Raw genomic sequence first — 103,288 nt, forward strand, 5'->3', positions numbered from 1 at the left:
TGTTCCACAGGTCATCTGCCCCAGCCTTTCAGAAGCAAAGGCCGTCCCCTAACCAACTCGCTAGAAATGTGGTGGCCATGGAGGTCACCCCCACCAGTAGAGGCACTGCGTGTGACGGCCCTTAGAACAAAATTGATGGTTTTTGGCTCCTGACTTGAAAACTGATGGATCTGTAAGGACAATGAGGAAGTGATTTTGGCATCACAGGAGAGGTTAAAACACTGACGCACCCCCTGCAGCTCGGGGCCAGGTTCCAGTTCAAGAATGTCTATGAGGTGGGCTCCAGTGCCTTGGCAGGCTGGCTTGCTGTGCACCCACAGATGGGAGCAGCTAGGCGGAGGAGCACCCGACCAAGGGTGGCCCTTGGTTGGGTGCTGTGGCAGGAAACCACTGATGAGAGGCTGACCCTGACTAGTCAAATCTTTGGTCTTGTTTGCTTGACATTTTCCCAGGATGAAAAGTTTGGCTGGTCCATGAGGCAATGTATCTACATTTCCATATTCTTATCTGTATTTTTTATTTTTATTTTTTTGAGAGAGAGCTAGCACACAAGTGGGGTGGGGCAGCTGAGCACAGAGCCCTCTACCCTGAGATCACAACCTGAACTGAAATCGAGAGTTGGGTACCTCACTGCCTGAGCCACCCAGGTGCCCTCAAGATTTTAGGTCATTGCTACACCCAGCCTGAGGCTCAAACTCACAACTCTGAGATGGAGAACCACACGCTCCACCAACTGAGCATGCTGGGTGCCTGTCCTGCCAGGTCATCGCCCTGAAGTCCTCACCCTCCCAGCCCACAGCTCTCCTGAGGGACACACTCAACTCTTCTGACCCGGAATGGGCGCAGTTCTTGCCTCATGGTGTGAAACGCTGCAGGGTGGCGAGCCTCCAGGAGAAGGTGGCCCCTCCAAGAACAGGTCAGAACCAGCAGACACTGTCAGTGAAATTGGAAGAGCCTCATGTGACTGATGATCCATGCGATTCCCAAGGAACTTGGGCAGCCTCAGCCCTGCTGCCAGCCACCAGTCCCAAACTGACAAACTAGTCCCTTCTCCTTGTGAAACTTGTGCCTTTTGCAGGTTTAAGCCTGGCCTTGCTCTGTTCCAGAGACACTTGCATTTGTCTTCTATTGCTGTACCACACATTGAGCAGCTTAATGCAACACTTTTATTATTACAGAGCTGCCCTGGGTCAGACACCTAGACAGGAGCCTCCGCTCAGGGCCTCCCAAATGAAATGTCTGCCGGGGCTGCGTCTGGACCCGAGGCACTAGTCCCCTTCCACTCCATCCTAGGGGGCAGCAGAAATCAGGTCCTTGCTGTCATCAGACTGAGGTCCAGTTTCTTCTTGGCTGTTGGCTGGGGGCTGCCCACATGTTCCCTCCAAGGGCTCTTTCACAGAATGGCCAGCTGGAGAAGTTGACTCCAGGCAGCACGATGGAGACTCTATCAGACAGTGACATCCCAGCCCCTCGTCCTTTGGTTGTTACAGCACCCTGCCCGCACTCAAGGGAGGACACAGAGTGTGCTCTGACCGCACCTGACAGTCCTGCAGCCCACCTGGCCCTTGGTGGGCTATGTCCCTTGTGTGCTTGTGTAGGCCCTACTGGCTCTGAGTCACCTCACATGCCTGCGTCCCCAGACCACATCCTCCTCCCTTAGTCCCTCCAAGCACCCTATCAGCAAGAGAGCCTGACTGCAGCCCCGCAGACCTCCCTATGAGCCCAGCTCTGCTCTCATCTGAGAGGCAGCTTCCCCAGGCCCCAGCCTGGACATTTACCTGTGGGTGTTACTCCATCAGAGGCCGTCAGCTCAGTCCTGTGGAGGGAGATCCTGCCATTTTCGTCTCTCGACAACACTTCTTCCAGATGATCTTATTTGTCCGAGAGCAGGCCTGCCATCTGTCTGCCTCCCTCCAATAGCTTCCAGTTCCTTGGCACACAATAGGTGCTCAGCAAATATTTGTTGAATGACAGAACAGTGGCACGAGCACGTGTCTGTGTCTGGTGGCATCTCTGAGTGCCTGTGGTTTCTCCTCCCAGTGAGCTTGGCTGCCTGGAATGTCCGAGTCCCCAGGAACAGGAGCCAGAACCTGCTTCTTAGTGGGGCTGGTTGGCTGGCCCCTGCATTGTCCAGCCACACCTCCTAGAAGAGGGGAGGTGGGTACAGGGCTCTGGTCTGGTAGGGGGTTGGCCAGAGCTCAGGGTGTGACCATGGTGATGTCAGTGGCTTTGTCCTGGTGGTCTCTTCCCAAGGAACAGAGATGCTGAGTGACACTGGGAACTGAGCAATCGGCAGTCACTTGGGAAAGAGTCGGAGGTCTCAGGCCTTGGCCAGGGGAGGGGCAGGTGGCCTGCTGAAACTTTAACTTTACTCTCATCTGTGGCTATTAACTGCCAAGAGTAGGGGTGGGGACAGCAGCCTTTGCTGCTCATTTTGGTTTTGCTGGCCTCAGGCAGAGAGGGACAAGAGGGGTTGCAGCCCTGCACCACATCTGTCCATTCTTGCCCAGTGGTTCACTGGGGTCAGCTGCCCCCCAGTGGCGGCCCCCTCAGACTTACACATCTGGGCCAAGCTGAGGGCTGGGTTTCTACCCGAGAGGGCCTCACAGGGCCCAAGGCCAGGGAACCTGCTGGGAGAGGAGGCGCGCCCACAGGCTCCTGGCTCCTCGGCTGGGAGCTGACCCTGGTCCCCTTCCAGACAGGGGCCAGTGCTGGGCCATTTCTGCCTCCCTCTAGCACTGCCTGGACATCTTCCCTCCACTGTGGAGAGACAGCCCAGCAGACAGAGGCGGGAACAGAGGACAGAGATGGAGAGACATGGGCGGGACACAGAGAAGATTGGTCACCAGCTAATATAAACCAGTTAAAAAAACAGGAGGAGAGGCCAGGCCTCATAGCCAGCCAGGCAGGGCTTGTTTTTTCCAGAATGAAAGGCCCAGGGAGGGGCTGGGACCAGGACCAGTTCTGATTCCAGTTTGGAAAAGGGGCTCTGACCCCCAGGGCCTGGGTCTTGCTGAGGAAATGAGTCCATTGCGGGGGGGGCTCCTCACATCCTCATGGCTGGCGCTCCCTGTCCTGACCCCTCATTCCTCTGCAGCTGTGACAGTCTCCCCACCTTGCCTGGAGCTGGGGAGACCAGCTGGACTGGGTTCCTTGCTGGTCTGAGGAATTGGGGACCAGGACAGGGTTCATGGGTGAGATCCCCACCCACCAGGGACGGGGGCCAGTGACCATAATTCTATTCAAATGGGCAGTTTAAAAAACGCACTGTGGGTTTTGGTAGTTGTTTGCTTTTTTTTTTTCTTCTTGAGGTTTGCTTAACTAGAAAGAGTGGGTTTGGTATGCAGTGTATGATCTGTTATTTTGCATTTGTTTATGTGACTCTGTAAGTTTTCCCAGAGCTTCAAATTTGTGCCTTCCGTTGGGGAGGTTCCCATACCTCCCTTCCTCCCTCCACTCTGGGCAGGGAGTGTCTTAGCCAGGATTTGCTTTCAGGGACACCAAGCTCTGCCCTGGATGGTGGGCAGATGGGGGTCCAGGCCAGAGCTGGAGGCTGGTCAAATGCCAAAAGTGCTCAGGGTCCCCACCCTTATGCCCTGGCAGGCTCCCCTGGGTGGTAAAGATGTTGATCAACAGCAGGGCCCATCATGCTGTCCTAAGGGAGCCCCCTGGGCCCCACCCCCCAGGGGTGTTGTGACTGTTCTTTTCCTTTCATAAATAAAGAAATGCAGCCCCCAGAGGAGGCTAAGGGGAAGAGTTGGAAGAGGTGTAGGTCTGGCAACCTGGGCTCCTTAGGCGTCCCAACCCTGGAGGCCTTTCTGTTAGGAATGCCTCAAGCTCCATAGCAAGCACAGAGGGGGAGGATCCTGCCCACACCTTGGGCCAAGGTCCCCCGACAGGAGTGGAAGGGAGGTGATGTGCACCCCAGAGCCCAGTCCTGCAGCAGCCCCAAGGGCCTCATATGTCACAGCTGCCCCCACAGCATCTGGGACCATGCCCTCCACCCTCCTACCCCTCCTGGACCTGGGCCAGAGAAGGGGCAGGGTCTCTGCTCTGATTCCCCTCACGTTGTTGGGCACCATGCCCATGTTCCTACCCACCCACCCAAAGGCCAGCCAAGGATTTCTGGAGGGCTAGAGGCCAGCTGGAGCCAGAGGGGGCGGTCTGCAGACTGTTGACCCCGCCCAGGGCTCTGTGATGTCATGGTGGGGGCTAAGGAGGGGGAGGGGGCCGGGCTGTTTTTCTGGAGAGTTGGAGCAGAAGTGAGACAAAGCGAGGCCAGCGAGCCAGGCAGGCGCCATGGAGCTGCAGTCCCAAGTTCTGCTCTGGGAACTTGTGCTTCTACACAGTGAGTGCAGGGTGGGTGGGGGTCCAGAGTGGGGGCACAACCAGGTCTTTGTGTTCTGTGCAAAGCCGCCTGTCGGAGCTTGAGTGTGGAGCAGTGGGACGCCCTCACTGCTGGGAAGGGGCTGGGGCGGGGCGGGGGTTGGGGGGGCTCAAGATGGCAGCTCACCAGGATGCGGGGGCCCCCCAGGACCCAGGAAACCACACGGATTCAGGAACAAGAGGGCTAAGACAGGCAGGGAGGCTGAGGTGGCGGGTGCCTCTCCCTGGGGTCCCTTGCCCACCTCACTCTTCCACTTGTCCTAGTGGTCAGAAGAGGAGTAGGTCGGGGGATCTAGGGGGCCTGGGAACAGTGAGGCTCACAGGGTCTGTTCCAGCCCCCACTTGGCTCCCAGGCCCCCTGAGCCCGCCTCCTGGGCTGGCCCGCTGAGCCGGCACATTCCTCCTGGTCCCGGGCGCTCAGCCCATCTCTGAAGCAGAAACTTGCTTATGGGGGTGCGGATGGTCCAGCCTGCTCAGCCTCAGGCCTCTGCCCTTCAGGGGGGCTGCGGGGGCTCCAGCCGTGAGACCTGGGTGTGGGGCAGGGTGCCCAGCTGGGGCAAGGACTCTTGAGGGCTTGTGTGGCATAGCTTTGGCAGGTGTGTGTACCTCACTGTATACCAAGGTGCAGGAGCCCTCAAAACCAGCCTTGAGCATCAGGCTTTGGGGCTCTGGTGGCCTTGCTGCAGTGATGGTGATACTAGCCACCATTCCTGAGGGTGGCCCTTGGTGACAAGCACATACTCCAGAGCTGCCTCCACCACTCACCCCCAAAAGGGGAATGCTGTCCCACGGCCCAGGCAGGTGGCTGTGGGGATGAGGTGGTGTCCGTGGGAGACGTGCCTGCACCATGGGGGGCTAAAGGAGACCCCTTGCCCATCTCATCTGCTAGCCTCTGACAATCCCCACCTGCTAACAGGGAGTCATTAACATGCCCCACCCCACCAGCCCAGCAAGTGCTGTAAGGGGACCCAGGGAGCCATGTCGGCTCAGGCTGGGTGGGTGACCTGGATGCAAAGGCTCAGGTCAACCCCTCCCCAGTAGGACTCTCTTCTTCTTCTAGGCTCTGCTGTCCTTCTCTCCTCAGGTTAGTGGCCACCCTCCCCTGGAAACTACAACAGGCCCCCTCCTGACTTGCCAGACCCGCCCTATGCCTTGCCCTTGGGTCCTGTCCCTCCCCCAGTGACTCCTCCTCCCCACCAGTGCCCTCGGGGTCCCTGCCTGCCGCCAGCTCCGTAGTGTCCGAGTCCACCGTGAGCTGGGCAGCGGGCGCCCTGGCCGTGCTGCGCTGCCAGAGCCCGAGAATGGTGTGGACGCAGGACCGGCTGCACGACCGCCAGCGCGTGGTCCACTGGGACCTCAGCGGCAGCCCCGCCGGCGGCCCGGCTCGCAGACTCGTGGACATGTATTCGGCGGGCGAGCAGCGCGTGTACGGGCCTCGCGACCACGGCCGCCTTCTGCTCCCGCCTTCTGCCTTCCACGACGGCAACTTCTCGCTGCTCATCCGCGGTAAGGAGCCCGGGGCGGTGACGGGGCGCCGGGGAGGGGGGCGGGGCGCAGGGGCTGGGCGGGCCCACCTTGCACTTCACCGCTGGGTTTCCTGCCCGGTCGTAGCGGTGGAGTATGCCGACGAGGGGCTGTACACCTGTAACCTGCACCACCATTACTGCCACCTCTACGAGACCCTGGCCGTCCGCCTGGAGGTCACGGACAACCGTGAGTGCGCCCCCCTCCCGCCCCCGGGACGTGTCCCCGCTGGCTCCCTGCCCTCCCACCGGGTGCTGACCGGCCTGCACCCCCAGCCCAGGAGGCTGGCGCGCACTGGGACGGCGAGAAGGAGGTGCTGGTGGTAGAACGCGGCGCGCCCGCGCTGCTAACCTGCGTGAACCGGGAGCACGTCTGGACCGACCGGCATCTGGAGGAGGCGCAGCAGGTCGTGCACTGGGACCGACAGCCGCCCGGTGTGCCGCACGACCGCGCTGACCGCCTGCTGGACCTGTATGCCTCGGGTGAGCGCCGGGCCTACGGGCCGCCCTTCCTGCGCGACCGCGTGGCGGTGGGGGTGGACGCGTTTGCACGTGGCGACTTCTCCCTGCGCATCGACCCGTTGGAGCCCGCTGATGAGGGCACCTACTCCTGCCACCTGCACCACCACTACTGCGGCCTGCACGAGCGCCGCATCTTTCACCTGAGGGTCACCGAGCCAGTCGCTGAGCCGCCCCCGCGGGACTCGCCGGGCAACGGTTCCAGCCACAGCGGCGCCCCCGGCCCAGGTACCGTGCGCCCCTCCCCGCCCCTCCCCCCCCCCCCCCCCCCCCGCATGGCCCGGGGTGTTAGCCGAGGGGAGGCGCCCAAAGCCGCACCTTTCTCCCCAGACCAGCGCAGAGGGCCGGCCTGGGTCGGGTGCCCGCTGGGTGGGGGGCGCTGCGCGCTCCCTGACACAGCCCCCGCTCGGCCTGTGCAGATTCCACCCTGCCGCGCGGCCGCAGCGTCATCAACGTCATCGTCCCCGAGGGCCGCGCCCACTTCTTCCAGCAGCTGGGCTACGTGCTGGCCACCCTGCTCCTCTTCATTCTCCTGCTCATCACTGTCATCCTGGCCACCCGCCAGCGCCGCCGCGGAGGTGAGGGGGGCTCCATCTTGCAGGGTTGAGGACAGCGCTAGGAAGCCTCCCCTGACCAGAGGCAGGGTGTGGGATGCGGTGCCCTGAGCAAAGGGTGAGCAGGGGCGGGAGCTGGGGAGGGGGGTGAGACCATCCCCGACATGACTCTTCCTCCCCAGGCTACCAGTACTCGGACAAGAAGTCGGGGAAGTCAAAGGGGTGAGTGGCTCCTCCAGGCTTTCCTGGGGACCAGACTTCCCCACTGCTCCCCAGCCCACTCTCTGCTCTAACCACCAATCACCCTCCTGTCTCCAGGAAAGATGTTAATTTGGCAGAGTTTGCTGTGGCTACAGGCGACCAGGCTGTTTACAGAAGTGAGGACATCCAGCTAGGTGAGGGAGGGCCCCAGAACCAAGGAGCAGACTGTGGCTCCCAGGCCTGAGCTAGGGAAGGTACATCTCTGGGTGGGGGAGCCTCACCCTGCTCTTTCCCTGCACCAGATTACAAAAACAACATCCTCAAGGAGAGGGCTGAGCTGGGCCACACCCCACTGCCCACCAAGAACATTGACTTGGACAAAGGTGAGTGGCATACCTCACCCCATCCACACTCACTAGCCAGCCCCAGGGGCAGGGGTCCCTGGGCCGTCCTGCTGGATGTCTGCCTTGTGTTTGTCCCTGTGACAGATGTCCACCTGTTTCCTTGGCTTCCAGTGTTCAGGAAGGAGTACTGCAAATAAGGTGACCCTGGGCTCCTGGCTGGGCCAGCAGCCCTGCCAACTCCTGTCTGTCTATCTTGGAGGATGACCTCCTGACTCTCATGTGGCTCACCCGACCCCCTTCCAGCGGCTGGTCCCGCTGTCCTGGAACTTGGCCTGGACTGGTACAGAGTGAGGCTGCCTCCAGACCCCTTTCCTGAGAGCTATCCTAATCCTCACAAGCAGCAACGGGCTTGTTGGGATTCTGCTGGAGCCGCAGCTGCCCCTTCACCAGCTCTTAGCAGGCCGTTGCCACTCCCATACTCACTGGTGGTCCTGCCCACCCCCCCTGGCACAACCCTAACCCTGCTGATGTTCCCCAACCCAATCCTTCAGGCTCTCCTGGCCCCTGCCACTGTGAGCTGGTGCTCAGTGGGGACTCTTGGAGTTCAGGTCAGCCTCAGGGCTGGCACCCTGGCCCCTTCTTCACCCCTTTCTAGGGGGAGCCTACAGCTAGGACCTGGGGATTGCACACTCCAGGCCCCAGGCTAATTCCCCTCTGCTCTGTGTTGGGGCTACTTAGGGCTGCCCTAGGCTTTTTCTCTGTCTTCCACTCTATTCCAGCTTTGTTTCCAGCAAGTGCCTTGACAGTCACTGGGCTCCATGTGACTTCTGACTCTGGCCCCCCTCCCACAGCCCCTTCTTGGGCTGTAGTCTGGGGCTGGGACCCTGTTTGGTTTCTGTTTTGGCTGAGGACAGGGGAGGGGTAAAAGTGGTTCTAGAGTGGCTTGTGCTGCCACCCCCAACGCCCCACATTTGCTCCCCCTGGGAACCTACCATCATCACAATAAAGACCACATAATTTTTAGGTCTGCTTCTGTGGCTCCTACTTCATGTCCTGGGGGGCAGAGTCTGGGCCTTGGGAACCTCGAAATGCTTTCCTTCATCTGAAGCCCTGCTGTCACTGCCCATTTCTTTGGGTGGAAGGTCTGAATCCAGGTATCCTGGGAATCCTATGGCACTATTCCTGGTTGTGAAGGAGTTCCAGATTCTCTTCTGAGGGCTTATTTGGACATGGAGGAGGACAGCCCTCTGAGAAGCAGATGCCAACATGGGATTAGTTGTGTGAGGATAAAGAGGAGGGAAACAGGAGTAGGTGCCAAAGGCAGGACCCTTGTGAGGGGGAGTGGAGAGGGCTGCAGGAGGAAGCACCCCATCCTCCAAAACTCTCCCAGGATAGTAGGAGGCTGGAAAGGATGTCTGTCACCCCCTGCTGGAAACCCAGAGGTGGTGTTAAGAATATGCAGATTATGCCTGATTAAATTAGGGGCATAAGCCACCCACACAGGGTCAGCAGGTAACTTGGCATCCCAGCTCCCACTCCGGGGCAGGGGAAACACCAGGGCCACTTTGAGGAATGCACAGTTTCAGCACCTCACCAGGGAAGTAAAGTCAAAAGATTTGTTACTTACAGATCCCAGAACAGGGGTGCAGTGAGCAAGGCTTTAGAAGGGCCATCCTCCATCCCAGATCAGCAAAGAGATATCAAGGTAGCATACATCTATTACTTATAAGGTGGTTGGGGTGGTGGTCACTAATTTTTTTGTAGGCTCAGTTCTGAGTGGTCATTTGAAAAAATACCCCAGGAAACACGGCAGGAGTTTGAGGTGGGCATTCTAGGCTCGGGCTCTTATGTAAACTTCCAGACTCCAGGTGTGAACTCCATAAAATGCTTAGTACCTTGGAGTGGCTGTCTCCTCACCACACACTTGCAAGGGTCCTGCTGTGGCGAAGGCTGGGAGGGAGGCTGGGCCAAGGAGCTGTGGCTTGCTTGACAATGTGCCTCCCTCCCAGCCCAGTGACCCCTGGGCCCACAGTAGCTGCACTGCTCTGGCCACAAACTCATCCCTCCTTGCAGTGTGCCAGCCTGACCGCATCAGTCAGGTCTGGTACTGGTTGCTAGCCTCTGGCTGCCAGACTCTCTCATATGACTTGGGCAGTCAGGTGAGAAAGAGGGGCTTGTGTGTGTGTGTGTGGGGGGAACAAAGTAAAGATGGGGCATCAGATCCCCTGCATCTGTGAGACTAGCAGTCATTTATGTCTGGCCTGGGGCATGCTGGTCCCCCGTGAGCTCTCAGCGTGGGGACTGCCTCCCTCCCCTGGACATGCAGCAGAGAGCCATGGGAGACCCTTCCTCCAAGCTATACTGCCTGGCTTCCTCAGATCACTTCTGGGGAAACTGAGACCCAAAGGGAGAAGGCATAGGCTTTGCTAGTGGGTGCCAACCTCACACAGCCCTGCCCACTCTATCAGAGCCTAGGGGGATCATGGTCAGTCAGCACCTTTGGCCTGGGCTGACCTGGGGGTGGTCCTTAGCCTGGGCTCAGGGACTTTCAAAGTCTGTATCCTCCAGTCAGTGGTGGACTGATGGGCTTTTTCCTCTGCTGATCCACCACCCAAGGATGGTCAGACTAGGCAGCTGGGAGAGCCCCAGGCTCCAGCCAGCCTCAAGGGGAGTGCTGGGGACAGGTTGCAAGGGGCATCATGCATCCCCCCAGCATCATCACTCTTGGGTCCTATCCTATGGACTCTCATGTTCCTCAGGCTCATCAGTGTGGGACTCCCTCTAGTGGCCTCAAGTCTTCTTCCTGGGGTGAGGAAGACCTACGTCCAGTGGTAGCAGCTGTGGCTGGACCCTCCACAGCTCCAGGGGCGCTGCTCTGGGTTTCCCCTGGTCCACAGAGGACCCCGGGCTGGGGTGGGGGGAATCTCTTCACCTGCTGCCAGGTGCACCTTGTCTGGGCACTTCTGTGCACCGTGCGTGTGCACCGTTGCCAGGGTGACCTCCGCTGTGCCTTCAGCCGCCCATACACATGTCCACGCCAGCACCCGTGAGCCGCCGCGACCACCTGGCCCGTGTTCCTCGGAGCCTCCGTGGGACCCGCAGTGGGCGCCTGAGCGCAGAGACCGAGTTGTCTCCAGCCCCCTCGCCAGGCCCTAAGTACCCTAACCTCCCGAGCTGGCCCCTGCTGCCCTCCGATGCGACCAGGGCGTCCCCCGACTTTCCGCGCCCCTCCCAAAGGGGCGGAGGTCTGGGTTCTGCGGTCAACCCTGCGGGTCCCCGCGGGAAACCTGGCGTTGTCTGGGCCCCCCCCCGAGGGACGAGCCCCTGTCCGGCCGGCCGAGACCCTAGGCCCAGCGGGGGCTGCGGCCCGAGCACACAGTGGGCGCCCTGTCGCCAGCCGGGCCGTGGACCCCCGGCCCGAGAGGAGGATCGCGATCGCGACAGGGTACGGCGGAAAGGGCTGTGCGCGGGCGCGGACTCCGCGGGCCCCCACCCCCACGCGCGCCCCCACCCCCACGCGCGCCCCGCCCTCCGGCCCTTCCGCGCCTGCGCCGCTCCGCCCCGCGCTGCGCCGCGGGCCGCCCGGTGACGTCAGGCCCCGCCCGCTCTCGGGCGCCCCCCGGCGGGCGCGCTGAGCCTGGGGCCGGCGGTCCCTTTAACTGCGCGGCCCGAGGGGGCGGCGGCGGCGGGGCACAGGGACGCGGCCCGGCCTCACGCCCTCCCTGCCTGCGTCTCCAGGCCGGGGCGGATGGGCGGCCGCGGGCCGCGGGGCAGTAGCCGGGGCGCGAGCAGAGCCAGGGCCGGCGGGGCGGGCGGGGCCGGGGCCGGGGCGGCCGGGCGGGGCGCCGGGGGCCTGGGAGCGGCCGGGCCGGGAGCGGCGGCGGCTGGCGGCGGGCGGGCGGGCGGGGCGCAGGCCGGCAGCGGGGAAGCGCCGGCGTCCGAGCCCCGGGCCGGGCCGGGAGGTGGGCCCCGCGCCGCTGCCGCGCCATGGCGGAGACCAAGATCATCTATCACATGGATGAGGAGGAGACGCCGTACCTGGTCAAGCTGCCCGTGGCGCCGGAGCGCGTCACGCTGGCCGACTTCAAGAATGTGCTCAGCAACCGGCCGGTGCACGCTTACAAATTCTTCTTCAAGTCCATGGACCAGGACTTCGGGTCAGTGGGCCGCGGGGGGCCTGTGCGCGAGCGCGGGTGTCCGCACCTGTCCGTGCCCGGCCCGGGCTCGGCGGTGCCTCGGTCTCCCGGGGTGCCGTGCGCCCCACCTGGCTGTGTCCTGAGCTGTTGCCTGAGCTGGGGACGCGCGGGGGTCAGGGCGCGGGGCCCTGGCTGCCGCCCGGGAGCCTAAGAACCAGGACAGTGGGGAGGCACGGCCCTCGTCTCTGCGCCCACTCTGGGCCTGGGCCTGTGTGGCTCAGTGGCCCAGGGTGAGCTGAGGTCCCACCTTGGCACCTGTCAGACTCGGGGTGCCACTGCCTCCTCCTGTGGAGGGCTTGTGATTCCTAGGGCGGGGGGTCCGAAGGGTGTAAGGGGAGGGTCCTAGCACTGCCCCCTGGTCCACAGTAGTTAGCTTGGGGGGAATGAGGTGATCTACCACCAGCACAGAAGTTTCCAGAGGCTCAAGACAGCCTGTCTCTGAACCCCTCCTCCAGGGTCCTGAGGGTTAGGGCAGAGATCAAGGATCACTGGGGACCACAGGTCGTCCCTCCCCCACCCCCACCTAAGGGGTGCTGTCCAGTACTTGGGTTCCAAGGAGCAGCCTGGGCCATCTGCTGACTCTGGGCAGCCTCTGGGTCAGTGTCCCCACGTCCAGCCTCAGTGGTGGCTGTCGTGGCTGAGGGGACTTCCCACTTGCACTGGGCTGGGACTCTGGCACTGTGAGGAGGAGGCTGTCTGTCTGAGGCCTGACCAAGCACTGCCAGGGGTAACTTGAATCCCCAGCTCAGCAGTGCTGGGGGCGGGGTACTCAGAGGCCTCGTGTGGGCTGAGCAGGTGTGCCTGGCCGCCCTCAGGCAGCCTGTGTCCTTGTGTGTGACTGTGTCTCGGGACTTTGACATTGAGGCCATTTCCTGGATTCTCTGGTTTGCATGGACCCTAGGCAGCCCCAGGTCAGGTCAAGCTGGGGCCATTCTACAGCTCTCAGGGAACTGAGGGAAGTTGGGACAATATGACTCTCTTGCTCACCACCATCGCTGCAGAGAGGCAGAGAGGAAGAGCATGTTCTTGGCAATCCTGGATGGGCTGGGGCAGTGGCCCCACCATGAGAGGGGGCTCAGATCAGGGGCTGTGAGGAACACCCTAATGTGCCTGGGCCCCCTGCCCCTACTGTCCTGCTGTGGGCTGGACCTTGAGTTACCCAAGCCTCTGTGCCTGGCTATAGTTGGCCATCTAGCAAGGAAAGAGGGGAGTCTGAGATATGGCCACGGTCACCTGCTCTGGGTTGGGTCCCACTCCTGTTTTTGGCCAAGTTGGAGGGAAGGTTCTGTGCCTACCTCCCACTTTCTCCATGCAGGTCACAGCAAAGCCGGGCCTATGGTAGGCTGGCCCAGAGCTGTCCCACACTCTGGCTTTGGAAGGCAGTGGTACAGGGAGGAGTCTGACCCCAGTGTTTAGACTGTGAGGCAGAGGTTGGAGTCCCCCTGCTACTAGGGCTGCCTTGCTGATTCCAGGCCTGGCTAGACTTGGCACTTAGCTGATTTCCCTGGCAGTGGCCCTGGTCTCTCTATCTCTGGGCCAAGAGTTCTGGTCTCTGAAGCCACCTGCCTGTGGGCGGTGTGAAGACTACAGGGCAGGCGGTGGGGGCTGGGCCTGACCCCGCCTGCCTGGGTGAATGCCCACTCTGCCTGCTGCAGCTGGTCTATCTGGTGTCAGTGCCCCCAGTGGTGTCGGGAGAGTCCAGACAGGCACCTTTGGAGCTTCTGGCAAGGTGTAGAGGACTGGGACTCCCTTGCCCTGTAGCCTGCAGAGCTTGAGCCTGGGGGAGCTCTAGGGTCAGGAGGTAGGGGTCATGGGGAATGGACAAGCGAAGGCACGGTAGGAGCTGAGGATCCCTGCCTTGTGGGGGCATGAGGGGGTGCTCTTTGAGGTCCCCCATGTCATGTACAAGCCATCTTCCTGCTCTGTGGTGGGAAGGTCTAGTGGGGGGACCCTGTGCTTCTGGGACCCATGGGCAAGGGTTGGCTGTGGCCTGCTGTGGCCTCTGGGAGCCCTGGGGGTCCTCCTGTGGCTGTGCTTGGCTCCAAGGGCCCTACTCTGAGCAGATTCCTTGCCAGGGCGAGTCTGCGGGGGCGGCGGGCGGGGCCCAACAGCCACAAGTTTGAGGCTAACCAGGATCTTGCCAGGAATTCTGAGGTTGGGGGCTTGATACCAGTGGGGGTGCCCCTGGGTGGCCACCCCTAAAGGCTGGTGGAGACTGCTTCTGAGGCCTGCTTTTCCACCCTCCCTCCCAGGAGGGAGCCCCTAAATTGTTTGGAGGCATTCCCCCAGGCTCCACTGAGGCCTCCCCTGCCCGACTCTGTCTGGAGCTCCTGGAGGTTATGCTGGCCAGTGGTGGGTGGCATCATGCATCCTGAGGAAAGCACCTGCACCCTTGCTCTGGCACCCCCCCCCCCCGCCCCACTCTCTTGGCTGACCTGTGTCGGGGGGGGGCTGTGGTGCCCCCCCACCGGGCTTCAGGCCTCAGGTGGAAAGCAGGATGTTCTGTAGTGCTGGGTTGGGGGACTTGGGTTTCTCAGGTTGGGGGGCCAGAGGCAGGGACTCTGGGCCTCAGGGGCTCATTTGTGCAGGGGTAGGGGGCACAGAGGGTCGGGCAGCCCTGGGTGCTGGGTCATCTGGAAGCCCTGGTCAGGTGGGCAGTTGGCCCCTGAAAAAGCCAGGCAGGCCCAGTGGTGTGGGGGCTGGGGAGCTCATCTGCCTGCCTGGGGGTGAGTCAGGAAGGGCGGGGGCTTGGGAATGGCAGAGGAGGCTGGGCCTCCTGGGCTGTGAGACAGGAGTTAGGTCCCTCCCGAGTTTCTCTGTTGCTGCTTTCACTCAGGGACCTTTCTCTCAGCCTGCTGGGACCCATGGGACCCGGGGGGGGGAGGGCGGGGGGGAGGCTGGCTTCAGGGCTCTATGTTGGCTGTGGCTGGCAGAGCTTTTGGTGGCCCTAGGCCACCTCAGGTCTTCCTGTGGTGACAGCTTCTTATGTGACCTCAGCTGAGTCCTGGCCGGGGGCCTAGCATCCCCTGGAAGCTCAGTTCTGTAGGGCTGTGGTGCATGCATAAGTTGGGGTGGCAGATGTGAGGTCTTCTCTTCCTGTGGGGTGTCCATCTCATTGTTACATGTGGCTGGCATGGGAGCGGAGGGGTCTGAGGGGCTGCTGTGGGACTCTGGCAGGCTGCCCCCTCCTGCCCTGGCTGGCCTGGTCTCTTCTGTCTTCTGAGGCCTGGGTGGTGGGTGATGGACCTGGGCCTTGCTCCCTTGGGGAGTGTGGGGTGCCAGATCTGTGGAGGCCTCCTGCCCCTGTTGCTGCCCAGGACTAGCAGAGTCAAGGCATCCAGGCTCAACGGGTCACAAGGCTGCTTCCTGCCTGTTCTCCTGGCTCCTGTTTTTCCACTGGGCCCCAATCCCGGGTGTGGAAATCCCGCTGTGTTGGGCAGGGCTGGGCTCCAGGAGGTAGGGCATCGGGGTGCTCCTGCTGTGGGCCTGGCCCTGCCTGCCCTGATCCCTAAGCCTCAAGAAGGCCACGGTGTGGGGTGCATCTGGGCCATAACTAGGCAGCCTGCCCTTCCCAGCTGCCCCCAGTGTACCCTGCTGGCTGCTGCTTTCCTGGGCCCTTTGAATCTGACACCTGACCCATCCCCCACCTGTGTCTGGCCGTGGCATCAGTGGCTTCCTTCCTGCTTAGCTAGCATTGCTTTGGCTCTCTGTGTTCTGCCTGGGAACCCTCCCTACCCCCGAACCCACCTGACTGGGGGCAGCATCAAGACATAGGCCAGGGGCTGGCTGCTGGGCAGTATGGCTGCTGGAGCTTGCTGGCCTCTGGGGCTGAGAATTCTCACATCACCCAGTAGCCCTGTGCCTGGCTGTCCTTTCAGGCCTTGAGTTGGGCTGTTACAGAGGGTGGGGTCTGCTTCTATCTTCGCAGCCAGGTGGACGGGCCAGGAGGGCAGAGGCCTCCCCCTCAGGGTGCACGTTCGGGTCTGTGTGCCTGTGTTCATGCGGTCTGATCATCCTCACATCTGTATCAAGGCCTGCTGTGAACCAGGCCCTGTTCTGGGTTGGGGCCAGATTTGGGGGGTGGGAGGTGGAGGGGGTGCTCCAGTCAGAACCCTGTTTTCATGGATCTGTACTCCATGGGGCACACAGACACAAAGCAAGGTAGATACTGGCACAGGGTATTCCAGGAGATGACCTTCTGCTGCTGGAGAGTTGGGAGTTTGGACTTCCCTCTGGCCTGGGCCCTGGGAGGGGTCCCCAGAAGGATGACAAGGGTGCCCAGGAAGGGAATGCATCAGGCTGGAGCATCCACACGGAGTGATATCTGAGCATGTGGCTGGACACCCTGGGCTGGCGTGGACCCTGGACAAGAGCGTGGGGAGGTTCTCCCTCCAGAGCCTGCTGTGGGGAGCAGCCTTGGTACCAGGGGTCTCATGGCAGTGTCTTCCCACAGGGTGGTGAAGGAGGAGATCTCTGATGACAATGCCAAGCTGCCCTGCTTCAATGGCCGTGTGGTCTCCTGGGTGAGTCCATGGGATGTTGGCAGAGGATGCTTGGCTAGGGTGGGGGCTGGAGTGGGCTGAACCTGTGGGGCTGGGGAGCCTGCAGGCTGGCAGGTGTCCCCGAGCCACTGCTTTCCTCCATAGCTGGTTCTGGCCGAGGGCGCACACTCAGATGCAGGATCTCAGAGCACTGATGGTCACACAGATCTGCCCCCACCTCTTGAGAGAACGGGCGGCATCGGGGACTCCCGGCCCCCCTCTTTCCAGTAAGGACTGTGGGTTGGGGGCTGAGCCTGGTGGTTCTGAGGGGCCTGCTGCCTACCAGGCCTGTTGAGGGGGGCAGCTGACCAGGGACTCATGGTCAGTAGAAACTGGTCAGTGGAGGAGGGGCAGGCAGAGAGGCACCCTCTAGGCAGGTGAGTGGGTGGGAGATGAGGCAAGGAGCCGGGAGAGTGTCCACAGCGTGGTGGCCCAGCCCGCCCCAGCCCACCCCCTCTTGTGGGCACAGCCCCAATGTTGCCAGCAGCCGTGATGGGATGGACAATGAGACCGGCACGGAGTCAATGGTCAGCCACCGGCGGGAGCGAGCCCGACGTCGGAACCGCGAAGAGGGTAACAAGGCTGTACCTCAGACATGCCTGGGCCCCTATGGTGACCCCATGACTGTGCCTATCCACAGTTACTGCCCCCTAGCTGATGGGGTCCCAGAGTAGAGGCCCTAGATCTATCTGCCCAGCACCCCAGTGACCCTCTCAGCAGCCCACAGTCACCTGGCTGGCTCCCAGGGCAGTTGATACTTGAGGCCACACAGGGGACCCCCATAACCAGCTCCCCTTCTTCTGTCCCCTCAGCTGCCCGGACCAACGGGCACCCAAGGGGGGACCGACGGCGAGACCTGGGGCTACCCCCTGACAGTGCGTCCACCGTGCTAAGCAGTGAACTTGAGTCCAGTAGCTTCATTGACTCAGACGAGGATGACAACACAAGCCGGTGAGTGTGTGTGTGCACGCAGATGTGTATGCACACAAATGTGTGTGCACAGGTGTGTTATGGGGTATGTATGCATGTGCGTGGTGTCTGGGGGCAAGTCTGTGCAAGTGTGCAACAGGTATGCACAAGCAGGCACACAGGTAGGTGTGTGACCAATGTGCACACATAAGGGTGTCTGTGCATGCACACAGACTAGCGTGGGCACATGTGCATGGGTGTATGTGTGAACAGGTGTGTATGCACAGGCACGTCATGTGTGGGTGTGTAGGCATGTACAGATATGTGTGTACATGTGTGGGGATGCAGGTGTGTATAGGTGTATGTGACCATGGATGTATGTGATTCCCAGGGCATGTATATATGAGTGGGCATGTGCATGAGCAGGTGTGTTGCAGGTGTATGTACACGCACATGCTGGCTGGTTCAATGTCTGTGTCTATCTTCCCTGAGTAGCTCTCCATGTAGGTATGGGGTTTGTATGTGTCATGTGTGTAGAGAGTGTGTACAACCAGGAGCTGAACCTTCTGATCAGCCCTGTGTTTTCCGCAATCCACCTGGCTAGTGCAGAGCTGGCCTGTCGCCCATTGTGTGCATCCCCTGTCTTGTGTGTGTGGTGGGGGGGCCCTGTTCTGTCCACCCCGCTGCAGCCCTGCAGCCTCTGGCCTGGTCCCTGACCTTCATGCCCCTTCCCAGACTGAGCAGCTCCACGGAGCAGAGCACTTCCTCCCGGCTCATCCGGAAGCACAAACGCCGGCGGCGGAAGCAGCGCCTGCGGCAAGCGGACCGTGTAGGTGGTAGCTGGGTGCTGGGTGGGGTCTGCTCTTCTGAAGCCCCTGTCCAATCCCCTCACTGATCTCTGTCCACAGGCCTCTTCCTTCAGCAGCATCACGGACTCCACCATGTCCCTGAACATAATCACCGTCACTCTTAACATGGGTGAGGCCTCAGGAGGGTCCCCCGCGGGCTGCGGACTCCCTGGGCGAGGTGGCCCCACTCAGCAGGCGCCGGCTCGCCCCTTGCCCCTGCAGAGAGGCACCATTTCCTGGGCATCAGCATTGTGGGTCAGAGCAACGAGCGGGGTGATGGTGGCATCTACATCGGCTCCATCATGAAGGGCGGTGCTGTGGCAGCCGATGGGCGCATCGAGCCAGGCGACATGTTGCTGCAGGTGCAGGGCCGCAGGGAGGTGCTGGGGGGCTGGAGTCGGCCCCCAACTCCACCTCACTGAACCCCTCCCTGCCCAGGTGAATGACATCAACTTCGAGAACATGAGCAATGACGACGCGGTGCGGGTGCTGCGGGAGATTGTGTCACAGACGGGGTGAGACACAGGGCAGGTGGGAGACATGTTGGGGGGCCCATGCAGGGCCTTGCCTGTGTGACCTGCTACACCCCACAGGCCCATCAGCCTCACAGTGGCCAAATGCTGGGACCCGACCCCCCGGAGCTACTTCACCATCCCGAGGGGTGAGTGACCCCTCACGGCTGTAGGGGAGGGGGGATAAGGGTGCTGGCCCGGCCTGAAGGTCCTTTCCTCTGTGACCCCCGTGCTCTGTCGTGTGTGCTCCCATCTGCTCGTCTGTTTGTCCATCCATCCATTACCACACGGTGGCCACTCAGCTGACCCGGTGCGGCCCATCGACCCTGCTGCCTGGCTGTCCCACACGGCGGCACTGACGGGAGCCCTGCCCCGCTACGGTACGAGCCCCTGCTCCAGCGCTGTCACGCGCACCAGCTCCTCCTCACTAACCAGCTCTGTGCCCGGCGCTCCACGTAAGTGGCGGCTCAGGAGAGCAGGGAACTGAGGCGTGTGGGCGAGGGACCCAGCCGATGTGCCCACCTGGCAGTCACACCCGAGGGCTGTCCTGCCGTACCGCCAGGGCACACACGTGGATGGACGCTGCTGACGCGGGTGTGTCTGACCCAGCACCGACCCACATGTGTGCCTGCACACCCGCCCTCCTTGCCATTAGCTGTCTGGGTGGTGGAATTGGAAGATGCCCAGAGGGGTCAGGCCACCCCTGTGGTCCCTCCCTCCCAGAGAGCAGAGGCAGTGCATGCATGTGACCCCCACCTGGCTTTCCTGCAGCTAACATGACTAACGATCCTGAGCTGGCGGAGGGGCAGAGGGAGGGGCTCTGGTCCGTGCAGTGGGGGTGGCCGCTGGGCTTGGGCCCAGGATCTTGATGCAGCATCTGCTGGGGGAGGGAACAAAGATCCAGTCTCCCTGCCCTGCCCCTGCGAGGGTCCTTCCTGTGGTGGGATCAGGCCCCACAGTCACTGGATAGCCTCAAGGTCTAGGCTCTGTGACCACAGACCCTACACAGAGTCTAGGCTCTAAGGTGGGCTGCAGCCAAGGGACCTGCGGCCTGTCCCAAGCCCTCTCCCTGCCTGGGGCTGCTCAGGGCTGAGTAGGGGGCCATGCCTTGCAGAACTGGAGGAGGCGCCTCTGACGGTGAAGAGCGACATGGGTGCTGTAGTGCGCGTCATGCAACTGCCGGACTCGGGCCTGGAGATCCGTGATCGCATGTGGCTCAAGATCACCATTGCCAATGCCGTCATTGGTGAGAAGTCCCTGCCGGGCTGGCTCTGGGCGGGCAGGGTCCAGCCCCCCAGGCTCTGCGCCCTGACGTGTGCTGCGGGCCAGGGGCGGACGTGGTGGACTGGCTGTATACACATGTGGAAGGCTTCAAGGAAAGGCGTGAGGCCCGCAAGTATGCCAGCAGCATGCTGAAGCGCGGCTTCCTGCGGCACACAGTGAACAAGATCACCTTCTCGGAGCAGTGCTACTACGTCTTTGGGGACCTGTGCAGCAGTGAGTGGGGGGCTGCAGGGTGGGGCTCCCCAGAGGGCCTGCCCACCCTGCCCTCACCCACCTTCCCCTCCTGCCAGATCTCGCAGCCCTGAACCTGAACAGCGGCTCCAGTGGGGCTTCGGATCAGGACACTCTGGCCCCACTGCCCCATCCGGCCGCTCCCTGGCCCCTGGGTCAGGGCTACCCCTACCAGTACCCGGGCCCCCCGCCCTGCTTCCCACCCGCCTACCAGGACCCTGGCTTCAGCTACGGCAGCGGCAGTGCTGGGAGTCAGCAGAGTGAAGGTGAGAGCCTGCTCGGTGCCCAGCTCCCCTCTGTCCCTGCCGCCTGGCTCTGCCCTGTGTGCCCACCCTCTCTGCCCTGTGCACTCCTGCCTGCTCTGTGTTGAGGCCCTGGTTGAGCTCCTTCTGGAAGGGGTGAGTGGTTGAGGGGGATGGGGAGAACCCTGCAGACTTTGGTAGTCATGTGCGTGCTTCTCTGTGTGTGCATGTATGTGCGTGTATGTGTGTGCACAGTTGTGTGTGTGCCTGTGTTTGTGTATGTATGCATCTCTGTGGTTGTGTGTGGTGTGCATGTGTGTGTGTGTTTGTGTGCATGCATGTGTGCATGTCTGTGTGTGCGTGTTTCCTTGTGTGTGCGTGTCTCTGTATGTGTGCATGTGTGCGCATGTGTAAGTGGGGGGATTCCAGATGCAGCAGAAGCTAACGGCCAGGAGATGGCTTGGGGAGGGATGGAGAGAGGTCCCAGGACACAGTAGAGGACAGATATGTATCCTCAGCACCTGCACCTCGGCCAGGAGCCGGAGGTGGACGGTCCCCAAATAACTGTGAATCCCCAGGAGCCAACGAGGGATGTTGAGAGGTGTCCCTGAGAGCAGGGGAGAGGTCAGGCAGCCAGCCCAGCAGACCCCAACAGGAGTGGGAGGGAGAGGAGAGCAGGTCAGAGGGCAGTGATGCCAAAGGGGAAGCTGCCGTTGGGTGCCTGTGGGCCTCAGACAGGCACAGCCGGTGGTGGCATGCTCAGTAGGCGGGAATGGGCATCCGGGCCGGGCCTGCTGTGTAACTTGTGCTATCCCTTGCTTTGTGCTGAGCAAGCCTTAGACTGAAGGACTAGCGGAGTGGACCCTCCGGGCCGGTAAGCCAGGGTCGTGCCCGGCGTCTCTCTCGGCATGTTCCCGGCCAGCTGGCCTTCTCAGGCTCCCCACTCTTCCTGGGAGCCCAGGACAGGGGCTGAGCTGAGTAGCTGGCCAGGGCCTTGGGGCTGGACAGAAGGTGGGTCTTGGGGCGGGGTCGGGTGCCCAGGATGGCCGATGGGAACACCGGGCACACAGGGCCTCACTCGGGTCTCAGGTTCTCAGCTGCAAGATCAGGCATTGGGTGAGACAGGGGACACTGAGCTGGCCCCAGAGTGTCCCTGCCTGCCTGCCACAACTCACCCTGCCTCTCCCCACCCGTCCCCCCCTCCAGCCTGCTGCAGCTGCTCTTGCTTCTCTGAGTGGGGCCAGCCCTGCTCTCATGTCTGCATGGCTGCCCCCTTCCCACTCCCACCCTGCTTGAGACCACCAGGTTCTGACCCGGTTGCCCTGGCAGCGGCTGGTCATCCTGGAAGTGGCCTGGCCTGATGCTGACCATCTCATTCCTCTCCCCCATTCTTGACTCCAGGAAGCAAAAGCAGCGGGTCTGCCCGGAGTGCTGGCGGGAGCAGCCGGCGGGCACTGGGCCGTGAGAAGGAGCGCCGGGCGGCTGGAGCCGGGGGCAGTGGCAGCGAGTCGGACCACACGGCACCAAGTGGGGTCGGTGGCAGCAGCTGGCGGGAGCGTCCGGCTAGTCAGCTCAGCCGGGGCAGCAGCCCTCACAGCCAGGCCTCGGCTGCTGCCCCGGGGCTCCCTCCACTGTATCCCTTAACAAAGGCATACTCGGTGGTGGGGGGGCCACCTGGGGGGCCACCTGTCCGGGAGCTGGCGGCTGTTCCCCCAGAGCTGACAGGCAGCCGCCAGTCCTTCCAGAAGGCTATGGGAAACCCCTGTGAATTCTTTGTTGACATCATGTGACTGAGGAGAGAGTGCCTTCAGCTTGGCCCTGTGGAGGGGGAGCCGGTGGTCCTGCCCACTCCTGCAGGAGGGCACAGCCTCTGGAGCTTATGTGGGCTTGCCTTATTGGTGGCTGTCTTGGGTCAAGCCAGCCTGTGCTTTCATGCACACAAGAGGCCAGGTCATGGGGCCCAGGCCTGGCAGAGTGGGAGAAGGCTGGGCGAGGGGCTGAGGGCACCCCAGACCACCATGATCTGAATTTGGCAGTCCGTCCATTCCCATTTGGAGCAGCTTGTGTCCATGCAGACCCTGTGCCCTTGGGGTGTGCCTCAGGGACCCCCACTTGCCTACAGAGCTGTGTGCAGGGCCCCAGACTATGCTGGGAAGTGGCTGCTGGGCCTGGGCCCCCTCTTTGCCCATCACAGGCCCCACCACTCTTTCCTGGGCTGGGTTGGCCCTTGTCAAGGTGGAATCAGAACCCCCAGGCCCTTCTGTGGATGTCCAGGGTAGGGATCTAATTTATTTATTTATTGCCTGGCCTGTGTGCTCTAGGGGAGGTGGTGGCCAGGTCAGCTGCTCCTGCGCCCACCAGGCTTCAGACTGAATGCAGGGACACAGGTCCTGTCTGACAGTGGGGGGGGGGGGGTGAGGGGAGATGGGAGGGGGCCGTGTTTCAGCTGGCGGTGGTGGGGATGTGACCCTGAGGGGTAAGGGGGCACAGATGCCCACAGCTGCTGTAGAGGCTGGGTCTGGGGAAGAGGGGTAGCCAGCCCACCCTTCCTTGCTGTCCTCGAGTGACTGCCCACCCACTCACGCCGCTTCCTTCCTGGCGTTTCTGGCCTGCACACATCTGCGCTGTAGATACTGTATCGAGTCGGAGTGTCCATCCAGATAGTTAATAGAGCTGCTTCTGTGTAAATGTTATTTTAAAGACTAAAAAGCATTTAATTTTATGGGACTAACGTGTGGCCTGTGTCCCTTCTTTTCTGCTGGGGTACCTTAGAAGGCTGGGGTGTGAGGGCTTGTCCCACCTCCCCAGGGCCTGGCTGAGAGCTGATCCAGGACTGGCCCAGTGTTGTCCTCTGGGTCCGTGGTCAGCGACAGGGCTCTGTGCCCGATGCTGGGTGCCAGTAGGGTCCTGGTAGCTGCTCTTCTGTCCGTGGTGCTGGCTCCAGGCTCCAGGGGTCTTGGCAGTGGGTGCTGGCCTTGGTGCTGACCCCCACCCCCCCACCCACTGGGCTCTGTCCACGGTGCTGGTGGCCATCGAACCCCATTTTCCCTGCTTGGCCTGGGCCACAGAGAGAAGGAGTTTGGGTATGTACCCTCCCACTAGCCCTCTTCCCTGCTCACCATTCCTGCCCCATCTGGTCCTGTGGTCAGTCATAGACCCCTGCAGAGGGGTCACGACATCTCCAGCCCTCTTACCAATCTCCCATCCCTGTGATGCTTGGAGGGGGTGCTGGCTGGAGGCTCCAGGCTGGGCCTGGCCAGGCAAGTAATGCCCAGTTTGGCCTTTAAGTGACCTGGCTGGTAGGTGTCTTGAGCTCTTGGCATGAACGCCAGGAGCCTCAAGGATCCTTTTCGTGGACCTTTTGTTCAGTAGGGCTGGATCACATGGGTAGGCCTTGGCCAGGCCTTGGCTAGGACAGGGACAAAGCTTTTCTGGGGCCTCAGGTGGGTGCTGAAGCCCTTCATGGATGCTACAGGCCTAACGGTCACTGTGCCATCAAGGTCAGCTAGTTAGCCTACAGTTAGGATCTAGAAAGGGGTGGTCTCAGCAGCTGGGGTCCAGGTTGGTGGTTGCTTCATAGAAATGTGATTTGTGGGTATCTCAGCTAGGTCTGGGGTCACTGGGTCAGGGGTCACTTGTTTTTGCCCTAAGTCTCCTTCCCCCCACTACCACTGCTGCCCTGTCCTCTGGCATCATCTCCTAGGAAGAACTCCGGGTTGTTGAGCTCCAGCTGCTGCAGCAGCAGGTAGCACTTGGGCAGGTGGAAGGTGGCCAGGATGCCCAGGGCACAGAGGAGGATGGCGGCCATCTGCACAGTGGGCTGGTAGGCCACATGCACATTGGCAAAGAGAGGGACAAAGGAGATCCAGGTGATGAAGTAGGCCAGCATGGCAAAAGTGAGACCCCGGGCACCATTGTAGCGGCCTGGCCGGCTCTGCACCAAGAACGTGCCCAGGAAGCAGAGGAAGGCCAGCATGGCATTGATGGCATGCACTAGGCCAAAGCTGATCCAGGAGCGCACTCGGCAGTGCACCAGCACCTGCGTGGGTAGCACCCACCAGTCTGTCACCACCTCTGGTGGAAAGGCCACCAGGTACCAGGCACATAATGCCGCTTCCGCCAGCAAAGCAAGCAGCACCAGCAACCAGGCCCAGGGCCCCTGCAGGCACCTACGCAGCTGATCTGCCCAGCTTGATGGCAGCTCTGAACCCACAAATATCTGGGCCGCTTGCAGGAAAAGTGTGCTCAGACAGCCAGTGAGTGGAAGGTGAAGCAGTGGCTGCTGGGCCAGGCAGCTGGCAGGGCCCGGCTGGCCAGGGAACAGAAGGACACTGAGGCAGACAAGGCCCAGGCAGGCCAAGCCAAAGCAGGCCCGTGGCCCCCCTGAGGCCTGAACCAGTGGGCTGTCCCGGTGCCTAATAAAGAGCCCCAGGGCCACCAGCACCAGGCCCAGCGCCAGAGCCAGCAGTATAAGCAGCACCAGCACAGCCGGCTGCCCCCATGCCAGGAAAGTGAGCCTGCGGGGGAAGCAGCGTGTGCTCCGGTCTGGGGACCACTGGTTCTGGTCACACTGGGTGCAGAGGAGGTCATCTGTCATGTGGGAGGAAAGATGGGGCACTTGGGGGAGAGTTCAGGCTCCCACCCACTTGCTCTGGCCTCAGAGTTGGCCTTTGAGTCAGGACATGAGACCTGGGGGTCCCTGCCCCCACCTGTCCCGTGTGTATGGGCCTTGGAGAGGTGCTCACCTGGGCTGCGCTGATAGGTGCCCGCCTTGCAGTCCACGCAGTCATAGCAGCAGGAGTGGAAGCCCTTCACACGGCGCACCTGGCCCTCCCCGCACTGCCGGGAGCACTGGGACACGGGCCGCTGCCACAAAGGCCTTGGGGCTCAGGCTGTGCTGTGCTGAGTGCTCCCGCCCAGTCTTTGGGGTGCTCCCCCACCTCACCCCCCCCCCAGCAGAGCCAGAGCTCGTATGGGGCTGAAGGGAAAGCTGCTGTGCAGTTAGGGCCGTGCCACCTGGTGCTCACCTGGTTCCCAGGTGTGTGCCAGGACATCTGGGAGTGCCAGACCTTCAGGCGGCCGTTGAAGGCACCTACGGTGCGCAACTCGGGCTTCAGGTCCCGCCACACCCACAGTTTCAGGTCATAATCCATATTCACGTTCCCCCTGGCATCGAACTGCAGCGCTAAGCCGCGCACACGGAAGGTCAAGTTGTACATGTTTTCTAGGAGCTGGTAGGCAGATTGGAGCAGGTGGGTGGGGCCAGGCCAGTAGCTGTCCCCGGCCCAGACTCCCCACTGACACTGCTCCTCAGAAGTGCGGGGCCTCCTGGCCTTACCTGCCAGGGCCGCACTGGGTCCCGTGGGGGGCAGCCTGAGGCATTGCAGAGCAGTGTGTTGTGGAGGGCCTGGGCCACGCCATACACGGCTGCGTAGGCCGCGAAGGTCTGGTGGTGCAGCAGCCCTGCAGACATAGCCTCCAGAGTGACGTGGTCACACTGGGGACAGCGGGGCCCCACCACGTGCTCTTCCAGGCCCGGCTGCTCTGCATCCAGTGAGGCGCAAAAGGCAGGGTCAGCAGCCAGGGCCAGGCAGGTCTGCACATAGGATGGGAACTCGGGTATTGGGGCGCCCTGCTGCAGAAAGCCAAGCACGGTGCCCACCTCAGCCATGCCAGGCAGCGTCATGACCAGGTCCGAGGTCAGCCAGGCCTCACTGGCCACCCAAACCTTGGGCGAGAGCCTGCAGTGGATGCTGTAGCTGAAGAGGGTGCGGGCAGCACGAGTGGAAGAGAAAAGCACCACCACCTGCACGCTGCTCTGGTTTACCTGGTGCAGTAGGCCCTGGACAGTGCCCAGCCGCAGGCTACTCGTGTGCGGCAATGGCACCAGGCCCTCATGCGCAATGCAGATGCCCCTGGCATTGGCCAGGCTGGAGAAGAGGCTCAGGCCCTGCCGGCCATACTCGTCATCGCTGCCCACTGCAGCCACCCAGTTCCAGCCAAGCTCCTGCAGCAGCTCCACCATGGCCACTGCCTGTACGCGGTCGCTGGACACCGTGCGGAAGAAGGATGGGAACGTCTCCCGGTTGCTCAGCCGGTCGGTGCTGGCCCCGTAGCTGACCTGTGGCAGCCGGGAGGCACCTCCTGATGTGGGGGCTCCTGTGGGCAGGGCCAGTGGGGGCAGGGGACCCAGGAGAGGAGGGGGCGCACACCTGAGGCATGAGGAAGAAGCTGAAGAACTTGCCGGTGATGAGGGCGAGCTCAGATGAGTGTGGCCCAATGACTGCCAGCACACGGGGCTGGTACTGCGTGTAGTTGCAGTAGGCGGCGATGTCGCAGCTGCCCGCTTTGGCCATGAACATGAGGCTGGGCTTCATGGCCACCACAGGCTCCGAACATGTGTCAAAGAGGTCGTAGCCCAGGCGCAGTCCTGGCAGCAGCGTGGACCTGTTGTTGACCTCCTCCACCGCCATCTTCATGGCCAGCGCCCAGAGCAGGCCGAGGGACGAGAACCTGGGCCACAAGGGTTGTGGGGGGCTGACCCCACGTCCTCCCTTGGGAGCACCCCAGAGCTGAGCCCCCCACCCCGTCACCCTTTGCTTCCCAGCCCCGGCATCCCTACCTGGTGCACACAGTGGCATTGGGCTGTGTCCTGTCACTGAGACCTGTGTCCTCAGCTGTGCCCAGGGGGAAGAGCCCGCCCAGCACATAGTCCCCTTGCATCCTGAGCTGCCGGGATAAGCACAATGGGGCGCCTGCTCCAAGGCCCAAGAGAGCCATGAGGCTCAGGAGCATCAGGCCTGCCATGGCAGGTGGCAGCTTCCAGCAGGGACGGCAAATGAGAGAACCGAGTGGGGGCCCCCAATATGATGAGTGGGGGCAGGGGAGGGCAGAGGATTTGCTTAGCAAAATTATCACCTGTCCTTACCAGTCATGTCCAGGGGCCCCTGGGGACACCCTCACTTTCCTAGGCCTTGCAGGTCTGCGCTTCTTGGACTCGTTTATCCTTTTTTTTTTTTAAACATTTTTAAAATTTTTATTTATTTATGATAGTCACACAGAGAGAGAGGCAGAGACACAGGCAGAGGGAGAAGCAGGCTCCATGCACCGAGAGCCCGATGTGGGATTTGATCCCGGGTCTCCAGGATCGTGCCCCGGGCCAAAGGCAGGCGCCAAACCACTGTACCACCCAGGGATCCCGGACTCGTTTATCCTGATGCCACCACGAGGCTCTCTGATTGACAGTGACCTGGGCAGTCGGGCTCTGACTGACCACTGACCACATCTTGTTACATGCCTGTGCCCAAGCCCCACCCCACTCCTGGAAAGGAGGAAGGACACTCAGGACTTCTCTGCCAGAGGGTCCTGGGGTCTCCAGCTGCCTGAGGGAGGTGCAAGTGACCTGAGGAGTAGGTACGGAAACATTTCTTCCAGCCCTGGGAGAACTGTCAGCAGCCTGGGGGTTGGGGGTGGTGGTTGTGGTGTCCAGGGGTGGCTTCACCTGCAGACTCAGGGGGCAGACCATCCAGGGGGACAGCGGCTGGCCAGCTGGGTTCCCATCCTGTAGCTGGGGTGGGGAGGGCCCCAGGGTCGGGGACCTGTGGCCTCTCAGCCTGCCTGAGAACAGTGCAACCAAAAGGGTCTGAAGCTAGAAACTTTGGGGCCTCTGAGCCTGGGCTCTTGACACAGCAGATGCCTCCCTCTGGGGATGGAGGGCACATGGGCCTGCAGGACAGTGTATGCAAATGAGCAAGGAGAGGCTGTAACCAAATAGGACCCTGACGCTGGGTCTGCACCAGGTGTTTGCAGCTAAGTCCTGATGGAATTGCTGGTAGCAGGTCCAGCCCAGCCTCTGGGTGCCCCAGAGACCAGTCTCTTTAGGCTTGGGTCTGGGGGACCTGACATGAGGCTCAGATGTGGACACTAGGAGACACTACTGATGCCCCTGGTGTGGAGTGGGAGCTCTGGGTGGTCTCAGCCCTGCTGGGGTCTGGCCAATGTTTATAAGAGGAGTTCTGGGATCTGATATTTGCTGCCTATCGGGAGGGACCGTGCCACGTGGCGCACTCAGGAGACACACATACACGTGTGTAACACACGCTCAATGCCCCATACCTGCACACAACATGCCGTGCACCTGTATACACTAGAGGCACACGTGCAGCCTGTACTCTGGCCCTTGTGGATCCTTCATAGTCATCTGCCTTTGCTGGTACCACATGGTGCTGTGGCCCCTGCTGGGTGCAGGGCAGACCTGGGGGTGGAGGCAACCTGGCTCTGGACACTATGGGGTCTGATGTTGGAGTGGAGTGTCCAAAAGCATGCAGCCTGACGTGTCTCCTCTTTCTGTCCCAGCCACGGCTGTGGTGAGGAGCGGCTCCCCCTCCACAGGCTGCAGGCTGAGCAGACCTTTCTTCTCCTTCCACCCCAGCCCCTTGGACAGGCAGCATCCCCTGCTCCATGCCGGCCAGGAATTGCCCCATGTCCCTGCAGTTGACACTGCCTTCTGAGCCTGGCAGTAGGACCTTAGCCCTATGGGGTCACCCCCTCTTCCCATCAGTGAGCAGCTGCCTGACACACCAAATACCTCCATCCTGCAGTACACTGCCTGTTTTGTAAGTGGAATTTATTGATGTTGGAAAAACCATCACCCGATTACACTTTCCCAGGGTCTCTGCAAGCTCATACTTGCGCACATCTGCTGCATGGTGGATATGGTCTCCTTGGGGTCAAGGGGCCTGAGCACGGTGAAGAGCCAGTAGGAGAGGCCAGGCCCCCAAATGCTGGGCGATGGCTGGCCTGTCAGCTGGACAAAAGGGTCTAGTCTCTCTGTGTGTGCATATCATCATGGGCCTCATGAGCTCTGTGGGGCTGGGGCAGCAAGGGCCAGCAAGGAGGGAACCTGGCATTTTGTTGGATGACGGGGAGGGCAAGGCTAGCACTGGGCTGGCACAGTTGTGGGCTCGCTAGAGCTCTGGGGCAGTGCAGAGCCCCTGGGTGGAGGAGCACCCGACTGACAGGGTGGCTGCAGGGGGCAGCTGATGAGAGTGCAGAGAGAGGCAGGGCAGGCTCTGCTCAGGGCTTCAGTGCCTGACTATGGCTGCTAAGGACATGTGGGCCCCTGACTAACAAGGAGGTGAGGGGCAGGGAGAGAGTCTACACTGCCAACTGGTGCCCAGGGGTTCTATCCCTGTCCTGGGGACGGCCATCCCTGTATGGAGGACCCGGGGCACCTGGGCACAGACACCGAGGTGGGCCAGTTCCTGCTGAGTGTGTTTGCTGGCAGGAGGGATGCAGTCTGTGCCACAAGGACCTTCACCACTTGGCTCCCAGGCAGGGGGCAGCTTCTCCAGGTTTTGCATGAATGTCGATCCCGCCCCTTCCCCGCCCTGCCTCTGCACTTCACCCGTCTGGGTGAGGCCTGATTGGACATCTGTGTAACTTGGCTGAGGGAAAAGCAAGGATGCCCTTGGGCAGAGCACGGTGGCCAGGGAGGAGCAGGTTGCCAGGGCCTGCTTTCTTTTTCTCAGGCCAGGTGCCACAGGCCAGAAGCACGGCCCAGAAGAAAGTGTTCTTCCTGTTCCTGGGACACCCATAGGTCTCCATGGTGGGACTTCTGGGTGCTGGCTGCCCCAGGCCAGCTCTGGATGGGAGACCCTGCCCCACCCAGCCCACCAGCTCTTAGGGCAGGTCCAGTAGAGAATGCTCAGCATAGAGTTTCTGAGAGATGTTGTAGACATGCTCGATGAAGGGCAGGGCCTCACCCAGCATCTCCACAGCCTGCTCCGTGGACCCTACGTTCATGGCCTCCAGGAAGACCTTCCGTGTGGGCAACGTACAGAAGGCCACAGTGACAGCCCGGCGGATGATCCAGGGGTGGTATGCGGCCAGAGAGGCATTGTAGGACTCGGTGCAGAGCACAGCCGTGCGTGCATCCTCGGGGCTGGTGCGCAGGCCTTCCAGGAAGAGCTGCAGCCAGCGCAGGGCACGATGCAGCCGAAGCACGGTCCGGCAGCCTGAGTCAGGGTGGCGGGAGCGCCGCTCCAGGTCCACCAGCTTGTGGCTCACCTCGTAGGCCACCATGGACTGCAGGCTGCTATAGTGCTCCCGCTGTGGGCCACCGCGCAGACACTCCATGATCTGCAACTTTGTTGTGACATCCTTAGAGATGAATGAGAAGATGGCACCCAGGCTGTTCAGGAACCTGCTCGAGGGGGAAGTAGACATTCAGCGCAGGGTATGGGGGAGACTGCCCCCCACCTCCTGGTACACACATCCACTTTTAGACGGGGATAGTAAGGCTCAGTGCTGTCAGGCAAGTGGTGAGAGAGAACAGCTGACCAGCCCAAGTAAGTGGGAGCCTGGTATGCACAGCCCATAGTACAGCACGTGGGAAGTGTGGCCAGGGAAGCCCCACCTTTGGGGGAGGCCCCACCTTTGGGGGAGGCTCCACAAGGCAGTGCCCCCCAAATGTACCTGACTAGCCCCCTCCAGCCGGCGAGGTAGTGATCCAGCAGCACCTCCTGCTTCTCATTGAGACACTGCTTGAAACTGACTAAGACGATCTTCAGGTTGAAGTTCGACTCCAAGTCATCCATTTCTCAATATGCACTGAAATACACGGGTTGTCTCCCTGTGAGTCAGCTCACTCCCTAGGTCATTGCTTCAGGGTGGGGGTGAGAGCAGTCAGAAAGAAACTGCTGAGATCCAGGTTCCCCCACACTGAAAGCCCACTGTGGGCCCCTGATCCCCTCCTCCCTAGGGACCTGTTCCACTGTGTGGATCACATGCTCGCACATAATGATCTAGTGCTGCCATGCCCCTGGCCCCAAACACAGGCCCACAGATCTTAGCATGGCCCCTCCTTGTCACCCAGGCTTTCAAATCACTCTACTGTATCTTACCTACAGCACACACCTCTAACTCGTGTTTTCTTGATTGTTTATTGTTCGTCTCTCTCACCAGAAAGCATCTGTCTTCACCAGTTGGAGAGACAATTTGCTTAGTCTCTGCCCAGAGCTAAGCACCCTTCCAGGTTGGATGCCCCATGAGACAAACAGCCCTGCCTATGAGGAATATTCTTGGGGAGGTTGTTGGATAATAACAAAGCCAGAAAATTCCAACATGGTACATAAAAAGAGATAAACACTATGAAAAAGAAGACAGTAGAGTGAGGTGGAGGGCCAGGCCCTTCCTTGCTTTACTGCTGCATCTTGAGCTAGAGCAGGAACTGTGGGGTCACCACTGTCAGACACCAAGGTTCTCACTGCTACTGGAGCTGTATAGGACCCACACAGAAGGGCAGCTGGGCCAAAGGTCCTCCATACTCTGAAGACGGCCACAAGGCCTTCTCCTAGCCCAAGGAACCTTCCAGAAGTGCCCTAGGCCAGAGTCTTGCCCTGGGTTCTGCTCACATTCAGTCACTCCATAAACATTCAACTGCCCACGCATTAAATGGGTGCTACTGGGCAATCCCGCCTCTGCTGTCCTGGGCACCTGGGGCTGGCACTGTGGTTGGACCCAGCTGCATATCACCACCTGGGATGTCAGGACTATCTGCTAGGGCTTGGCGGCTGCTGAGCCCCCAGAAATGAGCTCACCCCATCTTCAGGTGTCGGGGCAGTCGACCTGGCCTCAGGAAAAAGAGGGTCCTCCTCCAGAGACTTCCACCACGCACCTCCCCTCTCTCAGGGCCCGTCTTTCATCCACTGAGCAGATGGTCTCTGAGACCTTCGGGGCTCCCTTCCTGGCCACCAGACATCCTGTGGGCCTGGCCCTCTAGTCCAGAACCACAGCCGGCAGCCAACGGGAGCGGCTGGGAACCTTTCAGAACTTGGAAACAGGAAGCACACTGCTGTGCAGCCCGGCCAGGCAGCCTGCCAGCTGTGGGGAGGTGATGCAGGGCACCAGCACGGCTCCCCAGGGTCAGCCCACAGCTCCAAGGTCAAGTCTCGGTCAGGAGGGCTGCCTGAGACCCCAGCCTTAACAGCTGATAGCAGGCGGAAGGCCCCGGGAGAAGAAGGCGCCCACCCCGCCACACCCAGCCCAGGGGGCAGAGGCGAGGCCAAGGGGCACCGGGCTCGGACCCCGCGCTCGGGTAGAGTGGGGCCCGGGTCCCGGGCGGGTCCTGCCCGAGAGGAGGCCGGGGGACTGGGCGGGAAGCAAGGCAGTCTGCCGCCCCGTCCTGCGCCCGGCCCCTTGGCGATGACCAGGCCCACCTGCCAAGTTCGGTTGGACTCTGCCCCCAGCCACAGGCCCGAGCCTGCCACCGTCCCGCTCACCTGTGCCGCCGAGGCTCACCTGAGCCGCCGCCGCCGCTGCCGCCGCCGCCGCCGCCGCCGCGGGACCCTCCTCCCCGCCGCCCCGCCGCCCCGCCGCCCCGCCCCTTCTCCCACCTGCCGCCGGGATTGGTGGCTCGTTGCCCAATCCGCAGGCTCGGCGCACGGCCCGGCGTTTCCGGCGGACGCACCGGAAGCTGGCCCCGTTGGGGCTGCGCCTGCGCGGTACGTCGCCGCGGGCCGCGTCTGGCGCGCCTGGGGTTCGGTTGGGGGTGTGGTGGGCCGCGGTGGTTCCGCCGGCTAGTGAGGGCTCGGGAGCGCGGCCGGCAGCATGCCAGAGATTAGGGTCACTCCCCTGGGTGAGTGTGGGCCGCGGAGGGCCGGGCCGGGCTCCCCTCCCGGGGGCGGCTGTGGGTCGGGTCCCTGCCCGCGGCTCTGCTACGCCCTCCGCGCTCCTCCCGGTGAAAGGAGGGTGGGTCCGGGACCGGGCGACCTCTCCTGGGGTCCACCCTCCGACGCCCCGGCACAGCCGCAGGGCCTGCGTGGTCGCTGCGCTGGCACCGGGCCGCGGGGACTGTGCCTCCGCTGCCCGCAGCTTCCCGCTCGCCCCGTCCAGCCGTCCGCTCTCACTTCAGCCTTGTCTCACTTCATCTCTGCAACGCTCTTTGTTGTTTTTATTTTTAAAAGAGGCTTTCCATTTTGTAAAAGATACACGCGCGCACTTTTAAAAGCCCAAAAAGCGCAGAACGTTGCGGAGGAGGAGGATCACTGAGAATCCAGGGTCCCAGGAACAACTGGGGTTACCTTTTTACGCTTTGGTGGCCCGCGCTTTAGAGGTCTCTGGGCGCCCTCCCCGCCCTGGCACTCCGTGCTCTTCCAGAACTGGCCGGGCTTCGTGTGCGGTTCCCCGCAGCTCTATTTTCTTTCTCATGGTATGAGCTCTTTCCCAAAATAGCATCCCCTCGTGTGGACGCTGAGCGGGAGAACACCCCTTCCTTCCTGCCGGGTTAGAGCACACCCCCCCATGCCCCTGCCTCTGGCACCTCTCCAGGGTCTCCTCCGGTTGTGCTCTCCAACCTGCCCCTTCAGGATGTGGCCTCTTTCTCACCATCACTTTGAGCCGTTCTGCCTTTCTACTGCTTGTTACCCCAACCTGCACCTAATGTGCTCCCAGGGCCACAGCAGCAGCAAAGCACAGCCTCATGGGCTCCCTGGGCACATGGACCAGATACAGACAGTCTTGGGTCACTCCAACCACACAGCCTTTGTACAGATACCCCTCCCATCTCCCCTCTTTCCCTCTCCACCCTGCTCAGAAGTCATTTTAAGGTGGACTTACTTGCCTGGTTCTGGTTCTGGAACCTTCTGTGTCATATTCTTCAGGGTCTAAACTCAACCTGATGGGCTCAGTGCTGTGTCTTATCTACATGGCCATTGTCTCCTTCCTCTGAAACATAAACTCCTGTGGACATGGTGTCACCTTTCTTTGCTCCTGAGTCTTGCCTCCTTTTGTGTGTCCTAGACTCCCTCACATCCCCTGCCCAGTTTGGGCCACTGTCCTTGCTCCCTGGGATGGTTGTCCTGTTGGGAGCAGGGGCTAGTACCTAAGAGCTGAACTCTAGAGTCTGGGAAACCATCCCTGGCCCCATGCTAAGAGCCAGTGAGCCCATGGGCTGATCCCATGACTTCTGTAAAGAGGGGGAGCCCTCCCCTTCCCCCACTTCCAATGTCTGGAGGGCCCCTGTGCTGGGCACAGCTTAAGGGTTAAAGGCACAGCAGGGAGCATACAGCTGAGACCCTGGTGTCCTGGTGGGGCAGGAGCAGGCCTACGAGAGCCCTCCAGGCCACTACCTATGGCTGGGCTTCCTGAGGCACACAGACAAAGCTCTTGGTTGGAGTCACCTACTGTTGTCACGGGGGATTGAAGCTTCTAAAGGACCAGCCGTTCTGGGCCACCATGATGTGTGTGGTGCTCACAGAAGGTTCAGATGGCTGGCAGAGGGAGGCTTGTAGGATCAGGATGGAAAGATAGTCATTTGCTGTCATCAGGTCCTGCAAGGCTGTGTCCCTTTCTTCTTGGGCCTCCAGACCCCAGAGGAGGTAACGGATGGCTAGAGGTGTGGCATGGATGTTTCGTGCCTGGGGCTGGAGCAGATGAATAGGGCTTGAAGTCAGGAACATGGATAGGACTGTTAAATTCTGGGCTGTGGGTGCCCTGAGAGGGTGTGGTAGTGGGGCATCTACACTACAGTACACTGGACAGCTGAGGCTGTGGCTTCCCATAGCTGGGCAAACACCGTTTAGGTGCCCCTCTGCAGTGACATCGCCTGGAGGTACTTGATGCCTTCTGGGAGTAGGTCATGAGGGAGAGGGCCCCACAGCTCAGATACGACCCCAATTGAGTGTTCAAGAGGGGTGGTGACACCCTGTGGAGCACCGATGTAACCCCATTAAGTGCCAGTACCATAGTCCAGCACCTATTACACAGTCCCTAGCCTTTGAAGGTTCTGATCAGCCACAGTAGATGGGCTGCTGCCTCCCGAGGTGCGGGGCTTTTCCATCTGATTTAGTTGTTAGTGGCAGGGCCTGAGGCTGGAGGTGGAATTGGGGAGGGCATGTGAGCTAGAACTTGCTTGGTAGCCTTTGCCCCTGCCCTGCACATTTCCCTGGACTATGTGTACGGGTGGCAGTGGCAATGCTTCTTGCCTCACACATCATCTGTGCAGCAGCCATGGAGGTCTGGTTTGTCCAGCACACTGAGGGTTCTGCAGGGCCAGGGCCCCAGAGTGCCCAGTAGAGGTATGAGGCAGGTAGTAAGGCCTTGATCTTGGGGCTGGGGCAATCACTTGCAGCAGTTGAGAAAGGGACATGGGGGTGGCAGCATCTAATCTCGTCTTCCTTTTCAGGGGCTGGCCAGGATGTGGGCCGAAGCTGCATCCTGGTGTCCATTGCTGGCAAGAATGTCATGCTGGACTGTGGAATGCACATGGGCTTCAATGATGACGTGAGTCCCAAGGGAAGGTGGCCTGTAGGGACCTCACTCGGCAGGACCCCAGGCTCCAGAGCGTCAGGCTCTGATGGTGGAGTAGGAAGTCTAGGCAGGTGGGCAGTAGTAGGAGGCAGGTGGGTCTGGGGTCACTGCATTCCCCGGCAGTCCCTCCACTATCACTTGACAGATAGGGTGCCTTGTGTGGAAAGGTTGATCTGTATGGAGCAGGGGCTCTTGGGCTCCTTGCAGGGTCATGTGGGGCAGCTTGGCACTCCCCACTCAGGGCTTGGTTACTGGTTCTGGCAGTTTGACCCCTCCCTGTGTTCTTGGAGCTGTGAGCAGTCAGTGATCCTGGTGTCGCCTACAAGGGTGGGGGTGCTGGTGTCCAGGCTCAGCCTGCGCTCTCATTCCCCACTCCTGGGGGCTGCTCTCTGGAATGCTGGCAGATCCAGGGATGCTGTGCTCTGACCCTTTCTCTTGGCTTCTCAGAGGCGCTTCCCTGACTTCTCCTACATCACCCGCAACGGCCGGCTGACCGACTTTCTGGACTGTGTGATCATCAGGTGGGCACCTTTCATTTTTTTTTTTTTAATTTTTTTATTTATGTATGATAGTCACAGAGAGAGAGGCAGAGACATAGGCAGAGGGAGAAGCAGGCTCCATGCCCCGGGAGCCGGACGTGGGATTCGATCCCGGGTCTCCAGGATCGCGCCCTGGGCCAAAGGCAGGCGCTAAACCACTGCGCCACCCAGGGATCCCAGGTGGGCACCTTTCAGCTGTTAGTGGTAGTGTTGTGTGTTGTGGGCTCACATCTTTTTTTTTTTTAACTTTTTTTATTTTTTTTATTTTTAAAGATTTTATTTATTTATTCTTGAGAGAGAGAAGGAGAGACAGAGCCAGAGACACAGGCAGAGGGAGAAGCAGGCTCCATGCACCGGGAGCCAGACGTGGGATTCGATCCCAGGTCTCCAGGATCGCGCCCTGGGCCAAAGGCAGGCGCCAAACCACTGCGCCACCCAGGGATCCCTGTGGGCTCACATCTAACCCCACCTTGAGGACGCTTAAGAGCCCAGGAGAGCTGCCTAGGTTTTGTTCCAGGGTACTGATGTGGCACGCCCCAGGGCTGGTCGTCCTGGAGGTTGTGTATGTGCATGAGGTCATAGGTATTCACAGTTGCTCCTTGGTGGGCTCTGGTCAGCACGGTGGAGCTAGGGGGCATCCTGTGCTATGCATGCCTATTGGCTGTGCCCAAGTGTCATGAATGAGAGCTCCATGTACCCCAGGAAGATGAGGCTGTGTTAGGGCAACAGGCCCATGGTAGGGAGGCCCCTCACCCCCCCGCCGCATTGCAGGATGGCCCGTTTCTCGTGAGATCTCCCCCAGGCTCCTTCTCAGGCCTCCTCACTCAGCCTCTCAGCATCATTTGGCAGCAGTGACTATGCCCTTCCTGCTGGTCCTCGATTCTCACAGACTTTCCCATATGTTCCCATCCACCCTGCCCCTGACATCCAGACTTGGGTCAGGCCCCTCTGGTGGCAGTCGACCTCCCCAGCCTGGCTGAATGGGGCTCCTGCTTTCCTCCAATTCCTCACGCTCCACCCAGATGGTCCACGGTGTGTGTGGTCCAGCCCATTCTCAGACCCTGACCTTTTCCATGTGGCCAGATGACCACACAGCCTCTTGCTGGTCTTCTCTCTGCATCTCCAAGCCAGAGGATCTCTGACCCAAGGCAGCCCTGTCCTCATCTGCTTTGAGGCTCTTGTGGTCTCGGTTCCTCTTGGATATGGGCTTGAATGCAGCGGGTCTGCTCCATTCGTGGACACACAGCACTCTGTTCCCTCTGCCCCAATGCCTTCCTGCCATGGTTCACATGCCATGGGGTCTTCCTGCCCATCTATCTGCCAGAGATGGTATCTGTCCTGATGCCCCGTCCTCCTTATTACTCTATAGAACACGTGTCCATCTGATACGAGTATTACCTCTTTACTGCTTACTACTTCATCAGACACTTAGACTGTAAGTTCCAGGTAGATGGTAGTTTTTATCTATTTTGCTCATTCCTCATTCTGTGGTACTTAGGACAACATCTGATACACAGTAGGCAGTCAGGACATGAATGGATGAATGGATGGAATGGCTGTGAGTCTCTGCTGGTGTGGAGGGGCTGTGGAGGGGGCAGGCTTGGTTGGGGAGCAGTGGTCCTGGGCTGACCTGTGTTGCACCCCCAGCCACTTCCACCTGGACCACTGTGGGGCACTCCCCTACTTCAGCGAGATGGTGGGCTATGACGGGCCCATCTACATGACCCACCCCACCCAGGCCATCTGCCCCATCCTGCTGGAGGACTACCGCAAGATTGCTGTGGACAAGAAGGGCGAGGCCAACTTCTTCACCTCCCAGATGATCAAAGACTGTATGAAGAAGGTGGTAGCTGTCCACCTCCACCAGACGGTCCAGGTCAGGGTACCAACAGACCCCATCTCACTCTGCTATTGCGAGACCACCAGGAGGCAGCACTGGGCAAGCACATGGGGTCCCAGCCCAGATTCAGAGGCTTACAGGGCAGTGTGCCAAGCGCCCATCAAGCATGTGGAACCTCTGCTGTTCCCCAGCTCTGCCTGAGTGCTTCTGAGAGGGTGTGTCCGCCAGGGGCAGCAGGTGGCAGAGACTGGACAGTGAGATGGGCAAACCCCAAAAGGCAGCCAGTACTGGGCTCTGGAGTTTGTTTTTTGTCTCAGTAACTTATGTGTGGGTCAGTGAGGAAGTGAAGGGTTTTAAGCAGGCAAATGCAATCAAATTGGGTAAAATTTATCACAAAGATTATAGTATAGATTTGTTTGTTTCTTCTTAGGGTCAGTGGGTTTTGCTTGTTATTAGGTACCTGTGTACTTTTAGTTATTTCATTTCTGGTTGAACCTGTTGTCAACACGAAGTACGTGTGTTTATCTTTAATAATGATTTTTATCTTAAAGTCTGTGTCTCTGGTAATATCATACCATCCTCAGATTTCCTGCTTTTGGCTCTTTGTATAGTATGTCTTTCTATTGTTTTACTTTCAGCTTTACGCATCATGTTTAAATGTAGCTCTTTAAAAAAAATTATTTATTTATTTATTCATGAGAGACAGAGAGAGAGAGGCAGAGACATAGGCAGAGGGAGAAGCAGGCTCCATGCAGGGAGCCCGATGCGGGACTTGATCCCGGGACTCTAGGATCACGCTCTGAGCTGAAGGCAGACACTCAACCGCTGAGCCACCCAGGCGTCCCAAAATACATTTTAAGTGTCAAAATACTCTTTTAAGTGTCATGTAATTTTGTTTTGTTTTGTTTTAGACATGTGAAAATTTATTTATTTACTTTTAAATTTTTATTTATTTATGATAGTCACAGAGAGAGAGAGAGAGAGAGAGAGAGGCAGAGACATAGGCAGAGGGAGAAGCAGGCTCCATGCAATGGGAGCCTGACGTGGGATTCGATCCTGGGTCTCCAGGATCGCGCCCTGGGCCAAAGGCAGGCGCCAAACCGCTGCGCCACCAAGGGTTCCCTGAAAATTTATTACTGTCCTGTTTTCACCATCGAACGTAGGATCTTGGTTTTCGCTTTTTGCCTTTGTATAAGGCCAAAAGAGAGATGTTGGCTATTTTAACTATTTTCTTTTCTTAAGATTTCATTTATTTATTCATGAGAGACACAGAGAGAGCAAGAGGCAGAGACACAGGCAGAGGGAGAAGCAGGCTCCACGCAGGGAGCCTGACATGGGACTCGATCCCGGGACTCCAGGACCACACCCTGGGCTGAAGGCAGCGCTAAACCACCGAGCCACCCAGGGATCCCTATTTTAACAATTTTAAAGCAAACTCCAGGAATGTCACTAACAGCTTGACCTTTGTGACCAAATCCAGCAACCACAACATCATCATTTTCCTCAATAAAATTCAAACAGCCATCATTGAGTACCAAGCTGTGATTTTTTGCCATTCTTGATCAGCTGGACCCTGACACACTTCCTGATGGCAGAATTTGGCTATTTGGCTTCAACTCCTACTTCTAGCACAATTCCCCTTGCATGGGAAGCACCTTCAACTCAGCTGCTGAGCTATCCAGGCGTCCTTTATTTATTTTTAAAGATTTTATTTATTTGTTCATGAGAGAGACAGAGAGAGAGGCAGAGACAAAGGCAGAATGAGAAGCAAGCTCCATCCGGGGAGCTCTATGTGGGACTTGATCCTGGGATCCCAGGATCACATCCTGAGCCGAAGGCAGACTCAACTGCTGAGCCATCCAGAAGTCTCAAATATTTTATTTTTATTTATTCATGAGAGACACAGAGAGGCAGAGACATAAGAAGAGAGAAGCAGGCTCCCTGCAAGGAGACCAATGCAGGACTCTATCCCAGGACCTATTACACCCTGAGCCAAAGGCAGATGCTCAACCATTGAGCCACCCAGGTGAACCCTGTTCTTCACTTTTTGAGATAATTTACTTTCCTCCTGAAGAACGCCAGTATGGATCTGTTGGCAATGAATTCACTTTTGTTTGTCTGCACATGGGTCTGCTTCACTCTCATTCCTGAAGGACTCTTCATTCTGTGTGGAATTATAGTTTGGCAATTTCTTTCTCTCAGTACTTTGAATATGTCTTCTTATTCACTGTTTGGAAGAGAATCTTTTTTTTTTAAAAGATTTTATTTATTAATTCATGAGAGAGAGAGGCAGAGACGCAGGCTGAGGGAGAAGCAGGCTCCATGCAGGAAGCCCGATGTGGGACTCGATCCTGGGGCTCCAGGATTACACCCTGGGCTGAAGGCGGCACTAAACCGCTGAGCCACCTGGGCTGCCCTGGAAGAGAATCTTTAATCTTAGGCTGCTTGTAGGATTATGCCTTTTTCTTTGGATTATGGTGCATGTGCTGTGGTGGCCCTGCATGTTCTCTTCTCCTGGAGCCTACCAGAGGTGAAGCCTCTTGGATCTGTGACCTGGGGTCTTTTGTCATATTCTTCCAGTGTTACACCTGCCCATTGTCCTCAACCCAGGGCCCAGATTGAGGAATGTTAGGCCTTCTTGCTCCAGACCTTCCCTCACATGTTTATTGTTCTGTGCTTTGTGCTAGGCAGTCCTTTCTATGTATTGATACTCTTTGATTATATATAACATGCTGTTAAATTAATCTGTTCAGTTCTTTACTGGGGTTATTACAGTTTCTGGTTTAGAATTTCTGCTTTTTAAAATAATTTCTCATTTTTTTGGTCAACATTCTGTCTTGAATTTCTCCAAATATTTTGATCACAGCCCTCTCAAACTCTGTCTGAAAATTGTAGGAGCCCTGAATCTACTTCTCTAGATAGTTGTTTCTCTTGTTTTACATGGTCTTGTCTTATTTCTTGTGTCTGGCTGCTTTTGGTTGAGAATTGGGCATTATGTGTGAGAAACAGGAAATGATAAGGCTTGGAACCATGTTTTCCTCTTCTGCCCTCTGCCTTCCTGGTGTCTACCTTCCTGGTCCCTCTGCCATCCTCTTCAACTGACCACATACCAGCATAGCTGGCAGACCTGACTTGAACCCTCTCCTCTGTAGGTGGACGATGAACTTGAAATCAAAGCCTACTATGCAGGCCACGTGCTGGGGGCAGCCATGTTCCAGATTAAAGTGGGCTCAGAGTCTGTGGTCTACACGGTCAGTGGAAGCATTTGGGGCACAGGGGGTGCTGCTTGGCCAGGGGGAGGAGGCACCCACTTTACTGCCACATTCTTTGCCAGGGTGATTATAATATGACCCCAGACCGGCATTTGGGGTGAGTAGACAGGTTTGTTTCCTCCTGTGGGGACCCCCCCCGCAAGTGTGCAGTGATACTTGTGGATGTGCTTGGTGCCTGGGCTGTCTGTGCATTGGTTTCTGCCACGTGTCCCCTATGCATGGCAAAGGCTCTTCCTCCTGTCTCCCCTGAAGTGTGCTGCTTTGCCAAAGGGTCCAGGGAGGCTGTGGCTGGGGTCTGTTTTGCTGCTTCTCGCTTTGCAGCCATGTGGGTTGTCCACCTCTGGCCATACCCTCCTCTGTTACAGAGCCGCCTGGATTGACAAATGTCGCCCCAACCTACTCATCACAGAATCTACATATGCCACCACCATCCGGGACTCCAAACGCTGCCGGGAGCGAGACTTTCTGAAGAAGGTCCACGAGGCTGTGGAGCGTGGCGGGAAGGTAGCTGGTGCTGGCAGGGTGTCAGGCAGGGCTCTGGGCTATGTGCCTGTCCTGACCATGCTACACAGTCCTTCAGCCACCCCTGGCATGTCAGGAGATGGGTGCTGTGTGTTCTGGGCATGCAGGGAGGAAAGTTTGCTCAGCATTAGTAGGAAACACTCCTCTGGACTAGAGGAGTGCTTATTCAGGCCTCATGTCAGATCCCAGCATAAGGCTGGCCAGAGTATCCACCATGGTCATTTCTGGACAGATTGTGGCTGGGAGCAGGACTTAAGGGCAGAATGTGTGGGCCTTACCTATGGCTCATATAGGGCCTCTGGCCATCAACTACCAGCAGGGCTAGTCTTTATAGCAGCTGCTCCCTGAGCAGGCAGCCGTAGGGAACATGCGTCTGCTCACTGTGATCAGATGTGGGTTCAGCTTGGTTGGGGCTCCTGCATGAGCTAGCCTTGTCCTCCCTCTTTAGGTGCTGATCCCTGTGTTTGCCCTGGGCCGCGCTCAGGAGCTCTGCATCCTGCTGGAGACCTTCTGGTAGGTGCAGCCAGATTGTTTTCGGGGACCTCTGGCCTGAGTGGGCATTAGCCATAGGCAGGGTGTACAGAGCTTAGGCTGTAGTGCTGGCAGCTATTAGGTAGAGTCAGGGTGCCTGACATCTGCAGGGGTGCCTTCCCAAGCCAGGAGGCTTGTGGTGTCATGTTGTCCCACACCAGGCCCCCCTAACCACATGCTCTGTATTCCCATCATCTGACCCACTGTAGGGTGAGGTGAGGGCATCAGGGAGTCATTCCTTACACTGGGCACAACCCAGGTTGGTGGTGTGGGGGTGACAGGGGCCCGTCATTCCATGGCAGCCTCCTCTACTGTGGCCCTGCACTGCCCACAGGGAACGCATGAACCTGAAGGCCCCCATTTACTTCTCCACGGGCCTGACAGAGAAGGCCAACCACTACTATAAGCTCTTCATAACCTGGACCAACCAGAAGATCCGTAAGACCTTCGTCCAGAGGAACATGTTTGAGTTTAAGCACATCAAGGCCTTTGACCGAGCATTTGCTGACAATCCAGGTCCCATGGTGAGGCTCTGGCCAGGAGGGCTGGGGATGGCTCTCCTGCGTCTCTTGTAACATAGTCACACCTGCCTCGGACTTGGACACCTGGGCCAATGCTGGCTGTCCACATAATGCACTTCCTCTGTGCCTGGGACATTCAAGGAGTCCCTGCATATAGGTCTCCCTTAGGGAATGGGGTGCACTGTGCTGGGGGATGGACGGAAGTCAGGGTAGGGCCTGTGACCAGTACTGGTTCTATGACAGGCGGGCACTGCTGCCCTGATTGTCGCACACACCCCCGCAGGTTGTGTTTGCCACCCCAGGCATGTTGCACGCTGGCCAGTCCCTGCAGATCTTTCGGAAGTGGGCAGGGAACGAGAAGAACATGGTAAGAGGTCTGGCTCCCAGGATCAGATGTGGGCCTGTAGGGGAAGGGGTTAGTGAGGACAGGAGCTCTGCTTGGTTAGCAGACACCACTGTTGTCAGAATAGGGCTCAGTATGCTGGGGCCATGTCTTACCCAGGCCGACTCCTGCTATATGTTGGCCTATTTGCATCAGGTAGTAAAGCCTCTGGCCATCTGAGCTGATGGGTTCTCAGGCCTGGGTGGGCTTGGGTCTGCAGTGGGGCCTGTGATAGGGAGCTGCTGGCACAGGAAAGGTGCCATTAAGGGTACAGGTTCTGCCGGGCAGGGAGGACCCCCCTGAGGTGGGAGTGGGGGTGGCTGGCAGCTCCATTTCTCCCTTCCCATAGGTCATCATGCCTGGCTACTGCGTGCAGGGCACTGTGGGCCATAAGATCCTCAGTGGGCAGCGCAAACTGGAGATGGAGGGGCGGCAGGTGGTAAGTCCCTACTTGGGTTGGTGGGGAGCCCTCAGCCTGCTGCTCGTGGTTAACGGCCTATATGCACTGTGACGCTGCAGTTGGAGGTCAAGATGCAGGTGGAGTACATGTCCTTCAGTGCCCATGCTGATGCCAAGGGCATCATGCAGCTGGTGGGCCAGGCGGAGCCCGAGAGTGTGCTGCTCGTACATGGGGAAGCCAAGAAGATGGAGTTCCTGAAGCAGAAGATTGAGCAGGAATTCCGTAGGCAGCCCAGGCATGGGGTGGGGGTGGGGGGGGGCGTGGGCTTGGGCTGATAAAGGGAATGTGGGCATGGTCTACCCATGGGTTCAGTGTGGGCAGGGCCAGGTGGTCTGGACTGAGGCTCTCTGCCCCTCTCTCTTGCCCAGGGGTCAACTGCTACATGCCAGCCAATGGTGAGACGGTGACGCTGCCCACAAGCCCCAGCATCCCTGTGGGCATCTCACTGGGGCTGCTGAAGCGGGAGATGGCACAGGGTATGCAAGGGAGGGCAGTGGGCAGGGGCAGGGCAGCAGCACAGCAGGTGGACAGCGCTCATCCCTGTCCCTTTCTCTGCAGGATTGCTTCCTGATGTCAAAAAGCCACGGCTCCTACATGGCACTCTGATCATGAAGGACAGTGTGAGTATGTGTGTGCCTGGGTGGGGGTACGGGGTGCCCCCATGCCCCCTGACTTGCCCCTGCCCCACAGAACTTCCGGCTCGTGTCCTCAGAGCAGGCGCTCAAGGAACTGGGCCTGGCTGAGCATCAGCTGCGCTTTACCTGCCGTGTGCACCTACATGACCCTCGTAAGGAGCAGGAGATGGCCGTGCGTGTCTATAGCCATCTGAAGAGGTGGGTACTGCACTCCTGGCCCTAGGGGTGGCAGGCAGAGGGCACAATGTGGGGTCTCACTGCACCTCCCCACAGTGTCCTCAAGGACCACTGTGTGCAGCATCTTCCTGATGGGTCTGTGACGGTGGAGTCCATCCTCATCCAGGCTGCTGCCCACTCAGAGGACCCAGGCACCAAGGTGCTGCTGGTCTCCTGGACCTACCAGGTAAGTGGCAGGTCAGGGTGGGTGGGGACTGCCCAGGTGTGCTGCTTGGGGAGAACAAGATGATCGCCTTCTCTTGTCTCTGGCTCCAGGACGAAGAGCTGGGAAGTTACCTCACGTCGCTGCTCAAGAAGGGCCTACCCCAGGCCAGCAGCTAAGGTCAGCTGGTCACCATAGGGACTTGGGCTTCCCCTCCAGGGCCACATGTGTCTCAGCCCTCATTCTGTGTCCCTGGATGGGGAGCCCACGGCTGGTTACAGCCTTGTCTTTGAGGACAAGACCACAAGTGTCACTGCCTGCCCAACTGGCTGGTTTTGGCTGAGGAAAGAAAGAACTCTGGGGACCTCATGACCTTTTATTTCTGTTCCTGAGCCCCTGAGATGGGTGGCTGCACCTGAGGTACTAATTTTCAGTAAAAACAGAACCAAAGACGGTGTGGATATTCCCTTCTTGATGCTCAAACCTTTTTCCTTCAGTCCACCCATAGCAGGTGCCCAGGCATGTGGGGCCTTTGGGCAGGTGCAGGCCAGTGGGGGGCAGGAGGCCCACATGCCTGCAGAGCTGGGCAGGGTCCAGTGGCTGGGCTGTGTTGGCTGCCCTGACCTCAGTGGGGCTTCTGGGGGTTTTCTGTGGCTTCCATGTGGTAAACCCTGTAGGGCACAGAAGGTTTTCTGCAGAGGCTGGGCCTGGCTGTAGATGCGGAGCTTCTTCCAGGCTGCAGAGCCCCTGCCTCTCCAGGCCCCCCTACTCTCTGAAAAGAGCCCCTGCCTCTCCAACCCTCCCCTACTAAGAACTTGATTCCAGGCCCAGGTCAGGAATATAGCTTGGGTGTGGGGCCCCAGGAAAAGAGGTACCTTACTCCAAGTCTCCTGCTTGTGGGCTGCTGGTCTCCAACTGGATTTTTTGGTTAATCTGGGGTTTCTCTGCCTCCAGGGCCCTGACTTTCCTGCTGAACACAGGCTGGATTCCCACCTGGCAGCAGGACAGATAAGGGCTATAGCTGTCCTGTCACCAAGAGCTCCTCCCCTGTCAAGCACCCAGGCTCAGGAGGGAGGGGGGTCAGTCAGTAGGTGTACTTGGCATCTCTGCAGGCAGTCCACTCTTACCAAGGTTCTCGTAGAGCACTGACTTGAGGAATAAGCCATGGGCTGGGGCCACACGCGCCTGGTGCCTACCCAGGGGGTCTCGGCTTTCCAGGATCACCTTCACCTGAGCAGGCCTCAAGGCCCCTAGCCCCACAGCCACCAGCACAGCTGTCATCCTCCGCACCTGCAACCCAAGGCCAAGACTGCCATTGGGCCCAGCCCTCAGGGCACCCCCACTCCCAACCCCGTCCAGGTGGCTCAGGGCAGAGCCCACCTGTCTGTATAGGAAGGACCGGCTCTCGAACTCCAGGTTCCAGAAATGCAACCTAGAAACACGAGCACATGTGGTGTCTGGGCCAGGGCAGCTCTGAGTCCATGCCACAACCTCGTGGGTGGGGGAGGGGGGTGGGGGGAGGCTGGGGAAGACTGGTTCCCCCTGTCTTCCAACGCAGCAGTTCCCACTGGCCACTCTACCCTCAAGTGAAGCTGGTGGGAGGGGCATCGGGAGTGGGAGGGGCAGCAGAGCCTTCTGAGGGCCTTGGCAGTGGGGACAGGGCCCTCAGGTGGAGGTGATGCTGAGGTGGAGGTCTGGGGGCAGGGCTCTGGGGCAGTGGAGGCTTCGAGCACAGCCAGCTCATCTACCAGACACCCAAGCCCCAGGCCAGGGATCTTCAGCTGACCATGCAGAAGCCCCTCCCCACTTCAGTGCTGGCTCAGACTGGGAAGTTTTGTAAGTCAACAGCTGAGGTCGGACCAGAGGCCCCAGGGACCGGAGAAGCAACCCCCTGCCAGGTAGGGCCGGAACCACTGGCCTGGTGCTTCTTTTTCAGCAAAGCCTTTACAGCAGCTGCCAAGGTCCATTTACTAGCCAATGAGCGCCGCACCGGGCAGGGCAGAGAGACCTTGGAGAAAGAGCATTTTCTGTTTTCTGCCCCCAGTATGGCAGGAACCCAGGCGGGGTGGGGGAGTGGGGCAGCTTGCAGGTTCATGGCTGTTGGGGCCATGCCACTCAACTGACTAGCTAATCTCCCCAGGAGGGCTGATGGGGCCCAGAGGGGTGCACTACCCTTGCCAGGGAAGGTGCTAAGTCGAGCTCCCCCAGCCTCTGGCCTGTGTGCAGGGTGCCCTTCCTTACCTCTTCTCCTGGGCAAGGACAAAGGGGCTGCCTGGGTCAGGGGACACTGAGGCTCGGCGCAGTGTGCGCACTGAGCTAGTGGTCGGGCTGCCAGCTGACTGGAAGGCTCTGAAGTCATGTGTCCCCAGGAGGTGCTGGGCAGCCTCCTGCATGGCATCCACATCCAAGCAGCTGTGGGGAGCCAGATGAGTGGTCAGGAGGGAGTAGCCAGCCAGGTGGGCCTGGCAACCCCCTCTGGCTCACGCACACCCCACACTCACTCTGCCCTCAGTGGCCAGCATCGGTTTCGTTCAAACACAGACAGCTGGTCAGGCCGGTGGCAGCCCGTGACCAGGCGGTACAGGTAGGTCCTGGATGTGGCTGCATGGCGGGCATGGAAGTCACTGGGTACTCTGAAAGCTTGCAGTACACTGTGGGAGCAAGATTAGGTACTCCACAGAGATCCCACAAAGTTCCGTCCTGACCCCAAGAGATTCCGGACTTAGGGCCTCCACCCACCCTGGACCAGTCTGGAGACAGCAGACGGGTGCTCACCGGATGGCCGGGTGCCTCACGTGGGCGTTGAGTGCCTCTGCCAGGACTTCGGGGGAGAAAGGAGGCTGGCCTGAGCGGCGCTGGACGTCCAGATGGGCCGCGTTGCTCAGCGCGTGAACCCCCGCATCTGTGCGGCTGGAGATCGTGAACCTGACAGGCACCACCGAATTCAGCCGCTTTGCAGCTTCCTGCGGGTACAGAGCTCCCTGGGGTGAAGGCCGCAGCCCCAGGGCGCGGGGGCTCCCACATGTCCCTGCCCCGGGTCTCTCCCTCTCCACTGCGGGCGGCGGGCAGGCAGAACTCACCTCCAGGTAGTTGAGGACGCCGACTGCGCGCTGGGAGCCCCTGACGGCCGCGACCCCGCTGCAGGAGAAGGCGGGCGCAGGTGAGCAGGGGGAGGCCACCCCCCCCCCCCGCGGTCCTCCCGGCGTCGGGCCCTAAATCTGGCTCCCACCCCCCACCTCGGGGCCGCGGGGAGGACCGGAGCCGTACTTAAAGTCCGTGCCCAAGTACTGGAAGTACACGAGGTAGCGCGCGGTCACCGAGCCTGAGGCCGGGCCCATGGCGGGAGCGGCGGAGAGGCTCCGGGTCCGCGGGACCGGGCGAAGGCTGGGGGTGAGCCACCCCAAACTCAGCAGAACCACACGTGTGCCCGGAGCGCCTGCGCGCCCAGAAAAGCAGCGTGGCCACGCCCCCGCCCCTGCGCCTGCGCCGTAGCGTTCCTCCCGCCTGGGCAGTCCAGCACTCACCCGCCCCACGACGGCTGAGGGCGGGAGCGGGGGGCGGGGCCAGACTTAAGGGAGCGGGTGCAAACTGCGGAGCCGTTGGAGAGAGAGTGGGCCGGATCCCGCCAGCGGCGCCCGGGAGGCGCTCCCGTGGGCTTTCACACTTCCGTCCACCCTCGCTCCTGTTCCCCCGCGCCCGCCGGCCTGGAGTGGCTCCGTCCCCACGATCCGCGCCGGCGGTTCTTGCAAACGCCCCGAGTTGCTCAGCGGTCGCATTGCTGGAGCAAGCAGTCCCGCGCCCTTCCAGCGCCCCGGGTTCAGCCGACTGTGTCTGGGTCCGACTCCGTCGCGGCCCGTAGTGGCCTGGGAGCGAGGGGGCGGACGACGGGGCGTCGGGCCAGAGCCAGGCGTGGCCGCGGCCCGAGACGCAGGAAGAGGCGTATGGCGACGCTCCCCGGCCGTGACAGCGGGAGGCGCGCGCGGGCGGCGGACTTTGGCGACGCTCCCCGGCCGTGACAGCCGGCGGCGCGCGCGGGCGGCGGACTTTGGCGACATTCCCCGGCTGTGACAGGCGGGGCGGGGCGGCGGCGCGGCGGCCTCAATCCAGGGCGGGCGGGCGCCGAGCGCGGCGCAGGCGGGCCGGCGGACGGACGAGCGGGGCGGCCGGGGATGCCGCTCGGAGCGCCGCGGTCCTCGTGCCAGTGAGCGCCGCCGCCGCCGCAGCCATGACGGTGGAGTTCGAAGAGTGCATCAAGGACTCGCCGCGCTTCAGGTGCGCCCCCGGAGGCGGCGCGGCCCTTTGTGGTCGGCGGGGGTCGCCGCCCCCTCGGGGCATCCCGGGCCGCCGTGGGTGGGCGTCAGTTGGGGGGTGTCGTTGCTGCCTTTTTGCGGGGCCGGGGGGGCCGCTGGCGGGAGCTGGAGGACCCTGCCTCGCACAAAGCCCGCAGCCCAGGCCCGAAGGCCTGGAACAAAAGATGCCCCTTGTGCTGGTCACCTCGCGCAGGGGTTTGCGGGGGTGGGGTGGGGGGGTGGGGAGGCTGCCAGGAGAGCCACCTTTCCGTGGGAGTGTTCACCCCCGCTTTGTGCCTGCACCTCCGTGCTGGGTGCCTGAACGGGACTGAGACCCTCCCGGCCCTGCCGTCCAACTCTGGCCAGGGCTGTCTGTGTGGAGGGGGTGTCTGCCGGTCAGGCAGCAGGGAGCCACGCGCTCAGGGGTGACCTCGCAGCTTGGAGGGGCAGGGGCTAGGGTGGGTAGGCTGGGTGGGAGTTCCGGCTGGGGGTTCTGCACTGCTTGTCTTTTTAGTTCTTCCTGGCAGACAGGCTCATCTGCTGGCACCTCGGGGCACCCTCTGTGCATCAGGTGCAGATGCTTATGTCGCGGACGTATGGGTGAGCTCTGCTCCCCTGGACTCTCCCCAGAGGCTCCTGACCCTGGACATGAGCGTGGGTGGGTGGGCTGCACCCTTGGGCGGCATGCTGATGTGGGCATGTACCTGTGTGTGTCACTCTGTAATGTTTCTCGTGGATGCATACTTGTACTGAATGTTTATCATGCACACATGAGCTTTGGCACAAGATACACATACTAATTTGTTCATGTGTGTTCTGGCATCAGGCATACATATCTGTACTCCTGTGTATGTCACATCTATGAGCACACGTGTCTATGTGTACACTGTGTCACAGTGTGTGTGTACATTTGCTTGCACATGAGCATTTCTACCATGCTTCTGTGCACACGTGTGCTTGGTCATGTGTGTGTGTGCCTGCTGAATTCTGGGTGTGCCAGCAAGAGGACCTGTGTATGGATGTGCTGGTGAGCCTTCGGATTGGTACTCTTACTCTCGGGCCCCTTGCACAATCATCACGCAGGGAAGCCAGCAGCAAAGGCTTGGGGAGGCTAGGGATGAGGGGTGGGGGGTTGGACCAGGAAGGGCCCCGGGGCAGAAGGTCTGGGGGTGATCCTCTGCATTCTCCCATTTTCTGTTGATGATTGATTGAGGGAGGGGGCGTGAGCAATTCTGGCACCCACAATCCTACATCCCTACCACCACCCACTGTCCTTTAGAACCCAGGCTACGGGGGAGGATATAGCTGGGGCCTCAGCTGGGGCCTCAGTCCTGATTGAAGCCTCCACACCTCACCCTGGCCCCTTGCTCAGAGCCTTATGGTCCTTCTTCCCCTGAGTGGAGAGATGCAGACCTACTTTGCCTGGGCAAATTGGGTTCATTGACACCTCATTCACCTCCAGGCCTTCCCTCCCATACTAGGTTGGTCTGTCCATAGCCCACAGTGGGTACAGTGGCTGCCTGGGTTTTGCTGTGCTTCCTCTGGCTGGGAGATGCTACCCCAGGAAGGTGCCCAGCTAGGCCTGGGATGGGGACTGAGGAACTTCATCTGAACCTTGGGCCACAGAAGCCACATTGTGGATTTCGGGGTTGGACTGAGATTTAACAGGGGTTTGAGGTTCTCCTGGGGTCCCACTATTTCTGCACCCTCAGGTGCCACTGAAATGTAACCTGGGACTTCCTGGTGGCAGGCCTGGGGTCAGCCACAGTAAGGCTGGGTGGGAGGCTGTAGTCAGTGACAAGAGGCCAGGTGGCCCCAGCCCTGGAAATAGGGACCATGCCCCCACGCTCTTGGCCTGGGGAGAGCCCCACAACCTTGGGATGCATGTGGGAGAGTCCAGACTCTTCCAGACAGGCCTGGAGGTGCTGCCCCCTCCCCTGGGTGGGGCTTCAGGCGCTGAGTCATGGCTTTGGTGGGGAAGCCTGCCTCACCCTCCTCCTTGTCATCCAAGCTACTGAAGAAATCCTGGAGGAAGGACAGGAGAGGAGGCCTTAGGTCCTTGAGGGCAGGTGCTGGGAGATGGGCACAGAGCCCCCAGGGCAGGGTGCTGGTTCTCTGCTCTCTGCAGAGCACCTACCTTGCCCCAGTGAGCACATTCATCAGCATCTAGTTGGCCCCACCCTTGCGGGGCAGGGTGAGGGGCCCCTCCTTGCCCAGGAGCAGCATCTACCCCTGGGTGGGTGGTCAGTCCCTTCTCTGGAACTCAGAGATCCCCATGGTCAGAGAGGAGCTCAGGACCAGTCAGGGAGTGGGGTGGGAACTTCAACGTCCCTGGCTGGGGCATCCTGGTGCCCTCCTGACAGATCTAGATTGGGGGCAAACAGAACTACACCCCATATGAAAGACTAGGTCCCTGAGCCAAGGCCTGGGAAACCCGGAACACAGTCCCCACTTCCCCCAACCCCCACCAGCCATGGGGGCAGCAAGGGTCCACTGGGCATGGATGGCCTTCCCTCTGTCCGACCTCCTCCTAAGACCTGTCTCTGGAGCCTTGGCAGTCCCTCAGAGCCCCGCTGTCACCCCTGGCCCTCATTGCCTGCTGTCGTCCACCCCCAGGAGGCAGATGGGTCCAGTTCACCAGCTGAACGGGTTGGGGGGGTGGCGCTGGGATCCTGGCCCTCTTTCCCTATTTCCTGTTCCCAGAACCAGGGAGGGGGGTCACGTGCCTGATCCATCTGCCTCGCCTTCCGGGGATTCTCCCGTGTGTGTGGCTTCTCTGGTGATGTCATTCCTTAACTCTTGCCTCCCTGAGGCCGCACCATTGTCAGGCTGTTCCGGTGGGAGTGGGCTCCTCTGAGGCTTGCCCCACTGCTCCCTTTGAGCAAACTGTGCTGTTTGTCATGGTGAGGTTGGAGGACTCAGCAGGGCCCCCCCTCCACAGTTAGTCTGGGCTCTCGTGATGCTGCTAGAACCAGAGGAAGCAGCTGGCCTATGGTTTTGGGTCCTGAGACTGGTCTGCTCCCGGGTCCCCAGGCCCAAGGTGGGGTCTGGGGTCAACTGAGCCCCAAGAAGTGCAGTGGGTGGGCCAGGAGAATGGCTGCAGCCTCTCCCTCTGTCCTCAGGGGCTCGTCTGACCTTCTCTCTCTGGGGCCAGAGCAGCCAGACCCTAGGTGGGGCCATCACGGCTGACAGGGGTGGTGGGGTGGAGGCTGGGTGGCTCTGGAGTCAGGTGGACCTGGGTCCCAGTCCGTCACCCTCTGCCCAGGGGGGCATCTGCCTTTGCCAGCCTCCATTTCCTGCATATCTGAGGCACCCTGGACAGCAGGAGGGCTGACAGGAGCAGGTGGCCATAAGCTCTGTGATCCTTTCCCACTGCACATCCTCACGGGGAGGCATGGAGGACAAGGAAACCGCAGCCTGACCCCTGGCCCTGCAGGGCTCAGCAGCTTGCTGTGGGTTGGTCTGCAAACACCTTCGCTCTTGTTGCAGGGCTACTATTGATGAGGTGGAAACCGACGTGGTGGAGATTGAGGCAAAACTAGACAAGGTGAAGTGGGGTCTGGGGTGGGGTGGGGTGCATGGGGTCCAATGCTGCTGCTCTGTCCCAAGGCCTGGCCCCGACTGGCTCACGGGCCGCCATGCTTGTGTGCGAGCGAATATGTGTGTGCGAGTGTGTAAGCATGTGTGTACATGTGAGTGTGTGTGCAGGGCATGCCTCCTCCACCCACCCCCCCGTGTGTGGTGTACAGGGTCTGGGTCAGTCCCCCCTTCTCCCTGGCTGTAGCCTATCGTAACTGTCCCAGGGTGCACATGCTGCTTGCACATGTGTGTCTCCCATGAAGTGGGGGTAGGCCTTTGTGAGTCCCCTCCCACCCTCTGTAGGGCAAGGAGGGTGCAAAGGGTGCTTTTGGGTGACTGGGCCCAGGGGAAGGAGTGGGGTAGGAGGAGAGGGAGAGGGAGGGATTGCATCCCTGAGGCCTTCACTGGCTGGTCCTGCCAGCCCCTGGCCAAGACCCCATGCCCACTTCCTCCCTGTGTTCCCCTGCTCTGGGCTTCTGCTCTGGAGCCAAGACCCTCACGGCCCCTGGCTGTCCATATAGCTCCTGGTGGGTGAGAGAGAGGGCTGGCTCTGTGGGGACAGCTGTGTCCTGGGCACTGAGATGAACTCTGGCTGCCCCTGGGTGGTCCCTAGCCCTGGGGCCTGGTCTCTGGGAGGAGGGGAGGGCTGCCACTTGCAGGCACAGTGAATGGTCCTCCTTCTATCATCCATAGCTGGTCAAGCTGTGCAGCAGCATGATAGAGGCTGGCAAAGCCTATGTCACAACCAACAGACTGTTCGTGAGTGGTGTTCGAGACCTGTCCCAGCAGTGCCAGGGCGACTCCGTCATTTCGGTGAGGGGGGAGCTGAGGGTGGGCACCGGTAGGCAGCCCTGTGATGGTGCCTAGGCTGTCGGCGCCGGTGGGCATCTGTGCTGGGCTGCAGGGCTGGGTGACTCTGAGACCTGTGGGCAAGGAGATGCCAACAATCCTGGGAATACAGCCGTGTCATCTTCCCTACCCTGTCTCCCCCTAGGAATGTCTGCAGAGGTTTGGAGACAGCCTGCAGGAGATGGTCAACTACCACATGGTAAGCCCTGGCCCCGGGGGGTTGATGTGTGGTGGCCTGGCCAAGAGCACATCCCTCTGGCTACTCATCCCAACAGCCCCGCCACTGGCTCCCCTCAGGCCCCGCCCAGCCTGGAACTGCCCACAGCTGGCTCAGAGAGAGCTGAGCTGGCCACTATTAGGAAGCCACATTCCTACTCCTCAGCCTGCCAGGGTGGGGGGATACCACTGAGGTGCTCTACTGTGTCCCAGATGGGGGCCAGACAGTTGGGGGGGGGCAGAGGGAACAATATCAACCCAGGTCTGAGGACAGTGGGGTCTCAGGGTGGGGGCTACCTCAGAGGCTCCTTTAGGGTCCCCCACTTGGCCCGGCTGACCCCACGGCCCAGGGATGACTGCTGACCTCACTGCTACCCAGGCTGGGTATGGGTGACCTTGAGTCTCTCAGGATCTCGAGCACCTGTGGGTGGTCAGACCCCGGCTTGGGAACCAGGGTCCCAGAGTGATCGAGGAGCCCCACTCCAGCAGGGGAAGTATAGAGATAAACCAGCTCAGAACAGTGCATTCTGCCCTAGTTGTCTGTCTGTCTCTCTGTCCCTAGTTAGGGCCTAGCCCTCCTCCCATGATGGGAGGGTCTGATTCTGGGCCCAATCCATGTTGTTGGGAGGCTCTTCCACCGTCTCCTGTTCCCCAGGCCAAGCCCTCATGAGCTCTGGGCTCTGACTCCCTCCTTTCTGCTGTAGGCCTGGCTGTACTTAAGTGGCCTCCTGGGAGGCAGTGAGTATACTCAGTGGCCTGTGTATGCCTGCTCTGAGTTGGCATGAGGTGGTGCCTTAGGAGGGGGACCTGCCTGAGATAGCTTTGGTCTCTTGTTTGGCTAAGAGCCAGGTAGGGGAGATGGGCAGGTGGTCACAGCTGTGGCCTTTGGGCAGTGACCCAGGCCTGGGGCCAAACCCACTCTCCTGGACCCCATGAGGCTGGCTCTGTGTGAGTGACCTGCTGGGGCCCAGGCAGGGCTGGGCCGGGTTTCCCTGGTCCTCCCTTGGAGGGACAGGGGCTCAGCCCATGGAGTTGTATAGAAGTAGACCCCAACACCACTTCCCTCCCTCGGCCCCCAGATCCTGTTTGACCAGGCCCAGAGGTCTGTGAGGCAGCAGCTCCACAACTTTGTCAAAGAGTGAGTAGCCCTCAGACCCCTGAGGGAGGCCTGCCCTCTACTGGCCCTGGGAGGAGTTGGTGGAGTGGGGAGCAGACCAGAGCTATGCTTAATTTGGGAAGCCTGGGGCCTCAAGACTGAGTGGAGATTTAGCAGGAACCAGGGCTTGGAGGTGGGTGAGGCTGAGGTTGAGGAAGCAGTGCCTGGAAGGCAGGGCATGGAGTCAGAGAGGACACAGGGTAGCCAGGCAGGCCCCAGGCAAGGGGTGAGGGTTAGGGTGGTGGTGGGAGGGGCGAGGGCTGGGTGGAGGTCTGAGCTCTGTGCCTTCATGTACAGGTGGAGTGCTTATGGCACTCCTGAGTGATGTCGAGTTGGATCTGAGTATGAGTCTGGGGTCTAGGGTGAGGCAGGGGGTCTCTAGGCTGGAGTGATCCTGGGAGTGAAGTGGTGAAGGGCAGGAGGAGGCCTGGATCACAAGAGGGGGACTGGTGGGAGAGGAGGATGGGGGAGGAGGGAGAGGGGGAGGGAGATGGAGGAAGGATGAGGAGGAAGGAGGGGAGAAGGGGAAAAGTGGAGAGGGGGAGGATGGGGAGGGGAAGGACTGGGAAGGAGGGAGTGGGGAAGGAGGGAGAGAGGAGGAGGGAGAGGAGGAAGGGTGGGGAAAGAGAGGGAGGGGGAGGACGGAGGGGAAGAGGGAAGATGAAGAGGAGGGAGAGAAGGAGGAGAGCCCTGGCATGGGGGTGGGGGTGGGGGTGCGGGGGCAGGGAAGTAGGGAGGGGAGGCTCTGCTCCAGAGCACAGAGTGGGTGCTAGTGGAGGGAGGGCAATTCATGAAGGTGGGAGACCTACAAGCACTCCTCCCAAGGCCCCATCTGACACTCCCTGCCCCCAGGGATGTGCGGAAGTTCAAGGAGACCAAGAAGCAGTTTGACAAAGTTCGAGAGGACATGGAGCTGTCCCTCGTGAGGAATGCCCAGGCTCCACGGCACCGTCCCCATGAGGTGGAGGAGGCCACAGGTGCCTTGACCCTCACCCGGAAGTGCTTCCGTCACCTGGCACTAGACTATGTACTCCAGGTCAGCCGCTGGGCAGGGGGCTGGCGTTCTGAGAGTCCCTTCTGGCTCCAGGAAACCTTGGATGCCAGATCTTGGGAAGGAACATGGTGGGGGGTGGTGCCTAGGCAAAGGCTCAGCAGTGGGAGTGGGCTGGAGATGAATGTGAGGCTGCAAGACTGCAGGGTGCAGGGGGTGGACTGAGGCCTTGAAGAGTGAGGGGGGCTTGGAGGGCCTCAGAGCAGGTGTGAGAATTTCTGGCTTTGTTCATGGGAAGAGCCCAAAGTCTTAACTTGGGGAAGGACTCCATGACCATGGGAGAGTGAGGGTGGCAAAAGTGCAGGGAGCTGAAGATGAGCTGGAGGTCTCAGGGGACAACAAGCAGCCTGGGGGACAGGCCATGGGCTACCTCAGCCCCAGCACCCTTCACCTGTTCACCTCTCCCCTGGCAGATCAATGTCCTCCAGGCCAAGAAGAAGTTTGAAATCTTGGATTCTGTGAGTGATTGGTGAGGGGGTGGGAGTGGGGGCATTGGCCTCCAGTGCAGGCTTGTGAGGTGTGCTAGGTGTGAGGATACCTATTGGGTCCTCTGGTCACTGCTGCTGAGGACCCCCCACCTGTACCCGCCCCCCTTACAGATGCTGTCCTTCATGCATGCCCAGTACAGTTTCTTTCAGCAAGGCTACAGCCTGCTGCACCAGCTGGACCCCTACATGAAGAAGTTGGCAGCCGAGGTGAGCCCTAGGGTGAGGTGGACCCAAGACCAAGGTCTCAGTGGAGGCTCATTCACTTCCTCCCCCATGCCCCTCCCCCACAGCTTGACCAGCTGGTGATCGACTCTGCAGTGGAAAAGCGGGACATGGAGCGAAAGCACGCTGCCATCCAGCAGCGGGTGAGGCCCTTCAGCCCCTGACCTCCCTGCACGGATGGGGACCCCAAGAAACCAGTACCTCCTATTCCCTGTGTAGGCCTGCGGCCTCTGCAGGGGCTGATGCTGTTCCTCTTTGAAATGCGCCCGCCCTCCGAGGGGGAGGTCTCCATCCTTAGGAGCCTCAACCTGGAGGAGTGGAGCAGTAGGGTGGGCGGCGGGGCCAGCCTCCTGAGCTCACAGATGCTGGGGCTGGGGCTGGGATACGGGCTTTCCTTCCCTGGGGCTAGTGGTGGTCTCGGAGGCCTCCGTTGCTGGCCCTGGTCTAGACAGCCCCAGGCTGGAGGTGGGCCTGAGGTGGGCTGCAGGGAGGAGGGACTATTTCCAGATGCTGGGAGCCGCTGACACTCACTGGCTCTCTCTCCCCCTCCTCACACGCTGCTGCTCCCGGCACCCCCACCAGACTTTGCTGCAGGTGAGTGGGCGTGTCCCCGGGGAGGGCGGGGCCTCTGCCCGCCCAAGAGCTTCAGCACCACGGACAACTCCTGGCCTCCGCGCCGAGCACCTGCGAGAGCACTTGCTGGAAGCCGAGGCTGGCACCAGCGGGACTTGGGCTGAGCTGGACCGCGTCCCCCGCGGGAAGGGCGCAGCTGTCCCTCTCTGCCTCCGCTCAGCCAGGGAAGCAGGTGGCTGGGCCTCCTCTCCTACCGCGGACACACAGGACAACACTCAGTGTCTCCTCAGTCCCTGTGAATGGAGCTCTGTCAGGCTGGCTGGAGACGTCCCAGCTGGCAGTGTGAATGGGAGACTGCGGATGGGGGGGGAGGCAGCTTCCTTCCTGGTCCCGGAGCCCGCTGTCCCTACAAGGGTGGGTGTGGGGTGAGGGCTAGAGCTCTGGGGGCCCTCAGCTGTAATGGGAGGCATCTGCCCCCGGGGAGTTCAGGGCGATGTTCTGTGCTGGGGTCAGGAAGAGGCTGTGGAGGGCAGTGCCTCACCTCAGCGTTGGCTCTGGGGGAAGCCTGGCAGGGCGGCAGTGTCCTCACAGCCAGGGGTGGACACTCACTAGGGGCTGGGCTCCTACCACCCCCAGGACTTCTCCTATGATGAGCCCAAAGTGGAGTTTGATGTGGATGCACCCAGCGGTGTGGTGATGGAGGGCTATCTCTTCAAGAGGGCCAGTAATGCCTTCAAGACATGGAACCGGTGAGGGAGGGGTATTTCCAGGGGGTCTGTGGGGCAGACATAGGGTTGGCTCTGCCTGACCCCCTCCTGGCCCATCCACCTGCCCAGGCGCTGGTTCTCCATCCAGAACAGCCAGCTGGTCTACCAGAAGAAGCTCAAGGTGCGCCTCAGGGCTGCTGGGGCTGGGTCTGTGACTCCTGGGCCCCTCCCCTCCTGGACCCTGGGGTGGGCTGCTCTGTGGGGGGAGGTTGTACAGGGGTGAGGACACCCCTTGGGTGTCAGACAGTCTGTGTCTTTGAAGTAGAGTGATAAACAGGTGGCCAGTGCAGGACCAGGGCTGGGTGCTGAGCACAAGGCCCATGGTGCTACTGCCTGCAGGACGTGCTGACTGTGGTGGTGGATGACCTCCGTCTGTGCTCTGTGAAGCCATGTGAGGACATTGAGCGGAGGTTCTGCTTTGAGGTCGTGTCACCCACCAAGTGAGGAGGCCCAACCCAGGGCAGGGGTGGGGAGGGAGCCCCTGCCTGCCTGGCCTGATGGACCCCTTCCTCCAGGAGCTGCATGCTACAGGCCGACTCAGAGAAGCTGCGGCAGGCCTGGGTTCAAGCTGTGCAAGCCAGCATTGCCTCCGCCTACCGGGAGAGCCCAGACAGCTGCTACAGTGAGGTGTGGCCCTCTTAGTACCCTGTGTGTGTGCGCATGTGTGTGCGAGATACCTGTGTGCTGCAGGGGGTTGGCCCCTATAGGCTGCATGCAAGCAGATGTGTACGATGTCAGCATGTGTCTGTATAGGCCGGTGTGCATATTGTGTACGTGTGAGTATGCACGCACACGTGAGCACACAGCTTATGTTTTAGCTGTCCTAGCCTGTGCTGGCACCTCCAGCTAGGGAGGGAGAGGGGGTCCCCCTGGGGTGATGGAGGCTGGAGCTCCTGAGGGCTGAGTGGCCCCTTACACCATCCACAGAGGCTGGACCGCACAGCATCTCCATCCACGAGTAGCATCGACTCTGCTACAGACTCTCGGGAGCGCAGTGTCAAGGGCGAGAGTGTGCTGCAGCGTGTGCAGAATGTGGCTGGCAACAGCCAGTGTGGGGACTGTGGCCAGCTGGATCCCCGCTGGGCCAGCATCAACCTGGGTGTGCTGCTCTGCATTGAGTGCTCAGGCATTCACAGGTAGGCCCACTGGGTGGGCTGGGCAGGGGTGCTGGGGTCGAGCTGCTCCCTGACTCACCCCTACCTCCTCACTGTCCAGGAGCCTGGGTGTCCACTGCTCTAAGGTGCGGTCCCTGACTCTGGACTCGTGGGAGCCGGAGCTGCTGAAGGTATGTATGTATGAGGCCATTACAAGCTGCCACACTAGCAGGAGCCAGGTCTGCCAGCTTGGGGGATGTGGGGCACCCTGGAGCTGGAGCTGATGTTGGCACACCCTGTGTCCTGCTAGCTGATGTGTGAGCTTGGAAACAGCACCATGAACCAGATCTACGAGGCTCAGTGTGAGGGACCAGGTAGCAGGAAGCCTACAGCCAGCAGCCCCAGGTGAGGTGGGGAGGGGTAGCCTAGACCAGGCCAGGGGAGCCCCCGCCCTTGAGTGCCACCTCATGTCCACTCCTGGTCCAGGCAAGACAAAGAGGCCTGGATCAAGGACAAGTATGTGGAAAAGAAGTTCCTGCGGAAGCCGCCCTCAGCACCAGCTCGTGAGGCCCCTCGGCACTGGCGGGTGCAGAAGTGCCAGCGCCACCACAGCTCCCCCCGAGCCCCCGCTGCCCGCCGCAAGGTCCGACTGGAGCCTGTCCTGCCCTCCGTGGCTGCTCTGTCTTCAGGTGCCAGGGGGGCTGCACCCTCAGCTCACATACCTGTGCAAGGGTGGGAGGTGGGCTGTAGCTGCCAAGCCTCAGGCCCTAGGAAGATCAGGGTAGGGCAGGAGGAGGGACACAGAGACTCCCAGCATGATTAGGCCTCAATTTCCCCACCTCCCTGCAGCAGGTGCTGGGGAACGCAAGTTCCGGAGGGACTCTCTTTTCTGCCCAGATGAGCTGGACTCCCTCTTCTCCTACTTTGACGCAGGAGCTGCTGCAGCTGGTCCACGTAGTAAGTGCTGTGAGGACTCTAGTACCCTGCTGCCCACTGCCTTTGGCCCCAGTCAGGGCAGCAGTGCAGGGGCCAGGCATGGCTCACCTGTAAGGTGGCTGAGTGTGGCCAGCCAAAGCCCCTTGCTTGGAGACTGGAGGGACTGGTGTTCCTTGCAGGGAGGACAGGGCTGGGGAGAATCTGGGGGCCAAGGAGAGCTAAGGCTGAGATAGCCTCTCAAGGGTTTGGGCTTACTTGGCCACTGGATCAGAGGCTAAGGCCATGATCCTCAAGACTGATGTATGTGAATTGCGTGTGTGGTATGCACACTGCAGTATGTGTATGTGATGTGCGTGGGTGTACACGGCATGTGCATACTTGTGTGCATGCACACTTGTGGCCTGGGCAGCTGTGTGCTGGAGCCAGCCTGAGAGACAATCCTTGGAGTTGGGGGCCCAATGCTACAAGCAGGGCTTCCTGTTAATGATTTCTTGGCACCCAGTGGTTACCCATTGCCTATGTAGAGCTTTTTGGGCAATGTAGACAGAAGGCATTGGACCCAGACCAGGAACTCAGAGGGCGGGGGTGGGGTGATGAGGGGGTGTCCTCTGGCAGCAGAGGGCGCTGCCTCACCATCATTCCTAAGTCTGGGGCTGCCCTTGGGTAAGCCATCTGGGATTTCGCTCAGTGCTGGGGAGGGATGGGGGTGTGCCCTGCACTTGGTGAAGACCTCACGCTGCGCGGTGATCTCCCAGCATGCACTCGCCACGAACAGGCCTGAACGCCTGACTGCACGGTTATGCTTCAGTCCCTCTATCCGGCTAGGGCTGACCTGCCTGAGGGTAGGCTTCCTCTGGAGCTATGCTCTTGGGTGCGCTACTTGAGCTCCTTTGAGCTATCACTTGGTTTTCTCCCCTTCCCGCCATCCTAGGCAGAGCTCCCCTCCTCTAGGGCATTTCCCAGGGATGGATGGGCATTCTAGCCTTCCTGCAGGGCTCTGGGAGGAGTCAGGTACTCTAAGGACCTCCATCTGTCCCTGGACCCCACAGGTCTGAGCAGCGACAGTGGCTTAGGGGGCAGCTCTGATGGCAGCTCGGACGTTCTGGCCTTCAGCACAGGCTCCGTGGTGGACAGTGTCACGGAGGAGGGTGGGTGCACCCTACCTGCCTCACTGCAGCCCAGCCTGTGCCCTCCCCCGACCCTCCTTCAGGCCATGTTGCAGCCCCTGACTTTACTCCTCCCTTTAGAGGGTGCAGAGTCTGAGGAGTCCAGTGGTGAGGCAGACGGAGAGGCTGAGGCCTGGGGCCTGGCAGACGTGCGTGAGCTACACCCTGGGCTCCTGGCACACCGAGCGGCGCGCACCCGAGACCTCCCTGCGCTGGCTGCCGCGCTGGCTCACGGGGCGGAGGTCAACTGGGCTGACACAGAGGACGAGGGCAAGACGCCGTTGGTGCAGGCTGTGCTAGGGGTGAGCAGATGCGGGGAGGGCACAGGTGCGTCTTTGGCACTGGCTTCCTTATGGTGCCAACACCAGGATACCCTGTACCCTCCTGGAGACCAGCCAAAGTCCATTTCCTCAGTTGAGCCTGAACTGTCCTCGGCTCCCTAGGGCTCCCTGATTGTCTGTGAATTCCTTCTGCAAAATGGAGCAGATGTGAACCAAAAAGACAGCCGGGGCCGGGCGCCCCTGCACCACGCCACGCTCCTGGGACGCACAGGGTGAGTCTCTGGCACCCCTCCTGCCTGCGGGGGCCCAGGGTTGCCTTAGCCCACCCCGGGCTGCCTGTGACTCGTCCTCTCCATACTGCAGTCAGGTGTGCCTGTTCTTGAAGCGAGGGGCTGACCAACATGCCTTGGACCATGAGCAGCAGGACCCGCTGAGCATTGCGGTCCAGGAGGCAAACGCAGACATTGTCACTTTGTGAGCGTGGGCGGGGCCGCGGGGTGGGGAGAGAGCCTGGGGTCCTCAGTGAGGGGTAGAGGGGCCACCAAGGTGGGGGAAGGGGCATGCCTCATCCTGCATCTCCCACAGGCTGCGTCTGGCACGCATGGCTGAGGAGATGCGAGAGGCCGAGGCGCCCCCTGGCCAGCCGGGCGCCCTGCTGGGGACCAGCCCCACGGAGCTCCAGTACCGCAGGTGCATCCAGGAGTTCATCAGCCTCCACCTGGAGGAGAGCTAGGGTGGGCGGCCGGGTCTGGCCAGAGGCTGCAGCGGGAGCCTCCCTGTCCCCCCACCCTGCCTGCCCTGCCTCTGGTGGCCCTGGGCCCGATTCCTGAGAGCCCCAGGGCCTGGCCAGCTCTCCTTAGAGCCGCCCCAGCCCCAGGACTTGTGAGGGACCCCAGCACTGAGTCTTAAGAAGCCCCACTTTCCCCCTGGGAGGTGCTGCATTGCCTGGCACCCCTCATCACACCTGGGGACCCCGTGTCTTCAGGTGACCCCTTTCCTGGGGACCTGGGTTGCTCACGTCACAAACCACTCTGAAGGCCCCATATCACCTTGTGCCCCTCAGACGCCCCCTCCCTCTGGGGTCTGTGTCACCTTATGCCCCTGCATCCATCCTAGGTCCTCTCTGCCCTCAGGGCCTGTGTCACCTCGTGCCCCCACCTTTACTGCCGTAGAACACTGACCTGCTAGTTGGGTCCCACCTACACACCCCCAGAGCCCCTCTGCTAGGCCCTGGGGCTGGTGGCTGGCCACCAGTGCCCTTTGAGGGCAGAAGGGGCAGCCCATCCAGGGAATCAACCCGTGTACCTCACTTAGTTACCAGCATCCAGGCTGGGCTTCTCGGGTGCTGGGGGGGTGGGCTGTGGCCTGGGGCCTCAGCCCTGGCTGGACGCAGGCGTCCCAAGGCCATGTGGCTGGCCACACAGGCCCCAGTGCTGTGTGGCCGGAGACCTGTCCCTGCCTTCTCCAGAGGCTCTGGCCCAGAGCCGGTGCATAAAGGACTTTGGCACTTTCCACCCCTGCATCTGACATTCTTTGTCACAGACTGAGCAGATTTTCTACAACGACCTCTTTCTCACTTTGTCTTGCGTCTTTTCTCTGTGGATTCTTGAGGACCACCTTGACACACCTGGCTCTGCCTGCTGCTGGGGGGAGGCTCCTGCAACTCTACCCTGCCCCTCACTGGCCTCACCCCTCAAGCCGGGCCTGTGGATGGGTCCAGGGGCCCCTCAGATCAACCCCCCAGGGCCCACCAAGGCGTTCATCCTGCATTCCCCCTTCCGGGAGCCCTGGGGCAGTGGCTGGGCCTCACCCCAACTTACATCCTTGGTCTGGCCAAGGCCACTATGCAAAAGCTGTCCAGGGAGGCTCCATGGGCGGTAAGGTGGGTGCTGAGTCCCCCAACTCCCTCGCCTGTTGGCTGTGACCCCTAAAGAGCAGAATTAACTCCCTCCTTTCTCCCTGCTTGAGCTCTGCCCCCACCTCCCACCCACTACCTGCATCAGGGCCTCGGGCTGGCAGGACCTGCCCCCGCTCCAGATCACAGTTAATAAACTGCTGCTTGCATCCCTGCCTGTCATTGGCTCACCCGCCTTACTCCACTCTGTCTCATCTGGGGAGGAGGTGTCTCTGGGTCACCTAATGGTGACCCTGAGTGGGAGAGCATCCGTGCCCTGAAAGGATGCAGTAAACCAGAACGCAGCCACGGCCTGCTGGGGGCCTGCTGGGGTCCTGCTGGGGGCCTTGGGACTTCCCCCAGCCCCCCGCCCCTCTTCCTTTCTCTGGCCTGGACTGTGCCCCCTGGAGGGCACAGTAGGGAGTGGATGCTTAGTTGTGAGAGTGGTCTGGGGCTTGTCCTGTCTCCTGGGCAAGCCCTGGCCCTGCAAGCTGGCCATGGGCACGGTGTCCTCCTGTCCCCCAGCCCCCACAGTGCGTCTGTGGCTCCAAGGAGTGTGGATTTATAGCCAGGGGTTTTCAGCTTACGCAGGAGGGGTAACTGGGAAGCGCACACACTGTAGCCATCAGGTGGAATCACTGATTCTATTACAAAGCAGCCCAAGGCTACCAAGTACCGGCCTGGCTCTACCTTCCCTCCCACCTGCCCTGAGCTGAGGGAGGCTCTGGCTGATGCCTGCACGCACCTGCACACAGGTGATTTAGAGACACACATTAATTTATATGACGCTGACCATACAGGCACACACCCATATGGGGGACCCCTTCCCTCTTTCTTTTTTTAAAATATTTATTTATTTATTTATTTATTTATTTATTTATTTATTTATTCATGAGAGACACAGAGAGAGAGGCAGAGACACAGGCAGAGGGAGAAGCAGGCTCCACGCAGGGAGCCCGGCGTGGGACTCTATCCAGGGCCTCCAGGATCACACCCTGGGCTGAAGGTGGCGCTAAACCGCTGAGCCACCTGGGCTGCCCAGCCCCCTCCCTCTTGCAACGCACACACTCACAGCAATGCACAGACTAGACACGGGAATCCAGAGCAGTAGAGACACTGCTCTGGGCATCCCTGAGTGAGGCCACCACCACTGGGCAGGGTGGCTGGGCTGATGAGAGTGTTTACCCGCCTGCCTGCCTGCCTGCCTGCAGGTCCAGGTGCTGCTTCCTGGGCCCTGGGTTTGGCTTAGCTGGCTGGGGGCAGCTCTGTGGGGCTGGTCTGGTTCACCCTGGGCAGCCAGGAGAGCCTTCAGGATCAGGACAAGTTCCAGCAGGTTCAGGTGTGGGGAGGCTGGGGCTCTCACTTGGCCTAACTCTTCAGCAAGGACTCCTGCCAGGGCTCCCGGGAGCGTTGTGGGGGATGAGGCTGGCAGGTCCCCCCCTGAGGATTAATGTCATTCCTGCAATCCGTGGGCAACTGGTTGGCTTCTGGTGCACCCCGGGATGCTCCTGTGGCTGCCTCTGGTGAAGGCGCCTGCACTCTGCGGAGCCAGCGACAGCCTAGTAGCAGTGCGAGGGCTATGGCATCAAGCAGCAGCTCCAGCAGCTCCAGGACAGAGAGAACAGATGAACCAAACCACAGGCTCCAGAGGCTGCCCATGGCTGAAAGCAGCTGAGGCACCTGCAAGCGTCAGTGGGTAGTGAGCTGGTGCACAGGGCTGGGCCCCGGGAGGTTCTGGGTCCTGCTCCCAGCCCTGCTCTGGTTCCTGGTGGGCTCACCGAGTAAATGGGTGTCTCATCCACTGTCCGGTAGTTGAGCTCCTGGTAGAAGATGTTCACCTTGGCCACATGGCTCCTAGGGCAAGGCAGAGGGGTGAGGGGCTGGGTCCTGGGCCAGCCTGGCAGGGCCCCTCCTCAGGGCAGTGAAGGACAGGCTGGAAGACAGCAGGGCCAGGACCCCTGAAGGTGCATGCACCCACCTGAGGCCTGGGTTCTGGCTCAGGCTCCTGGGGTTCCGCTTGCCTAGTGCGGACAGGATCCAGTCCTGTACACAGAGGGCTCGCTGTGACCACTGCTTCTGCCAGCCCTCAGGGTGCTGGGCGGCAGGCAGGGCATGGGGACTGCAGGGCCCAGGCTGCCCTAGGGTGGGCTCCCTGGGACCTGTGAGACCCACCTGCATGCCCACCCCCCACCCCACTCCTGAGGGGACTCACAGCTGACTTTGAGGAAGGCCACCTGGAGGTCCCAGCGGAGAGCTTGTAGGAAGACTCCCTGGGAGAGACAGGCCCCCATCACACTCCCGCGGTGCTGCTGCTACAGCAGCAATCCCCAGCTCTGGACTCCCACACTGCGCTCACCTGCAGGGCCTGGGGCAGCGTGAGGCACAGGCCAGCCGGTGGGTCCCCAGGTCCCCGTAGAGGCGGTAGAAGCAGTGACCTGTGGAGGAGGGGTCACCAATGAACCCAGGAGGATCCATCCCGGGCAGGGCCTGACAGTGCTCCACCCCCTTGTGGGCGCGGGGCTGGGGTGGGGGGTTGGGTCTCACCCCAGCCGGGGTGCCTGGTGTAGCTGCAGTACTCGGCCCCTGACGGCAGGGGGTAGAAGTAGTAGCCGCAGGAGCAGGTCTCCACCATCAGCTGCTGGAAGCAGGACACCAGGCAGGTCTGGGGGGACAGGTGAGTGGGGAGGAACAGCCAGAGACATGAGCTGAAGGTCCTGGGGGGAACCAGCCCTCTCCTGGGGCTGTAAGAGGACTCGGTTCATCTCCTTTTCAGCGGAGCACCTGCCCTCCTTGTGCCCTCCTCCATGGTCACCCCTCCCCCTGGACCCTCCTACCTGGCTTTGCCCTGACCACCCTCTCTCCTGGCCTCCCGGGTCCCTCCTGAACGCTCCCCCCATCCTGTGGCCCCAGACTCACCTGCAGGGTATATGAGGCATTGTAGAGTAGCTGCACATCCACGCCCTCAGCACCCCTGGTGCAGTGGCTGTAGGGGCTCCCCAACCGGTGCACCTCATCCTGATGGGAGGGGACACTCTTCAGTTCCACTGTCCCCCGCCTTGATGCCCCAGGGTTGGGTAGAGAAGTGGAGCCCCTCTTCTGCCCCTTCTCCCAGGAGCCCACCCACCTCTCGGATGCCAATGGTGGTCTCGGTCCCTGGCCGGACGCTGAAGCCCTGGTGCTCCAGGAAGGGCGTGTGGTCACGCCCGTGAATCATGACCTTGATGCTGGCCTCCGTGGACAGCAGAGGGACCTGGTCCTGCTGCTCAGCTCTGAGGACCAGGCTAATCCCTGGGAAAGGAGGGGGTAAGGCCAGGCTGGCCCAGAGGCCCCCTGTCCCATTCAGCCTGGGGATGGCACCCACCATGGGTGATGCCCGGGTGCTGCGTGGCCGAGATGCCATTGAAGGTGTAACAGCTGCCGTAGGTGGGGTGGTGGACGGTCTGGAAGTACCTGGAGCCAGGAGCCACACTCAGACCAGCACACATCTTTGGGCCATGATCCATTGCACATGGCCTGGGGGACTGTGGCCTTATCTCTGGAGGAAGCTGTTTGCTGCCAGCCAGACCCCAGGGCTGGCACCCATGCCACAGGGGGGTGAGGGGAGCAGCCACCTGCCCACTCCCACTCACCGGGCCTGGCAGTCCTGGCCATCAAATTGGCAGGAGAAGATAAAGTGGCCTCTGTGGCTTCGGTGGCTGTCCTCATGGGCAGTGGGCAGCAGGGCCAAGATGTTCACATAGTGGAAGTGGTACCATTCTCTGGCGGCTGTCACACCTGATGAGTGAGCTCGGTAGAAGCAGTCTCCACCTGTGCTGTTACACTGTGGGGTGTGGGGTCCCTTCAGCATGGTCTCCTCTCCTGCCCACACCCATGCCAGGACCTTTCAGGGCCAGGGACACTCACCAGTCTGAAACCCACTTTGTTCTGATCACCTGGTTGGCTCAGCCTTTGCAGGCGGATCGTGCGGTCCAAGTAGAAGGCCGGCAGTGGGACCCGGTCACCAGCACAGAGGACATCCCTGTCCTCGCTGAAGTTAAATTTGTAGAGAGAGTGGATATTCTCCCGGGCAAACTCATCTAGTACCTGCAGATGGTGGCAGGCTGACCTCGGCCTAGGGGGTGATGGGCAAGGGATGGGGGCAGGTTGAGTCAGAGCCACCCCGGAAGTCCCCCACATCAGCCACAAGGTACTGCCAGGGGAGAGTGTGCCGGCCTCTGTGGCACTGATCCCAAAGATCAGTTTGGGGGAATCTAGAGGGGCCCCGTGTGGACTCCCCTCCACTATCTTTGCTCCTGCAGCCTCCTTCTACCCGAAGCCTAGCTCCAGGCTATGCTTCTGGGAAGCTCCCTCCCACCTCCCCTCACCCTTCCCAGCTGCCCAGCACCTGGGTGTCTGGGTGGCACAGATCACAACAGGCTCCAAATAGCTCCTCTCTGGCCCTGAACGTGCCCCGCTCCCACTCCCCACCACCGCTGCCCAGGGCGGAGGGCTCAGAGTTCCTGGCTGGGCACAGGGGTGTAGTGAGAGGTGGAGTCACCCATGACCTGGGCGTTGTGAGCCACTGGGGCTTCCATTGTGACCACACCTGGGGAGATGCCCACAGGCTGCCGGGGGGTCAGAAACCCACTGGCCAGCCCCCTACCCCTACCTGTGGGGGTTCATGTCGCACAGAGTGACGGACGGGAAGAGCTTTCGCTCCGAGTGCACGGACACCGTCATGATGACTGGGTAGCGCCAGTACTGCTCAAAGAGGAGCCCAAACTGCCAATAGAGTGCAGCCAGGGCACCCACGAACAGCAGCCCCCAGGATGCCGTCTTGAGGCGGTTGTGGCTGGAGCAGACGAGGCGGATGGTGCCATGGATGGTGGCATTGGTGCAGAAGAAGGTGAAGAGCTCCCTGAAGGAGGTGTGGAGCTCCACTAGCCTCTCCTGCCGCCTGTCCTCGGGCAGTGGTGGCAGTGGCGGCTGCGCCTCCTGCAACTTCGGGGAACCACCAGGAGTGAGGGCCATGGCTCTTACCTGCATCCAAGAAGCAAACTTAGTGTGGCCCCAGCCTGTGCCCCAGCCTGACTCCATGTGGGCCTCCTCACCCCACGCCACCAGGACTTCCATTCTCTGCCCCCAGGAACTTCAGTCATGTCGCTTGGCTGCTGGGGGCATCGCCCAGCCTGTTGAGGCCCTATCAGAGTCCTGGGTCCAGCCCCACAGCGATTCCCCAGCCACCTGCCAGGGCACCGGCCAGCCTCTGTAGGCAGGTCTCATTGCAGCCGGAGCTGGGTCTGCCTGGTGGGGACAGGGACAGCAGAGGGGCAGCTTTTCTACTGTTTACAGGCAGGCTTGAGGCTGGGTAGGTCCAGGTTCCTGTCCACACCAGTAGGGCAGGGGCCTCTAGGTAGGGGCAGGCCAGGTGACCTGCTTGGGGTGTCCTTGGGCCTAGAGCCAACGTTGGAGGTCTGGGGGCTCCAGAAAGACTAGGCTCTGGGCCTCAATGGCCTCTACCAACCCTTAGTGGCCAGCATGGCCACATTTGATTGGGGCTGACGGAACCAGACTGCTCCAGCCACAGCTGCGCCAAGGGTCAGGCCTGGGTATTGTTCAAGTGGTATGGGCTCCTAGACAAGGCTTCACCGACTGAGCTGTGTCCCCAGGGAAGCCCTGCTTGTGGACCTGGGGCTTCAGTGAAAGCCAGTGGGCTGTCCAATGGTGGAGACCTGAGGGCCCTGGAGAAACAGAGGCCCAGACCCAGGGCTACCCCAGGGACATGGTACCCTGACGAGGCCAGGCCTGCTAGCCCTGCCAGTGCCGGGGACTGATACTGGGTCTCACATCACACAGAGCTCTGCCCCTGCATATACTCCCCCATGATCACACTGGGCCTCCAGGAATGAGAAGGACCCTAAGCCGTATGTTATAGGTTAGGCACAAAGGCTCCAGAAGGTTCTTTCTGAGTCCAGTAACCATGTATGCCCTCTTCTAGACATGTGGCCCCAGCCAGCCTCCTCCTGCACCCGCTGGGGCTACCAGGGCAGTAAGATGGGGATCCTGAAGACCCAAAGAGCCTCTGGCATCTCCTGAGATAGGGGCAGGGTCAGGGTACTTGGGATGGAGGCCCAGATGCACTCAGGGGCCTGAGACATCTGGAGTCAGACACAGCCACGGCAGGGCCACGTGACCCCTTCGTGCACGCGCACACACGCACACACACATGCCCATCACATACACCAAACCCTCAGTCAGCAGGCCTGTGTGACCAAGAGACCCCGAGGATGCCCCTCCCTGCCCCCCAGCATGGGAAGGGGAGCCCATGACAGGTGCCCTCAGGTACCTTGAAGCTGCAGCCTTCATTGTCCCACGATGGCTGGCCTCCGTGACGACAGCTCTAGTGGGTGACAAGACAAAGTGGGATGTGGCCCAACACTGGCCAGGCTGCCTCCTATTTGTACCAGGCTGGCTGGGGTGTGGGGGAGGCGGGAGGGGCCAGGCCACAGGGGTAGACACACCCTCTCCGGACCTGGAAGGGGAAGGCACAGGGGCAGGGCTGGGGGTCCTTCCCCTGGGTGAGCCTTTCTTGCCCAGAGCCCCAGAAGCAAGGCCTGGGCATGAGGGGTTCTTGGTTTCTAGAGGGACAGGAGAGGCTTTTACTGGCTGAGACCCATTGCCTGACTCACCTGACTCTCTCTGAGCAGACCCTCCCATCCCCCCCAACTCCTGAAGCTTGGATCTCCCTAGGGTCAGACACCTAGTCTTCCAGCTCCCAGCAGACCTGGCCTGGCCCTGGACCCTCATCTTTCTGCCTGCTCTACTCCTGATAGGCCAGGGAGTGAGACATCCCTTTCTGGGGGGCACTGCCAGCACTGACCAGGTGTCTGTGACCAAGGGATGGTGGGCAGGGGCGCCACTCCTGGAACCCAGGTGTCTAGGGCCAGCCACCCAGCCCCTGGGACCGGCTCTAATTGTGGGAACAACCCAGGGCCTGGGTGTGGAGATGGCACCTGGTGCCCTGTGGCACACAGCTCACTGTTCCCACTGATAACACTGCAGAATAAGACGACACGGCATCTACGAAGAGGACATACCATGTGTCTTGGCCACATACACACTCAAGGTCCAGATCACCCTGTCCTGGGGTTGAAATCTTTGACCTCAGTGTGGTTGTGTGAGGCTGGAGGGTGTGCTGAAGGCAGGACAACCTGTACACCCCAGACTCAGCATGACTCAGAGGACTCCCCATCCCAAATGACCAGACCCTCAGCCTGGTCCCAGGTCTGGGGTGTGGCTCAGGCCCCCCTGCACCCGCAGGGCAGGCTCTAGGTTCTGACACCCCACCCCAAATCAGTGCTGAGGGCCTGGACTGGGATGATGGAGGGAGCCTCACTCCTAATAGGCCCTGCTGGTAGGACCTTGGCTCTGGGCGGGGAGGGGGTGAGGTCATCAGCCTTGGGGCTTTGGAAGGAGGCAGATGGCCACTGGTGATGTCTGGGAGAAGGAAGTCATCCCTGGGGAAGAGCAGGCCCTAGACTCACCAGGGTGTGGATGCGAATCACAGCTTTGTCACTGACTCTGTGATCTTGCCCAAATCAATCCACCTCTCAGAGCCCATTTCCTCAAGTGTAAAATGGGCCTCAGTTTCCTCTTCCTGCTCAAGGCTCAGAAGTGGGACCAGCTGGGATCAGCACAATAGATACCCCCTCCCCAAGTCCCCCCTCAGAGCCTCCAGACTCAGCACAGGCCTGGGGGTGTCTCAGGCCCTCTGCCACAGAACAATTTTCCTTTGTGGGATAGGCTACATTATCGAGGGAGTGGGGGCACACTGGCCTAGGGGAGGCCTCTTAGCAGCAGAGGGGCCCGAGTGCTCTGGGGCATTAGAACAGGAAGGACCTGTGGCTCCCAGCTCAGGAGGTTGAAGAAGTGAGCAGCCAGGAAGGAGGGTCCCAGGGACTCCTGCCTTGGGGAGCTCAAGTCTGCCCAGAGTTCCTGCCAGCCCAGGACTGCTTATAGGGAACAGGAGACCCCACTTTCCTGTGGGGGAGGGAGCCCTGCAGGCAGAGGGGCAGGGGCAGAGGCTCCCGTGTGATGATGACCTGTGCCTGAGGGACTCATGTCAGAGCTCATCCAGGCAGCAGGCACAAACCTTCCCTCCCTCCTCCTGGGGAGACAGCTGGAGGACTGCCAAAGGGTCAGCAGCCAGTGGAAGGGAGGAGGTCACCCCAGAGTCTACCTCAGGGAGGGCAGAGAGATCTCTGGCTGCCTCACCAGGATACAGTGACTGCATCCAGAGGCAGTGAGGCTGGCAGCCCCCTCCTCCCTTCCTGGGACATCCCTTCTCCTGCCTCTCCAGGCCTCACTGGCCCGGGGAGGAGCAGGAATGCAGGCTGGAGCAGGACAGGGTGACTCCAGCTCCTGGCACAGGACAGGCGCATGTGGTCACACCTCAGTAGCTGTACTGAAGGAGTGTGAGGATGCCTCAGAAGGGACAGGTGGGTGGTCCCATGTCATCCACCCTCTCTCCAGAAGGACAGTAGGATGTCTAGCCCCCACCTCCTGAGTACAACCCCAGTTGGGGCTTCCCTGCAGCTGGGCCTAGGGTGTCGAGGAATCCCCTTCCAGGCTGGGGCTGACCTGGGACTGTTGGTGCTGGGGCTTCATGGGGACCCCAAGCACAGCCTGTCTACCTGTGGGTGGCCCTACCCTCGGAGGCAGCTTAGAGTTGGTCCTAGGGAATTGTGGTGTCACAGCCCACAGGCTCTGCACGTGTGCTGGATTCCTGGTAGGCACGGGCAGGTGGGGGTCACCCTCCCTGGGCCTGGGGGTTGGCCTATCTGCTTCCAGGAGAAACGTAGAGCCTCCCCACTCCCCCAAACACTGACCACAGGGTTAAGCAGGGGCTTCAGCAGCACAGAGGAGACCTCTGTGCAGGCCTCTGAGGTGCCTCCAGCCAGCTGGGGGTGGGTGGGGGTCAGGGTCTGGCCGGCTGTCTCCCACTGGAAGGGCTGGGGTGTGTGCACACTTCCTGCCTGGTACCCTCTCTTGAGCCCCAACCAAGCGGCTCTACTGGTCAGATGTGACCGAGGCCTTCAAGTTGTGCTCAGGGAGGGGGCGGGTAACAGCAACTGGTAGGGGATGTTTTCTTGATTCTAACCCTCTTGGTTTCCTGGCAGCTCTTCTGACACAGAGCCATAGGCTCTCACTCAAGATGCTCAGGAGTGAATACAGCCTTCCTCTTCCTGCGGTTTGGCCACTGGCAGAAGTGGCAGGGGTTGGAAGTCTGGTAGGAAGGGCTGGCTCCAGCTTCTGCTCCAAAAGGATGGCTTTGGGGTTTAAGAAGATCTCGTTGTCATTTGCCACCAGCCTAGTTGCCTACCCCTGTCTCAACTGCTGAGGCCATCAGCTCTATGGTCGGAGGGCTGGCCCGGAAGGCAGCATATGTAGAGCTGTAGGGTGAGGGTCTTCACAGGACCTGCAGGCCACATCTGTCTCGGACACCTTCGCCCTTAGGTGTGACTCGGGGGTGCTTGGTGATCAGGAGGTTGGGGGCTTATGCCAAGGAGTTCTGAGCTGAGCCTTCCCATCAAGATGCTCCCACATTAAGTTGGCACCCCCATTTTACACTGGGACAAACTGAGGCAGGAGAGGGCCTCTACCTGCCTGAGGCCCCAGCCCTGCACTGTCACTGCCTGTACTCTGCAGGTGTGTGTGGGCGTGTGCCAGACACACCTGTGCTTGAACCCCAGGTGCCCTGCTGTGGCCTCCCTTATGTAACTTTCTGTGTGCTAAAAACAGCTGGGTCTGCCCCGCGTGGGGCTGGGAGAACCCCCGGAAGAGGTGGAGGGGTGAAGGCTATGCTGAATGTGGCAACTGGAGGCTGAGCTCTGGAAACCGCCAGGCTCCCCAGGAGGAAGGAAGGCCAGGGCTGGGTGATGGGGTAGAAGGCGGAAGCAGGCCAGATTGCCATGGGCTGACTTGCCTGGCTGCAGACTAATGGATGACGGGCATGCCTTCCAGGTTCTGCCCAGGGCCTGGGGTCAGGTCTGCAGCTGCTTAGATCCTGCCTGAGATTCCCTGGGTGGGCCAGACTCAAGGGTAAGCATGGTGCTTGCCCTCTGCCAGCGGCCATGGCTGGACCTGCCGGTGCTTGGTGTCCACTGTCAACTGTAGTGTGATGCATCACCTGGTTGGCTCGTGGCCCATGCCCAGAGGCAGTTAGGCATGGTGAAGGGTTTGGAACCCCAGCTCTATCCCATGGATATGCCATGTAGTACAGCATAGCAATGGCCTCTCCAGATATGTCCAGGCTGATGACCACCACCCGCCTCCTAGTTGATACACAGCATTTCCCCTGACACCACCTAAGAGAGACATCCCAGCGTCCACTCGGCCCTGTCTTGGATCTTCTCTCCAGGGAGGGCAGTAGGCAGTAAGTATGCTGGCCTGCTCAGCCACCCACCCCACCCTGCATTCAGACACCAACTTTCCTACCTCCTGTGTGCCATCCTCATGTCCCTCCAAACCTTTCCCCATGGCCGACTTGAGGAGGTGGAGAGGACCAGCTCCAGGCCTCTGCAATCAGGGTCCTTTTGTGGCTGGCCCTTGGAGCGGCATCCCCACCTGCCCACTTCAGGCATGCTCCATGGCCCGGTGGCCAGTTCTGCCTCCCCCTCCCCCAGGCCAGGGAGGGGACCGTGGGAGCAGAAAGCAAGCCTCAGTGCAGTGTCCACTGTTGCATAATGACACTATTCATGGGCTGGGTGGAAAATTCAGCTGGGGAACCTGGAACTATCTTTATGAGGCTGGCTCTCCCCATGGGCAGGGGCTGGACAGGCTTGCCCAGCAGACCCCACCTGGTACAGGTGCTGGCCGGGCTCCCCAACCTCAGGCCTCCCTGGTGGCCAGACATGACCCTTAGGGGCCCAGGGGACGCTAGTTCCTCCGGCACTCTTCTGTTAAGGGGGCACAGGACTGGGTCCCCCTGGCCAGATTGGCCCCATTCTTTGGAAGGTGGCTGGGGCGAGAGTTGGGGTACCCGTGAACTCAGGCGGCTCACCCGGCACCTCGGGGGTCACCCTTTGCCCCGGCTGGGCTGTCCTCCCCAAAGGGCGTGCCCTGCCTGGGACGGACCCTGCCGACCCTCCTTCGTGGGGAGGGCTCCGGGATCCCGCGCCCGCTGATAGTCCCCGGGGCAGCCCACTGGACGTCGGAAGGATGGGTCAGCGCCCGCTCACCACGTCACCGGAGGGCCCAGGGGTCCAACCCCGCCCCGCACCCCCAGCTGAGCCGCCGTCAGCGCGCACGCGCAGACCGTCCGCCCTCGGGCCCCGCCCCACGGAGCTGCCTGCCAGTGCGCACGCGCGGGCGATTCCGGCCGAGAGGGGCAGGATGTGGCGGCGAGACGCAGGCGACGTCCGCCCGGCCGGCTAGAGCGGCCGCCCCCGAGCGCGGCGCACCGGAATCGGAAGCGGGGCTCAGCCTCCCCCGCCCGGGGAACGGCCATCTTGCAAGCTGAGGCGGTGGCGGCGCTGCGGTGGTGCGGTGGCCTCGGTCCCGGCGCGGTGAGGCTCTTCCTTCCCTGCTCCGGCCTCGACCACGGCGAGCCTGAGCGCGGCGGCGGCCCACGCGCGGCGACGGGGAGAGGTGAGCGCGCGCCCGCCCCGCCAGAGCCGGTTCGCGCGGAGGGCACGGGGCCGCTGCCAGGCTCGTCTCCGCCCGCCCCGCCGCTCGAGCGGCCCTGGCCTGGAGCCTCCGTGCGCGGAACCGGAGGTCGGTTACGGCGGGGCGCCCGGGGCTCCGGGCCGGGGTGCTCCTCCGGCCAGCGTGGGGGTGAGGTTGGCCCCGCGGCTGGGGCTCCTGCGGAGAGGCCTCGGGCTAGTGGCGCGCTTGCGGGCACCTCCAGGACGAGCCGGCGTAGATCTTGGTGTGTAAATGTCCTCGGAGTCGGGGGGGGGGGGGGGCGCTGCTCCTGAGCCCGCCGCCGCCTCAGGCCCGGCGGCTCGTTCCCTGAATCCCGGCAGGTGTGAGTGTGCCCGGGGCGAGGCCTGTTGGGCCAACAGCCGATAGAAGATTCAGGTGGTTGGGGTGGGAAGCCGCAGTCGGTGGCCCCGCTTGGGCCCCGGGCCGCGCTCCAGCACTGAGGGCGCTTGCACCCTCTCCACGTCCGGCCACATGTGCACTTCTAGCTCTTTTTCCAGCCGGTACCACTAGCTGGTCTGTATTTAATCCCACTGTGGTCCCCGGCCTCTTTCAGGCCTGGCGTAGAGCTGGTAGAGAGGCAGTGCCGCAGCCTGGGGGGAGTAGCGCTGGTAGGTGCACAGGAACTCCCCCGGCAGAGGAGCGGGCTGCTCTTTCCATTCCCAGTGAGGGGAACTTGGTGTAGTCTAGCTTTGGTAGAAAGAGGCCTCGTTGAAAAACCTGCGGTGTCCGTCAGGCAGGGTCGGATCATGGTGCCTAGGACTTGCAGTTGGTCATCGGCACTGTTTGGAGGTGTTGACCTCTGTGGCAGCTCCCTGCTCAGGCAGGTGCACCAATGGTGATGGGGACGCCTCCATCAGCCCCGGGAGTCTGTCCAGACTGTGAAGCAATCCTGGTGGAGAAAGGAGAAACTTCCGTGAAAGTCGTGGGCTTGAGTGTGTCACGTGCCCTGGTGACTGGTCAGGCCAAGGTCTCTTGCCACACTGTCACTGAGTTACGCTTACATGGAGAAGGAGAGATGTGTGGAGAGAAAAGGAGCAGGGTGAATGGATGCTGGACCCATGACAAGTGTGTCGATGGGAAGCTGAAGGGGCTCCTGCCCTGGGATGTTGGTTCAGGCTATTTTCTTTCAGTTTCTCTATGTGAAAATTGGTTATTCATGCTGTTTGTTTGTTTTAAATGTCTGCACTCTATTTCTTTCAGACTCCTACTCTGTGTGCCCTGTCTGTGGGGATTTGCAGGAACTTGAGACCTGCTTCATAGTGTGTGTAGATGCTGTGGACTGGAGAGGCTGTGGGGCCCTGAGTGAGGCAAAGGAGAGGTCGGTGGGGAGCCCTTTCTTTTTTATGAACTGAGTAGTTGATCATGAATGTGATTTTAAAGATCATGCCTTTGGGAGTAAGAAGGAGAGAGAAGTTTGTGACTGACCAGGCAGGATCCCTTTAGTTTTGTGCAGCTGTCCAGTAACCTTCATTAAGCATGCAGCCTGTGCAAACATAGTGGTATTTGAATTATCCACTGAATTGTTTTACATATGGCAGAGTGTTAACCTCACGGTGACCATTTAAAAGAAACTAAACAAGTCTGGTGTAGTGGTTCTGCTTTTGGGTTGTTGCTGTGTTATTAGGTATTGTTCCCAGGTGAGCCACCTGGCCCACTTGGCTTGGCCAGGAGCTTGGGGGCAGTACTGTGCGGGAAAGCACTCCCTTCTCAGGCTGTTCGCAGCCTGTTCCTGCTGTGAGTTCACCAGCATCTCTGCGGGGCCTGGCAGGCACCTGCGTGGTGTGGAGCTGGATAGCAAGGAGGCTGGCTGGTGGAGGCATTTGACTAGGGAAATCGGGGAGGCTTTTGAGGGACTTCACTTTTGAGTTGGGCCAGAAAAGGCCTAAGTGATTTTTCTGCCTGTAGAAACCAGGTTGAGAAGCAGCTGTATGGTTAGGATAAGGAGGGGTTTTGAGAGTTGGGAACTAGGAGGACTAGCTGGGACTCCTGTGTCGAGGGCTTAGAGGCAGGGGGAGGTGTTGAAGTTTATTTGCTTGGTTATGGGGGAATCTTGAAATGCTGTGATCAGAACTGTGGCTGGAAAAAGTTAATCTGACTGAAGTATACAGGATGGACAGAAATGGGGCGAGACTAGAAACTAGGAGGCCAGTTGGAAGGCTGTTGTGATGGTTAATGGGAGAAGTAGTGAGACCCTGCATTAGGGTAAGTGGAGTGGGAACGGGAGGAGGAGGGGAACAGAGGCTCTGAAACTTAGGGGCCCCAAAGAAGTGCGCTGGGCAGTGGTGTGCGGAGGACTGCTCTGCAGGCCCTGGGGTGTAGAGTAAGCACGCTGAGTCCTGGTTGTCATTTAAGGGTTTAGTGCTCTGAGGGCACGAGTCCGCAGACCTCTGACCTGATGGAGCAGAGGGAGCTGTGGCTGTTGCTAGGGAAATGAGCACGCAGAGGCTCCGAGGTGGAGATGAGGAGAGGCAGGCATCATGGTGGGAGGTGGGGGTGGAGTCACTTCTGGTTTGTGCAGGCCAGAGGTCAGGGTGGAGGTCCTGACCCCTGATGTCCAGTGCTGTGGCAAGATGGGCTAAGATCGCTGAGTGGCAGCGTCAGTAGCATGGAGGAGAGCAGGACAGGTATGGCTCCAATCTGCCACCACTGTAGCCTGGAAGCTCCTTTCTCCTTTCCATTCCTGCGTACCCCTACGTGTCCTCTGTCTCTATCATATTTTAGACCAGTGACTTTCACACTTTATTTTTAGCAGCAGAACTTTTTTGCCTTGCCATCTTATGGGAAACTTCAGTTTATGTAGCAGTTCGAGTTGGAGCTGTTCTGATGTCTGTGAGGGTGGGACAGTGCTCTATCTTCTCTCTCACCATCCCTCCCCTCTGCCTCTGAGCATAGCTGAAGTGTCCCAGGGCCCCCTGAACCAGGCCACGTTCCTCCTCCTGAGTGAGGCTGTGACCTCGCTCCTGGTCCTTAGCCTTCAGTGCTGTCCTCCTATGCCATCTCATGTCCCACTTGACCTTCGCTGAACTGTCCAAGTGATCTTTTTTCTTCCCTTTTAAAAAAAGATTTTTATTTGTTAACTTATTTGAGAAAGCATGGGTGAGCGTGCATGCATGAGTGGTTGGCAGGGGTTGCAGAGGGAGAGGAAGAAGCAGACTCCCCGCTGAGCAGGGAGTCTGACCTGGGGCTTGATCTCAGGACCCTGGGATCATGAACTGAGCTGAAGGTTAGACGCTTAGCCAGTGGAACCCCCCAGGTGCCCCACGTCCAAGTGATCTAACAGAAAATCTGATCTCCTGTAAGGCTTGGGGCCTAAAAACTTTTTGCTCTGCTGCCTGACTGCCTGGCCTTGCCTCCCTGGCCAGCCTTGTCAATCTCTGCTTATGGTTCTGTGACCCCTTACACACTGGCCCAGCGCTCTTTCCTGGACCCATGATGCAGCTCCTTCTGTGTGGAGGGTACTCCTTTTCCCTCTTCCCAGCATGTGTGTCAGACTTCTGAGCGTCTCCTCTCTCCAGTCTCAGAGAGAGACCCTGTCTCTGCTACTCTGTACCTCCTATCCACTTTTGACCAGTGGCAGATGTGTTGGAAAATGTTTAACAATAGGCTTTTGGTGGCGGTTGGTTTGGGGTGCATCCTAATTTCCGTCGTATAGAAGTTTTGTTTGCACAGAGTTGTAGAGAGATCCCCAGTCACCCAGGAGCACTGGTCCAGGCTGGCTTCTGCAGACCTCTACTTAGAACCCTTTAAATCAGGTTTTTCTCTCCATTTAGGTTCTTTGAGGACAGGAATGAGGCTTTGTGTGTGTGTGTGTGTGTGTTTAATCTTTGCATCTGATATTACATAAGTGAAGGTTGTGGCAGGGCAGACGGAAAAGGAGAATCTGCAAGTCCTGCAGGCGTCTGAGTGGGTGGGCAAGTCAGGACAACCTGCAGGCCTGGGTTCTGGGTGGCTGGGATTAACCGTGCATGATGATGGGCTGCAGAAATGAAAGCAGAAGTTGTGGGACTGCTGAAGCCATCTGTGGGTGAGGGAAGCAGTGGCATGTCTTTCGTTTCTTTGTAAACAGAAATGTTTGTTTTTCATAGATGAGCAGCAACAGCAATAAAAGAGCTCCAACAACAGCAACCCAGCGGCTGAAACAGGACTATCTCCGAATTAAGAAGGACCCGGTACCTTATATCTGTGCTGAGCCCCTCCCTTCCAATATTCTTGAATGGTAAGGCTCTGCACTGCCATTCACCCCACACTGTCACCTGGTTTCTCTGCTGGCTTGGTTGGGTAGCCTTGGTGCTCCCATCCTGGCATTGGGAAAGGTGTGTTAAACCTTTTCCAGATGCCAGTACACTGATTCCTACAGATATGCCCTGGTTGTGTTCATAATGGCTGTCAGCCTGGGCCATGATGGGGTCTTCCTTAACCCCTGCATGCTGGGGCTGGAGAGAGAGAGTGATGGAGAATACCTTTGGGGTGGGGGTGGGATGCTGGGTCTGCGGGATCCATAGGCGAGGCTCTGGGGTTTGGAGGTCTCACAGTTGTTGATGGGGACACTGCATTTCTAGACTCTCCTCTTGCTCTTTGCCTCTTGGTGCTGTGAAGTAGTTTCTCCTGCCTTGGAGAGTTTGTGACAGAGGGTCAGCGGTCCTAATACTTCAGCACCTGACACTAGCCTGGGCAGCCCTTGGGCTGACATGGCAGGTTCTGTACCTCACAGACACTTATTTTGTAGTGATTCTTTGGCTGTGTTCAAGTGTGGTCTTAGTAGGCTATGTGCTTCTACAGAAATGCTGCCATTATGAGATTTGTTGGTGATTTTGTGGGAAGTAAAGCATAGGGCTGAAATGGTAATAAGCATTTTCTGTTTGAAAGGTATTTTGTGTTTTGATCTTAAAAAGTGTGTTTTAGGGGTGCCTGAGTGGCTCAGTTGGTTAAGTGACTCTTGATCTTAGCTCAGGTCTGGATCTTAGGGTCATGACTTCAAGCCCCATATTGGGCGTGGAGTCCACATCTAAAAAAAGAAAACCGTTTTTTTTTTTAAAGATTTTAATTTTTTTAATTTTTAATTTTTTAAATCCAGAGAACATGGATTTAATTGAGTTACAAAGAAATACTTTTCAGATTGGACAGGTGTGCAGGGATTCTGGATCCACCTCCCTCAGCTTAGAGCCATGGCAAGTGAGGTGGGCCTTGTATGCACGAGGCTTTAGTGTTACAGCAGAACTCTCCCTGCCCCCAAGCAACGAAAACCAAGCATGGCCCCACACACAGGATTGGCAGATGCAGGGATATCCTCATTATCTGGGGAGCCTCTCCCTATCCATGAGTTCAGGTCCCCAGGTTTAGTCATTCACAAGGAGGATCTGCTGCTAAGGTTTATTTAGTACAGTGTAAAAACAGCAAGATCAGCAAATGGAAAAGGCACTGGGGGCAGGGTCCCTAGGATACCAGGCACAAGCTTCCCATCCCCATGGGCACTCACAGGACTTGGTGTGACAACAAAAGTAAGGTATTGTCCACCAGAGAAGCCTGTTAGAGACCTAGGGTGCGGGATTTCCAGTGGGAGCAGGTCATGTAGGCACCTCTGCCTGGCACCTCCCAGTGTTCCAGACTCCCAGGAGGAACGTAGGCTTCCTTTCAGCATGAATCCTATTTTTAGCACCAAGAATTTAGGCTCTGTTGGGGTGGTGAGACCCTCTCCCCAGAACTGGCTGAGGACAGCCACGTCAGGCCTGTTGGACAAGCTCTTCTGTCAGGCTGTGGATGGCCTCTGAGTCAGTGGTGCCCATCCCTTGCTCTGATGCTCAGGCTGCTGGGCTCTCTGTACTCTCTCACTGCCCCTTTGCAGTGTTCTCAAGTTGGGCACTGGAATTGGGAGGTGACAAATTAAGGCCATGTTCCTGGGTGTGTCATGTGCTTGGTTAGCTCTGAGAGTTGTTCCCGGTCGGCCAACATGGGATGGCAGTGTTTTTGGAGTAAAATGTATCAGCTAGCAGATAGGTGATGTATGGTCCACAGCATTAAAATGGTGTTTGTGGGAAGAGGCGTTAGTGTCTGGTCTTGCATTTCTGGTTGGTTCTACTTTCTCTTTTGTGCTTTTCTGTTTTGTTTGAAAATCCTTAAGTCCAAACACTTCTTGACATAGAACTGAAGCTCTTGATTTGCACGGGAAAGTGGTGTCTGGGTGCTGCTTTTTGTCTGAGGCACGTGGGCCCCACCTGGGCTTGGGCTGTGTGTGAGGACTTCTGTGATGGTCATGGGCTGTCCCTGTTCCTCCTGCTGGAGGATAGCTGCTCTGAGGTCATGCCTGGCTCTCCCAGAACCTTGACAGACTGGGGACACAGAGCCCCCCTCCTGTCACCAGCTGCTCCCTGCTTCACCTACTTCATGATGTTTGGGCATACTGAATGAAGAATGCAAGTTTCCAAGTACACCTCAAGAAAGTATGTGAAATTAACATCAAAAATTTTTCAGGTGACTGCAATGATTAGAGAGGATTTGTTTCTTGCATCTTGGACACAAAAGTACTTTGTGGGAAAACTGGGAGAAACAGTTTCTAAGATTCTGTTACAAAGTGGCTAAACCATCTGTAGTACAAGTTCACCTACTGAATGTTTGTGAATGTCTAGTTTTGGCTGGATCCTACCAACCCCAGCCTTGAAGTGACTCAGAATTTGGAGAATTTGCCATCCCCAGAGCCAGCTGATTTTCTTCTCTCCCTCAGGCACTATGTGGTCCGAGGCCCAGAGATGACCCCTTATGAAGGTAAGTCTTTGAGAGGAACAAGGGGCTATTTGCTATTTGAATATACCTCTCCCATCAAGCCCTTTGTATTTGTGAATTATGCTCTATTTGGGATGTGCATCAGTGAGGTTGGACTTCCTTGGAATCCATCCTGGTGTTTCTCCAAATCCTAGAAGTGTTTGGTGTTGCCATTGTGCTGTCTTCAGGGGCTCTCTGGAACCTCAGAGTTGACCCAGCTACTGACTTCAGTGGGATCAGAGCTGGAAGACAGGCCTGGTGAGCAGTACAGTGCGGCCAGTTTCTCCTAGGGTTTGTTTAGACCAACATGAGTATTGTCAGAGAAAAGATGTGTTTTTTGGGTACTCACTCTGCTGAGCCCTCTGAGCTAAGTGGTGGGCCCCTTTGTGGATGGGGTACTGAGGCTTAGGGAGGATGCAGGATCTGCTCTGGGTCAGCTGGCACCTCTGCTCTCCTAACTGCTGCTGAGGCTGATCTGGTGATGCCACCCAGGGTCCTCTGGTGTCTTACAACGTAGACCTGGGATTAGATCAGCGAGTCGGAGGTCCTCAGGGAGCCTGATGCCAGCTTTAGGGTGTAGGCCAGGTTGGGAGATGAGCCATGACAGGGCAGGCCCAGGGCAGAGCTGTGGCCAGGTGCGCAGTCCTCACTTTGGGTGACATCTACCTTGACATGGGGGTTTTGCGTAAGATTTCACTGGAAAACAGTCCAGCTGCTGGAGAACATTTGGCATATGTATCACTAGCTTTCTGAGAACTCTTCTTGGGTGCAGGAGTCCCTGTTCTGGGGAAACAGATGCAGAAGCCTGTCTTAGGGTGGGTATGTTAGTATTATGTTGGGGACTCTGAATGCCCAGCCATGGCGTGGGCTTCATGGTCTTGAAGTGAGCTTCCTAGAAATACATCAGAAAACAGGCTTCAGGGATCCCTGGGTGGCGCAGCGGTTTAGCACCTGCCTTTGGCCCAGGGCGCGATCCTGGAGACCCGGGATCGAATCCCACGTCGGGCTCCTGGTGCATGGAGCCTGCTTCTCCCTCTGCCTATGTCTCTGCCTCTCTGTGTGTGTGTGTGTGTGTGTGTGTGTGTGTGTGTGTGTGAGAGACTATCATAAATAAATAAAAATTAAAAAAAAGAAAACAGGCTTCAGGGCTGTCTGTACAGATCATGTTAAAATGCTTGTTAAGACTACATGTTCTCTCTCACAAGGGGCATTGTGCTGTTTTTTTTTTTTTTTCTTTTAAAGATTTTATTTATTCATTCATGAGAGACACAGAGAGAGAGGGGCAGAGACACAGGCAGAGGGAGAAACAGGCTCCATGCAGGAAACCTGATATGGGACTTGATCCCAGGTCTCCAGCATTATGCCTTGGGCGGAAGGCTAAACCACTGAGCCACCCAGGGATCTCCTGTGCCTGATTTTTAAGTTTATTTTTTGTAGTTTTAGTATTTTCCAAATAAGTAGTGAACACTTATTAATTTTGTAACCAGGCTTGTTGCTGTGGGAAATGAACCTGGACAGGGTGCAGTTAGCTGGGAGAGGAGAGGGCAGGCCTGGAGTGAAGCTGTGCAGGGCTGGGGGTGCAGGAGAACCCCATTCACCCACACCCTGCCTGCATGGGGTCTCCTGACTTTGCAGAAAGAGGCACTGTGCCCTCTTTCCAGACCTAATGCTGTCATAATGCTTCCTTGTGTCTGGTACTCAATTTCTCTGCTGGTTCTGGTCCTCAGGCTGCCTCAAGATTCCCTTCAGAGACAGAACTTTTCCTGCTGCTGCTGCTCCTCCTTCTCTCTTCCTCTTTCCCCTCCTCTGCCTCTCCTCCTCTCACTGCCCACCTCAGTACCTAATTCTTCCCCTTTGTCTCTGCCCATCCCCTCCTCCACTCTGCAGCCTGCAGCCTTGCCTTCTGCTGACCACTTTGATTCTAGAGGGATCCAAGGGGCAGATCTCAGACCTCAGTGTCTGGGGCTCTGTGGAACTGGATGGTGTTGACTCTAGCTTCCTCCTCACTTGGTGCTCCCCTGACTTCTGGATGTTCTGACTCTTCCTTCTCAGTCTCTCATGGCTCCTCTACCTGTGCATGTCTGGTTGACTCCGCATTGGTTGTCCACTGACCCTGTCTTTGCTCTGGACTCCATAGCCAGGTTACTCCTGGTCTGCTCCAGGCACACCGATCCTAACAGCTCAGAAATAGTTTCCTGCTAGTACAAGTGTTGCTAAAGATTCTCCCTTCCTTGATCTATAGATTTTACACAATTCTGTCAAAGTCCTAACAAAGGTTTTTTTTGTAGACATACACAAACTTATTCTAAGATTTTTGTTCTAAAACTTACACGGAAGGGAAGAGAATCTAGAATAGTTAAAACAAGAATAAAGTGGGAGGAGTCTCTCTGCCTGATTTTAAGACTTATGTAGCTTCAGTGAGCAGACAGGAGGGAATGTGGGAATGCAGGTCAGTGGAACAGAGTAGAGAACCAGGAACAGTCCAGCACAGCTGTGGCCAATGGAGGTCTCCCCCCACCCCCACTCCCTTATTTGCAAAAGCAGTTCAGTGGAGGAAGTGCGGCACTGACATGCAGCATCATGCTGGGCACTGTTCTCCCTGGCCTCCTTCCAGGGCCATAGTGCTCTCTGTAGTTTCTCTGCCTAGGGCTTTACCAAGGCTGTGCTCGTTGTTCTGTGGACACTTGGAAGGAAGGATGTGGGAGTTGTTGCCATGGGAGACATGCTTCCCTGTGCTCCCTGAGGACTTGACCTCTGGGTGAGGCTCCATCCTCTCAGGTCCCCTGCCTTGCCTCTTCACCTTTTAGGATGTACCTTCCTGGCCCATCTAGTACAGATCCTCCCAGAATTCATCATCTCCCCTTGAAGGTCCTCACCTAAATGGGGAGGAGTGCTTGCTTCTCCAGTTTGCGCTGAGAGGTATTTGCTCCCTGTGTGGTTGCCTGTGCTTGGCTCCTGCACAGAGCCCTTCCCTCGCTGGGAGGTTTTCACCTCACATTCTTCCAGTAGATGACAAGAGGTAGAGTTGCTGGGTCAGTGCAAGTATTGAGAATTCCCTTTTCCTGGCAGGTTTCCTCAGGAGCCTGCAGGTTCACACTCAGGCAATGAGGCGGTGTCTGCCTTCCACTACCCTCCACTGAGCTACACATGGCAGCCATTTCCTATGTAGTACTGAGCCAACTGGTTCAAGTGCACTTTGGCTGTTCCTGCTTCCTCCTGGGAAGAGCACCTGTTTGTATCCCTTGATTATTTTCCAATTTGGGTTTTCTTGTGATTTTGAGTGAGTGTGCCCCAAGAATCATTTATAGTGTTAGTTACTCACTGGTGGACTTGTCTGCCTGTTTGGGTTGGCCTTACAAGGGACACTACTAGCTCATGTCATCCCTCCACTACGGGCAGAGCTTGGGGTAGAAGATAGTACCCATGTGAGGTGGCCAGGGGTCTGGTGGGAAGCCCATATGAGGTGGTGGGGTGGTCCTACCCAAGAGTGGCATTGGAGCAGAGATGTGTGGTGCTTTGGGACTAGTGTGTCCCAATTCTTGAGGTGGGACCACACCAAGGGTGCAGGGGACAGCAGGGAGCCCAGGTGGAGGTCAAGGCAGCTCGTGAAGCCTCACTGAGCAGTCATGCATATGCACATGTCGCTGGGTATCCTGTCAGTGTGTGTTCCACTTAGCCTGCCTGTGGTCTGCCCAAAGGTCTGCATATCCAGCAGGCTCCCAGTGCAGCCCTGAGAGGAGGGTGTGAGGCTTCAGGTAGGTTCAGGACAGCAGGAGTGGGAGGTGAGCGGGTAGGAGTGAAGGCCGTGAGATTAGCAAGGTCTCCCAAAGTGTTGAAGGTGCGGCCAACAGGATTTGCTGATGGAGTTAGGTGTGAAATGGTGGTGGAGACTGGCAGGGAGCTGGGGTGGCAATGAGGCCTCCTAGATTTTAGTCTGAATGGCTAAGAGGGTAGAGTTGCTGTTTGAGGGGAAATAAGTGAAATTCTGTCTTGGACCTATCTGGGCAGTGTTCTCTCTTGGTCCATCCGTGGGTTGTACCCCCGTGTCACGGGAGGCTGTGAGAACCCAGAAGTGGGAGTGGTCAGGGGGAGCACCGGAGGAGCCAGTCAGTGGCCAGCACTTAGGGGGGTAGGATGGGGATGGCACCATGCCAGGGTGGGGCTCAAGGAGACAGGGCCAGGAATGCCACAGTGGGGAGGTCTGCTGATGTCAATGTCAGGGTTGAGGACCAGGGTGGGAGGAAGAGCTTGTCAGGGCAGACTTGGACAAGATTCTCCAGGGATGTTCCATAAAGGAGAGTGAGCAACTGTCTGGAGTTGGTGGGAGTGGCAGTCAGAGTTTTGTTTTTTGGTTTATTTAAAGTGGGAGAAATGATAGCAGTTTTGCTAGCTGCTGGATGTAGTTTGGTGGAGGAGAAGAAATGAGTAGTGCAGGAGAGAGCGGGTCTGAAGAGGGGTGACCTCAGCTGACATGCTGTAGAGGAGGGCAGGAGGGGGCCAGCAAGGGACCTGGTGCAGCTTCTCTTCTGATGTTCTACTCTCAGTGAGAGGGCACAGGATGGTTGAGCATTAGTCATGCAGGGCAAGGGCCACTCCTAATTTGTGGTCATGAGCCCCCAGTGAGACCTTCAGCAAGACTCTTGTGTTCCTGGTGGCTAGCAGGTGGGCACAGAGATAGGGGAGACCATGTGGGGTGGGACGCTAGCCTGGAGGCTGGAATGGGGCTAAGTGCAAGGGGTTTGCCCCTACAGGAGTTGTGCTTTGGACTGTAACAAGGCTCCTTCTCTGTTTTGATACAGGTGGCTATTACCACGGAAAACTAGTTTTTCCCAGAGAATTTCCTTTTAAACCTCCTAGTATTTATATGATAACGCCCAATGGAAGATTTAAGTGCAATACGAGGTAAGGCATTTCTGCTTCTCAAGTGTGAGTGTGGTCAGGCTGGGGGTGTGCTATATTGAGTGGGTCCCTCTTTTTCAGGCTGTGTCTTTCCATCACGGATTTCCATCCAGACACGTGGAACCCTGCCTGGTCTGTCTCCACCATACTGACTGGGCTCCTTAGCTTCATGGTGGAGAAAGGCCCCACCCTGGGCAGCATAGAGACGTCGGACTTCACGGTGAGGGCTGGAGAGCATGGTTGCATGTTGGCAGTTCCTTTCAGCAGTGGGAAGGGTGGGCCGAGCTTCCTCTGGGGTCTTGGGAGGGGCAGGCAGTCCTTGTGAACTGGTTTTTATTTCCCCAGTGTTTAAGTAGGAATCAAGTCTAATGTTATTAATTGATGGTACTGGTAAGATAAGCCTTAATAAGACTAAATTAGTTTGTTGTGAAGAGAAAGCTTATTGAGTGCTCTCAACGATAGGATAGCAGCTTTTGAGGATAAAATAGTCTTTAGGATTCAGAAGAATTGAAATTAGTTTTTGGGCTGATATTTCTATTCTCTTTTTTCCTAGAAAAGACAACTGGCTGCACAAAGTTTAACATTTAATTTGAAAGACAAAGTTTTTTGTGAATTATTCCCTGAAGTCGTGGAGGTAAGGAACAGAAGCGAGCAGTCTTGCTCCCTCCTTGTTGGAAGCACTTTCAGATTCAAATCTTCCAGAGAGAAGACAGTGCTCTTGTGTGTCCCTGTGCTGCAGATGCTCAGCACAGAGTGCACCTGTGCCCATATGCATGTGTGTGGGGCTGACTGGTGTGGGCAGCCTAGGCCCCTCCTCAAGGTGCTCAGGGGCTGGGAGGACTTGGATGTCAGGGCCTGGAGCGCCTCAGGTGGACTGCATGCCATGGGGGACTGGCATGGACCCTGCTCTTGGTCTGGGGCCAGGGGGCTGCCCTAAGGTGCAAGCCATGGTGATCCCATGTCACTTGGGCCCACTCTGTCAAGGGCCGGGGAGGTGCAGGTTTGGTGATTGTGACAAGTCTCTGTACAAGCAGCAGTCCCCACCTCTGAGAGTGGCTGTTGGGATTGAGCACATGCTCCTGGTGGATCTTGGGACTCTTCCTAGTCCTGAAGGAACTTGTTAGTTTAGACCAATCCCTGTTTCTCTGTTTTTATTTTAGGAAATCAAACAAAAACAGAAAGCCCAAGACGAACTCAGTAGCCGACCCCAGGCTCTCCCCTTACCAGATGTGGTTCCAGATGGGGAAACACACCATGGTCAGAATGGGCTTCAGCTCCTCAATGGGCATGCACCAGGGGCTGGGCCGCACCTTGCAGGGCTCCAGCAGGCCAACCGGCACCACGGACTCCTGGGCGGCGCCCTGGCGAACTTGTTTGTTATAGTTGGGTTTGCAGCCTTTGCCTACACGGTCAAGTATGTGCTGAGAAGCATAGCGCAGGAGTGAGCCATATGCCGTGGCCAGCAGAAGTGATCAAAAACGAGGGACACTGGGCCCAAGCTTGCCATGGGCTGGCTGGACGTGCCGCCGAGCGCAGGGTGGACCTGCCTGACTCCTGGGGTTAGCTTTTTAAAAACCTTGAAAAGGAAAACAAAACCAAAGTGTGTAATTTGGATTTAGAGGAGATGCAAGATCCTCAGCTCCCTGACCTCGCTCTGGGGTCTGTTGGGGACCATGGAGCTTGGGTGTCGAGGAGGGGCTTCACGCTTTGGTTTTATAGCTTATCTCCTGTATCGTCTTTTGGACCTGTTTTAGTAAACCTGTTTTTCATTTTATTAGATTTGGTCACTTACAAATACAAAACTCGATTATCACATATTCTGCGTGCATTCTTGGTCCACTGGAGCCCTGGCTCACCAGGCAGGGGCAGTTCCCACAGCTGCACCCAGTTGGCAGGGACAGGGGGCCCGCCATGGGGCCCAAGGGGGGCCAAGGACAGACACAGGCGGGGTCCGGGAGATGTGGTGTTCAGCCTCAGCATTTGAAATGTGCTTGTGTCCGCTTGGGAAGAAGCGGTCCCTCCTAGGAACGTGGTTCTTCATTTTGCTGAGGTTGAAGTTCAGCATCTGCTTGCTGGCTGGCCACAAGGTGGCATCCTTCCCCTGAAGAGCCACCTTGTCCTGTGTGATCCTGAGGTGGTTTTCCCTCCCCCCACTTCCCTCCACAGCCCTGCCAGGCAGGGTCCCCACTGCCACCTCTGGCTTCCCAGATGCTGTAGGCGGATGCCCTTCATGCCCACAGGAAGGTCCCGGCAGCCCTGTGGGGGGTCAGCACCTGACAGGCAGGTTCTGTGCACCTTGGGGCTCCCTCACCCTTGGTCCAGATCTGTGGTTCACCCTGTAGATGGGCTCACACGTTCCTTTTCACAGCTGATCCATCCATGTCCAGTATGGGCTCTTCCCTAGAAGACCCCACACGGCTCGGGCATCACAGGAAGTGACGGGCCGGTGGGCTGTATACGGCTCCCATCAAGCACCTGGCTGATGATTTCACTTGCACATCATTTGAAAGTGGTGTGTGTGCGAGTCCCAGGCTGAGGTGCTCTGATCTCACTCCAGGGCCATAGGGCTTCAAGTGCAGCCATGCACTTGTACGTCTTCAACATTCTTTGGTTTTTGATCAGTTTATTTAAAATTGCTCTATAATTTACCACTGTGTGTATTTAACTCACTCTTGTGAACAACATCTTCCATTATATCTTTGTTCCTGAATGCTGTGCTTTGTCTCTATTGGAAACCCATGTCCGTCTCAGGCGGTTGACAGGCTAGCCTGTGGGCTGGCCAGCAGCATGGCCTGTGACGGGCTGGAGCTACTGTGCAGTGTGGAGGCGCCTCGTGATGAGCTGTGGGCCCTGGGGCAGTGCCACACTGCCGTGCTGGTCCAGGCCTTGCCTCAGTCCACAGCTGGTATCTGACCCAAACACTTAGTGTTTCCTGCGGTTTTCAAGAGGCAGATTACTTAGCAAATATTTTACTTAATGTGGGTTTTCTCGCCGTATGTGAAATCTCAACTATTAAAAACTCTTTGTCAGCGGTAGAAATAGATCCGTGCTGTACAGAGCATTCACCCAGTGTCCAAGGTGGCGTGCTATCTGAAGTGACCCGAGGTAAAAGATGACCTTGGGGTGCCTGGCTGGCCCAGTTGGAAGAGCAGGCGACTCTTCATCTCGTGGTTGTGGGTTTGAGCCCCACGTTGGGTGTAGAGATTGCTTAAAATAAATAAAAGTGAAAAAAAGTTAAATGAGCTTGTTGTTTGGGTCTGTATGTCTGACCCCATGATGTCCCCACTGCTGTCCCTAGAGGGGTTCCTGGTGGAGGGCAGTTGGGCCTCCTCAGGCCGCCACCACCCGTGGAACATGTGTGCCCCAGTAGTTGGCCCAGGTGAACCCCTGGATGCAGGCCTCTGCTGAAACTGATGCTGCATGGACCCAGGAGAAGCAGTCCTGGAGGCATGGGACATGGTCTTGGCCAAGGGTCTCCACAGCATTTCTGCCCCACGAAGCTTCCCCAGGCTCAAGTCTGAGACCTGAAGGTGCAAATGCAGCTGTGTGGTCTGGGTCTGAGCCTGCAGTGGCCCCCTCTGTGCCCGGGGCATCATGGGGGCAGGCTGCTGTGGGAATGATGCCCTGGGTTGTGGCTGTGGGTATGGAGGACCGGCCGCTGCCTTGAACCCTCCTCAGGGCCAGTTGGTATCTGCAACAGCAGGGCGGGGAGCACTGGAGAACAGGGTCTCCTTGGTGGTTTCCAAGCAGCTCCTGTGCTCACGGTGCTGGGCCCCAGGAGGACCCATGGGATGTCGGGGAGGGGCCACTGACGCTGAGCCCCGGGGGGGCAGCATCCCCTGCAAAGCATGGACTGAGACTCAGGAACCAATGGGCCAGGGGACTGGCTCCTGCTTCCTGCTTATTGTCCAGGTGGCTGGGGTGAGCAGGGTTTGGGCGTGCAGGTCATATTTAGGCTTCCAGGCGGGCAGGGCAAAAGTGGGTCCTCTGCATTGTGGCACCCTTCACGACCCAGGCGTTGAGAGCTGGCTTACCAGCTGGACACCCAGAAGGGCCAAGGCTTCAACAGCAAGTGCAGGGTTCACCATCACTGGCCTGTGAGGTGACCACCTCTCCCTGACCCTGGAGACACACTCCTCACATCTTCCCACCAGGCTTGTCTGTGGGGCAGCTCTGCCTCTACTTGCCAACTGTGGACGTGGTCTGGGGCTGGGGTCTGCTTTCATCATTCCTAGCAGACATCTGGAAATTGAAGAGTGCCCAGGGGACCCTTACACTGCCACCAGGACCAGTGTGCTCTGCCTTCCTCTAGGCTAGACTGCGAGCAGTGGCTCCCACGGGGGCTAGCCTTGGCCATTCCAAGTCTCATCTGCCGAGGGGCAGCTGTGGGCCCACTTGGGCCCCTGCCATGTGGCCAATGAGTCTGCCAGGCTTTGTTGGCTTGAGCTGGCCCCGGCCATCCTGTTGCCTGCAGTGTGGAGGTGGTTAAGGAAGGCCCTAACTCTTCCTGGGACCCGCTCACTGTTTCTCAGGTCCAGCTGGGGGGAATCTTGTGCTCCCTCTCCTCGGGCTGGAAACAGCTACCCAGGCAGGGCTCACCCTTGTGCTGAGCTCCAGAGCTCAAGGCCTGGGGACTCCTCTCCCTTTCCCCTGCTGGCTCAGGATAGCAGGAAGCCAAGAGGCCTGGCTAGGTGAGGGCACTCCCCAGCGTTTCTTTTGTGCCCCAAGAAAAGGGGAGAGGAGGACTCCAGCAACTTTGGCCAGGCCACCCACCATTCCTTTCTACAGGGTCAGTCCTTCCCCTGGGTAGCCATGCTTGCCCCTAGTGGAGAGCCAGTGCCCAGGGTCACCTAGGCCAGGGCAAGGCTGGGAGACCAGTAGGTCAGCTGTCCTGCTTCCTGGGTCCTGCCTTTCTCAGGAGCTGGGTCTGAATTGGCCTCTAGGCATCACCAGGGCCTGGGGGTGGGGTCGGGGGGACCTGTGTCAGAGGGAGGGGACCCCGAGTGAGGTAGGTCATACATAGGAAGGGCAGCTGGGGCTGTTGGTCCCATGGGAGTTTGTCACTACCCTTGGGCTGCCTGGGCCACCACCCTGAAGGGGTTGGATGTGAGGTGCCAGGAGCTTAGCTGGGAGACGGGTGGAGTGAATTCGCCTTAACAGTTTACAGGGTGAGATGACCCTCCTGGGGAAGGGTGGGAGCTGTTTCCGAAAGTAGGGAGTGCCTGGGGGAGGTGCAGCCCCTGAAGCAGCCTGACACCCCGTCCACGCCCCCAGGCTGGCAGATCAGCAGAGCATGAGCCCTCCCCCTTGGAGCTTTGGGGAGGAGGGGAGGGTTTATCTCGCAGCGCGCTCTCGGGCAGCCAGGGCACTGCGTGTGAGGGGAGGCGGCGGCAGCGGCCCTGGCCCTCTGGCCCTTTGGCCCTCTGGAGCAGGAGCACGTCTTCACCTGCTGTGTCCCGTGTCGTCTGCCCATCGTGGTGTTCGCCCTGCCTGCACATGCAGCGGGGGAAGCCAGGCGGCCCCTGGGCTCGAGTCCCCGCATGTGGGCTTTGAGTGCCAGCTGCACTGCCGCCCCCATGAGCACACCTGGGTGTCCCTCCTCACAGCGCTGAGCCACCACCAAGGTCTGGAGCCACCAGGCGCCATGCACTGGGTTTGCGCAGCCGCTGTCGTGGCCCTCCTCTGGCTGCAGCTTATGCTCTTTGGGGGTGTTGGGGCGCGGCGGGAACCCAAGAGGCCACGGCAGCCCAGCCAGCGCACTGAGCCCACCGCCACCACATCCAACCGCGAGGGGCTGCTGGGCTCCCCCAAGGTACGTGCGGGCTGGTTGCATGTGGGTACGGGTGTGCATGCACTTGTAGGCTTCAGGGGGCCCCTGGTTCTCAGCTGTCCCCCTACTTGCAGTCTCTGCCCTGTCTGGCTCTCCAGGTCTCTCCATCCTGTCTTGGTGGAGTGGGGCTTTGGGCAGGATTTGCAGCAGCTGGTCTTGGAGCAGCCACTGGGTGCCCCCCACACCCCTAGCTAGGGGAAGGGGAGGGGGAAGGAGGCCTTCCCAGAGGGGCTGCACTGAACCCTCTGAAGCTCCAGGTCCTACCTGCTTCTAGCAGTCTGCTGCCATTCCGTGTAGCTGCTAATTCAGGAATGGGTGGGGGGAGCTCTAGACCTTTGTTGGGGATCCAGGTACCCCTCAACTTGAGTGGCCTGAGAGGCCGAGGTTAGCCTGGACTCTGTGCTTCCTGGAGGTCCTTGCCCTGACTGCCACTGTGTAGTGAGCACCCCAGATGGTCTCTGGCCTCAGTCTGCCCCTGGGTTCCCCTCCACCCTCTCGAGCCAAGTCTCTCCAGAGTAGGTCTTGGAGCCAACCCCAGAAGCACAGGCCTGGTGGCTTCGTGCAGCTGCCCACCTGGGAGCCGAGGCCTGGAAAGGGAGAGGCAGATGCTGAGGCAGGTCCCCCACCCCCTAGGCCCTCACGCCTTTGATCCTGGCCTCCCACCTCCTAAGGGCGTCTCTGTGGCGGCCAGCCTGGCTGCTCTCAGCCCACGCGCCCGTTGGAGCCTGAGGCCCCATTTTCCAGATGGGCAGGCTGAGGAGAGGGAGTCTTTGGGCCAGCCAGAGCCAAGTGGGCTACTAGCAGCTTCTGGGGGCAGGCATCGGTTAGTCTGGGGACAAGCAGGCAAATCTCTATTCCAGGAGTGGTTTCATGCGGTGGGGGGAAGGGGGGGCCGGGGACTGCACTGTGACATGTGCTCCAGACACTGGGACCCCTGGTGTCCGTGGGGTGGGGGGGCGGGGGGCTGCCATAGGACATGTGCCCCGACACCGGGAGTCCTGTTCTTCCTGCTAGCTGTGGGCTCATCTCCGACCTGCCCTTGCACCTGTGGCCCTTGGCTCCTAGACCACTAATGGACTTGTCTGTTAAGGCTCCTGCGTTCCTCATTCGTGGCCGGGGTGGATGGCAGGCAGGGGGTCAGGCAGGTATCAGATATGTGAGGAGCCGGGATATTCAAACGTTCTTGGCTTCTCTCTCCTCTCTGGGTGGGGCCCAGATCAGGGTTGGGAGGCACCCCCCCTGCCTGCCCCTCCCACACCCCACCCTGGGATAGAGGCCTGTCTGGGGGTATACTGGGAAGCCCCGGCCGTCCTAGAAACCTGGCTCGTACTGTGGGAGGGATTGAGGGCTGACTGCCAGGCTGGACCCCTGAGTCGGGGCCTCTCAGTCCGCCCTGCCGGGACAGCTCTCTGAGGGCGGCCGTGCTGGTGGCTCTCTCAGCCGTTTTGTGAGTGTCCTGTGGGAGCCTGGCCTGCAGCCTTCCTCAGAGAAGGCAGATTGTCCCCAGCCCATGCCCCCTTCCTTAGGGTGAGGTTCTCCTTTGACTTTGGGGTTTAGGGTGCTCCTGCCTGTCCTGCCAGCTCTAGGCAGAAACTGGGCCGAGGAGAGGGTGATTGAAGGGTGGAGGGGGACATGGTATTGGGCAGCTTGCTCTGCCCCTCCCAGCCAGGGGCCCTCCCTGCGGCCTGAGGAGCAGGGCTGGCGGGAGGGCCAAGGCTGCCAGCTCTCACACCTGATGCCCAGCACAAAGCCGGGCCTGGGTCTCTCCTCTCCCCGGCTTGGGTGTCTCTGAGGCTCTTGAGAAGCCTCCCAGGAAACTTGCTTCTGCTCTTTACTGTGCCCCCAGCCAGGGCAGGTCCCTGTTGGGACTTGCGGGGTTGCCCCCGGTGTGCATGGGTGTGCCTGTCTGCTCGGGAACTCAGCGTGGTGGGAGGGGACATGGTCGCTCCAATACAGAACCCAAACCAAGGTCCTTGGATGGCAGGTCCTGGCTTCCACAAAGGACCTAAGCCCTTGCCCTGTGTGTCCTGGTCTTGGTCCCCAGGGGTAGCCTGCAGTGCCCTGTTGCCATGTTTCTTGTGAGTGTTCTAAGTCCTGCCTGGGCCCTGAGGTTCCCCACTCTCCGCTGAGGGCAGTAGGGCAGGGCTCATCGGGGCCCAGTAGCCGGAACACTAGCCCTGTCCCCTGTCCCCTGTTCCTGCAGCCACCTGAGGCCCTGGGGTCTGAGTTCTCAGATGCACACATGACATGGCTGAACTTCGTCCGGCGGCCAGATGACGTGGCCTCAAAGAAACGGTGCCGGGGCCGGGACCAGAAGTCGGTGAGCCCCAGGGTCTGCACCCAGGGTAGGGGTGGCTGTGGTCCCACTGGGGCCCTCACTTCCTCCTGCCTCCCTCCAGCGAGGTCTCTCTGGACCCCCCGGGCCCCCCGGGCCCCCGGGGCCCCCAGGACCTCCCGGGGCTGCAATCACCCAGGAGGCCCTGCTGCGAGAGTTTCAGGAGATGCTGAAAGGTGAGACCCCTGTCCCAGACTCTTGCCGCCTAGGCCTTGGGGGTGATTCCACCCTGGTCCCAAGATGCTGTCCTCACCCTTTCCCCCACCAGAGGCTACCGAGCGCCGGTTCTTGGGGCTGTTGGGCTCATTGCTGCCCGAGGGGACAGGTCGGCAGCTGGTGGCAGAGGCCTTCCACTGTGTACTGAAGGGCCCCATGGTGGTGGAGGAGAAGACGCTGGTAGAACTGCATGGCTTCCAGGCCGTGAGTGGGCGTGGGGATGAGCCCTGGTGTCCTGGGGGCGTCTGCTGGAGGCCCTCCTCACCTGCCAGCAGGGGAAGTGGGAGTGGGCAAGGTGCTGAGTAGGCTCCCCACTGCTGGGCAGGGTTCACAGTTGGCCTGGGGTGGCCACCCAGCACAGACACACAGGGGGCACCTGGGGGAGGTCATCTGGGTCAGGGTTAGCAGGTCCTGTGTGCCACAAATATAGATGGGGTGCAAGGTGCTCAGGAGCCAGGATGCCCTCTCTGGTGAGGGCTCTGGAGGGTTCATCCATCCCTTAGGGCCAGGAGCCCGTGACCCTCTGCCCTTGTCCTGCCCACCTGGGGTCTGCTTGGGGTGGCGGCTGTTGGTCACAGACGCCTCCCCCAGGGTGGATGTGCGAGATGAGGGCCCAGGCCCTGTAGCCGGCTGTTCACCTGCTATCCCTCCAGCCCGCTGCCCAGGGCGCCTTCCTGCGGGGGTCTGGCTTGAGCCTGGCCTCCGGCCGGTTCACAGCTCCAATGACTGCCATCTTCCAGTTTTCTGCCAGCCTGCATGTGGGTGAGTGGGGGCCTGGGTCCCCTTGCAGATCCCACTGGGGGGGATTGCTTGGGGCCCACCTGCTCACAGCCTTCAGCTGCTCCTGGGCCTGTACTTGGTGGTGTGCCCCAGGGCCTGGCCCCTGCCCCCTCTGCTCTGTGCTCCCTGGGGGCTGCTGCAGGCTAGGCCTGTCTCCACAGACCACAGGGAGATGCAGGGCAGGATGCGACTGCGGGCTCGGGACACAGTACGGGTGCTCGTCTGCATCGAGTCCCTCTGTCACCGACACGCGTGAGTCTTGTCTTCCTTGGGGGCATCCTTGATGCTATGGGGGCTGCAGGGGTGGTGCCCAGGGCTGGACTGTCCCACCCGTAGACAGGGAAGGGGCTACTCCAAACACAGAGCTGCCTGTGAACCTGGTGGGGTCCTGGCCTCACAGGCAGCGGTACCCTCACCCCTACCCTGGGGCACTGTCTCCAGGTCCCTGGTGGCCATCTCAGGCCTGGAGAGCCGTGCCAGGGTCTTCACCCTGCATGTGGAGGGGCTGCTGCAGCTGCAGGTGAGGCCGTGGGCTGGGTTGCTGAGCAGAGCTCCTAGGACTGGAGTCTCGGGCCTGCACTGCCCAGTGCAGAGTGGATAGACCCTGGGGGTGGCTGCTGCCTGGTGGGGCTCGAGCTTCATTCGTCCAGATGCTGCCCCCTGGGCAGGTGGGGACTGTGGGTGGTGATGTCCAATGTGGGGTGTCTACAGGCTGGACAGTATGCCTCCGTCTTTGTGGACAATGGCTCCGGGACAAGCCTCACCATCCAGAGTGGCTCCAGCTTCTCCGGCCTTCTCCTGGGCATGTGAGGGCCATGCCAGGGGCTGGAAGTGTGACTGTCCCTCCTGTCCCCACTGTTTACTGTGTTGACTGTTAAACCTATGCTCACAGCAATAAAGAGCTTTCAGCCCCCCTGTCACCTAGTCACTGTGTCATCATAGGGGTGGGGTGGGGGTATGGCCCTGGAAGGACTAGTGGCCTCATGTCCAGTCTTGAGGGCAGCAGCCTATGACACCTGTGGGGCCAGGGGCCCAGAGTCCTCATCCTGGGGCACTGGAAGTCCTCAAGGTTGGTGAGTCAGATGGCGGCCAGACACCCCATTCTGTGCCTGTCTGGGGTGCAGAGGGCAAGGTGGGGAGCTCTTGGGAAGGCCTTGTCCCGGGGGGGGGTGTGCAGGCTGCCAATGCCACATGTGACCCAGAAGGCGTTCCTGCCCACCCCCAGCTGAGCTGAGTGCTCATGAGTGGGGCAGGGCCCGGGGCTGTCCGCTCCTAGGCTGGGAGGGCACCTTACCGCACCCCGCTTCACCTTGGTGGCTGCCACACCGGGCAGCCGCAGACCCCAGGCGGGGTGACCGAGTCCGGCCTGCAGGTTCTGTGTGTACTTGGAGCCCCCAACCCCCACCCTGTTTTGGCTCCAGCAAACCCAGACCAAAGAATGTAAATTGGTGTTGGGATGTCCGGGCCTCTGCAGAGCTGCCGAGATACCATCTTGGGTTGGCACCTGGGCCCTCGGCAGATGCCTGGGGGCTGGGGGTGGGGCCTGGCTCTGCAGCAGCAGGGCCTGAAGCCCCCTTTCCAAGGCTGAGCAGGGCTGGGCAGGGGGAGGGCAGGGGCAGGGGGAGGGCCTGGGCTCTGGGGCCTGCCTACATGCTCCAGACGGGAAGCAGGGCAGGAAGCTATTAGAGGCTGAGGGCCAGCCCTGCCCCTTGGGGACTCTGAAGGCCCTGGGGGAGCGGGACTGGGGGGAGCACTTGCCCGGGAGGGACCCTCCCTGCAGCCCGCTGAGTAATGAGGCAGGAGAGCACTGGTGCCGGGCTGGCGGCAACCACGGGCTTGGCCGATGACCCGTCCTCACCTCTCTCCCTGGTCGCCCCAGGGTGGCGTCAGGGGCAGGGGGAGGGGGGGATGCTGAGTGGGGATATTCTGGCAGCTTGGGGGGCAGGGGCACGGGGGGCCTTTCTGTGTGTTGGGAGAGGACATGTGCACAGGGGAGGCAGAAACTTGGGAGGGGACACTGGCCCCCCTTCCCATCCTTGAGGCCCTGTGCTGGGCTTGACTGTGGGCACTGGCCATGCCTGAGACCCTGTAGAGAGCGGAAGACAGGCTCCCCCAGGGTACAGGGGGTGGGAATGCTGAGACATGATGGCCAGCACCCAGCAGATTCTCAGCTGTGCCCGAGGGCTCCCTGCAGTCCTTCAACACCAGCCAGTCCTCTACCTGGTCAGGCCCAGGAGGGGGCAGGTCTCACTAGATCCAGACCTGCTGTGGGGGCTGTGATGACAGAGATGGAGACCCAGACCCAGGGATGGGGCCCAGGGCCCACAGAGAGTGACAGGAGATGACAGATGAGAGGCTGGGACAAGAAGGATGGAGCAGGCCAGCCCTGGGAAGCCCACGGTGGGCGCGTGGCCAGGGCTCGTCCTGGCGCCTGACTGCGCCTGCCTCCAGGTCTGTCTGGTCTCCCTGTTCTCACCTCCCTAGTCAGAGGTCCCCGTTACCACGTAGACCTAATCCCCCTGGAATGCTCTGTGTCCCGCTGAGCTTCTATCGCTGAGGGGGTGGGAGTGAAATTATGGGGGGTTGGGATGGTCCGTGGGGGCTACTGTATAGTGTCCAGGGTTATGAGCTGGCGGGGGTCCAGGGCTCAGGCCCCAGGCTCAACCTGGTCCCCCAGGACGCAAGCCAGACTAACCCCCGCACCCCCCCAGCCCCGTGTGAGCGAGGGGCCGGGGCAGGGCCTTCCAGAGCCCAGGTATAGGCCCGTAGGTGAAAGCAAAGACAGCCTCTGTCCAATGGAGACATCGCTGGCTCTGGGGCCTGCTTCAGTGGGAGCTGGCTGCTCTGTGGCCCCCACCCCAAGCTCCCTGAGGCCTAGGGAGGTATCTGGAGCCCCTACGGGGCCCTGGATATTTGTGGAGATGATTCAAGGGGTACGAGAGTCTGGGAGATGGGGTTCTTCTCCAGGCCTGGCCTCTCTGGTTTTATAGCTGGGCTTCGGGGTGGCAGAGCCAGAGTGGGCCCACAGCTCCGTATGACCTTGGGGTCACCCTTGACCCAAGCCCTGCCCGGGAGCAGCAGGAAGCAATGGGCTGACCACACTGACCTCTTCTAGGGCTCACATCTCAGAATCTCCCTCTGACTCTGGGGCTGGCTAGGCAGGGCTCAGGGCCAGCTGTGCAGGTTGGGTGCTCCTGGGAAGGGGTGTGCCCCAGTATCCTCTGGCCCTGCGCTGCCACAGCTCTGGTCTTGGGGCCTTGGGAAACTGGGGCAGGGGGCATCTTGATGTTGGGTCACAGCCCAGCCCTTCCAGACCCTTGGCGTGCCGTCTGGTTTGAATGCGGACAGGAATGTGGGTGTCAGGACAGATAGAAAGTCCTCCGTGGGGGTCCAGGAGCAACCACTAGCTTAGGAGCCAGGCCACACCCCAGGTGCATGGCACGAACCTAGAGGGGCAGAGTGGGGGCTCCTGGCTGTGAGCGGGAAGGTTGCCTGTCCCCTCTTCCCATGACTCTCTGTGGGGCTGAGGGATGGGACAGCGCAGGGGTGAAGCTTGCAGAAGCCCATCCCTCCCCGGCCTGGGCCCTGGGGTACCTGCAAGACATGTGGATGATAGCCTGTGGCCAGGCGGGCTGGCCTTTTGTGGCCAGGGCCCAGCTCTGGGTCTGACTTTGCTCCCTCAGTGTGGGCCTAGGGCTGGTAAGGGGGCTGTTCTGGGGCCGGCTCCCTATCCCCAGTCAGGTTCCTCCCTGCACACCAGACATCCTGACTCCTGTGACCTGGGCCAGGGACTGAGACTTGGCCTGGAAGCCTGTGTATTTCTCTTCTTGGGTCTGCATGTACCCAGGCTCCTTGTACCGACCCGTTGTCCTGGTGGCTGTGACAGTGTCTCTGACCTGGAGTGGTGGGGCTGCAGTGTCCCTGAGTATCTCTGTGTGACATGCATGGGGTGAGTCTCTGTGTCTCCTCTGTCTCTGCCCTGGGACCAGGACTTTCTTTGTTTAGCAAGAATTGCCAGGATCCTTGGGAGCAAACACAGGGCAGGTGTCCAGGACCTGGTGGCTGGAACTCTGAGTTCCTCACCCCCAAGGAGAAGCTCCAGTACACCATCCTGGGGCAGAAGCTCACGGGGGGGCAGCAGGGAGCCTTAACTCCCCTGAGGTCGCTTTTCTGCACACAGAGCACTGATCTGACTGGGACTGGGGAAGGGGTGCGGGGTGCTGCATACCTGGGGTCTTGCTCACTGATTGGTCTTGGCCAGTGTACCCTCTGGGCTCTGAGTTCTCCATGCCTTCAGGGTCCTACCCCAGGTCAGCCAGGTACTGGGGCTCTAGCTTGGGGCACCTGAGCTGACCCGAGCTGAGGCCTTCAGCATCCCAGGGTGTCCCAGGGCCCAGACCCTGCAGCTGGGTCACGGCAGCATGTCTGGGTGTCGAGAACACACACCTGACCCAAGCCTGTGCCTGCTGCTGCCACCAGTAAGTCTGCTCTCTTGCGAGTCTGATGGTGTGCACAGGCGGGTCTGGCCTGGGGCTGGCGGGGGGGGGGGGGGCTGCTTGGGGACAAAAGGCCTTTGTTTGGGAGGGTTTGGGGTGCAGCCCCTGCTTCGGGGCAATGACTCATGGGTTCCTCTGGTGTGATAACTTCAGTTTTGCAACAGCCGGCATGTCACACACACACACCTGGGGCGGCTTCGAGGGTAGGAGGGACCCCCACCTGCTCTTGCGGCCCTTCCAGGCTGCTCAGTTGGAAGCTGGGTATGTGTGGGGGTGGCAGCGAGAACAGGAGTGAACAGGAAGGGTGTCAGAGGGCCAAACAAAACTCCATTACTTAAGTAAAGCATCTCCAGAGGAGCCCCTTGCCTGCTGCCCAGCCCCTTGCCATAGGCCTGGACCCCTGCCACCCATGCGGGGGGCCCTGGCCACAGGGGTCCCTCAGAGCAGAATACACCAGTCCAGACCCCGGGGGCACTACCAGGCCTTTACTGGGGGGTTGTCTGATCCCTCCCCTGGGACCAGAGGGACAGGGTGGGGGCCTCTCTAGGTATGTGGCTGGAGGGCCTGACACGGTGACGTGCTGTTTTGGGCTTCAGTCTGGTTCTGGCCAACCATCCATCACTCTCTTTGCAAGATCAAGTGGGCGCCTGTGTCAGGGTGCAGGGGCCTCTTGGGGGCTGGGCCATTGACATCCTCAGACTCCTGGGAGGAGGGGAGGGGGCAGGGCTTGGATTTCCTTCTCCTCGGGTCACCAGGCTGGGTCAGGCCATGGGTCAGTGGGAGGCGGGATCTGGGTGAGTGTCCTTGCAGAGTTCTGGCCACTGCCTGTGGTGTTTACTCTGGAGGATGGAGCAGCCCATGGTCCAGCTCCATCCAGTGGACAGAGCAGTGTCCTGTTCAGGCCACTCTGGGGCCCTGGCTCCTCCCTAGCCTTGAGCATCACCCAGCGCCACAACCAGATGAGCTCTGCTTGATGGAGCCTGCTGCCCAGCGGGAGGGGCTCTGGGGCCATGCGCAAGGGAAGTGCAGGGACCTGGGGCCAGGGGACAATGGGGCACCACGTTGGCAGGTGGCCACAGGAGTGTGGGAGGGCCCTGCTGAGGGGCCAGCCAAGCTGCTGCTGCTGCTTTTGGCTTCCCCCACCAAAACCACCTGCCCAGTCCTCCCGGATTCTGGTTCTGGCTGCCCATCCAGCTACCATGTCCCCTTCCTAGGGTGGGGGTGTGCTCTGGGGTGGCTTTCATTTCTACGCTCAAGTGGACACCCCTCTGTAGAGACTCTTGACCCTCATCACTTCCTGGGTCACCCTCCACACACACCCCTACTCCCAAGGCAGCCAGGTGTAGCCTTCAATTCTGTGTTGAGGGGAAAGGGGCAGGAGCCACGCCAGCCCCACTCTGGGCTTCTGCAGAGGCTGATTCCCCCTCTGAGGCTTGGTACTCTCTCCAGGACCCCACCAGTTGGATGGGGCTGGATGGACCCCTGGGCACCTGTGGGAGCTCAGATTGGGGGCCACACCTCTGTCCCGTCTTCTGACTTGGGCAGCTGAGGCTGGCATCCCAATCCCTGGGACCTCCCAGAACAGAATCCCCTGGCCCTGGTGCCCTGTCCTAGCCTCGTACATTTTCCTCACTTTCCATGTCCTGTTCTGAGCCCCTCTGGGGTGCGGGGAGGCCTGGAGCTGGGAGCAGCTGCACTGCACAGATGCCCATTGGCCCCTGGGCAGAGCAGGGTACCGGAGCCTCCATGTCATTGCAGATGCACCGAAGGCCTGAGGCTGTCCGTCTCCTCCATCCCCTCACCTGCTACCACTCCTGAGGCAACCCCACCCACTGCACAACCTCTAGTGGGACCCCACAGTAAGGCCGGAAGGGGTGGCAGCTCCTGGCACTCCTGAAGGTGTCCCAGCAGAGGACAGTCATCATTGAAGTGGTCAGTGCAGGGGGTAGGGTCACCTGGCTGCAGTGTGGCCATGAGGGGTAGCATTGGGGCTCCTGAAAGGGGGAATGGGAGGGATAGGGAGCCAATTGCCTCATCCACAGGAGGCATGGGGGCTGGGGAGACTGGGAATGGGTCTGGAATGGAGGAGTGTTGGGAATGAGTGGGAGCAGGTGTGTGTGGGGAGGAGGAGGACTGGGGTGGCCCAGGCTGGCAGTAAGCCCACCCTGGCCCCAAGGAAGGGGCAGTGGGTGCCCATAGAGGCCAGGGGACAAGTGGAGGGATGATTTTAGTTACCGAGGGAGGCTGTGGGGAAGGTCCCTTGGGTGGGGGCTGGAAGGGGCAACCCCTGGGCAGGACCGAGAGTTGGAGGACCATCGGGTCTTAGGAACAAGGAGACCCACAGGGCCTGGACTGTGGCCCCTCAAGAGGCCAGGTCGTGGTGCCTGCTCCCTGGACTCAGGGCAGGACAGAGGCATAACAACAGAGCATACTTAGCAGGAGCGAAAACAAGCCAAGCCTCTCTTCAAGCCTCTGGGACCTGAGTGCAAGCACCAGGGAGCAAGTGGGCGGTAATTCGGACTTCACTGCGCGACCTGCTGGCCAGGGCCGTGGAACGTGGGGTTCTCTCCGATTCCTCTGAGGTCCTGAGTGGGCCTATCTGTGGCCAATAGCCATATGCTCCCTTGGCTCCTGACAGCGAGAGGCAATGGTCTCACCATGGGGACCAAGTTGCCCAGGTCAGGCGGGGGCTGGGAGGGCACTGGCCATCCTTGTTGTGACCCAGCCCTCCCAGCTCGGATGTGGACACCCAGAGATCAGGGGTCTGTGACGTGCATGCAGCTGGGAGGGCCAGGGGCTGGTAGGGACCCGGAGCTGTGCGGGTCTAGGGCTCAACCATAATCCTGTAGCTCTGTTGCTACGTGGTCCCCTCCAACAGGTGTGGGTCCAGGGTGGGCCCCCCACACTGCAGCCCTCGTCCCCATCAATCCCTCCCATGTCCCCTATCCTTCCCAGCTATTGCCAACTCTGCCACACCAGGTGGGCCCAGGCTTTTGGGGGGTATGAGGGGGCAGGAGAGGGGATGGGGGCTCTTGGCTGAGATCCAGGGA

General features: G+C 59.7%; 10 protein-coding genes and 2 long non-coding RNA genes across 39 annotated transcripts; 6 read left to right on the plus strand and 6 right to left on the minus strand.

The window, feature by feature from the left end:
* Nucleotides 1–541: 541 nt before the first annotated feature.
* Nucleotides 542–6,655, minus strand: LOC140630276 (uncharacterized). 2 transcript variants are annotated; one of them, XR_012028059.1, is made up of 2 exons: nt 1,779–6,655; nt 542–1,444 (listed from the first exon to the last, which is right to left on the minus strand). It is a non-coding gene; the product is annotated as an uncharacterized lncRNA (long non-coding RNA). The 2 variants fall into 2 exon arrangements; XR_012028058.1 differs by having other exon boundaries at nt 542–1,503.
* Nucleotides 4,196–8,550, plus strand: MXRA8 (matrix remodeling associated 8). Of its 3 annotated transcripts, none has more exons than XM_072820129.1 (10): nt 4,196–4,348; nt 5,447–5,470; nt 5,587–5,892; nt 5,998–6,099; nt 6,186–6,656; nt 6,848–7,006; nt 7,165–7,204; nt 7,301–7,377; nt 7,486–7,566; nt 7,672–8,550. In XM_072820129.1, the coding sequence occupies exons 1-10, from the start codon at nt 4,300–4,302 to the stop codon at nt 7,722–7,724; spliced, it is 1,362 nt and encodes a 453-aa protein (XP_072676230.1). In that variant the 5' UTR covers nt 4,196–4,299; the 3' UTR covers nt 7,725–8,550. The 3 variants fall into 3 exon arrangements, with proteins under 3 accessions (XP_072676230.1, XP_072676232.1, XP_072676231.1); XM_072820131.1 differs by having other exon boundaries at nt 4,197–4,348; nt 7,699–8,550; XM_072820130.1 differs by lacking the exon at nt 5,447–5,470 and having other exon boundaries at nt 4,225–4,348.
* A 2,634-nt stretch (nt 8,551–11,184) lies between these two features.
* DVL1 (dishevelled segment polarity protein 1) lies at nt 11,185–22,214 on the plus strand. 3 transcript variants are annotated; one of them, XM_072820142.1, is made up of 16 exons: nt 11,433–11,684; nt 16,177–16,246; nt 16,370–16,491; nt 16,734–16,837; nt 17,077–17,215; nt 17,909–18,002; nt 18,082–18,151; nt 18,244–18,383; nt 18,460–18,536; nt 18,615–18,682; nt 18,836–18,988; nt 19,648–19,779; nt 19,863–20,030; nt 20,108–20,314; nt 21,125–21,164; nt 21,692–21,831. In XM_072820142.1, the coding sequence occupies exons 1-15, from the start codon at nt 11,515–11,517 to the stop codon at nt 21,133–21,135; spliced, it is 1,725 nt and encodes a 574-aa protein (XP_072676243.1). In that variant the 5' UTR covers nt 11,433–11,514; the 3' UTR covers nt 21,136–21,164; nt 21,692–21,831. The 3 variants fall into 3 exon arrangements, with proteins under 3 accessions (XP_072676242.1, XP_072676243.1, XP_072676241.1); XM_072820141.1 differs by lacking the exon at nt 21,125–21,164 and having other exon boundaries at nt 11,185–11,684; nt 18,836–18,913; nt 21,692–22,214; XM_072820140.1 differs by lacking the exon at nt 21,125–21,164 and having other exon boundaries at nt 21,692–22,214.
* Nucleotides 22,215–23,856: 1,642 nt separating this feature from the next.
* On the minus strand, nt 23,857–27,155 carry TAS1R3 (taste 1 receptor member 3). Its single transcript, XM_072820143.1, has 6 exons — nt 26,913–27,155; nt 26,503–26,803; nt 25,629–26,411; nt 25,318–25,521; nt 25,036–25,156; nt 23,857–24,880 (listed from the first exon to the last, which is right to left on the minus strand). The coding sequence occupies exons 1-6, from the start codon at nt 27,095–27,097 to the stop codon at nt 23,937–23,939; spliced, it is 2,538 nt and encodes an 845-aa protein (XP_072676244.1). The 5' UTR covers nt 27,098–27,155; the 3' UTR covers nt 23,857–23,936.
* A 1,744-nt stretch (nt 27,156–28,899) lies between these two features.
* On the minus strand, nt 28,900–32,657 carry CPTP (ceramide-1-phosphate transfer protein). Of its 2 annotated transcripts, none has more exons than XM_072820144.1 (3): nt 32,572–32,657; nt 30,767–30,901; nt 28,900–30,494 (listed from the first exon to the last, which is right to left on the minus strand). In XM_072820144.1, exons 2-3 carry the CDS (start codon nt 30,886–30,888, stop codon nt 29,972–29,974), a joined length of 645 nt encoding a protein of 214 aa, XP_072676245.1. In that variant the 5' UTR covers nt 30,889–30,901; nt 32,572–32,657; the 3' UTR covers nt 28,900–29,971. The 2 variants fall into 2 exon arrangements, with proteins under 2 accessions (XP_072676245.1, XP_072676246.1); XM_072820145.1 differs by having other exon boundaries at nt 32,591–32,638.
* Nucleotides 32,658–32,760: 103 nt separating this feature from the next.
* Nucleotides 32,761–45,130, plus strand: INTS11 (integrator complex subunit 11). 5 transcript variants are annotated; one of them, XM_072820156.1, is made up of 17 exons: nt 32,761–32,793; nt 35,475–35,572; nt 36,047–36,120; nt 37,786–38,014; nt 41,131–41,229; nt 41,313–41,347; nt 41,616–41,754; nt 42,221–42,285; nt 42,638–42,827; nt 43,108–43,191; nt 43,556–43,645; nt 43,726–43,888; nt 44,035–44,142; nt 44,225–44,286; nt 44,357–44,499; nt 44,575–44,704; nt 44,794–45,130. In XM_072820156.1, the coding sequence occupies exons 2-17, from the start codon at nt 35,534–35,536 to the stop codon at nt 44,857–44,859; spliced, it is 1,716 nt and encodes a 571-aa protein (XP_072676257.1). In that variant the 5' UTR covers nt 32,761–32,793; nt 35,475–35,533; the 3' UTR covers nt 44,860–45,130. The 5 variants fall into 5 exon arrangements, 3 of the variants coding, with proteins under 3 accessions (XP_072676257.1, XP_072676254.1, XP_072676256.1); XM_072820153.1 differs by having other exon boundaries at nt 32,776–32,927; XR_012028060.1 differs by having other exon boundaries at nt 32,778–32,927; nt 44,600–44,704.
* Nucleotides 44,883–48,143, minus strand: PUSL1 (pseudouridine synthase like 1). 2 transcript variants are annotated; one of them, XM_072820157.1, is made up of 9 exons: nt 47,948–48,140; nt 47,761–47,818; nt 47,456–47,643; nt 47,182–47,331; nt 46,922–47,092; nt 46,061–46,112; nt 45,808–45,970; nt 45,556–45,673; nt 45,039–45,351 (listed from the first exon to the last, which is right to left on the minus strand). In XM_072820157.1, the coding sequence occupies exons 1-8, from the start codon at nt 48,016–48,018 to the stop codon at nt 45,609–45,611; spliced, it is 918 nt and encodes a 305-aa protein (XP_072676258.1). In that variant the 5' UTR covers nt 48,019–48,140; the 3' UTR covers nt 45,039–45,351; nt 45,556–45,608. The 2 variants fall into 2 exon arrangements, with proteins under 2 accessions (XP_072676259.1, XP_072676258.1); XM_072820158.1 differs by lacking the exon at nt 45,808–45,970 and having other exon boundaries at nt 44,883–45,351; nt 47,948–48,143.
* On the plus strand, nt 47,615–63,411 carry ACAP3 (ArfGAP with coiled-coil, ankyrin repeat and PH domains 3). Of its 7 annotated transcripts, none has more exons than XM_072820151.1 (24): nt 47,615–47,840; nt 52,459–52,516; nt 53,242–53,361; nt 53,543–53,596; nt 54,693–54,751; nt 55,622–55,805; nt 56,234–56,278; nt 56,420–56,515; nt 56,599–56,673; nt 57,113–57,517; nt 57,740–57,852; nt 57,940–57,991; nt 58,210–58,310; nt 58,386–58,497; nt 58,798–59,006; nt 59,086–59,155; nt 59,275–59,369; nt 59,451–59,653; nt 59,814–59,921; nt 60,950–61,048; nt 61,148–61,368; nt 61,510–61,619; nt 61,711–61,821; nt 61,933–63,411. In XM_072820151.1, the coding sequence occupies exons 3-24, from the start codon at nt 53,263–53,265 to the stop codon at nt 62,078–62,080; spliced, it is 2,769 nt and encodes a 922-aa protein (XP_072676252.1). In that variant the 5' UTR covers nt 47,615–47,840; nt 52,459–52,516; nt 53,242–53,262; the 3' UTR covers nt 62,081–63,411. The 7 variants fall into 7 exon arrangements, with proteins under 7 accessions (XP_072676252.1, XP_072676249.1, XP_072676253.1 ...); XM_072820148.1 differs by lacking the exon at nt 47,615–47,840 and adding an exon at nt 48,794–48,952; XM_072820152.1 differs by lacking the exon at nt 47,615–47,840 and adding an exon at nt 48,794–48,952 and having other exon boundaries at nt 59,817–59,921.
* A 724-nt stretch (nt 63,412–64,135) lies between these two features.
* SCNN1D (sodium channel epithelial 1 subunit delta) lies at nt 64,136–74,534 on the minus strand. 9 transcript variants are annotated; one of them, XM_072820164.1, is made up of 14 exons: nt 74,461–74,534; nt 69,567–69,620; nt 67,890–68,260; nt 67,145–67,352; nt 66,871–67,061; nt 66,603–66,691; nt 66,366–66,529; nt 66,158–66,256; nt 65,786–65,903; nt 65,598–65,676; nt 65,454–65,511; nt 65,220–65,284; nt 65,020–65,095; nt 64,136–64,921 (listed from the first exon to the last, which is right to left on the minus strand). In XM_072820164.1, exons 3-14 carry the CDS (start codon nt 68,249–68,251, stop codon nt 64,610–64,612), a joined length of 1,821 nt encoding a protein of 606 aa, XP_072676265.1. In that variant the 5' UTR covers nt 68,252–68,260; nt 69,567–69,620; nt 74,461–74,534; the 3' UTR covers nt 64,136–64,609. The 9 variants fall into 9 exon arrangements, 8 of the variants coding, with proteins under 8 accessions (XP_072676265.1, XP_072676262.1, XP_072676268.1 ...); XM_072820161.1 differs by having other exon boundaries at nt 73,718–74,517; XM_072820167.1 differs by having other exon boundaries at nt 67,890–68,138; nt 74,283–74,516.
* Nucleotides 74,535–74,704: 170 nt separating this feature from the next.
* Nucleotides 74,705–88,396, plus strand: UBE2J2 (ubiquitin conjugating enzyme E2 J2). Of its 2 annotated transcripts, none has more exons than XM_072820169.1 (7): nt 74,705–74,869; nt 79,012–79,142; nt 81,645–81,685; nt 86,482–86,584; nt 86,663–86,801; nt 87,135–87,215; nt 87,742–88,396. In XM_072820169.1, the coding sequence occupies exons 2-7, from the start codon at nt 79,012–79,014 to the stop codon at nt 88,024–88,026; spliced, it is 780 nt and encodes a 259-aa protein (XP_072676270.1). In that variant the 5' UTR covers nt 74,705–74,869; the 3' UTR covers nt 88,027–88,396. The 2 variants fall into 2 exon arrangements, with proteins under 2 accessions (XP_072676270.1, XP_072676271.1); XM_072820170.1 differs by lacking the exon at nt 74,705–74,869 and adding an exon at nt 74,969–75,149.
* On the minus strand, nt 88,159–96,605 carry LOC140630287 (uncharacterized). 2 transcript variants are annotated; one of them, XR_012028065.1, is made up of 3 exons: nt 96,507–96,605; nt 95,505–95,714; nt 88,159–89,788 (listed from the first exon to the last, which is right to left on the minus strand). It is a non-coding gene; the product is annotated as an uncharacterized lncRNA (long non-coding RNA). The 2 variants fall into 2 exon arrangements; XR_012028063.1 differs by lacking the exons at nt 95,505–95,714; nt 96,507–96,605 and adding an exon at nt 95,000–95,290.
* C1QTNF12 (C1q and TNF related 12) lies at nt 91,680–96,651 on the plus strand. Its single transcript, XM_072820168.1, has 8 exons — nt 91,680–92,393; nt 94,615–94,731; nt 94,811–94,922; nt 95,015–95,166; nt 95,616–95,724; nt 95,904–95,994; nt 96,184–96,262; nt 96,454–96,651. Exons 1-8 carry the CDS (start codon nt 91,875–91,877, stop codon nt 96,550–96,552), a joined length of 1,278 nt encoding a protein of 425 aa, XP_072676269.1. The 5' UTR covers nt 91,680–91,874; the 3' UTR covers nt 96,553–96,651.
* The last annotated feature ends 6,637 nt before the right edge of the window (nt 96,652–103,288 follow it).

This window comes from Canis lupus, chromosome 3 (assembly GCF_048164855.1).
Source record: "Canis lupus baileyi chromosome 3, mCanLup2.hap1, whole genome shotgun sequence".
NCBI classification, from domain to species: domain Eukaryota; kingdom Metazoa; phylum Chordata; class Mammalia; order Carnivora; family Canidae; genus Canis; species Canis lupus.

What these genes read in the sequence shown, in the direction of transcription:
- MXRA8 (XM_072820129.1), top strand. Translation starts at nt 4,300, where the DNA reads ATGGAGCTGCAGTCCCAAGTTCTGCTCTGGGAACTTGTGCTTCTACAC. An exon ending in TGCTGTCCTTCTCTCCTCAG is followed by an intron (nt 5,471 to 5,586) that starts GTTAGTGGCCAC and finishes CCTCCCCACCAG; the next exon opens with TGCCCTCGGGGTCCCTGCCT. An exon ending in CTTCTCGCTGCTCATCCGCG is followed by an intron (nt 5,893 to 5,997) that starts GTAAGGAGCCCG and finishes GCCCGGTCGTAG; the next exon opens with CGGTGGAGTATGCCGACGAG.
- DVL1 (XM_072820140.1), top strand. Translation starts at nt 11,515, where the DNA reads ATGGCGGAGACCAAGATCATCTATCACATGGATGAGGAGGAGACGCCG. An exon ending in GAGGATGACAACACAAGCCG is followed by an intron (nt 17,216 to 17,908) that starts GTGAGTGTGTGT and finishes GCCCCTTCCCAG; the next exon opens with ACTGAGCAGCTCCACGGAGC. An exon ending in GAGATTGTGTCACAGACGGG is followed by an intron (nt 18,537 to 18,614) that starts GTGAGACACAGG and finishes TACACCCCACAG; the next exon opens with GCCCATCAGCCTCACAGTGG.
- TAS1R3 (XM_072820143.1), bottom strand. Translation starts at nt 27,097, where the DNA reads ATGGCAGGCCTGATGCTCCTGAGCCTCATGGCTCTCTTGGGCCTTGGA. An exon ending in ACCCAGTGCGGCCCTGGCAG is followed by an intron (nt 25,522 to 25,628) that starts GTAAGGCCAGGA and finishes TCTGCCTACCAG; the next exon opens with CTCCTAGAAAACATGTACAA. An exon ending in GGCACACACCTGGGAACCAG is followed by an intron (nt 25,157 to 25,317) that starts GTGAGCACCAGG and finishes CCTTTGTGGCAG; the next exon opens with CGGCCCGTGTCCCAGTGCTC.
- CPTP (XM_072820144.1), bottom strand. Translation starts at nt 30,888, where the DNA reads ATGGATGACTTGGAGTCGAACTTCAACCTGAAGATCGTCTTAGTCAGT. An exon ending in GGCTGGAGGGGGCTAGTCAG is followed by an intron (nt 30,495 to 30,766) that starts GTACATTTGGGG and finishes CCCCTCGAGCAG; the next exon opens with GTTCCTGAACAGCCTGGGTG.
- INTS11 (XM_072820153.1), top strand. Translation starts at nt 32,900, where the DNA reads ATGCCAGAGATTAGGGTCACTCCCCTGG. An exon ending in CTGTGGAGCGTGGCGGGAAG is followed by an intron (nt 41,755 to 42,220) that starts GTAGCTGGTGCT and finishes CTCCCTCTTTAG; the next exon opens with GTGCTGATCCCTGTGTTTGC. An exon ending in ATCCTGCTGGAGACCTTCTG is followed by an intron (nt 42,286 to 42,637) that starts GTAGGTGCAGCC and finishes CACTGCCCACAG; the next exon opens with GGAACGCATGAACCTGAAGG.
- PUSL1 (XM_072820157.1), bottom strand. Translation starts at nt 48,018, where the DNA reads ATGGGCCCGGCCTCAGGCTCGGTGACCGCGCGCTACCTCGTGTACTTC. An exon ending in GTGAGGCACCCGGCCATCCG is followed by an intron (nt 47,332 to 47,455) that starts GTGAGCACCCGT and finishes TTGCTCCCACAG; the next exon opens with TGTACTGCAAGCTTTCAGAG. An exon ending in AGTGCTCTACGAGAACCTTG is followed by an intron (nt 45,674 to 45,807) that starts GTAAGAGTGGAC and finishes TCCTGCTGCCAG; the next exon opens with GTGGGAATCCAGCCTGTGTT.
- ACAP3 (XM_072820146.1), top strand. Translation starts at nt 49,566, where the DNA reads ATGGGTGAGCTCTGCTCCCCTGGACTCTCCCCAGAGGCTCCTGACCCT. An exon ending in AGGGCGACTCCGTCATTTCG is followed by an intron (nt 53,362 to 53,542) that starts GTGAGGGGGGAG and finishes GTCTCCCCCTAG; the next exon opens with GAATGTCTGCAGAGGTTTGG. An exon ending in TGGTGCAGGCTGTGCTAGGG is followed by an intron (nt 61,369 to 61,509) that starts GTGAGCAGATGC and finishes TCGGCTCCCTAG; the next exon opens with GGCTCCCTGATTGTCTGTGA.
- SCNN1D (XM_072820159.1), bottom strand. Translation starts at nt 70,027, where the DNA reads ATGAGGGTCCAGGGCCAGGCCAGGTCTGCTGGGAGCTGGAAGACTAGG. An exon ending in TGCGACATGAACCCCCACAG is followed by an intron (nt 67,353 to 67,889) that starts GTAGGGGTAGGG and finishes ATCACCCCCTAG; the next exon opens with GCCGAGGTCAGCCTGCCACC. An exon ending in CCACCATTGGCATCCGAGAG is followed by an intron (nt 66,257 to 66,365) that starts GTGGGTGGGCTC and finishes CCCTCCCATCAG; the next exon opens with GATGAGGTGCACCGGTTGGG.
- UBE2J2 (XM_072820169.1), top strand. Translation starts at nt 79,012, where the DNA reads ATGAGCAGCAACAGCAATAAAAGAGCTCCAACAACAGCAACCCAGCGG. An exon ending in AGATTTAAGTGCAATACGAG is followed by an intron (nt 86,585 to 86,662) that starts GTAAGGCATTTC and finishes CCTCTTTTTCAG; the next exon opens with GCTGTGTCTTTCCATCACGG. An exon ending in TATTCCCTGAAGTCGTGGAG is followed by an intron (nt 87,216 to 87,741) that starts GTAAGGAACAGA and finishes TTTTTATTTTAG; the next exon opens with GAAATCAAACAAAAACAGAA.
- C1QTNF12 (XM_072820168.1), top strand. Translation starts at nt 91,875, where the DNA reads ATGAGCCCTCCCCCTTGGAGCTTTGGGGAGGAGGGGAGGGTTTATCTC. An exon ending in AACTGCATGGCTTCCAGGCC is followed by an intron (nt 95,167 to 95,615) that starts GTGAGTGGGCGT and finishes CTATCCCTCCAG; the next exon opens with CCCGCTGCCCAGGGCGCCTT. An exon ending in TTCTGCCAGCCTGCATGTGG is followed by an intron (nt 95,725 to 95,903) that starts GTGAGTGGGGGC and finishes CTGTCTCCACAG; the next exon opens with ACCACAGGGAGATGCAGGGC.